The sequence below is a fragment of the Globicephala melas genome, chromosome 7, assembly GCF_963455315.2.
Source record: "Globicephala melas chromosome 7, mGloMel1.2, whole genome shotgun sequence".
Taxonomy (NCBI): domain Eukaryota; kingdom Metazoa; phylum Chordata; class Mammalia; order Artiodactyla; family Delphinidae; genus Globicephala; species Globicephala melas.
In genome coordinates, this window is record NC_083320.1 from 24,045,669 (window position 1) to 24,189,847 (window position 144,179).

General features: G+C 38.2%; 1 pseudogene; it reads right to left on the reverse strand.

Moving 5' to 3' along the window:
- Positions 1-29,852: 29,852 nt before the first annotated feature.
- On the reverse strand, positions 29,853-32,368 carry LOC115853338 (PC-esterase domain-containing protein 1B-like; annotated as a pseudogene).
- Positions 32,369-144,179: the final 111,811 nt, after the last annotated feature.

The following is a 144,179-nucleotide window of genomic DNA, read 5'->3' on the forward strand; positions in this document are numbered from 1 at the left end:
AAGAAGGGGAAGTAGATGCTGGTCAGACAAAAACAGAAGCAATCTAGTATACCTGGACTTTTTCCCAAGTGACTGAGAAATACAGTAATCTCTCACAAATATCTCATTTTATTGGCATGAAATTCTACTTTATACTAATTAACTTCCATTTAACTTTTTGATATTTAGTTCTATTTAGGTCTTAACATAACCCTGGATTTCTAATGGTTTCCCTTGGCAATAATTAGAGAAAGAACCAAACAACAACATAGAAAATGGAGATAAAGTGAACTACAGAACAGGAGTAGCAACACTTTAGTATAAATTTAAGGAATATGAAAACGTTAAATCCTGCATTAGAGATTTTCCAACTTCAGTTACAAGGAGGCTGATGACCTCTGCTTTGGAGTGACTTTATCTTGGATAGCCAACATTTTGTGCCTTCCTATGTATTAAGAGGGAGTTAAAAAAAATGATCAGCTCAGCTAATCTTTTTCCATCAAAAGCATCAAAGTTACTCTCTGTCTCTGGGACTGTGATGAAATGTAGGAGGTGAGAATAAATAACTAAAAACCATAAAATCAGAAAGGTATAAAACAGTCAGTTGAAGAAATAAGTGTACAGAGTAAATTGTAGCATTCATATTATAAGTAGTCAAGCAAAATTAATCAATGAGTGTCTGCTTGAAATTGTAGGGAAGAAAAAGTACACTCTTAAATGTTTATAATGAAGAATGAAATGCCACTGAAAATTAATTGGACAGTGCTTATTATTATTTTTATTAATGAGAAGTCATAATAGTATCTAACTCATAGGGCTGTTGTGATGATTAAATAAGATGATACTATGCAGTGTTAGGCTCAACAAAAACCCTCAATAATTGTTAGACAGTCTATGGAACTTAAATGTCCTTCCATACTAACTTATTTTAATTATAGGACCTAAAAAAGTTCTCCAAACCTTGCCTGAGCATACACATGAGCATACACATGAAAATAACAAAACACCTACGGGAATCCAGTTTCCCTGGACAAGAAGAGTAAGAAAAACTAAGGACAGGTGTCCTGATGAAATTTAATGGGAAAACCATGATAGAAAGGACAAATAACTACTTGACCAATGATAAAACACACAATAGCATTATTTAAGGAGGCTTAATACAGTACAACAAAGGCTTTCTACTTTGAAAATATGATTGGCAAACCAAAATATGTATCAGTGGATGATGTGAAGCGTATAGAGATATAAATGTGTGACCCCGAAGACCAAGGGGAATAAATATCATAAAGCACAGAACAAAACCCACAAGAAATTAAAATCACGAGGAAAACGATCTGGGGAGAGATAAAAAGCAAAACAATTTGGGGAGGAGATAAAAAGCAAAACAATTTGTATAACTGAAATTAGGGATTCCCTCTGTGAATAATGGGTATTAAGGATGGAGAAAAAGAAATAAGCGGGGCTGGGGGGCAGCATGCAAGTTAGAGGAGGCTGGAACAGTGTACAGTTAGAGATGAAGAGAAGAGGGGAGTGGAGTGGAAGATAAATAGTTCCTTGGAAAGTAGTGTGATATAATCCTATTTATAGATAATTTTATATGTGAGTGCATGTGAAGTACACTTTTTGCTTTTATATATTATTTATTACAAAAGTTAATTTCTACAGATTTTGGGGGGGACCATAATATATTGTTCACTGAGAAAAGGACACCCAGGACAATGTGTACAATATGGTGGTGTTTTGATTTAAATAAAAAGATCAAAGCCCTGTGTGTGCACATGCATATATGTGTGAATGAGTATGTATGGGGGTAGGTATATGAGTGGATGTGTGTCTTCTTATATAGGAGAGGATATTAAATGAGAGAAGAGAGAAATGATTTTTGTAGTCATCTTCATATCATTTAACTTGTTTACTATTAAGTCATGTATTGCTTTTGTAATTTGTAAAACATCAAATTAACGTATCAGAATAAAACAGTTTAGGGTGCTAATATCTGGGTAATCTAACGATAGGGAAGGGGTTCAATGTAATGGAAACTACATTCGGGGGCTATTAAACCAACATATTTTAATCCTCCTAACTGCAGTTATCTAATGGGCTCCCAGATCAAGAGCCACACCTGGAAACTCAGATTCCACACCTGGAGCAGATATTGCCTTTGCAATGACCACTGCACCATGAGCCTTGCTCCTATAATGAAGAAGGAGAAAATGATGCAGAAAAGTAGAAGAAGAGGTGGACAATTACCCCTTAGGAGGCATTTTGGAAAATGGTGGGGCTCTTTGTTATTGTTGTCAAACAACGCTCGGAGGCCATGTTTTTAATGAAGAGAGACCAGGGATTCTAGACAGCTAGAATGAGTGGCCTGGTTCACTGAAATAAAGTAATATCCTAAGCCATGGACACATCGAAAATGTGTTTAAAGTAATCTGAGCCTAGAACCTGACTCTAACTGACATAAAAACAGGAATATTTTTCACCCAATTTGCATACATTAAATCTTCCATAAGTGTGCTACAGTATGAGCGGTAGGAAAATCATACTTTGTTTCCTTTGCTAGTTTATTGAGATTTGGTCACTATTTTGGAATATCATCCAACAAAGTATTCATGGAGTTTGAGTCCAGTAGAGAAATATAATTTCTCAGTAGAGAAATGATAACAGTCACATTCAGGTGATCTCCACATAAAGACATAACCACCAGACCAATTCAGTATGTCTTTCCTTGTAGTTATGACCAAGCATTTGTTTATATTTTAAAATATATAAAGAAAAATTACCTTTGCTTTTTCTCTCTTTATTACAGTTGGAATATGATACTGATTTTAGTTCTGTGAGGAGAGTTATATTATCTATGATTTCCACTTCAGGATAGCAAAAGATGTGACAAAGATTATTTATTATTAAAGGAGCATAGTGTCCAATAGGATGAGAAAGACTCCAGCCTCTGGGAATGAGGAAGGAAGGAAGGAAGAAGATGCCAGACTCCTTGATTCCTCCCCACTTTGGGGCTCACATTTTCAATGTTGTGGGCCACAGAAACATCTAGAAAGGTGGGGGGTCCTGGCATCACCATATCAGTGGCATGCTTCCCTGGGTGTATAGAGGGGAAGCTGCCAATGTCTAGAGAATTCTCATGCTCAGCATGGCCAGGAGCTGGGGAGCTCACATGGAGGCAGGAGACACAGAGAGAGAGAGAAGCACCTCTGCCTCTCCATTTCCTACACAGGAAATCCGGAAGTTCCTCCATTCCAGACTCAGAAAATATGGGACAGCCCATCTACCCTTCTGCCACGGGGTCACACACATCTAAATGTCAAGAGAGGGGAAACATGAGACTGGGAATTTTACCTAGAGACACTAAGAATTTTTCATGAAAATACTAATATTGAAGCTAGTGTGGGTTGGCGTGAGCTTCCTGGACTAGATTAAGTCTAATATTTTTCCTTACCATTCAGTGGAATATCAGATTAGTTATTAGGAAAATTCAAAATCTGCACTGTCTTTACGATTTATACGCAATTAAAAGTGAAATTACAAGCAGGTTCCAAATGTAAATATTGTAAGATGTCCTTTTTATTTTTTGATAGAGGGAAGATTTTAGAAGCTGGAGGGTACTGAGCACTGAAGGTGAAGGGGGGATAAGGTATAAGGTATAAGGTATATACAAGTTGGGAGGGAGCAGAGAAAAGGGAATTTCTAGATACCAACCAAGTTTTTCCACTTGACAGTTTTGCTTTGGGCCTATCCCGTTTGTCTTCATCTGGGCTCAGATAACTAGAAGCTGAGGCCAAAAGGCTTCTCCTTTGTTCTGCATGACAGAGCACAGTCCAGCCTAAGCAAGAATTATATTAGTGTCTACTACAGAGATAGGGGAGGAAGAGAAGACATACTCTGTGGGGGTGTTTTCTTCCAAATTCTTCTGCGTGATCTTTGTTTCCCAAATACAGTTCTAAGATGTTTATGAGTTCCTTTAAAATGTTTTCTCCTTTTATTATCTCTTTTTTCTTCTTTCCTGCTCTAAGCATTCTTATTTTTATTGATTTCAACCACCTTGTATTTTGTGGGAAATGGAGAGAGTTTTAAGAGTGAGTCAATAAATTTAGAGCTAGGACAGAGGAAAGACACTTAACAGAGGATTATGGCCAACCTCTTTGTCTAAATTCTCAATTTACTATGTTAGGGATTTCGTTTGAGTTGTGGATAAAGATGTTTAATGATTTTAGGAAAGCACATGCAGATGCTGATCACAGGAATGCAGACACTGAAAAGAAAGGTTTTATTTAGTCATTCAACAAATATTTATTGTGCAGTAAAACCACTAGCTGCTGGTGATATAGCAGTGAAAAGAAAAAACAAATACTGTTTTTGTTCTCGAGGAGTTTTAGTTTTATGCGGAGAAGAGAAACAACAAATAAATAAATAATATGCTATGCATCAGGTGGTATTAAGAACTATGAAGAAAGAAAAAGCAGGTTAATGGATTAGATAATAACTACCAAGGAGGGAAAGGGTGTAGCTATTTTTAAGAAGTCCTCGCCTGACAAGGTGACATTTGGAAAGAGAATTGAATGAAGCAGGGGGCCAGTCACTCTGATATTCAGAAGAGTGCCTTTTCAGGCAGAGAGACCAGCAAGTACAAAGCCCGTGAGGCAAGAGTGCGCCTGGCATATTGAGGAGAACGGGTAGTCTATATGGCTGGACCAGAGTGACCAAAGAGGGAAGTGTGACTCAGTTGGCAATAACCAAGTCAAGGTAGAGCTTTAGAAACCACTGGAAGGCCTTTCTTTTTCCCTGAGGGATATAGGATGCCATGGAGTTTTGTTGAGCAGAACAGTGAAATAATTTCATCTGTGTTTTAACTAAATCAATTTGGCAGCTGTGTTGAGAAAACATTAACAGGAAAAATCCAAAAGTTGGGAGGATATTGAGATGGGAATAGATATTTTGGAAGCTGAGAATACAAAATGTTTCAAGAAGGAGGTGGTGGTCATCTATGTTAAATGCTGCTATGAGGGCAAGTAAGTTTGTTCATTGGATTAGGCAATGTGGAGACAATGTTGACAAGAGCAGTTTCCATGGAGTTGGGGGTCAAAAGACTGATTGGAGTGCTTTCAGAAGAGTGAAGGAAGTGGAGACATTAGTATGGACAAAAATTTTATCAGTTTTGTGTAAAAGAGGGCAGAAAAGAAAACGTGAAAGGAGAAATAGAGGATGGGAATGTGAAATAGGGTTGTAAAATCAAAGAAAGTTTGCTTTGATCTGTTTGCTTTAAGGTGGGAGTTTATGGCATGCTTGTGTATTGATTATCCTAGTAGATAAGGCATCAGTAATGGTTCAGGAGACATTGGGGACAGTTATAGAAAGCCCTTGAGTAAGGTGAGTGGGAATGAGTTCCAGGGGATAGACCCTGGAAAGTTTGTATGGAAGAGTTGACTTTATTTTCAGTTTTATTGGGTTATAATTGATAAACAGAAATTGTATATATTAAGGTCTACAACTTGATGTTTTGTTATAGTATACATTGTGAAATGATCACTAGGAATCAAGCTAGTTAACATATCTACCATCTCATATAGCTACAGTGTTTTGTGTGTGTGTGTTGGTGAGAACACTAAAATCTACTCCCTTAGCAAATTTCATATATACAGTACAGCATTGTTAACTATAGTCACCATACTGTATATTAAATCTCCAGAATTTACTCAGTTTGCATAATCGAAACTTAGGACTCTTTGTCCAGCATCCCCCCACTTTCCTCAACTGCTGGCAACTACCATTCTACTCTGTGCTTCTATGAGTTCAACTATTTTAGATTTTACATATAAGAGATCTTTCAGTATTTTTCTTTCTGTGCCTGACTTATTTCGCTTAACATGATGTCCTCTAGGTTCATCCATGTTGTCACAAATGGTGAGATTTCCTTCCATTTTAGGGTTGAATAACATTCCTCTGTGTGTGTGTGCATGTGTGTGTGTGCGTGTAAAATTATATTGCCTTTATCCATTTATCTGTGGACAGACACGTAGTGCCATATCTTGGCTATTGTGAATAATACAGCATGAACATGGGAATGTAGATATCTCTTTGAGACAACACATTTCATTTTCTTTGGATATATACCCAGCAGTGGGATTGCTGGATCATATGGTAGTTCTAGTTTTAATATTTTGAGGAACCTCCATACTGTTTTCCATAACGGCTGTACCATTTGTACCAATGTAAATGTAAATTTACATTTCCACCAACTGTATGACTGTTCCATGTCCTCTCCAACACTTGTTATTTCTTATCTTTTTTATTATAGCTATTCCTAACCAGTGTGAGGTGATGGGTTGACTTTAGGTATGAGTACATCCATGGCAACAGGAAGGAAAGCAAAGTACCGGGTAGAGATATAGTGAAGTATACACTGGGGGTAGGAATATGTGGATATTCTTTTCTGATTGCTCTACTTCAGCAGTAAAATATGAAGTAGGAAATTAAAGAAGACAGAGAGTGTGTTAGAGATTCTGACAAGAAAGCGTAAGTGATGGAATACTCATTTTGGAGACTGGGGAGGTAAATTGAATTGAGACATGTAATAGGATTGCTAAGAACATCATGGGCCCACTGTAAGTAGTGATCATACATTTTAAGTCAGACAGGTCAACACAGTCATATGTTTTCATATGTCAAGTCATGTCCAGCTTCTCAGAGTCAAGCACAGAACACACAAAAGTTGGGATTCAACCACGGTGGTGTTTTGTCAGGCTACTATACAATGAAGGAAGAGAGGGAGCAATGTTTTCAAGGGATTGTGTGATCCTTTTATACTGAGTAAGGAGGGACGTGAGGATGTGAAAAGGATGAAAGACCAGCAAAAGTTGATAGAATCCATCTTCCCATGAAAGTGCAGAATCTTTGAATGGTGTATGAAAGGCATTAACTGAAAATAAAGAGAAAGAAGTAATCACAAAGTGGGGTATTTCAAATGGAGGTTGTTGAGATCTGCAGTTGATAACGACAACAGGATCTAGGATATGACCTGGAAGCAGGTGGTAGCGGGAAATAAGGGCAAGACCATTGGACATGAGGAGGTCAAGACACTGAGAACCTGAATATTGAAGGATTCTCTGCAATGTGAGTTACAAAGGTGTCAAAATTGCCAAGGATGATTGAAGAAGTGGTAGAAAGTCAGTGAGCTACTTGCTAAATTTTCATTGAATGAGAAGGGCTGATCTTAGTGTCTGTACATGACTGGAACAAGGGAGGGGGCCTATGATAGGAGGTTGCCATATGGCATGAACTACAAAGGAGCAGGGATTTTTTTTTTTAAAGGAAGGAGGTAGTACTGGTTTGGAACTACCAAGAAGAAACAAAGGAGAATATCTACTCCACCCTCAAGATTTACGGGAAATAAGAGGAAAAAAAAAATCACCTTTTTGGAGGCTACAGGGTATGCAGTATCCACAGGGCAAAGAAGTTTTTGTTAGAGCAGGAAAGTGAAGGAAACATTTAAAGAAAAATTTGAGAATCCCGGGGATTAAGTTGATGAAGTATCAGGAATTCCAGAGAGTACATTGGAAGGATTTAAGGGAGAAGGAAGGAGTGAAAGACTGCTCCAGATTAGGGGATATTAAAATTGATATGGGGATGAGAGGTCAAGTAATGAAAGAGGACTCCTGGTTCCTGGAGTGACTAAAGTAAACAGGAATGTAGGGCATGATGTGATTAGTCCCAAAACTTGACTTTGTTATCTACAGAAAGGATTACACAACTCTCTCATCATTTCAGGAAATATCCAAGGAAGCATGAAAGGTGAGAAGAGGGATTTAACAGTTTGTGTTAGAAATGCCAAACAAGAAAGTTTTAAATTTACTCAGCATGCCTGACTACTTAACAGAGAGCTGCATTTTCAGTACAAAAATTTACTGATAGAACCCTGTAGTGAATGGTCCAAAAAAACCACCAAAAACAAAACCAAAACTGCACCATATTATGATAACCACCACATTATCAGCAATTACTAAATACATGTTTTGGGCATTTATTGTGTTAAGCTATTTATATCTATTATTTAATTTAATTTTATAAGCACCACTGTCAGTAGGTCTAATAATCTCCATTTCACGGTTAAACAAAACAACCACGACGACAAAAAAACAAGTTCAAAAAAAAAACAAAACCAGAACAAGGGTCGGTAAGGATTTGAACTTACAGCTCTCTGACTCCAAAGTTAAAGTTGAATGATGGTGAGGATCTGGAGTTTTGGAAGATTCGAGGGTAAATGTGGAGTAAAAGTCTGGTTCCAGGAGCAATTCAGCTCCACAAATATCATGTTCATACTCCAGCACCGCACTCAACCCTGGGATAAAAAAGATTAATGAAACTTGATCTTTGCCCTAAAGGAGTTCAAAATCTACTGGATGGACTTTGTAAACCAAAATTACAGTCCATTACGACAAGTGCAAATATGAAAAAGCCTGTGTCCAGATAGAGGTAATACACAGGAAGAAATGACTAACTCGGCATCAGGAGGGTTTCAAGGGACCAATCAGAGTTTTCCAGGCAGAAAAAGGATGTAGCACATTCTAGAAGGGGCCAATGTGATTAAAGACACATGTGGGCTTGTTAGGTGTGAATTGGAGGAGACCCAACATTTTCTGAGACTGTGGTGAAACACATAAGGATTAGTGAAATATAGTCACATGTAATAGGAGGTGGAGCCAATGAGAAAGCTAAAGAAAGACTATCCCTTGGTTTTATATAAGTTGCATGGTTTTTCTCATAAGAGCTGACACTCCAAGAAAAAATATAACATTTCTGGCCAGAGCTTCTCTTATTTTTAATAATCACAAGTATGTCTTATCCCCATTATGCAAATGAGAAGAGAAGAGACAGAAGTCCAAGTCTGTTTGACTCCATAATTCATGTGCTTTATACCTCCCACAAGGGGATTCCAGAAATACACTGTAACATGTATAAGTCATTTGGCCAAGTGGGAATCAGTAGCAAGAGAGAAGAAACTGGGAAAAAAAAATAAAAATAACAACAACAAAAAAGAATCATATAATAATACAGAAGGATTTTATAGGTAAAAATACCAATTGCAGAAAGGTTTCATGCATCGTCATGAACGCTGGCCAAATGTGTATAAGTGACAAGAATACAAAAAGGCTTAGAACACCATCTATATTTTGTGTTAGGAACAGATTATGTATATGAAAATAATTTAATTGTTCATTCATTATTTTACAAAAATATTTATTTGCTAATATGTACTGGACAACTTGCTAGTTCATATAAAATTCATATAAAAATAAAACAGAATCTCTGTCCTGCAGGAACTCACAGTCAAGTAAAGGAGACACAGGGGGAACTCCCTGGTGGTCCAGTGGTTAGGACTCTGTGCTTCCACTGCTGGGGTTCGATCCCTGCTCGCAGAAAAATCCTGCAAGCCACGCAATGTGGCCAAAAAAAAAAAAAAAAAAAAGTAAAGGAGACACAAATGAGTAACTTATGTATGGAAAGTGCTCTGTGAGAAAGCCCTAAGCTTGAAAATAAGTGTGAGTTATCGAGCACATAGCAAATGCCCCCAAAAATTATAGCTATAAGTGTTGCCCAATAGGTGTGAGTGGAAGGGAGAGCCTCCGGTTACTTTCCGCATTCTGAGTTTTGGTCTATTCAACTAGAATTTAAGGGAGGCAGGATCTAGGTACATTTATATTTCACAATTGCCCCAGGTGATTCCTCTGAAGAGACAAAGTTGGGAAGCATGAGTTAAGGCAGTGGTTTTTAACCACAGATACACACTAGCATCATTTGGGGAGCTTGAAAAAGAATGCTGCCTGGGTTCCCTCCCAGTCTCATTGAACTAGAATCTCTGAAGGTGTGTCTCATGCATTAGTATTTTTTAAATACTGTCTAGGTGATTCTAATGGTCAGCCAAGATTGAAGACCACTGAGTTAAGGGATTGGCATGGATGGGATAGCCCAAAAAGGAGGCTAAGAAAAAGCACAAATGAAAGAGTAACACTAGAGATAGGAGAGGATGCAAGAAAAAGTCATGCTGTAGCATTACAGGGGTCTTTCACAGAGGAGTGAAGATGTGGTCACCTGTTACAAAATGTCACAGAGACATCAACATGGTTGCTGGATTTGATTATTATAAGGTGGCTGGTGACCCTGATGAGAAGGGATACAAAGGATGGTGGGATAGAAGCCAGATTACAATGAATTGAGGACTGCATGAAGGAGAGAAAGTAAAGAGAGAGAGAGTAAAGATTATTCTTCTAAGAAACTTGCTTTCAGTGGAATAGAGAAAGTTTCAGAAGGATGGAGAGTTGGTCAAGAAAGGATAATTGGTAAAGGTGGGAGAACCTAAGACCCGGAACATAGAAGTTATAAGGAGAAAAGAAAGTTCTTCCTCTAGGAAAAGCCTTAAGGACAGGGATAGATATGGACAGTTTTATATCTGGGGGCAGGAGGGAAAGTTGAGGGAATTCCCACCCAAGGAACTCATTTGTGCTGATTGATTAAGCCAAAAAGCTGGGGAGGGGGATGAAGGAGGGAAGGGTGGCATTGAAGAACCTGTTGATAATTTAAAGAAGTTGGAAAGAATGGGGCTGAGTTAAGGGAAATGTACAAAGGCCTGATGTGAGTGCATTGAGGGCATTGCCTTGGTAGAAGATATTAAAATGAACAAATTACGCAACTTTATTCAGCAAAATTCTGAAGTCTGGATATAGAAGCCAACACTCGATAAATGAATTGATTGGGGATAGGTGAATTACGGGACAAGGAGAGCAGACAGATGTTAGTACTATAAACATTCCTTCCCTAGTAATATTAGGTACCACATAAAAGATACTGTAAGTGGTCTTCCCAGAGCCAGTGCAAGAAAAAATGGCTTCCTGGGCAAACATTATATGGAGGAAAGGAGAGTTATTAAATATTAGGCTTAAGAAAGAGAATGAGGAGTAAGAGAAGTTGAATGGCAATGGTGCTGAGACCACAATTGTGTCAGTGAAGCTGGCAACAGTGACCAATCTGATTGGAGCAGAAGATATGTGAGTGTGGAAGAGAAGAAACAGATGAGATCCAATTGCGAAGGGTCTTGGATGCTGGGATAAGGAGATACAGACTGAATCCTACGAGTGGTGAAGAGTTATGGTTTGCTTTTCTTTGATCGTGGAAAATGGTGTGCAAAGTTGCATTTTAAGCAGGTTAATTTGGCAGCCACCTATATGGCTCATCTGGATTTTAGATGTTGATCTCCTAAGTTTCTTGTGGTTTTCACTATTCAGCTTCTCTACTAATTTACTCTTCCATTCTTCACAATCATTATTATTTAGCACCTTGTGCTCCTGCTTTCACCACTACCTTCATAGATTTTTGGCAGATCTCATTCTCTTTGCCCTCTCTACCTCTTTCCACAACGGCTGGAATTTCCTCCTCCGTTGGCATCTGTCCTGCTTCCATTCCTATTTATCAGGCTGTTCTTTTCCTTCTTTTTAAACTCTCCTCCTTCCTCCATTCCCCTAATGCAGGTATCAGTCTGGAGTCCCTGTTCCTCTTTGTCTTCTTCTGAGGAGACTTCCTCTTTACGGCTCACCACCTCTGTGTAGATGACACAAATCTATACCTCCAGCCATCCCTGCTATCCTGAGTTACAGACCCCAAATTTCGATTTCTCAGTATAAATTATATCTTCATATGGGGTCCCTCCTGTACCTCAAACTCAGTGTTACTAAAACAGAATTATTACATATCTTACAAAAGAAGAGTTTCTTTCCCTGCGCACAAAACTTCTGTTTTGTTTTTTTTAATATATATTTGTACCCCCTATTACCATCCTATCTGGGTTGTTGTAGTAGTTTCTTAATTGGCTTACTGGGTTCTGGATTTTTATTCCTTTGATTTGAGTTATGAAACATTGACAGATAAATCTTTCTGAAACGAGTTTTATTCATGTTCTCCAATTGGCCTCATTTCTCAGCCTTCCTGTACCCGTAAGAAAGGCTAATGGACTCTCCATTGCTCATGGATTGAAGTCCAAAACAAATTTCTTAGCTTTAAATCATTTGTTCTTTAATGGCAATAATATTTTTGTCGATCTTTATGTTTTTCTGTAGTGTTTCCTAAATTGAGTTATATCAAGCCCTCATCTTCATTTTATTTGTTTATTTAATAAGCAAGCATTTTCCAGCATCTCTGGTATTCTGACAGGAGGCAAATGCTTCACACTTGATAATTACCTGCCCTACATTTTCCCCTGTCTGCCCCAAACACAAGGTGTTCTACACTCAACTCCCAAATGTGATTGTTTCCTGAAGGTGACAGTGACCTTGCTAATAAAAAAGGCATCTCTTGGTGCTTCTCTGGTGGCGCAGTGGTTGAGAGCAGGCGACACGGGTTCGTGCCCCGGTCTGGGAAGATCCCACATGCCGCGGAGTGGCTGGGCCCGTGAGCCATGGCCACTGAGCCTGCGCATCCGGAGCCTGTGCTCCGCAACGGGAGAGGCCACGACAGTGAGTGGCCCGCATACCGCAAAAAAAAAAAAAAGAAAGAAAAACAAAATAAAAAGGCATCTCTTTTTACTTATAATAAGATTTTTATAAGGAAATGTGTTCTATAGTACTTTTTTGATCTGCTGTTTTTTATTTCCGTTTTTTAAAAATAGGCTTTCTGGATGAGTAATCCGTGAGGCAGACATCCATCCTTGTTACTACCTTACTACAGGAATTATTGCACACATAGTGAATGGTGTACTCTGGGGGCACTTTTGGCCCATTAGCCTTTCTGGTTGCATAGTAGTTCAGTCTCTCCTTAAGTGCGAAAAGACTTCTTTATGTGAACCCCCATTTGATACCTAAGGACCTATGCTTTAGCTGGAATTTCAAGCTGGCTTGGACTTCCATATTATGTGAAGAAATGATTAAGCCTGCAACCATGAGGTTTCCGTAGTCTGCAGGGTCCAGAGAGAAAGGAATCTTTCTGACTGAAACCCTCCTGGTTCTGGACACCTTTTTTTGCACCAAAGCTGCTTTCCCCCATAACTATTATATTGAACTTTCTTTTGTTCGGTTTCTTCTGTTGCTCTTCTAATCAACTGGATTTTAATACATACAATTTCCATGGTTTGTTTTGCATATAAAATGACTTTTTAACAATTGCTTGAGTTTTTCAGATTAAATATTTATTTAGGCCTATTGTTTCTGCCAAATCTTAAACGTTGTTTACATTATCACCTTTTCTAGAAGTCTTATGTTGCTTCTTAAGAATTTTGAAAAAGAATAAGAACATGAGAAATATGGACTAATTTGCAGAATACTAATTGGTTTTGCATTTTTCTTACATGAATATATTTTCCTTTCTAACATGATTATAAGCTTCATGTGGGTAATAATGTATCATATTGTATAGTTCTTTGTACAGCACCCAATAGGGTCACGTAGGTAGTAAACACTCAGGAAATACTTATTGGCCTCTGTTTCAGGAACACAATCTATCTGTGTTGAAAAAGGATTTTTAATATCCAGCAACTTCAAATCAATCATGCCAATTTATTGAACTTAAGAATTTAAGCAAACTTCAATTTTAAAAAAACTGTTTCCTACAACAAACCCTGGTTTGTTTCTCTCTGCCTCTCCCCATACTTAAGGAATTCTGTTGGTTTGATCTTGACTGTTATCTAGATCTCCCTGTGTTAACAGGGATGAAGTATTAACTTGTTGACTTATTATTAGTAATGATTTCATCTAGTACCATACAGCAAGGAAATCAAGAATAATCTTGTTCCTTGAATTCATAATAAATAGATTAAAACAATTCTATTCTGTATATAAGTTTTGGAGATTAGACTAAAGCTATAGGCTCTTTGGCGTGTGTGTGTGTACTTTAAAAAATGTTAATTAGAAAACTTAGTCAAAACAACTTATCCTTTTGCTAATAGATAAAAGTGTAATAATGGATCCTAGAAGGAAACATTAGCAACTTCTTTAGAATGTTGTATTTGAATATGCACTTGACCTTTTTAGTTAATAATTTAGATAATAAAATTCCACATGAAATCTATGTCGAAAAATGGTTAGAAAATACAAAAAGTATATCAGTAGACATGATTCTGTAGAATCTGAAGATGGTTGTAAAAAAGAAAAAAAAAGCTTCTAGATATGGATGAATTTAGGAAATAGTTTGCACTAAATTTTTACTTTAAATTGGAAATAAATATGGAAGAGTATTGGTTGCAAATAAATCATCAAATCATAAATATTTTAAAGACTCTGCTAACCCTGTGCTTGCTGCCATGAAGTATACATGAAAAATAAAAGAAAAAGAGAAATCTTTGTTCTCATAGTTTATTCCTATTAGAGGAAAAACATAAAAGGATAAAAAGTTAAATAGTAAAAAGCTTAAAAATCATCTTGAGATTATAAACAGAAGAGAGAGCACAGGACAATATTTATTCACAACATAGTCTTTGGTCTAGTTCTATGTTTATTTATTTATTTATTTTTGCGGTACGCGGGCCTCTCACCGCTGTGGCCTCTCCCGCCGCGGAGCACAGGCTCCGGACGCGCAGGCTCAGCGGCCATGGCTCATGGGCCCAGCCGCTCCGCGGCATGTGGGATCCGTGTCCCCTGCATCGGCAGGCGGACCCCCAACCACCGCGCCGCCAGGGAAGCCCTATGTTTATTTTTTATCAATTTTTATTGGAGTATAGTTGCTTTACGATGTTGTGTTAGTTCCTACTGTACAGCAAAATGAATCAGCTATAATATGTGCCATTCCCTCCTTTTCTCCCTTCCTCGCTTCTCTCCCAAAGCATGGCTGAGCGCCTTCTGTATGTCAGGCCCTGTGCGGGGTATAGAGTTACAAAGAAAAATGAAGTATAGTTTCTGCCCTTGAATGAATCCAATTATACCAATTGGAATCTTCAGGAGCCATCATTTAACAGGTCAAACATCAGAGAGCAGCAAGGAGGGGCGTCTGTTACACCCCCAATTTGGGGGGTTCTTAGAAGGATTTTTAGTCCAATGGTGTCTCCCAGGCATAAGATCTGTTCAGGAGGGGTTGTAGCCAGCCCTTTACAAATATACTGGGATATCTTCGTGGAACCCAGTCAACTTTTCTAATCCATTCTAAGCTTCAGAATGGGAACAAGATCTAAATCAAGTTAACTACTTAGGAGGCAATAGGGACTTTATAATCATTACTAAATAAGACTACAAGATGAAATTAGGACTCAAACCCCAGGCGATGTACCTAAAAGTAATTTTCATTAGATTATGACATATTCTGAACTTCACCAATCACCAAATGTTCTTACTTCTGAACATCCAAAGAACAATGTGGATAAGCAGAGGTTTAGAATTAGGGGAAGGAAAGTCTACTGTGGATGAGGAATGTGTATCTTAAGGGAAGCAAGGGCACTCCCTAAACTTACCATGACCTCTAAGAAATCACATAGTTCCTGGAATGTAGTAAGTAATCAATAAAAATATCTTTTGACATAAAGATACCTAGTTTTGTCAAAACGATACATAGTTTTCAGAGGATAGCTCTGGAGACTCCTATCAGAGATATTCCCACGCCAGTGTCTGTGGCTCAGTCTGAGGTGGATGTCAGGTGTCTCCTTATTCCCACAAACAGGTCATCTAATAGTTTTAACCTGTGACTTTTTAAACAGTATCTATTATTTTCCTCTTTGAACAATGTATATGAAAGTGGTATATTTATATTACATAAATATATTTTATATAAACTGGTTTGTATATGGGAAGGGTGGTATTAGATTATCGTGTTTCCATTTTCTGACTTTTATTTCAGGAATGTATGGCTGCCTTGCTTCTCTTGGCCCTTCTGGTTCTGGTATTAATTCAGTGAAACAGATCTGGGGACTCTGCTTCTCCCCACTATTTTAACAGAAAGATTTACTGGCTTTCCTCATTAAGGGGGTTCTGATGTCCCAGGCAGACTAAAAGGCTTCACTTGTTTTCCTCATTTAAAGTGTTTTTAACTCTCACATTAGATCCTGATTTTTAGACCACGTCCATGGTAAATTGGGCATAGATCCTGGATTCTAGAGTATTTCCATTCCTCTAATTCTAGTTCCTGAAATCTTACAGGATAGATTAAATTATATAGTGCTTTCTGAGCCTCTCCTAGAAAAAAAAAATCCTAGGGTTTCATCAAATCCTAATTAAAAGAATGAAGGACTCAATGCAAAGTATGTCAGTCTGGCTCAGTGCCCAAAAACGAAGCCTGTATTGGACTGTTTGAAAAGGTGAGTAACCTTAGTGCTCATGACTTTAAACTTTGAGGATGCCTTTGAAGAGTGTGGAAGTCTGGTTGAACCTGGCAGTTTGTTTATTCCTTATGAGAACATTAGGTGTCAGGGCAATGGCTCAAAGGAAATCACTCTCACACGTTCCTTTAAGTAGGGAGAAGAGAAGAGAGGTATGTTGGCTCCTCCAGTTCCACATTAGGAATATGCCTCAGGGTGCCTGGGAAACGAAAGGGGTCATACAGAACAGGGAAGAACCTCAGCTCAGAAAGGGTATTCATTTGAGGGAGAAAAGGTTGGGAGAAAAACTTAAACCTTCCAGAAATCAGGAAAGATTTGGGGGACAAGGGGAGGGCGCTTTACCTAGGAATGTGAGACAGCAGCTGAGTGGTAAAGGGGACTGACAGAAGACGAGCAGGCTTTGAAAATCGGGAAATGGATAATTAAGCATTCTTTTAGGATCCAAATCTGGAGAATGAGCTTTCTCTCTCCCTCTGGAGTGTTTGTCCCTGATGAACCTTTGGGCAGATGTTGGCCTTCTTTAGCAAACTGTGTTAATTCCGGATTTGTGAGGTGGGGCTTGAAAAACTATTAAAGTTTGAGTGGAGAATCTAATGAAACATCTTTCTTGATTCGAAGTTCTATAACTCAAGTAATTTAGCTTGTTCTTTCAAGTGAGAGACAAAAATAGGAAATATTTCCTAGGTTTTTACGCTTTCCAGTTCTATTTAATCATGTTTTTATTTCCATTCCAACTATTTGGCTTTATTTCCGTTGTAATATTATAAATGACCTCAACACAGCTTAGGAAGTGGGAAGTAAATAGAGTAATTCAGTCAGAATTATTTTTTCGTGTGTGTATGCTGACAAGTTGTGTGGTGCCGTAACTATCCTGAAAGTTAAACATATTACTTTGAGGAAACAAAACTAAGACTATACTGTAACCACTTAGTTAATATTCTAGCTGCTCAGGCGAAAACTTAGTTATTCTTGCCTCCTTCCTTTCCCCCACACCTTGCATCCAATCCAGCAGCAAAGGCTGACGCTTTAACCCCCAATATCTCCCAAAACAATCTTTTCCCACCACCTCCATCAAAACCATCCTTGCCCAAACCCTGAAAAGAAGTTTGGATTTGCAGTTGTCTTCTAACTTGTCCATCTCATTCTATCCTGCCCCCTCTCTATTCTCAACCCAGCAGCACAATGGTCCTTTAAAAACCCAAATGACATCACGTCATTTTCCCACGTTTTTCATCTCACTTGCCATTAAAACTGAAGTTCTTACTGGGGCCTACAAGGCTACGGCTGTAATTCTACGTCCCTCTGAGCTAACCAGCTACCAATCCCCAACTCAATCCTTATACTCCTTACTACTCATTAAACACGACAGCACACATGTACCTCAGAACTTCAGTATTTCACTCTTTTCCCCAAATACCCATATGGCTTGGTCCTTCACCTCATTCAGGTCCACAGCAGACAATTTCCATAATGTCTTCCAAGATCATATGTTATAACTACACTTCCCTCTCTACACCTCCCCCTCCCCACACACACCCAAACCACTTATCCTACTTTATATTTCTCCATAGCACTTAAAATCTCCCTGGTTAACAATGTTTGTAGAGACCTTTTTCATTGATTTACCTCCGGATCCTAGATCAGTGCTTGACACATTGTATGTTTCAACAAATATTTGTTGGCTAAGCACCGAGTAATATCATAATCAAGGTTGGTCTTCTACAGGTGAAGCAGATGATGCCAGCCTATGCCACCGGGAGGCTCAAACATCAAGTCTGCTCCTCTTTTCTTGTTTATTCACCTGTTTTCCCCAAATCTTCTTAATATGAGTTTGCATTCCACAATTAAAAGAAAGAATTAAAATATACTAGTTAGCCATGGTTGCTTTTTAGGAAGGGGACATGGGACTCTGTCAGGACAGCCATGAACATATGTGCAAGCTGCGTGCTGCACGCAAGTGTTGACCAAGGTGCATAAGTGAAATCCTGCCAGGGTTAGATAAATAAGTTCTGTGCTTGACCTGGGGTTGCATTGCCCTGGATGTCATCCCAGAACGCTTTTCTAGTTTTCACAAAGGCATTAAACGTGATGGGGGCGGAAGAGGAGGCCAGGCTGGACTTCGGGGATTAGAGTGGGAGGTAGACTTACTTTTTACTAAGAAGGTTTTTATTCTCTTTGAAGTTGTTTGCATCTTTTAGTTTTTATGTATATACATTATCTATTTTTAAGAAAGGAAAAAAGGTATATGCATGAACACATTGGCATAATTTACCCTGAAATATAATAGATGGATCAATAGCAGAAACTTCCTTAAGAATGAGTCTGGTGGATATCCTCCATTTGTCCTCCAGATCTATCTTCTACCCTCTGTACCTTGTTCTGTGCCCTCTATGGTTGATCTATGTGAACCACATCAACAAGCTTTCTTTCTTCTCATGTCCGATTGGCTTTATCCCATGTGCAGCCTCAGTAGGATATGAGAAGGAAGAAGTATGCGTTTTGGTCATCATTCTCTTGATTCCAAAGTCATGGCTTTTCTCAAAGGGGTCATTTCTACTTATCTCTCTCCTTTTGGGTCTGGATAACTGCTCCCTCATCCAAGGAACTGCACTATGGCTTCTGACACCTTCCCTATACCTTTTTCCTAGTCCAAATCTTCTTGGGTTATCTTCGTTTGAAAGTGGCATATGTTTCCGGCGGCAACCCTGACTTACACACAAGTTTCATAAGAAGGAAGAGAACTGTAAGGAGACTGTGAAGAAGGAACAGGAGCATTGGCTCAGCGATAGATCAGAAATAGGATCCAGGAGGACACCAAGATAAACCAACCATCTGAGACATGCACTTTTAGAGTTAGAAGTAGCCTTTGAGGACTTCCCTGGTGGCGCAGTGGTTGAGAGTCCGCCTGCTGACGCAGGGGACACGGGTTCATGCCCTGGTCCGGAAGATCCCATGTGCCGCGGAGCAGCTGGGCCCGTGAGCCATGGCTGCTGTGCCTGCGTGTCCGGAGCCTGTGCTCCACAACAGGAGAGGCCACAGCAGTGAGAGGCCCGCATACCGCAAAAAAAAAAAAAAAAAAGTAGCCTTTGAGTTTGTTTAGCCCACGTCCTTTGTTCTACCATCTGAGGGAAACTGAGACTTAGATTTAGTAACCTTATTTAAGGTCATGTGACCAGCTGGTAGCAGAATCACAATTTGTACCCAGATCTGAAACATAAGCCCATTATTCCATCATAGTCAACGATTTTGCCTAGGGCCAGCCATGAGAAAAAATATGCCCTTTTGTATACCTAATTGCTGGCGTCTTTCTTTTTCTAATGCATCATAAGGTATGAATATATACATACCCTGTTCACTGGGATTGTACTCACTGAGATCGTACCCCATGGAACAGATAAAAACTTTCTCCAATTGTGGCTATGGTAATTGTGTCTTTTCCTGGCCACATCATTTTTTACTTCTGGTTTGCTGACTCATTTCCTGTATTTCATATTGTTCTTTTCTATGATGCTTTCTCACATCATGGAATTTTACCTTAATTGGAGAATATTCTTATTTGCATAATGGTTGACCACTAGAAGTTCAGATTTTAAATACAGAACTATCTATAATGACTACTGCTATATATTTAGTCATCTGTCTTCTAAATTGCCCAGACTTTGGGCTTTCAAAAACAGTGGTGCTTGTTTTTCCTTATCTATAAAATGGTGATAATAATATCTACCCAATAGATCTGGTATGAGATTTAAATTAGATAATATATAGAGAGCTCTTAGCACAGGAGCTGGCACATACTGTGCCATCAATTGATGTTAATTACTACTGCTGACTTCATAGTAAAAGGACACTCCATGCTACAATTTTCAGATCTCTGTTCTCCATTTCTCTTTCCTGTATTTTGGGATGTGTGTGTGTCGGGGAGGAGGGGTGAGAGCTTACCCTGCTTTTTGGCTTAAAAGCAGTTTCTGGTTTAAATCGAATCATCAAAAGGATTGCTTCTGTGGACAATTATGATTTTCACGATGTTTCTCTTGTAATACTATTGAATAGAAGGCTCGAATTGAATGCTGTCTCTAGTCTTCTGGGATTTTCCATTTTAGACATTGACATTTCTGTCTGGTAGTCTGCCTTTGCTTAAAGGATTTAGTTTAGCTCCACAAATGTTTACTGAGCAAATACTATTGACTAGGTGCTAGGGGTACAATGGTGACTCAGACAATTCTTCATACCAGAGAACTCACAGTCTTCTGGGGGTGCTTTTCTCTCAGCCATATCTTTGATCAAGCCTGTGAACCAAGTGACCACATCAGTCTAACGTGGATAACTAAGTACCAGCTCATCGCTGGGTTTTGCTCCCCAATAAGCAACCTGTCCTCATCTGATCCCATAGAGTTTCCAGTGACATTAGTGGGAATTTTGAGGGTATATCTGAGAAGAGTTTTATTTACTCCTTCCTTGCATTGTTTCTAATTATAAGCACATGTCCCAGGAAGTCTGATGCTTATCTGCTCTTCCTCAGGCTTCAACATGCTTTCCCAAGCACACTTGGGAAACACAGTTCTTCAGAATTTGATAAGAGTATAGAAGACATTTCTAAATTATTAGATCCAAAAGAAGCCCATGGAGATTATCCAGGAGCCACGTTCTAGAATCTGCCTCAAACTGTACATTTTACTGGTTACCTTGACAAGGTTATGAAAGATTGCTCAAGGAGCCTCTGTGACACTCCAAGGGTTGGCCAGCTGGCTGTGATTTAGGCAGAACTGAGAGCTGAATCTCCTTTTAACACAGTTTCCCGTAATTGTGTACTGATGATTAGTTCAATTCTCAGTTTCTGTGATGCTGTGAGCCATTATTATATCTGCCTGGAAGGTCTCAACATTGGCAATTTGATGTTCTTAAATGCCAGACAGTTTATAAAGAACTGGGAAAGTGAGTTAATTTTCTATGAAGGAATGTGATTATTACCACCTCTTAGGGAATTCCTTTCCCTCATTAGGCTTTCACAAATGCAAAAGGCATCCACTGCTCAGATGCGCTGTGTGAAGATACTTGGAAGTTAGTACCCTTAAGTTCTATGTCATTGTCTTAGGTCTCTCCATGCAGTCCTGCTCTTGCGGGGAGAGGGGAGTGGTAGGACTTTAGGAGTAGTCAGCAGGTGAAGAACTATTGATACTGCTTGTGAAATAAACATTCAAAAAGGTAAGATGGAATTGTTTCTTGTTTTATATTTTTCCCAATTACATATGTGCCCAAGTAAAATTACAGTCCAACAGAACCTACAGAATTTTTTAGCAAGAAAAGAACCTTAGAGATCATTAAGTCAAAAGCTAGGAGAAAGGAGGCTAACTGAAAAGCATCCCCTGTAGGAAGATAAGATGCTAATTTTTAGAGGCACTCAGCAGTTAGAAAATCAATTTTTCTTAACATTGAGAATTATTGAGTGGCTGGAAAAGCATCTTACTCTATGAAATATAGTCACTGTTTAGTGCCTTTCCATTTTATTTACTATTTAAAGCACACAACAGCTAGTTAACCAACTACTTATAAAATATATTTAATGCTCAGAGGCACTCAGTGTGGTTATAAAATGATTTTAAGGGTATACAATATGGTACATTAACCACATTTCATGAACTATGGTTCTCTCTGGAAAAACAAAAACGTTTTCCTTGGCATCCTGCGGCATCTCATCCTAAAGTTTGTAAATGACCCATACTGTTCAAACCGGCTGCCTCACTAGCTTTTGATGCTTAGCCACTTTAGAGCACACACCAGAAAGATCAATACGACCCCTACATAAGTGATAGAGCACCGTGCACTCAAAGGCTGTTAGACTCTCTGATAAAGAGCGGCTTGACAGATGCAGTGAAATTAAGCAGCATTCACAAAACCCTAGTAAAGAGGCTGTAGGGCTGCAGTCTTTTCTCTGAGCATGGCGGATTAATGGGTACACTGTGACACAAGATGCATTGAGATGAGACTCTGTCCCTGCCACATGTGTACATTAGAGAGTTTATGGCCTATGAAAAAGTGGGGAGAGTCTAACAAAGGATGGGGAAAGAATGGAGCCTTTTTCAAAGAAACCTGCTACAGAGAATTATGACAAGGGAGATAGAAGGGGGCCCAGCGTAAACGTAACAGTTAGGGAATGTTCAGCCATATTTATTTTTAGGCAATATCCTAATTCCCTGAAAACACTCTGCATCACAATGTGTCAGTCTCCCTCTTTCCTTATTGAAACTCCACAACATTGTTTATTGAGGAAATGTGACAGAAATGTTGTTTTAATTTCCTGCTGATGTAATAAAACCAAATGTGATGATGTTCACTTTATCTTGTTTACTTTGTTATGCTGCAGCATGCAGCCTGGCAGAAGGGCTTCTAACACAAGATGATGTCCACACTTAAGCTGGGGAAAGGATGCAAAGACAGAGATTGAAGGCAGGCAGGTGTAAGTCCATACTCTGTCTCATCATATAGGTAGGAGTATTTCTAGCAAGGGTAACCAGTAGTAAAATTCTAACAACGATAGTTGATGGGGAAGTATACCAATTTTCTAACCAAAAGTTAAAAAAAATGCATAAACTATGAAAGAAGGAGATAACATTAAAGAATTAAAACAGACACAAGAAAATTGTGAGGCATTGTTTGGTGAGGACTCCAGCTTACACTGCAGTATGCTTCAGTTCTCTGAGCCCTTCCAAAGTGTGCTACACTGGACTTCTGGTTTCTGGTCCAGCATGTAAGGAGTTTGGAAGTCATCACTCCATTCTAACAAGCAAAAAGCTGACTAGACTGAAAATCAACAAATCTTCTTAGATCTGTCACAGAATTGAGCTTACAAAGCAAATCACTTTCTCCAAAACTGGAGACAGACAGACACACAGAATCACAATTTACTGGAGTAGAAACCCACAAGAAGAAACCTTTGTTGGAATTAGTACTCGAATAGGAAAACCTAAACAAAATTTACAAATTGCTGGAAGCTCAGTATGGACAAATCTGAAATCTAAAAACTCCAGAGGAGTCCAGTTTTAGGGGAGTCCCACACTTTTGTGAGTTTTACCCCAAGGAGGCTCTCACAGTGAAGATGAGAGAAAATTTCTCTCATGATTCTGGCAAGAGGATGGGCAAAGTAGCAACACTGAAGTATGTCCAGAGCATCCTGTCTTTAACAAGGTCTGCCCTGAAGAGAAACTATTCTACCAGAGCCTAATCTACTAGGCTTTTTTCCCAGAGCCTAACCAACCTGGCAGAAGGGAACTATCCAACTCCAGCCCCCTCTAGTCAACCTGTCCCATCTAAGTGGGGGAAACTGAAAAGCATTCATGAAGGTCACAGTCCAGGGGCTCAGGCTCACTGAAAGATGGTGACTTAATCATAGGACTATAGAATGCTTCCTGCCCCCACCCCCACCCTACCACCATATCACTAAAGGCTTATTAATCATAGTTATTTTACCCAGTACATCATGTCCAGCTTTCAACAAAAACATTTCAAGCATACTACAAGGCAAAAACCACAGTTTAAAAATACAGGAAGCAGCCACATAGCACAGGGAGATCAGCTCAATGCTTTGTGACCACCTAGAGGGGTGGGATAGGGAGGGTGGGAGGGAGACGCAAGAGGGAGGAGATATGGGGATATATGTATATGTATAGCTGATTCACTTTGTTATAAAGCAGAAACTGACACACCATTGTAAAGCAGTTATACTCCAATAAAGATGTTAAAAAAAACAACACAGAGCAAGCATCAGAACCAGATCAGATATGGTAGAGTTGTTAGAAGTACCAGACTAGGAATTTAAAACAACTATGATTAATGCGCTACAGGCTCTAACGGAAAAAGCAGACAACATGCAAGAACAAGATGGGTAATGTAAGCACAGAGACAGAAATTCTAAGACAGAATAAAAAAGAATTGTAGATATAAAAAAATGCTGTAACAGAAATGAAGAATGCCTTTGATGAGCCCATTAGCAGAATGACATGGCTGAGGGAAGAATCAGTGAGCTTGAGGATATGTCCATAGAAATTCCAGAATTAAAAAGCAAAGAGAAAAAAGGCTGAAAACAATATAACAAAATATTCAAGAACAGTAGAACAATTATAAAAGATTTAACAGAGGCATAATGGGAATACCAGAGGAGGAGGAAAAAAGGAACCAAAGAAATATCTGAAGCAATAAAGGCTGAAAATTTCTGCAAATTAATGCCAGACACTAAACCACATATCCAGGAAGCTCTGATAACATCAAGCAGGATAAATGTAAAAAAAAAAAAAATCTACATCTAGTCATATCATATTGAAACTGCAGAAAATCAAAGATGAAGAAAAAAATCTTAAAAGAAGCCAGAGGAAGCACCTTACCTGTAGAGGAGCAAGGATAAAAATTACATCAAACTTCTCAGAAATCAGGCAAACAAGAAGAAAGTGAAGTGAAATATATAAAGTTTAGAGAGAGAAAAGGAAACACTAACCTAGAGTTTTGTATCCTATGAAATTATCCTTCAAAGTGAGGGAGACATACTTTCTCAGACAAAAATTGAAGGAATTTGTTGCCAGCAGGGACTTACTTTGCAAGAAATGTTAAAAAAAGAGTTTTCTAGAGAAAAGGAAAATAACATGTCAGAAACTCAATCTGTATAAAGAAAAGAAGAGCATTAGGGAAAGGATGAAAGGATGAGTGAAAGTAAAATAAAAACTTTTAATTTTTATTCATGATTGATTTAACCTATAACAGTTTGTTTAAAATAATAATAGCAAGAAGGTCTTCAATGTATGGATAACCTTGCTGTACCCATGAAGCAATATAGGTTTACCTGAAAGTAAGTTGGATAAGTTGTAATGTATACTGAAAACTCTAGAGCAGCCACTTAAAAAGGTTAAAAACTGAAGTAATAATTGATATGCTAAAAAAGAAGAAAAAATAGAATCATAAAAATGCTTGATTAAAACCATGAAAGACAGGAAAAGAGTGGAAGACAAAAGCAAGAACAAAGAAAAAGGGCAACAAATAGAAAACAGGTACAAATTGGGAAGATATTAATCAAAATATATCAATAATCACATTAAAAGTCAATGCTCTAAGTAAACCAATTAAAAGACCAATTAATAGATTGTGAATCAAAAGACCCAACTTTATGTCATATATAAGAAACCTGGTTTAAATATAAGGACACACGTAGATTAAAAGTTAAGGGATGGAGAAAGATATATCATGCTAACACTAGATGAGGCAAGCTGATGTCAAAGCAAGGAAAATTATCAGGGATAAAGAAGGGCATTGCATAATGATAAAGAGTCAATTCTTTAAGAAGTCATGACAATCTTTATTAGATATGTGCTTAACAAGAGAGCATCAAAATACAGGAGGCAAAAACTGGTAGAACTTCAAGAAGAAACAGATGAATCCACCATCATAGTTGGAAACTTCAAGACCTTCTATCAGTAATGGACAGATCCAGCAAGCAGAAACTAAGTATACCATAGTTGAACTCCACAGAACCATAAAATAACTGACTATAAATGCCATGTACAGAATACTTCATTCCACAAGAGCAGAATAAACATTCTTATTAACCTCACATGGAACATTCACCAAGATAGACCACATTCTGACCCATAAAAATATACCTTAACAAATTTGAAAGAATAGAAAGCATACAATGTCTGCTCTCAGACTATAGTGGAATTATCCTAGAAATCAATTACAGAAAGATAGCTGAAAAATCCCCAAATAGTTGGAGATTAAGAGCACATTACTAAATAATACATGGCTCAAAGAACAAATCTCAAGAGAAATTTTAAAATGTTTTAACTAGATGAAAATGAAAATACAATTTATCAAAATTTGGGGGATGTAGTGAAAACAGTGCTTAAAGTGAAATTTATAGCATTGATTGCAAGTATTAAAAAAAAAGAAAGATCTAATAATCAATAATTGAGGCTTGTGCCTTAGAGAACTAGAAAAAGAAAAGGAAATTAAATCTAAATGAGAAATAATAAAAATAAATAATAAAATAATAAAAAATAAAATAATAAAAATTAGAGCAAAAATCAAAGAAATTGAAAATAGAAAATCCATATAGAAAATCAATGGAACTAAAAGCTGGTTCTTTGAAAAGATCAACAATAGCCTGTAAAACTAAAAGAAGAGAGAGGACAAAAATTACTAATATCAAAAATGAAAGAGGGGGCACCACTACAGACCTCATGGACATTAAAAGAACTAGAATAATTAAGGAACATTATGAACAACTCTACACCCACAAATTTGTTAATCTAGATGAAATGGACCAATTTCTTGAAAGATGCAATCTGTCAACATTCACAGAAGACAAAATAAACAATCTGAATAGGCCTAGATTTATAAAAGAAATTGAGTCAATAATTAATAACCTTCCAAAACAGAAAGCACCAGGCCCAGATGAGATCACTGGTGAATTCTACCAAACGTTTAGGGAAGAAATTATACTCGTTGTCTAGAATTTCTTCTGGAAGATAGAAGTAGATGGCCTCATTCTATAAGGCCAGCATTACTCTAATACCAAACCAGACAAAAACATTACAATAACAGAAAATTACAGACAAGTATCTTTCAAGAATATAGATGCAACAATCCTCGACAAAATATTAGCAAATCAAATCGACAATGTACAAAAAGAATTTTACACTATGACCAAGTGGGATTTATTCTAGATGCAAAGCTGGTTCAACATCCAAAAATCAAATTAACATAATCCATTACATCAACAAGAAGAAAAATCACATAATCATATTAGTACATGCGGAGAACGCCTTTTACAAAATCCAGTCCCATTCATGATAAAAACTTAGCAAACCAGAAACTGAGGAGATCATCCTCAACTTAATTAAAAACATACCCAAAAATCTACAGTTAACATCTTACTTAATGATGAGAAACTATAAGCTTTCTCCCCAAGATCAGGAGAAAGGCAAGGATATCCCCTCTAGCCACTCCTTTTCAACATCATACTGGAAGCCCTAGCTTATGCTACAAGACAAGAAGAGGAAATAGATCATATACAAATTGGGAAGGAAGAAATAAACTGTACTTGTTAACAGATGACATAACTGTCTGTAGAAAATCTGAGAGAATAAAAAAAAATACTCCTGGAACCAAGAAGCAATTATAGTAAGGTTGTAGGATACAAGATAAATATACAAAAGTCAATTGCTTTCTTATATACGGGCAATGAAAAATTATAACTTGAAATAAAAAACGCAATGCCATTCACATTAACACCCCCCTCAATGACATAGTATAAACATAACAAAATATGTACAAGATATCTATAGGAGGAAAACTATGAAATCTTGATGCAAGAAATCAAAGAACTGAATAAATGGAGAGATATTCCACATTCATGGATAGGAAGACAGACTACTGTCAAGATGTCAATTCTTCCCAACCTGATATAGATTCATTGTAATCCTAATGAAAATCCCAGCAAGCTATTTGTGGCTACTGACAAACTGATTCTAAAGTTTACACAAAAAGACAAAAGAATAAGAATAGCCAATACAACATTAAAGGAGAAAAAAAAGTTGGAGGACAGATACTTCAGGCAACAAATGGTGTGAGAAGAACTGGATCCACATGCAAAAAAAATGAATCCAGACACAGACTATACACTTCACAAATATTAACTCAAAATGGATCATAGACCTAAATGTAAAATGCAAAACTAAAACACTCCTAGAACATAACACAAGAGAAAATCTAGATGACCTTGGGTTTGGTGATAAATTTTTTTTTTTTTTTTTTTTTTTGCTGTACGCGGGCCTCTCAACGCTGTGGCCTCTCCCGTCGCGGAGCACAGGCTCCGGACGCACAGGCTCAGCGGCCATGGCTCATGGGCCCAGCCGCTCCGCGGCATGTTGGGATCCTCCTGGACTGGGGCACGAACCCGCGTCCCCTGCATTGGCAGGCGGACTCCCAACCACTGCACCACCAGGGAAGCCCTGGTGATAAATTTTTAGATACAACACAAATAGCACAATACATGAAAGAAACTGATATGTTGGACTTCCTCAAAATTAAAAACTTCTCCTCTGCAAAAGACACCACCAAGAGAATGAGAAGATAAGCCACAGACTGGGAGTTACTTCTAAAAGACATATGATTAAATACTGTTATCCAAAAGATACAAAGAAATCTTAAGGCTCAATAAGAAAAGGAACAACTGATTAAAAATGGACACTTCATCAAAGAATATATACAGATGGCAAATAAGCTTATGAATAATAATAAATAAATATAATAAAAATAATAAATACATAAATAAATAATAAGCTCAATGTAATGTCCTTAGGGAAGTGCAGACTGAAACACCAAGATACCTTGTGCTTATTAGAATGGTGAAAATCCAAAACAGTGACAACACCAAATGTTGACAAGGATGTAGAACAACAGGAACTCTTATTAGTTGCTGATGGGATGCAAAATGGTAGAGTCATTTTGGAAGGTAGTTTGGCATTTTCTTACAAAACTAAACATACTCTCACCATATGATCCACCAACTGCATTCCTTGATATTTACTCAAAGGAGTTGAAAACTTATATCCACACAGAAACCTGCACATGAATGTTTAAAGCAGCTTTATTCATAACTTCCAAAACTTGGCAGCAACTAAGATGTCCTTCAGCAGGTGATTGGATAAACAGTGGTACATTCAGACAACAGAATACTTTTCACCACTAAAAACAACCGAGCTATCAAGCCATGAAAGGACATGGAAGAAACTTAAAGGCAAATTACTGGGTAAAAGAAGCCCATCTGAAAAGGCTACTTACTGTATGATTCGAACTATAAAACATTCTAGGAAACACAAAACTCTGGAGACCATTACGGATGGGTGGTTGTGAGGGGTTGGATGGGGGAGGAATGAAGAAAAGGAGCAGACAGGAATTTTAAGGCAATAAAACTATTCTGTATGATACTATACATGTCATTATACATCTGCCAAAAACCATAGAATGTACAACACCAACAGTGAACCCTAATGTGTAAAATGGACTTTGGGTGAAACGATACATCAGTGTAGTTTCACTGAAGGTAAACAAATGTACAATTTTGGTGTGGAGTATTGCTACTGGGGGAGGCTGTGTATGGGAAGTATATGAGAACTCTCTACTTTCCTCTCAATTTTGCTATGAATCTACAATTGCTCTAAAAAATGAAGTCTAGTTTTTAAAATATGCTAGGTATTTGATGAGCTCAAGAGTAGAAAATATGTCTCTAACAGAAAATAAGGACTCTTGTGTTACTGAATGGAATACTTTTTTTAAGGATAAATATTATGTTGAAGCACAGATAAATAAAATTAAGGAATGTGCAAGACAATTTGTGGTGAAAGCTTTGGGGAGTAAGTTCTATAAATGTATGTAAAAACCAATGGTGATACTGAAGTCACTAGAAACGTTTTGGTAAGTGTTAAGGTTCAAAATTTTTCCCTTTTTCTTTTCAGGAAAAATGTCTAGGGAGAATACTGTTGGAAGACTTATATTTAGGCAAGGCTTAACTGTATGTGTACTTTTCATTTAGAGCTCATTTCTGCACAAACCTTAATTGGAGAATGGTGTGAGAAGTGGGGTGAAGGCTCTGGCAAAGAATGTGTGAGGTTGCTGACCGGTGAAAGTAAGAGGGTGAAGGAGTCCTCACCATCGCAGGGTTGCTGAAGGCCACGCTTGAGTGAGAGAAGTCGGGCAGTCTGTCAAGCCTATTGACTACGTTGGGAAGGAGCCCAGGTCCAGGTCTGGCTACTGGGGTCTTGCCTCTGGGTGTGCTTGGGGCCGTCTGTTGGTGCGCCTTCGCTGGCGTCTGCATGGCCCTCTGGGGCACTGGGGAGGGTAGGGAGGCGACCTTCTGCTCCGATGTTGGGTAGAGGTTCTGAGAATCGGGCCCACACGTGTCTCCCGGCCAACCACTGAGTTTGCTTCGCCAGTGTGTATCTGACCTGGCGCGCTGAAGAATCACTGGAGAATTGCCCGCGCTGTGAAGATGAGTGGTAGGGCACACAGGTGCCTTGGCAGTAGGGCTGGAACGGAGGTCGCGCCTGGGGAAAGGGTTCCGAAGGTCGCCGCGGAGGCATGCGGACGTGGCTGGGAACCAGGACAAGGGCTGTTCGCCTGGGTCACCTCTGCTGTCCCGGGGCTGCCTACCATCCACCAGGCCTGGAAGTCCCCTGGTGGGACCATCCCTGATCCACCTGCCCATGGGGTAGCGGCAGGGGAGGTCCACGCCCCAGGCATCAGCCAGATGCGCCAGCAGCAGCTGGGAGAGGTGGCAGTGTGCGCGCTCGTCCCAGTGCACGCCATCTCGCTGCTGGTGCTGTCCTGCATGCCGGAAGTGGAAATGCAGGTCCAGCATGTCAAAGCCGTACCTGCTGGCCTCTGCCGAGCTGTAGAAGTTGGCCTCTATCACTTCTTCCCGCAGGCGCGCACCTCAGAATAGGTCCTCCGGCAGCAGGAAGCCTCGGAGACGACCTCCGCCATTGGCAGGGCCGTGTTCCACACCAGGAGGCAGGCCTCGGGCAGCACTTTGTCCAGGCGCCCGAACAGGCTCTCCAAGCCCTCCAGGTAACTCCTCGGGAAATCCTGGCCGTACCTGGACACGTCCCGGAGTCAGGAGTTCATGACCACCACGTGCGGGGCGTGTTCGCACGAACACGTCTTTACGTACGCGGAGTACGCACGCACGAGGAAGTAGAAACGCACCAGGTGGTGACCGGAGCAGAACCGGCAGACGTCGCGGTAATACGTGCAGCTGTGTAGGCGTTCCCACCCGCAGCCCTTCCGCGGCACATCACGCTCGAAGCTCAGCTCGCCCTTGCCTTCAGCTGGCTGGAAGAGAAGAGGCAGCCCTTCTGCAGCAGAAGCACCAGGTCCTTGCACACGGCCCTCTGCATGGGGTTCCCCACGACTACCACAAACTTGTTGCGCAGCAGCTGCCGGACGTCGCAAGCCCGCAGGTAGGCCGTGGTGGGGGAGGGCAGGCGGGAGGCCTAGCTCCTGCCTTTCCTCGGGCAGGTCGGAGGAGAGCTCGGGGGAAGGGCAGAAGTGCACGGGAAAGAGAGGGCGGTGCGCAGTTGGGCGCGGGCATTACTGACCGCGCTGGGGTCTCGGGCAGCGAGGAGAAAGGAGGCAGCGTGTTTGCGCCCTGAAGTCCGCCTCAGCCAAAACTGACTTTGGCCCGGGACGTGACCTCTGACCCGCGGAGGTGAGGCGCAGGACCCCCACGGGAACCTGCCCCGCTCAACTGCAGTGAGCGTTCTCTTTCAACGGATCCGTGCTTGCTTTCTATTATCTCGGGCTTGGACTGCTATTACGCTGCACTTCTGGGCACATCCAGTCCACTGTCCCTTCTTTGTTTTACCAGTATCTCAATAACGGGGCGCATCTGGGATGCCTCTTTTTGCCCCTGGCTCTTGCTTCCTGTATGCGTTCCCACCTCTACTTGAGAATTTCTTTATTGCTGGCTTGGTTCTCCTTTTGTACTGCCACCTCCTTTACTAGAGGCATTTGAGGAATGTCTCCGCCTGGGGAGAGACGCCATTCCCAGCGGGAGAATCTCGCTGGGGACTGACCTACAGCCAGGATTTACAAGCAGTGATTGGCAGAACACTCGGGTCTAGTGCAAATAGTAGAGGGTTCAACTCTATTTTTTTTCTTTTAATTAAACTACTTATTGTCACCGCATTGTGGATTCTCATGCACTTGTAAGAAATAATACAGAGAGATTTTCGTATACCCTTTACCCACTTTCCCCCATGGGTAACTCCTCCTGCGCCATTCCCCTAATGCCTGGTAATTGCTAAACTGTCCGCATTTCGAGAATTCTATATAAATAGATTGTACAGAATATAACTTTGGGGGATTAACTTTTTCCCTCTACATCATTCTCTGGTGTTCATCCAGTGTGTCCACTTTATAAACCCTATACGTTTTCTTCATTAGAAAATTAGTTTTCCAGTGGTACAAATGTGTCAATACTCTGTTCCCTTTCTATTCACTGAGTACTGTTCTATGGTATGGACGTACCACAGTCACAGTCACTTCAACCATTCACCCGAAAGTATGTTGGGTTGTTTCCAGTCTTTGGCTATTACAAATCATGCTGCTGCGAATGTTACTGTACAGGGTTTTGTGAGAACCTAGATTTTCATTTCTCTGGGATGAGCCCTGAACTGTGATTGCTGGGTTGTGTGATGGGTGCAAATTTAGTGCTTTCAGAAATGCCCAGACTGCTTTCCAAAGTGGCTGTACCATTTCACATTCCCAGGAGCAATGAATGAGTGGCCATTTTCCTTCTTTAGGATGTAGATATGAACATCCTGGGTATGACCTTTCTGGTTGCATGAATCCTGGTCTCTTCTGCACTTGGATATGGATATAAGCTTGAAGTTGTATAATGCAGGCCTCCTTCATCTTTAAGCATGGGTGTGAGCTTCTAGCCAGTGCAACCTGAGCCTCTTCATCCTTGATTAGGGATATGAACTTCCTTCGGAATGAATCCTCTCCCTCTAGATCCTTGGCTGGGGATGCAAACTTCCCAGACCTATTTTTAACCTTTTTTTTTTTTTTTTAAACAGGTTAATAAACAGTCCTCTCTTAAAATATACCTATGATAGTCAAGTTTATCAGCCATGAAGACTTTCATGTGAAATAGCTTATTTTAGAGCCTCTATACTTCTTATTTTTTATATATATATATATATATGGCAAGAAATCACCTGGTTTGGTAATTTCTCCTCATATTTTACAGAGTTATCAGTGGGATCTTCAAAGTCTTTTACCTTCACTACAAACAAAAGTATAGTTTACATTGGTGTAGCAATTTACTTTTGAACCCCTAAAACCAATAGTTTTTTTCACTGCCAAGAAAACAAATAGAAATTATTCAGTAGTGCATATAAGTATTAACTGAAATTTTATGTTATTTTATAAAAACAAAGTGGTTATTTCTATATTGCATTTTAAATATTATAACTACATAACGGAACTAGAGTCAGTTTAGAATAACTTACATAATCACCTTCTGTTAATATTGCTGCTTCATGGACATGCTACCCTTTCTTTGGGAGAGATTTTCCTGCTTTCAGTATAAAATGGAGAAAAAAACTTTGAAACCAAGTTTTGGTGATATCTTAAAAAGTCCCTTATACTACATCTTAAAAACACATATGTATGGCTAAAGAAGTATTATATTTATTAGAATATCACTGTAGCTTTTATATGCCCAAATACTAATTACAGGAAACTAAATTTTTAATCTAATAAAATTAGAGGAAAGAGATCAGTTTCATTTTTTTCTTAAGGAGCTATTTTTTGTTGTTGTTGTAAATATAAAGAGCTTGTCTGTCTTCAGAGCACAAGTGAAATAAATACTGCCATTTAACCAGTTAAATTTTTAAGAAGAGTTTTCATCTACTTGTTTATTCACATTGATTTTTTTAAAAAATCAGCTAATTGACAGGTTTGCACTTCCTTTTGTGTTGTATAAACACAACCTTGCAAGACATTGCTTTGTGTTGTATTCCCTACCAGAAGTTCAGAAAAATTTCAATTTAGCACGAGTGAATGTTAAAGCAGATAGAAAAGATGTGAACATTTACTTTCTTTAACTCATTTTCCAATATGACCATTTTTCAACTGTGCCTAAAATTCTTTATCAGTAATATAAAAATCTGAAACATGTTCAGTTTGAAGTATTATACCATCACATAGCTTATTTTATAATATTTTACTTTTTTAGTGTTCTTTGATATTACAAATATAATAGATGACCTTCAAAACTTTTAAATAGTGAAGTAAAATGTATATTCAAAGTCTTCTCTTTACTCTTACACATTCTCAAAGATTTATTATGTGTTGATTCAGACCTCTTTTTATACCTTGACAAAAATATGTTTAGATATGAATATATACGTTTTGTTACATAAAATTTGTCATTCTCCATATTATTCTGTAACTTACTTTTTCATGTAACTTTTTCATGTAACATTATATAATAAGTATCTTACCTTAGACCAAGTTCTCTAGAAAACAGCTTAAAGAAAAAGCTGATGTGCCAGTTAATTAGCAAGTGTATTCCCAGAGGAGTGAGAATGAGTCAGGGAAGAAAGGAGAACAGACATGATGGGATGCATCACTGGACTGGCCACTGTGACCACTGTGGGTGTCAGTTGCAACTGATAGTGTGATCTCATGGGATCATCTTTCCAAAGACTGTATAAACTTCTCTGTTTCAGGACAGTTTTCCTCAGGATGAGGGGAGAAAAATGTATCTCCCAGTTCATATCTCCCGTAAGTCAAAAGTTCATTCACTGCCTAGGGCATTCATTCCCCGCCCCCCCCCCACCCCCACCGACAATTCCAGATCGCCAGTGTGTGAGCACCAAATGGATCCCCTAGCCACTCATAATTCAGCAACCAGTCCAGTAATGCATCAGAGCTCTTCCCCTCTACTTAGGGAATTTGGGGACATAGTTTCTCTGCTGTGGTTTTTCCAATGATCAGATCCGGTCTGCTATTTCTCTCCTAGTATTTTCTTAAACTGTCATCAGGATTTCTGTTTTGTATTCCACTACTGCTAATTAAATTTTTTTTTTTTTTAAATTTCAGTGTTACCATGAGTAAGAGGAAAGTAAATTGTTCTTGTTCTTGAGCTGAACTCCATCCACTTAACTTTTTGATTCTGGAAATAGGTATATGATCTTGTACAATTAACTTCACCTTGCTAAGATGTTTCTGTTAAGACGGTACTGGTGGCAGGAAAAGTTAAGGTAATTTTCACCTCATTACGTTGTCTGACTCTATGCATCTATGATTAGAAAGTTAAACCAACAACTTGTTAGCATATTATGTTAACAGAAAATTATTTCTTATCCTAGTGATCTTTTCAACCTTCTGATCCTCCAAATACCTTCCTGTCCTTCAGTTGTATGAATACACTAGTTTAAAAAGAAAGAAAGAAAAAGAAAAAAAATAAAGGTCATAGGCTATTTTGTGTGTGGGTATGTGTGTGTGTGCATGTGCATGTGTGTGTGTCTATTTTGGGTCTGTAATCCAATTGTTTTGTCTTCCTCTTAGCTTTATTTTCCTACTTCCCTTTGTCCAATAGTAGATTTGATTAGATGTTGGCGTCAAAGTATCATGGAATAAAAATTTCCAATTAAATATCAATAAATTTCATTTATTAACTAAATAAAAGGAATGACATAGATAAAGAGGAGATAAAACTTTCTTGAGATGGGCAAGAGGCACAGATAAATAAATGTTTGTGCCCCCTCTTCAAAGAAATAAAAATCTGAGATTAGGAAGACAGGCCTGAGTCCAAATATTACAAAGCATTGGTTGGTGGGGAAAAAGAATTGTACTGTATCCTAGATGTATGAAGATACCCACATCATGGTTCTAAATGAAATTGTGAGTATTGGGCACATCCTGCTCTTAAATTACCCTATGATAGGTTTACTACTAAATTCTTATGAGTTTAAAAATTAAAGTTATTCTGGGTTTAGGAGTTAAAGAATAAACCAGAGGGACGGTAATTAGTATAAAGAAGAAAAATGATATGAGCCTGAAGAAGAGGCCAGGACTGAAGATTTAGAGAAATTTAGTATGATAAAGACATGAGCTTATTAGCCAGGGAGGCCTATACTCCTTCTCTTAATCCATTACCGGAGCTTCTGACTCTGCTTTATTTTTTTCACATTTACCACTACTGCCTGACATTTTATTAATGATTTGTTTATTATCTACCTATCCCATCATAATTTAAGCTCCATGAGAAATGGCTTGTTTCTGTTTGTTGTTGTATCCTCAGTTCTTAAGACCATGTTGGAATGTGGCTGCTTCTCAATAAATACTTATTGAATGAAAGAAAGAATGAACTATGGAAGCTCAGTATTAGAAGCAATCATTAAAAACTACTTTAAACACTATTGAATGCTGGAATTGCCTAAATAACACACCTGTTAAAGAATCATCTAGACTATGTCCTATGTTATTCATGTTTAGTTATTGGGAACCTTATGCTTTCCATGGCAGTCTGTTTTGTTCTCAGGAAATGGGACTGTTAAAAATGCCTCTCTCTGATTTTTTAAAATGATACTGTTTTATTTCTTGATTTAGTAAAGGACAGTGATAATTACTTTTCCATATGGCAGTCTTTAATATATTTGGATATAGTTTGTATACCATTACTCTCCAGAGTGGTCTTTTATTATAGGCTACAAATCTCTTCAATTATTACTACTAAGGAATAATTTCTATTCTGTGTTAGTACTTGGCTTTCTTCAAATAGGCGTAATGACAAATAAGAAAGAGCATTCAGAAGTATGTAACTGTGGCCTAGCAAGAATTTCTTTATATGGTAGTAAAGTGGATCCCTCTGGGAAAATGCACCCCTCCCCTTTCCTTTCAAAAGGCAGTGAGCTTTTAATTCTAGGGTCCTCTGTCCTTGTAGATTCTTAACCCTGCAAACTCAGGGGGAGGAACTAAGGCAAGAGTTGCCTCATCCACTCATATGTCTTTGATCTCATTTATGTCCTCTGCTCTTCTTTTGTTTGCTGACTGAGCAGTAATCTCAACACTGTCACATTCATGTTGTCATTTGCATCAGTTATTAAAGCCAGACCAGCTTTTGGGGTTGGTCCTAGTTCATAAGTCTCTTCTCCTATCCTAGTTAGTCTTCTCAGAGTACATCATGAGTCATATATGACATTCACATAAACCCAGTTTTCCAGGTGTGGTTTGATCAACACAGTCCCAGGTTTGGATTATCACCTCCCTTGTTCAATTCATTCTGCCTAAAACCTAATATGCTTTTCTCGATGATCTACCACACTCATGACCCACATTGACTTTACCTTCCCCTAAACTGCCTGAGTCATTTTCAGACATCATAAGTATTGTCTCCCTTTCCCAAACCTGTGCTACTGGCTTTTGAACCTGAGAGCGAATCCCAAGATGTACTACTATTATATTTAGTCAGTTGTTCCAACTGGTCAAGATCTTTTTATCCCATTGCTACAGCCTGTCAAGATCTTTTTGGATTCTAATTCTTTCATCCTGGTTAGTCACTGTTCCATTCAATAATCTGTAAACCATGCTTTGATAATCATTCGTTCTATATCTGCAAGTCAGTAGCAAAAATGCTAAACTGGGTAGTACTAGTTTTCAGTAGACTTTGGATGTAATTATTTAACCTATTATAGATCCACATAATTATCTTTGCTTGTAGGCCATCTCTGTCCATTTTGTCCAAAAAGAGCTCCTGAGCAGTTGTGGTAAACACCTTCCTAAAGTCCTTCTAGAGTAGGGTTACCAGGTCTCATGGATTTCACAGCATTGTGACTTCATAAAGGTGTGCAAAATATTCTTCCTGCCTCTCCCAATTCACTCTCCACCCTGTTTTGTGCTTCTGGAACCTGTCCTCCATGCACTATATTAACTGGATTCCGTTGTCTGAGATTATAGAAGGGCAGGAGAAGAATGGGATTAAGGTATGAATTTCACCAGTCCCTCTCTTCATAGCCACAGGTCATCAGTGTAGTAATTAGTATAAGTGGCTTAGCTCTTCTTTTGTCTCTCCAGTGGACTCTCCTCCAGCTAAAGATACAGCTACAACTCTCTCCAGGTTCTAGTACATGTTTCCCTTCTTGACCCTTGAAACTTAAGGGTCAAAGATGGCTGCAATGGGCTTGCAGCCTGTGTGGTCATACAGGACCTCATGCTTGGTAATGCTTTGCTGCTCCTGTCTTGAAATTCTTAGTGGATTTTGAATAAAGGGCTATGCATTTTCATTTTGCCCTTGACCCTGTAAATTATGTAGCCAGTCCTGTGTTGGGTGGTGCCAGTTCTCCACAGTTGCTTCACTATCCCTCTAAGTTTCCTTTAACCCTACCCCATGCTAGTATGAAGAGTCCCTGCTGTAAACTCACCTCAATTACCGTCTGGTTGTGTGTGCCATTTGCTCCCTGCCAGGACCCTGATGTACAGAAAGAAGTGAGAGGAGTCTGATTTTGTCTTGTGAGCCTTTATTGGTTCCTAGTGATCATTGCTTCTTTAGGCTTCCAAACCTATTCATCTATATTAAAGATTCTGAAATCTTAGCTGAAATCATTGTAACTTTTATCTGTCTCTAATTTGTCAAACCTCCCTTCATCTCATTTTTCAAAATTGGATAGTATTTGCTTATCTCCAGTTTTATTACCCTTTATTGTTCTTGACAGTCCCTCAAATGTCATTGGCAATGTTTGGTTTAATGATGTAATTTGCAAGTTCCTTGGAGACCTTTAGAGATAATTTGAGACCAGAAGCTTACCTATCCTTCCCTAGCTACACCTCCAGTTAATTCCCTTTTACCAATATGTTTTCTCTTTTTTTCAGTCCAAAGAAAGGTTTGCTTTCTCTTTTGTTATTAGTCAATGTATTATTGGCCTCAAACAGAGAACATTCTCTTCTCTATCTTCTACATACTATGATCAAGGCTTAAAAAGACGTGTGTGTGTGTGTGTGTGTGTGTGTTGGGGGTGTGTGTGTATGTGTGTGTGTAAATTTTGCAGTTTATTGAGTGCTTAGACTTCCCAAATCTATCAATTCTCTGCCACCCTCTAATATGAATCCTTGTCTATGTTTCTTTCACCTCAAGTTTTGAACATGTGGAGAGGACAAAAACATTAATACACAAATTCTGAGACTTTGGGCAGCCCCCATTCCCCTGTAGCTCTAAGAAGGAAGAATTCTTTATTATTCTTGCATCTTTAGGGCTGGGCTTTGGAAATTTCCATTTGGGTCCTGGAACAGAGAAAGCTCAAATTTATTTTCAACAGAAAAAGTCCTAGAAAAAAAAGTGGTCATAGGTGTTTGAGTTTGGACTAAAACAAGTGAAAGAGTTTTAGGGAAGAAGTGTAAGAAAGAATCCAGAAAGGTGGTAGGTGTTAGGGAAGCAACTGCCGTCAAAATGGATGAGAGGTAAGAGAAGGTATATGTAATTTTCACACAGTGTCTTTTAAGAGAATTCCAAAATATCTGAATTACTTTTCAGTACTTTCTTGGAGGTTGCTGTGTTGCATACATCACCATCTCAGGCCAGCCACAAGAAGGGCCAGTGCTGTTTGGCTTTTATATGTGTCCCTTTAAAATCTGAGCTCAGAAACCAAATTGATTTGTATAGAATATCTGGAATTTTTCTTCCTCTGTAGCTTCATTTGCAATTGCACAGTTAGAATTACATTTATGTGAACTCCTGGAATCATCTCAGTATCTCCTGGAATCAACTCAGTATTTCCTGGCATAAAAATCAAGCTTATTTTTTTCCTTAGTTAATATTTAATTAATTAAAATATCTTTGAGATAATATTTTAAACATTTGCTTTATTCCCTCTACTGTTTCTCCAAAAGTCCATACTTAGTTTTTTTGTATCGAATAGTGGAAATGCTCATGTCATTTCCAGTCAAGGGACCGACTCCTTTCACTATCAAATGAAGGAAAGTCATCTTACAGTGGCATTTACCAATCCCAGACTAAGTAGATGACCTGTTATTTGTAGTTGTTAGCCTGTTCTGTTGGCTAATAAAAAGTACCCAAGCTCTGTTTGGCCATTCAAATTATCTGTGCATGAAAATAAAATGCTGTTTTAACTGTTGTTTACTTTTAGTAAGCAGTGTTTCTTGCCTCAGAAGAGTAGCATCTAATAAGAGCATTATCACTATGTAACAATTCAATACTGACACTGTAGGGTAAATTGAAGACATAAAATACATGCACGGCTCATTTTATTAGCTAAGCAACATATCTCCACTAGAAAGATTCCCCTCCTTTTGTATCATCTACTTCACTTTCCTCCTCAAACTACTGGCGCTGTGAACCTTCATTCTAATCACTGATGCATTCTGGTTGTGCCTAACTCTTGAACCAAATTCCAGCCCAGTGTGCCTTTGTGCCAGTTGCTTAAGATGTTACTGTCTGTGTGCAGGGAAATGCCAGACTGGGATTATAGTTACTTTCTGTTTGGGTTTTATATTTACAACCTCTTTTTAAAATGAATATCCTAAATTCATTTTATTTTATATTCAGACGAAAAAATAAAAGTGTTTTTTGTGTACTTTTTCCTTGAAAATTGCATGTCCATTCATGTATTAAAGAATCTGAAAAACACCACTATTAAAACATTTGCTGAACTTTGTTTGACTCTGGAATTCCTAGACTTACGTTGAGAACCTTTTACACCTGCACATTTATTGTCTAGATTCCATATTAACATGACTTTACTACGTAGCTTTCTTCATTACATGGTTTTACTCTTCAGGAAAATTGTCCAGGATGTTACAGTTACAAATAACTTCGTTGTTCATTTTAGGAACTTACAGAAAATCCATTTATCCAAATATTCCATTTATCCTGATTAGAATAAATACCCTTTCTGAAGATAATATGGTATCAAAGGAGGGCTAACTCTTCAAGATTCTCTTTGAAACCATATCCATGCTCTACTCACCAATCCTATTATATCATGAATCTCTTGCAATCCTAATCAATCCCCAACTTTAACCAGACTCCCCAAATCTCATAAATGTCTTCACTTTGTCCTCCATCATCTTGAACTGATCAAGATGTTACTAAGACTGTCAGAGTAACCATTTTCCTCACCACAGTAAGCAATAAACTCAGCTCTGCTTTGTGAATAGAATATTTTGCGGGACCAGCATTTGAAAATCTGATCACAGAATACTCTTTTCATGTAAACTTATTTATATCTAGAGGAACCATTGTTTCAAGGAATACGCTTAAAAGCATAAAGGCTCATAGGGTAGTGTAGGACAATTCAGTGCCCAAGAAAGTCTGGATCCAAGCTGTTAAAAATCACCTTTTCGGGCTTCCCTGGTGGCGCAGTGGTTGAGAGTCTGCCTGCCGATGCAGGGGACACCGGTTCGTGCCCCAGTCCGGGAAGATCCCACATGCCGCGGAGTGGCTGGGCCCATGAGCCATGGCCGCTGAGCCTGTGCGTCCGGAGCCTGTGCTCTGCAACGCGAGAGGCCGCAACAGTGAGAGGCCCGCGTACTGCAAAAAAAAAAAAAAAAAAAATCACCTTTTCTTCAAATTACATGATATTTCTTCAGGAAATTTTCCCTGTCAACATGTTTGTATATACTAAAAGAGGATAGCCCTTCCTTCATGTCTTTTCTGTATGGATAATTTAACCCCAGGGTACAGTTGTTCTTTTCAATCTTCACTGAGAGGAAATTCACTTTTTCTTCTGTGTGCTCCCATATGTAGGATGGTTTTCAAAAACTATGTCCAGAATTTATTTGGAAGAGAAGAAGTGAGGTAAAGCTCTCTGAAAGGTCCTCCAATTGGAACTTTAAAATATCCATTAACAGGATAAAGAAGTTCTGATACATATATACAATGGACTGCTACTCAGCCATAAAAAAGAATGAAATAATGTCATTTGCAGCAACATGGACGGACCTAGAGATTATCATACTAAGTGAAGTAAGTCAGAAAGAGAAAGACAAATACTATATGATATCACTTATATGCAGAATCTAAAATATGACACAAATGAACTTCTCTACGAAACAGAAACAAACTCACAGACATAGAGAACAGGTTGCTAAGGGGGGCCAGGGAGGGTTGGAGTGAGAATGTGGGGTTAGCAGATGCAAGCTCTAAGAATGGATAAACAACAGGGTCCTACTGTATAGCACAGGGAACTATATTCAAAATCCTATGATAAACCATAATGGAAAAGAATACAAAAAAATATATATATCTGTGTGTGTATGTATAACTGAATCACTGTGCTGTACAGCAGAAATTAACACAACACTGTAAATCAACTATACTTCAATTTTTTAAAATATCCATTAACAAAAGTGTTATAATAAGCCTCATATTAGTGAGACAACTCTTGGTCCCATAGCTGACTGGGACTTCCAGGAAAACTATACTGATTCTAGGCATCTCTCAGTTAATTTACCAGTAATCTGTTCTATAGGCTTTATATAGGGAGACAGATCTGGGAGAATACAGGTGATGCAGGACATTCCCTCTGCCTCATATCTCCATTTCCCCAGCAGGGTTCCCTGTCATCTGCTCTTTGTCACTTATTCATGTCCTTTACTCTGCCATCCCCTCCTCCACCTCCTCTCCACCAACCTCTGCATAAGATGAGATGGGCAGAAAACAGGAACTTGATTCACATTGTTGCATGATTTTACTATCTCATGATTAAAATTTAAAGAATTAAAACAAAAATCATACATCTATACCTACCTGGACCTCAGTTTTCTCATTTGGACAATGGAGGTTTTTACAGCTGCTCTGTAGTATTTCAAAGGTTGTTGTGGTGATCAGTTTATAAAAGTGCTAAGAGTAGGGCTTCCCTGGTGGCGCAGTGGTTGAGAGTCCGCCTGCTGATGCAGGGGACGTGGGTTCGTGCCCCGGTCCGGGAAGATCTCACATGCCGCAGAGCGGCTGGGCCCGTGAGCCATGGCCGCTGAGCCTGCGCATCCGGAACCTGTGCTCCACAACGGGAGAGGCCACAACAGTGAGAGGCCCGCATACCGCAAAAAAAAAAAAAAGTGCTGAGAGTATAAAGCTTTATGTAACTGTAAACATAAACCACTACTGATATATAAACGTGGTGATAGGTACGGGTGCTACTTCACATTAAGGTAGAAGTAAGAGGAAAAATGGTTTGCTATTCTGGCCACTCTAAATATTTTCACTAAATTAATATGGCTTTCAGCAAAGTCTTAGTTTAAGATAACTACTGTCATTTATGTCTACCAGCTCAGCTTTAGGTTTGAATTTAATTCATTCAGACTAGAAAACTACAGCAGTGATCAAAGGCATAATTATAACATATTTATAGCCCATTATTATTGTAACATTCTGAAGTAAAGGGCAAAAATTCTACCCAGTGAACTTGTTCTTCCTGTTACTGACACAGATTGAGACATTTAAATGCTAAGACATGGATCCCTGAGGCAGAACATAAAATATTTATAATGAAGGGAGTATGGACCAATAAATTTCAGTTATGAATGTTTTTAGCCAGAAGAAATAATAAATAACCTTCCACAGGCTATATTTCAGTTTACATTTATTGCACCTCATCACATCAGATTTTCAGGAAACAATAATGATTGTATAATAGGACACTAAATTACTCTCATGTTTAATGAACGATTAAACTGTTAAGCTTTGATTAAGATATAAGAGCCTCCCTAATTTGACTGTGAAATGTGGTTTGCTTGCAAAGGTACAGTTTGTAATAGGACCAATAAAGAGATTGTAATTTATCTGATTTCTGTTGAAAAAAGAATGATTTCAGATACAGGTAAATTTTGAAAAAGAAATATCAAACTCTTCGGTTTGGGAAAGGAGGAAAGGAGTAGCATTGAAATAATAGGGAGATGAATTATGAACTTGGAATGCCTTACCTCTAGTCCATTTAAACAGTTTTAAAAATTGGTAGGGAAAATGGCTTAAATTTTATCTGATTATGCATAGACTTTGCTAGGAGATATTACGGCACCTAGGAAATAATGCAGGATTGGGCATCAAAAAAGATTTAAATCAAAGTCCTGTCTTTGTAGTTTATTAGCTGTGTGACCCTGGGCAAGTAATTTATCTTCTCTGAGTCTCCTGTTTCTTCATTTATGAAGTAATAATAGATATCTGGCATGGTTGTTGTAAGGATGAAGTGAGATAACTTACGTGTCTTAGCCTGTGTTCTCCAGGAAGCAGAACCTGAGTGCAGGTTGTTTGTTAGCATTTGTGATCCTGGGAGCTGGAAATGGTGAGGGACAGGGAAACCAGCCAAAGAAGGAAAGAGAGTCAACACCAAGATGAGTCGCTAGTGGACCATTGCTGTAAGTACTGCTTGCTTGATCACCAAGTACTGTCTAAGAGCCTTCACATGAAATGTGAATCAGGACTGCCTGTCTAGAGGAAGAGTGAAAGAAAAATTTATTCATCAGTTTCCTTCCCCTGTTGGTCACCCATGGGGTGTTTATAGGCTGGATAGTATTCCCCCAAAATTCATATGTTGAACCCCTAACTCTCAGCATCTCTGAATGTGACCATATTTGGATATAGGTGATTAAGTTACAAGTTACAATGAGGCCGTTATGGTGGGCCCTAATCCAATCTGACTGGTGTCCTTATAAGAAGAGGCAATTTGGACAGACAGACAGAAACACCAGGGATGAGTATGCACAGAGGGAAGACCATGTGAGCACATAGCAAGAAGGCAATCAAGGAGAATGATTTTGGGAGAAATCAAACCTGTCAAGAAATCAAACCTCGATCTTGGACTTCTAGCCTCCAGAATTGTAAGAAAATAAATTTTTGTTGTTTAAGCCACCCAGTCTATGACGTTTTGTTATGGCAGCCCCAGGAAGCTAATACAGGTGTTAATTCCCTCACACTCTAGGTTGTACATGTGTGAGTGGAGAGTAGGTTCCCTACCTGCCCCCAGCTTGAGGAGTTGACAGAAAAGCCCCGAGTGTGAAGCCAGAGATGGGGTCCTAGGGTAAAGTCTGTCTAGCTGCACTTGTGAGAGGCTGACCAGAGCCCTCACTGGCCAGGTGGTCACTTTGGTGTCTGGAATTAGATAAGTGAGACACAGAGTAAGTACCCAAGGAGGTGCACAGGAGGTATTAATACAATATGCAGAAACATGTTAAAGCTACAAGGTTTTTATGATAATAATCAAGGATAAAACTCCTTATTGCTACTTCATGGATTTATGTAGGATTCATTAGGAATATATATAATTTATGAACTCATAATTACATGAATAAATTTTGTTTTAAAGCATGTTTATGCAGAGCTCTTCTAAGACCAAAGGGAAATAGCCACATGTTTCCTTCAGAAAGCAAGCAAAATTTAGAGTCTTTATGAGTAAGCAAGCTATATACTTGAAAAGACAAAGCCTTAGATAAAATCTGTCATTGCTTTCATTGTTTTTGTATGTATGCATCAAATCCATTAACACCAAAATATAGCCTTCAAATTCCATGCACCATGGTCTATTGCAAAGAATCCTGAATTGGACACAGTAGAGAGATGAGTGATTTTCTTGGTCATGTGAGGCATGTATATGGTTGTAAGTTTGGTTACATGAGACCACGAAAGCTTTCTGTTATATTTGTGGAGATGTCGGGAAATAGGTCCATATTTCAGGGGTAGTTAAAGGGTTTGTGGATTGGTGAAGTGAGAAGGAGTGAGAGGAAATGTGGTTTCTGTGGGTGAAGAAATGGAGTCAGGAGTCCTGTGTGCTCTGACATGTACGTGTGTGTGTGTATTGGGGTGGGGGGAAGGTGGCTAGGACATGCTCACGCAGAAACCAGTGATTGAAAACTAATCAGTTTTGAATTTTTCGTGTCAACAAATCTGACACCTGACATGCTTCATGTATATATCCTGGTCTAAGAAGAAAAGAGGTTGAAATCCATCCTCAAAGATAGCATTGAGTAGGAAGTTAAACTGGTTTTCATCACAAATATTGTCATATTCATATCACAAATTGCCTAACAAATATTATCAAAATGTTTCTTGCTGAGGAGCCTGATAATGTTGGTAAGATGAAATGGGAACACTAAAATTGCAGGCTTTGCGTAAGTCATCATTTAATAGCTACCTTATTTACCTAATAACTACCCTTTTTACCTAATAGCTGAGAAGTAGAAAACAAGAGGAGACAGATGCGGTTGCTCACCCACTGTTTAGCTTTGTGTTCATCCCTGGCTGGATGCCATTTCCAGGTGTTTGGTGTTTAGCCAGATACTAAAATTAGACATTTGGTACAGCCCTTGTTGAGATACAGGGGTGGTGTAGGAAACCTTGTTCAATCCTTGGCCCTCAGCACTGCTATTACGGCCTCTTTCCAGCTCTTTCCAGGGCTGTCAAATTCACCCACCAATTTAAAGGAAAATATAAATAAGATTGAAATGTGATCATAAAAAAAAAAAACGATTAGATCTCAGATGTTAAAGCAAGGTCACCCTCAAACTGCACTTGTTTACTTAAAAAGTTTAAGTTCTTTTTTCTTTCTTTGGAAAAACATGGAATTTGAATGATGCTTTTATCTTTTTCAGGGTTTGGTTTAAATCTTATTCTAAAAGTTCTCATAGATATATAACACTGTAAAGATAAAATCTGGAAAAGCAGAACCAGAGTTTCAGATATGAAAAGAAAATAAAAAAGGAGTATGCCTGTATGTGAATTTATCAGATTGTAGAATCTAATCTTCAGTTTTGCAGATCCAGAAACTCTACTTCGTTAGTATCCACAGAGGGTACTGCAGAGTGATGCTGCCTGACCAAATCCACAATAGAATGCTGTCTAGTATGCATTATAATGAATCTTGATTAATTTATCACTTACATTGAAAGGTTGGCATTTTTTTTACTGTCCACATATTATAGGATAAAATGATCTTAGCAAGCGCTCATCGTCTGGACAAGTATACCTCATTGCTTTGAGTATTTGTGCCATGTATTGGGGAAAAATTAAGAAAGGTGGAGATATTTATTGAATAAATGTGAAGAAAAGTAATAATAGTTCAAAAATAAAGGGTCAGAGGATTTCTAATTATGGCTGACCAGTCCTTCAGTTTTGCTATTGAGAAGTGGAGAGTAAAGACCCCTAATCAATCAGGTCAGTGAGGCTTCCCTGGCTGGCATCTCTCCACCATTATAGAAACCCCAGGGACAGACATGGCATGGATTTTCTATGCTAACTATCAAAAAACTGTAAGGGCTCAACAATAACTACTGGGTGACTAGGAAGGGTCAGAGAAGCACTTGACTTGTAGCTTACTTTTCTTGTATCAGAGACTAAGTCTGGACACAGCCCTTTCACTCTCTCCCATCCCCAAAGTTAAGAAATGCCTAATGTCTGTGGTTGAGGGGAAGAAAAAGGGTAGAGGGGGAATTACATGTTTAATATTTCGATCTCTGCACTACAATTAACAGGGCTCTGCTTTAAGATCCCAAATATTAGCGGTGCTTATTTGCTCTCACACGTATTAGGAAGGGATGTTGAAAACAGGACAAGTGCTGAGAGATATAAATCCTTTTTGTGCCCCAGACCTAAATTGGAACCAAAGTCAGGCCTAAATTGGAACCAAATTCAGGCCTAAATTGGAACCAAAGTACCCTCTTTTCCAGGCTTGAGATATCTGAAAAGCAGGAATTAGCAGTCATGAAGGTTTCCCCAAGAGCAAGAATTTAAAGCAAAGGGAGGTGGTTGGCCTTGAGGGGTATTTCGCCTCATACACGTGGAGGCCTGATAAAATGCCCCTGACCCAATGTACTCATAGATTGAACAGAATCCCTGTCCCCAGTTTTCTCTGTCAAGTGCCATACAGTAACTTTTAACTCTCTTGGTTAGCATTTTATCCTCCTACAATCACACCTTCCTTTTTCTCCACACACTTGTCTTTCCCTAGCTTTGTTAAAATTATTGGTTGATTCTAGTTAAGCCCTTACTTTTGGTTTTTGGCATGAGCAGCGTTGGATCTTTATTTTTTTTATTTATTAAAAGAAATTATTTTTTGGCCGCACCGTGTGGCATGCGGGATCTTAGTTCCCTTACCAGGGATCGAACCTGCTTCCTCTGCTGTGGAAGCACAGAGTCTTAACCACTGGACCAGGAAAGTCCCAGCGTTGGATCTTTTATCATTATACTTTATACAAAAGAGTTTGGAATCATCGTTAAACATATTTTCACAAAATGTGTTCAATATATGTTTTTCTTCAATTTCCAAACACATTTTCAGGTGAAGTATTTTGAAATGTTAAAGCAGTGGGTCCAAGTGCTAATCTGAAAGAAGAAAACAACCCACCTCACCCAAACGACAAATCAATAAGCACATTATTTTTCTGTGTTTCCAGACATTTTAGACAATCCAGTGTATGTTCATTGTACGTTTTCAGATTCAAAATTAAACCCATTGCTTGAAATTGAGAGGTATTACATCCAAAAATACTTTGAGCCTGTTTTTTTTGAAAATGTAACGTACAATTTAAAAATAAGTTTACCTGTGTTTCCCAACTTTTCAGATTTCTTGTGAATCCTTTAGACAAACAGTCAGGGTCATACTGCTTGAAGCTTCAAACAGAACAGGGCCTAACGGTATTTACTGTCACTTAACACTGGCTACTGACTGATTTATTACTAAGGCTTTGTCTTTTTTATTTTTTCCATGCCACTTAATCAGATATTTTTAAAAAGGAATTTTGCAGTTCCATTCCCAGCATAAATAATGAATGCTTGCAAAGAATCCCAAATGTTCTGCCCTTGACTCTGTATAGTTTGTGCCAGAGCAATTATTGCAACACCTAAAGCAGCAGGAACTATTCACTTGAGGTTTGAATTCTAGAAACAAATCCACCGTATCCCTCTTAGCAAAGCTGTTGTCAGCCTCTGTGGAGCTCATGTTTATAATAAATAAAAAATAATAATGCCATAAATGAAATTTATGTCCCGCAAAGTAAGAACATTGTCAGTGTTACTCAATATCTTCTGGGTGCAGAGAAAGCCTTATTATGACAGAAGAAATAGTAAGAGTTGGGGAACAGAGAGCGTGTGGAGTTGAGAACCTCTCCGTGAGTATTTTAGCACCTCAGCTGAATTCATGCTTGCAGCTTCTCTCAAGTGTGATTTAACTCTTAACCAGTGTCTGGCTCAGTCTGCAGGCCTCTAGGGCAAGCCCTGGAGCTTCACTGACTTGTGTAGGGCCATCGAGTGGCTGCAAGTAATGGCGGCCCCTGTCTGGGAATCAGAGTCAGACAGTCTCCAGAAGCTGGTGAGCTGCTTCTGTTTGAAATCTCTTTTCTAAATGTTCTTGGACCAGTGATGCTTACCTCCTGAAACCTGAATCCAGGGTCTGACAAGTCCCAACATACCATAGCTCCTGATACCAACAAAGTCTGTACTCATTCTAACCTATTGATTCCCTGAACTTGTTCCCTGAGGCATAGAGGGAGCTAATTAAAAGAAAATGGAGCTTTGAAAATCTCTGAGAATCTCTCTGAGATGCTGCCACTAACCTTGGGAATTTGAATCACTGCCCAGCACGGGAGCTAACAACAAATCTTTCTCCATGCTGCTGAACTAGGAGTGAGATGCCTTAAAATGGGGAAAGAAAAATCATAAACCTCCCTGCTCTCATCTTAATTTTTCCCTAGGATTTTGAGGGAAGTAAAAGAAATTTGAGGGTTAAAAAAAATGTAGTTGTGCCTGTCTATATGTGTGTGTATTGGGGATAATCATGGTATTTATTTCCAGGGTGTTTATAAATATCAGTTAATTTTTAAAAATTTTTCTCTGTGCAATAAGGGCAATTTCTTCCATTTTATGGGTAAGTAAAAGGAGACAAAGATAAGTAAGGTAATTTTTCTTAAGTAATCTGAGTCAGCCAGAAAGACAGTTGGATGAGATTACAACTCAGAGTTGCTGACACTCAAATACATGTGGAAACCACTAGACCACATCGTTATCTTTCTTTTTCGAATCGACTATAACAAAACAGCACTCATATGCTTATAAAATCCTTGCCTGTTTTGTTCTGAGGTAGTTTCTAGGTAGATAGAACAAACAAGTCACAAAATCATTGCTAAATACTAGCCATGGTGGCTCACCCCTTACTTTTTAATCACACCATGACCATTGCAGAGTGGCAGAAAGATTCAGAGTAATTTTGAGACCCTAATATTTCATTGGTTGCACTTATGGCCATGTTCAGATTGTGTCGCTTCCAAAAAGCTGCAAAGGCATTTTGCCAGAATGGCTCCTTCTTCCCAGGCAAGGGCCAAAAAGATGAGAATAGACCACAAGACTATCATTAGATGAAAACAATAGACTGGGACTCATTGTCCAAAAACCCTAAACCTGCTTCCCACATCAGATAGTTTGCTAGTAACCCATGGGTATTCATCGTTCTACATCTTCAACAAAATTATGGGTAAATAAAATTGGAAGATAGAAGTTTATTCCCGAATAACCAAATTAGGCCTTTTTCCGATGACCAAGAATGATTCACATTCAAGATTCAAAACTCTAAACCTCAGCTACAGATCTTAGCAGCATAGGGTAAGCCAGGAGAAGTTGAAAAGCATGAATCGATCCAGGTTCAGACTTTTGTATTCTCACTTTCTCCAGAGCTGGAGAGGTGAGAAGCATATGCTGCCATTCCAGATACACCAGAAAACCACAATGAACTGGAGGAAATGGGACTTTCACAGAAGAAATACCAGTTATCTATGGCTATATACAAACCCCTCCAAAATTTAGTGGCTTTGTTTAAGAGAAGACTGATTTACTATTTCTCATGATTCTGTGGATTGGCCAGGTGCACCTTCTGCTGCCTTGCCTTGGGCCCTTCTGGTGGCTGTCCTTCTGCTAGAGGGTCAGCTGGAATGGCCAAGATGGCAGTTGGTGCTGGCTCTCAGCTGGGTCACTTCAGGTCTTCACGTGACTTCTGTTTCTTCCGTAGTCTCGACTGGCTTCCTTACCTGAAAGTCTCAGGGGAGTCTTCCAACAGGGCACGGGAAGAAGTTTTAAGGCCTCCTGAGGTCTAGACACCTGAACTACTCATCTCTTCTGCCACGTCCCCTCAAAGTAAGTCACAGGACAGCCCATAGTCAAAGCAGTAGAAAAATGAACACCTGTAGATGGGAGAAGCAGCAAAGTCACATTACAAAGAGGCCTGCTTTCTGGGATAGGAAGAATTTGAGGCCATTAACCATCTACCACGTAAGATGTACAAGGGAAATGAGGAGATGAAACAAAGAGTTCTGCATCCTGTGTTGTTTTCTGGGAAGGCAGAGATTGTGGAGAATGGAATCCCAATTTAGCCCAGTATAATAAACACATCAGATTACACATAAATAGGGTGAGTTCTTGATCGGTTTTGGGGGGAGATAGAGGTAGTGTAAATACTTCCTCATAGTGTAAATACTGCCCCCAAACTCCCAGGGTTCTTCAAATTTTTACTCAGATAATCAAAATTTCTAGCAGATACTACATTTTCTGTTTATAAACAAAACAAAAGAAACTGTGGATTGCCTCCTGAGGCAGGCCAACCCTACCATATTTTCAATACCTGTTTCTCTGGAATATTCAATAATATGAGAGGTAATGGTCAGTTAGGACATGAGCTGGAAGGAAGCTAACACACATGCCCCAGGTGGTGTGGCTCACCAGGACAAACATTCCTGGTACAAAGCCTGCAATTTCAGAACTTGTCTACGAGCGGCTTTAATTTAGGATTCTCAAAACAATCTATGAACTAAGACTTCCATTGCCTTTTATAGGGTATAGGAAATGAAGGGTTTGAGAAAGAGTTGAGGCTAAAAGACTTACTCAACATTATAAAATAAAAGAGTAGAATTTAACTCAAGATTATAAAATAAAGTTGAAGACTCTCTGAACAAATGTTCATGAAAAGATTTTATTTTATATATTTAATAACTTAATATGGGGGACATTTCTATCAACCATAACTAGTCTATCCTTTGTTTACTAGCCTCCAAAGAGTCTTCTTTTTTCTTTCACACAAAAGGAAGAGACAAAGTAATTGAAAAGTCTACCTAGCAAAGAGAGTTTTAGAGTTTTCATGTGTAATTACTCTGGGAAGTTAAACCAGTTGGTTTACCTTTTAGAAGGCAAGTCCCTCATACTCGTAGCCTTTAATATACATGCAGATGACAAGAATGTTACAACAGAGAGACTGTAAAACCAGAAATAGACTATTATATGGATTTGGTCTGGGGAAAGCCACCTTATAAATAATACCACTTAAGAGTTCCAAACAGAAACTGCAAATAGTGTTTTCTAAGAAGCAAATTTTAATTAGTACACAACAGAAGAGAGGGGAGTATGGTGACAATTTAAAAAATATATATGTGCAATTAGCTTAGTAAAGCTGTCCTTTTAGGATTACAACTTGTCTTCATTCTTTTGGGAGAGAACTATTCTGTGCTAATGGAAGTTTTAGTTTTCTATGAAGTTTGCATTTAAAGAATAGTGCAATAAAACCTACAAATTTTTTAGAAATTTATTATTGAATTTCAATTCCTGCACTGTCATTAGAGAACTTTCATAGTGATTCTTCTGCTTGAGTGATTCAGTTCAACCTCTGTACCAATTTCTTTTTCTAAATCTTGGATTTATGCAACCTAGAATACTGCTAGAAAATATAAAAATGGTGGTGAAACAAGGAATACAATATAATATAATAGCTTTGTCAGGAGAAAAAATAGAGTTCTGTTTCTACATAGAGTTCCTGTGTGTCCACGGTTAGATACATATCTGGGGAGGAGAGTGGTGGTGGGCCGGGGGTACTGGATAATATGGAACATTGGAAAAAAAACAGTGCTTCTTTCCAGACCAAACCTCAGAAGTGGGCCTTAGTAAATTGTTGTTTGACTTTTCTTTATGGGACATGCAGGTTCTTGCAAAGTATTAAATGAGAATTTAGAACTTCCTTATACTTTGTCATATTTTTCAAACTTTCTTTTCTGCAAGATCCTCCTACCTATGCACATGGTAAACTGAGTATCAATATTATGACCCTCCAGTATGTGTTATCTAGACTGTGAAACCCAGAAAGGATCTCAGCTAAGGAATAAATTGGCAGACAGAAAGTTGGTGCTCATGTTCTGTTATGGTTCAAGCCAGCCTGTAGCAGTGTCCTCTTCAGCTAAATAGTTATGGCTATTATCTAGTTCAAAGAGACACTAAAGAAATAGTTAAAGATAAATCTTCTCTTTTGCCAACTTGGATCAATATTTAGTTTTCTACCTCTGAAAGGGAGAAAAAAGTTTAAAAATTTAAGAGATTTGAGGTTCTTAGTAAAGATATTATATATAAATTGTCACTTGCTATCACAAGGTGGCTCTGGGGAAGTTATGGAATCAGAATATCTTAAAATTAAAAAAGTAATCTCTACTATTTTCCAGAATAGGTAGCCACTGCTTGGTTAGATGGTATCATTTCCAGTGGTGTAATATTTACCATTGCAAGACAGCTAATTACACTGTTGGATAGCCTAAATCATCAGAAAGTCATTTTTCAATTGAATCAAAGTATGCTTTCTAATACTCACACTTACTGGACCTGCTTTTACCTAGTGGATTTAATAAAAATATTAATTTTTATTATAGCAAACATCTCTGTAACACATATTATTTTAAGTGTTTCACATATGTTACTTCATTTATCCCTCACAACAACCCTGGGAGTTAGGCACTTTTATCAACTCCACTTTACAGATGTGGAAACTGAGGCCTTGAATGTTACAATGCCCAAGGTCATACAGCTATTAAGAGACAGAGTTGGTATTTGAACCCAGGCAGCTAGATTACTAAATACAGGTACACATCAAACTGTTAACAACTGCCAACAGCAGTATTTAGTAGTTGATATAAGGAAATACACACATCAGCAGGTGTTGCAACCAACAAGCTTTTTTTCTTTTCTTTCCTTTTAACATTCCCAGCATCTGCAAAGTCAGAATGCAATTAGCTATAATACACTGCAAAGAGCAGCTCAGTTATGATGCTTACTTTTTTCTTTAGCTGGCACTTGCACACTTGAGAACAGATGTCCTGACTTCCTTAAGAATTCTCCTTTCAAGACCAAACATCCCTAGCTGTTTAATAATATTTCATATTCAGCTGGAAAATATTTTTGAGCACCTACTTTTTCCCCCAGGAACATTGGTAGACATTGTATAAAAATAAAACACTCAAAGATTAATTTGTTGGGTAGCTTAAAGGTCTTGGGGGGAGAAATTAGTTTTAACTGATTATAGTACATGAAATAATTATGATGCATTTATGCTCAAGATTCTTTGGGAGCAAAGAGAGACTTCTAAGTATTACTGGGGCATTAGAGAAAGATTTCCAGTGATGGTTATAGTTTGGGACTTGAAGGATGGGTAGAAATAAGGTGGGTAGAGAGGATGGAGATACTGTAATAGCAGAAGGAACAAATGGGCAAATCTTGACAATATGACTGGTTATAATGTGGGTAGGAAATTGCCAGCAGTTTAATTTCTTGGACTGAAGAGTGCATCTAGGAGAATAGCTAGAGGAGTGATTGGAGAGGACAATAAGACTTTCTGTCCTAAACTGTGGTAGAGGGGAGCCTTTATAATAAGTTTAGTTTGTAAGTGACTTTATTCAACTAATATTTATTGAGTTCTTACTATGTACTGGCCTATGCTAGACATTTGGGATTTGTTGTGAACAAAGACATCATCCCTGTCTTCTTAATACTTACAGTCAATAGGAAAATAAAGACTGACAATAACAACAAATCTGGCACTAGGATAAGGGACATATGGAAAGCTATGAGAACATGTATTTCCGGAATCTAAAATGTCCTGGGATTAGAGTCATACTTCTTAAGGGAATAATCTTTATACTAAGACTAAAAAGGCAAACAAAACTTAGCTAGGAGAACCAAGAGGTGGAGGTTGATGGGGTGGGGAGAATGTACCAGAGAGGAAACAGAGCAGGGAGTATCTGAGGATCTGAAATAAAGCTCATATTGTCTTCAGTTGGATTCCTCAGAAGTAGATCTTGAGGCAGGAATTTGAGTGAAAGTGTTTTATTTAGGACATGATCAGCGGAGAGTGGAGAAGAAAGGTTGGGAAGGTAAGAAACTAAGTACAGAATGTATTAATGACCAGCTTATCTCTTTGAACAGCTGGAGCTCAATCCCTCTGTAGAACCCTGGAAGACTGTGGAGAGCATGCCTCATAATTGTGATACCTGAGAGGTAAGGAAGCCAAGTTATTTATCCATCAGATTCCATCTGTAAGTGATTTGAAGGCTGTTCTTAGGGATATTAACTCCCCAACATTTCCAGATTGGCCAGTAGGTTGAACAAGCTCCAGGGAAAGCTCTCATGCAGTCATGGGTGCTTGCAGTAGAATGTGCTCACTGTAGCGTCCCATACTGAGTCCTCTCTGTTCTGTCAGTGGATCTTCAAAGTTGTTGGTCACAACTTAAGAAAAGAAAGACTTGCAATGGAAGAGATTGTGGGATAAGCCATAGTCCCTGCTGCTGTAGTTGGTCAGAAGCCCAAATAGGAAATATATCATTTGTGTCCTCCACCAGTTATTCTAGATTCCCCTCATCTTGTTCAACACTTCTTCCTGTCTGGTGGTATTACCCAGAACTTTTTCCCTTCATCGCTGAGCAGTCTGAGCTTTTGATTCTTCCTCCACATGATGCTGATGACCAGGTATACTGTTCAGTTTGCCTCACTGCCATCTTTCAGAGCCACCTCTGACTTGGGCTATAATGTATCATCAGTAAATTTCTGGCTTACCTCAACATGTAGAGCTGACCTATCAGGCTATAAGGAATGCCTCATGGGACCATATGTGTGAATGGAGGAAAAGGGTAGGTCTGAGCCACTTTTTCATGTTAACTTGTACCATTTGGGCCTTTTAGGACTCAATTCCCAGTTATACTCTTCTATGGATTTGTACTGTGTTTATGGCATAAGGGGTCTGAAAATAACCAATTATGATGGGCATTTTCAGTTGCATTATCAATTGATTTCCCATGGTCTTCCATTTAGCTTCTACTAGGGCCCATGCACTTTGTCTCTACCGGTAATATGCCAGAAACTGTTTTTTTTACTCATTCTCTGTTCTATATCAGATGACCTTGCTCAAAAAAAATCTTAGATTCCACACAGCATTCTTATCTATCTGGAATATCTCTAGAAAAATGGAAGCTTGTGTGTAAGGTGGCCAAGTAGAAGGTCTGCTTGCACTGCAGCCTTAATCTGCTGCAGAGCCCTCTCTTTCTCTTTCTCTGTCTCTAATCAAATTTGGAAGCTGTGTCCATATTACCCTATAAATGTAGAGGAGCAGTAGTTCCAAATGTGGTATAATCTCTATCTAAAATATAAGGAGGCCTTTTAAGTGTTATGCTTCTTTCTTAGTAGTAGAACAGGCAACGTGTGAGCCTGTCCATTAGCTTTGAGAAGATATCCAAGAATATCTGCAGACAATGAACTTCTAAAATCCTCACCGATAGGTCAGGATCTTGAATCATTTTAAGGTTTATCTGTCACCCTCTGGTGCACGTGCATCTTACCAGTGGCACGTGTAATGTCACTTCCTACTCTTCATATTCATCAATAAAATGTCAGTGTGGTGCTTGTGAAAATGTCCAGATTATCAGAGCTCTTTTGGACTACATTATGAGAGATCAAGAGCAGTAATTTAGGCTTTAAGCAAGACTGTAATATGTATTGTTGTCCACTCCAGGTGAAAGCAAACTGCTGTTGATCCTCCTTGTTGGATGGAGATTGAAAAGACCTCAGTTTGTAGATGAATAGCCTCATGGAACAGTCACGGCCTGAAGGTAGTAGGAGCAAGGATGGCAGTGACTTTATGCAGACCTTATAGTGGGTCTTGGATAAGACCTGAGATGATTGATGATATCTTCAGGTGAGAGTCAGATTTTGTCTAAGGTCAGGAGAACATGTGGTAAAGAATTTAGAATTTACAGAATATTTTAGTTGTGAGGGAAATCCAGAGATAAGAGTGTTAATTTAGGTAGAGAGAAAAGTGGCTGAGGTGAGAATCCATGCTGTGGGTAGCAGCTGAGTGGGCCAGGAACTGGCAGAAGTAAGGACTGGCAGGCAAAACATCCCTCCTAATCCAAGGATAGCAGCTCAACAGAAGTTTCTATGATGGTAATAGCAGGAGGATTGATGGCCATCTCTGTATGGAGTGTTGTGCCTGGAAGTGTGGGCTGGAGCAATGTGAGGGTTGAGGGGTGTAGGAATATTGTGTATATGAGGAGAGGGTGTTCCCTTCCTGCCTCATCATCAGATTTGCTTTTTATAAAGATCATTCAGACAGTTGCAGGTGATGGTTTCTGAGGACCAGCCTGGCTCCAGGAAGACAATTTAGAAGGCTACCGCAAAAACCCAAGTAAAAAGTGATGGGTCCTTGAGCTAAGGAAGCATAAGAGAGAATAGAGAGGAGTCTGCACATGTGAGAGCTATTTAGGTAAAAGAATCCATAGGTCTAGGTGATTGATTAGGTGTAAAAGATGAAGGAGAATGATGGCAAGGCAAAAAGTATAGGATGGCTTCCTAGTTCTGATTTGTTAACCAGGTAGAGGATGCTGTGAATCTCACTGTTAGTGAATGAAGCAAGAGGAGCAGATTTTGGAAGGTGAAAGGATGGAAGAAAGGTTCTCTTTTGAAAATGTTTATTTTGAAATGTCTTTGGGATATCCCAACATCAGTGTCCAGTAGGCACTTGGCTCAAGCATTATGGATAGAGGAGACCTGAGCTGAATTTAACGCATGTGTGAGTTGTTAGAAGATATGTATCTATTTAAACGATGGGTATGGGGAAGATCCTGGGAAAGACTAAATAGATGAGAAGAGCAGTGGTTGAAGATGGAGACCTTGGTCACATCATCATTTAGGATATAAATGAAGAAATCTATGAAGGCCAAAGAAGATAAGATCAAGAGGCGGAAGGAAGGTCAAGGAAGAGTAATGTCACAGATGAAATGGAACACGATTTCAAGAAGGAAAGGGTTCTGGAGAATCTTAAATGCTAAAAAGAAAAATGAGAGACAAGAAATACCACATTGGATTTGATGACATGAAGGCTAGTTGTGACTTGAGCCAGAGAAATTTGGGAGAAGGACTACAGCACAATTAAAAATGCATGAATTGAAAAGTTATTCGAGGACCACAGCATGCTCAGAAATCAATTCCATGTGGATTAAGAGCTTAAATGTGAAATGTTTGAAACTTTAAAAAGAATATGTAGGAGAGTATTTCATGCCTTCTGGTTAAGGGCAGACTTCTTAAACAAGAAATAAAACATGCTAACATAGGAGAAGAGACTGATAAATTTAACTACATTGGATTGAAGAGTTTCTGTTCATCAAAAGGTACATAAATAAAAAGACAAGTGGTAAACTGGAGATACAATTTACAACACATTTAACTAACACAGGATTAGTTTCCTGTACTTATATATCTTTATAAATATATATATAACCTTTATAAATCAATAAGAAATATAAGCAACCTAATAGAAAAATAGACGAATGACATGAACATACATGAAAATGAGGAATAAATGAAAAAAATGAATCAATCTCTTTAATAATCAGGAAAGTGCAAGTTAAGAATATAATCAGATATAACTTTATACCCATTAGATTGACAAAAATCAAAAAAACTGACTACATCAAGTATTGGGAAGAATAGAGACCTGTGTAAAAATTTATATGCTGCTGGTGGGATAATAAATTGATATAATAATCTCAAAAAAAATGTGATATTTCTGTGAAAAGTTGGGCATTTGCATTCCCTAAAACCAAATAATTGTAGTCCTAGATATTATTTTAGTTTGTAATACCTCCAAACTGGTTATCTCCTTTTGTATTATCAAATATTATAAATTTTTCAATGAATAGGCCATAGTCAATCAATGTAGACTATTCCTTTTGGATGCTTGGCTATAAAGGGAAAGAGAGAGATAACTTGTGGTTTATACATGATTTGCTGGTCTTTTCTGGACATATTCCTCCTCAAACATGGCCTCCAGTAGTGGTACATGACCCTCTTGCCCCTGGTTTGTTCTGACTCTTATATAGTGTCCACTGTCAGTGCTGTCAATGATTTCCTTAACTTTCTGAGCATCCCCTTCCCATTTTGTCTCACACGGAGCTTGCTGTTACGTTTTGGACAAGTCTGAGAATCTAGCCAGCATTAAAGCGTAGTTTCTATGGGGAAGAGGGATTCTGGACTTTTCTACTAACTGAAAATTGCAATAATAGATTGTGAGTAGTGGTGCCCAATTTACTAATTTCTAGAGCTTTCTGACATTCCTGGAAAATAGCTCATTTATTCAAGGCCTTTGGAATGAGAAAAATAATAATAGACAAGGATGATTCTATTGTTTATAGAATTTTTATATGCAGTGTTCCAAGTGTTCCTCAAATGTCACAGCTGTCTGGAAGAGATGCCACAAAAAGTATTGCCAATATCATTTTTTATTTTTAGTAAATATTCAGTAGAGGCTGAATCAATGCCCCATTAAAAACACTTTCAGAATTGAGTCTGAGTCATCTTGGTTTTTCTTCTCTAATCCATTTGTTTTATAGACAGTGATGGAGTGGTTTCTTGATTGAGTGATTTCCAACCTTGACTCAAACTGACTATCACATGTTAAGCTTGTAGCTTGATTCTATCAGCTAAAGTGAGCAAAGTGAGAACAGCTCTATAGGTGGAAAATCTTCAAAGATCATCATCCTCAGAAGGCTCTGGTTGAACCTACAGCCATCTGTGGTACTGTGCCGTGTTAGTTCTGTGCAGTTTCAGAAAGGCTGCTGAGGCTTCAGAATAAGTAACGAGTAACATCCCAAGGATAAAAATTTAAAGAACATGTTACAGAATGCAGAGTCTGAAGTTTCCACCATTTGTGTATACTAAAATTTTTATTATTTCCCTTACATGTATACTGCACGTTTCAATGTATGAAAGTCTTCTGCATATACTTTGATTCTCAGAATCATCTTATGAGATAAACAAAGGGTTAAATCATCACTCCCACTTTAAAGATAAAGAAGCTGAGATTTAGAGATGGTAAATGACTTGCACAAAGTTACAGACCTAATAAATAATGGAGAAGGAACTTGAACCCAGCTTCTTATTTTGATTCCAAGTTCAGTGTTCTTTCAACTGTACAACACTACAAAGTTGTCAGCCAGATATGGTAAAATGCAGTTAAGATCATCGTGTTCTTAAATTTTAACTAGATGTATTCTTCTTCTATACTCTATGTAGCTATGTTACAATGTTTAGTTAACTGGCCATTAATTCTATATGATCGTTATCATAATGGTGATATAAATTCATTCTATTTAGCTTTTTAAAAATAACTCATAAAAAGGTCATTTATATATTTTACCCTGAGCTAGTCTTTGAATTAGGTTAATATTACTTCTCGACGGCAGGGATATCACAAAATTTCATCTCTGCGGTCTCTTATAGTTTAAACTTCTATGATGTGATTTTAAAAAATTGACTGTATATTTTACAGTAGCAGTATTAATACGAATAAAGACACACTTGTTACATGACTAAATCGGTGATGGTATTTGCTAAATGTTATGCAGGCATCATCTAATTTAATACAACAACCCTTTGGGGGTAGGTACTGTTATTGTCTTTTACAGGTAATAATACAGAATCTAGGACCCAAAGAATGTCTTAGTTTACCCAGCTAATAAATATACTAAGGTGTGAACAGTCAGTTTTATTTCTCTGCGTTCATAGCCCTATGCTCTATTGCAGAACTTTGATATTCATAAGACAAAAGTTTGAACCTAGGAAACTGGTATCGGGGGAGTTGAGAAGCAACACTTAAATGATACATACTAGAATTTTGTGTCAGGACTTCCAACTTCTGGGGAAATGCAGGCTTTTGGGTCAGACCCATCTTTACATGGGGAGCAAGTATGAACCTCACCAGGTTGTTATAAAAATTAAATCAAATAATGCATATGAAATATCTGATATGTAGTATGACCTCAGTAAAATCAGTTTTTTCTTGACCTTTACTTCCACAATAAGCCACTTAGAATACTTTTTGTTTAAAGAAACAGAAACTCCAATAAAATGAATCCAAGAAAGGAAATTATCTCATGAAACCAGAAGACTGAAGGTAGGCAATTCCGGGTGTAGCGAATTCAGAGCTTCAACAATATTACTCAGCCATAAAAAGAAACAAAATTGAGTTATTTGTAGTGATATGGATGGACCTAGAGTCTGTCATACAGAGTGAAGTAACTCAGAAAGAGAAAACCAGATAGCGTATGCTAACACATATATATGGAATCTAAAAAAAAAAGGTCATGAAGAACCTAGGGGCAGGACAGGAAGAAAGACGCAGACATAGAGAATGGACTTGAGGACACAGGGAGGGGGAAGGGTAAGCTGGGACAAAGTGAGAGAGTGGCATGGACATATATACACTACCAAATGTAAAATAGATAGGTAGTGGGAAGCAGCCGCATAGCACAGGGAGATCAGCTCAGTGCTTTGTGACCACCTAGAGGGGTGGGATAGGGAGGGTGGGAGGGAAACGCAAGAGGAAGGAGATATGGGGATATTTGTATATGTATAGCTGATTCACTTTGGTATAAAGCAGAAACTAAGACACCACTGTAAAGCAATTATACTCCAATAAAGATGTTAAAAACAAACAAAAAAACAATATTCCAGTGACCCAGATTTTTTCCCTCTTTTTGCTCAGCAGTCCTGTCTTGCTTTTTCATCATCACTGGATGTGTCCTCATACCAGGTATTCTGTGTAGACACAGCTACGTAAAGTAGAGAAAGTTGAAATCTCTTCTGGGGCTTCTCCTTTCCTAGAAGACCAGCCGCAGATGAGAATTTTGACATATCCCCTTTGAAAACAGCATAACTAACCGTGCTAAGTAAAATTCCTCTTCGTGGGATGGCAAGGGGCTCAGTTTCCCTTAACACATATGTTATCATATCCCTTAACAATCACGTGATTAGAATTGGGGCTATATTAACCAAGAAGAAGGGGATGGAGAAATGGCTATGAGATTAGGCAGTTAAAAGCATATATACCACATCTGAGAAGGAAGTGGAGCATGAAGTGAAAATCTCATTTCTAGAGAGAACAAGGATTCTTGGATATTAATCAAGGTGGGAACTTCAAATAGTAGAATAATTTGTATTGAATAATTAGGGCTCAAGTTAAGGGCTTGGTCACAAGGGATAAAGTCAGAGCCCAGGAACTAGTGCCTGTAACAGAAAGTGGCAGAAATCAGCAAGGCTGACTTGGACAAAGAATTAGTCCCAGAATCTAGGTGATAGTTGAACACATAGGTAGGATTCAGAATGGACTTAGCACTCTTCTCTGTCAACTATGTCTTTAATCTGTTTTCTTCTCCTGGCTCCTTTTGTTTAGGCAATGAATATACTTCTTTCTCCGACTCTTAAAAAAGTCTTCCTTGACCTTGTTTCCCTAGAATTCTTCTCTTTGGCTGTCCCCTGTCATTTTTGTGACAGCCCTCACTCCCATTTCCATCTGAAGTGCAGATCCTCTCTATTCATACATACATACCACATACCTTATCCGCCTTTTTCAACTCTGCTGAAGCTACTTTATGACGAAAATTAACATTGTCCTAATTTTCATTGCTGATGGTCACTTTCAGGCCTTTTTATATTCAATTTCTTTATTGAGCAAGTTTCTTCTGCCATATTTAATATACTCTTCTTGGGAAAAAAAATCTGTAACCCTTCTGCTTTCATGACAGAGTTCTTTATGGCTGTCTCTGAGCTTCTCTGACCATTCTTTCTCTGTGCCTTTCTGGCTTTCTGGGCTCCTCTTCCTTAGCTCACCCCATACCATTTAGTGTTTCTGGGGTTTCTAATCCTAAATCCACTTAATTTTTTAAAAAATTTGTATACAATTTTTTTTTTTTTTTTTTTGCGGTACGCGGGCCTCTCACTGCTGTGGCCTCTCCCGCTGCGGAGCACAGGCTCCGGACGCGCAGGCTCAGTGGCCATGGCTCACGGGCCCAGCCGCTCCGCAGCATGTGGGATCTTCCCAGACCGGGGCACGAACCCGTGTCCCCTGCATCGGCAGGTGGACTCTCAACCACTGCACCACCAGGGAAGCCTGTATACAATTTTTAAAGGCTACCTTCCAGTTATAGTTATTACAACATATTAGCTATATTCCCTGTGTTGTACAACACATCCTTGAGCATATCTTATACCCAATAGTTTGTACCTCCCACTCCCCCACTCCTATCTTGCCCCTCCCTTCCCCATTGGTAACCACTAGTTGGTTCTCGATGTCTGTGAGTCTGCTTCTTTTTTGTTACATTCACTAGTTTGTTGTAATTTTGATTCCACATATAAGTTATATAATACAGTATTTGTCTTTCTCTGTCTGACTTACTTTGCTTAACACAATGCCCCCCAACATGCCATCCATGTCGCTGCAAATGGCAAAATTTCATTCTTTTTTTATGGCTGAGTAGTATACCATTGTATGTATAAACCACATCTTCTTTATCCATTCATCTGTTGATGGACATGTAGTTTGCTTCCATATCTTGGCAACTAAACGCACTTTTAAAAATAAATATTTTCTACTTAATATTGATAGAGAAAACAAACTATTAGTTTGTGTTTGTAATTTGTTTAGGGTTTACAGTGTAATGATTTAACATATGTTTAGATTGTGAAATGATTACTATAAGCAAGTTAATTAAGACATCCATTACTTCACATAGTTACCTTTTTGGGTATGTGTGTGGTGAGAACACTTACGATTTACTCTCTTAGTAAATTTCAAGTACACCATACAGTATTATTAACTATAGTTGCCATGCTATACATTAGTTTCCCAGAATTTATTCATCTTCTAATTAAAACTTTGTACCCTTTGACCAACATCGCCCCATTTCCCCCATCCCTGAACCCTTGGCAACCATCATTCTAATGTTTGGTTCCATGGGTTGGACTTTTTTTAGATTCCATACATATATATTTATGTATATTTCTCATGTATATATAAGTGAGATCATACACTGTGTGTCTTTCTATGCCTGGCAGATAATTGAAATAACACTTAGCATGATGTCCTCCACACTCACCCATGTTGTTCCAAATGTTCCATGTTTTTCCTTCATTTTTATGACTGAATAATATTCCACTCTATGTATGTCACGTTTTCTTTATCAGTTAATCTGTGGACAGACACTTAGGTTGTTTCCATATCTTGGCTTTTGTGAATTATACTGCAAGAAACATGGGAGATCACATTTCTCTCTGAGGAACTGATTTCATTTCCTTTGGATAGATAACCAGATGCTGGATTGCTGGATCATATACTAGTTCTATTTTTAATATTTTGAAGAACCTCCATACTGTTTTCCATGATGTCCATGCCAATTTATATTCTCACCATCAGTGTACAAGGGTTCCCTTTTTTCCACACCCTTGAGAACACTTGATATCTCCTATCTTTTTATTTATTTATTTATTTTTAAAATTTATTTTTGGCTACATTGGGTCTTCCTTGCTGCGCACAGGCTTTCTCTAGCTACAGCGAGCAGGAGCTACTCTTTGTTGCGGTGCACGGGCTTCTCATTGCAGTGGCTTCTCTTGTTGTGGAGCACGGGCTTTAGGTGCATGGGCTTCAGTAGTTGCAGCACGCGGGCTCAGGAGTTGCGGCACACAGGCCCTAGAGCACACAGGCTTCAGTAGTTGTGACACATGGGCTCAGTAGTTGTGGCTCGCAGACTCTAGAATGCAGGCTTAGTAGTTGTGGCACACGGGCTTTGTTGCTCTGTGGCATGTGGGATCTTCCCGGACCAGGGCTCGAACCCGTGTCCCCTGTGTTGGCAGGTGGATTCTTAACCACTGCGCAACCAGGGAAGCCCTCTCCTATCTTTTTGATAATAGCCATTCTAACAGGTGTGAAGTGATATCTCACTGTGGTTCTGATTTGCATTTCCGTGATATTAGTGATGCTGAGTAACTTTTCCTATGACTTTTGGCCATTTGTGTGCCTTACTTGAATGTATATGTAATTTTAGATCTTCATGATATTCTTTACCTGTTTTTGAATATTTTCTAGTGGACAGAAGTTAAAAGAAACAAGATAAGGAGGGAGCACTGCATTGTTAAAGGAAGAGAAGCCAGCTTTACCCCCTTTTTTTTGCCAAGGTAAAAATGGCTGTCCTGTCCTCATGTCAGTCCAGTTTCTATCATTTTATGTTGACTGCTGCTTAAATCAGTGTAAACTCATCAAACTGTTGTGATAGCATGGTGATGTAGCATGCAGGAGTAGCATGCCAGAAGGCTTCTCTTTATTGAAAAGAAATGAAATAAGCAATGACTGTTGGCTATCAAATTGATATATCCTGGTACCAAACCAAACCAAGCCTGGGGCCTTTTGAGGATTTCAGGGCTGTGTAAATTGTCTTAATTATAATGGGCTTCTTTATACACATTTTTCAGAGGAGCTCATGTAGCCTTACCCACAACTTCACAATTAGCCCTTTTATGCTTATGTAGGACACAAAGAGTTGACATTAGGGTAGAGTGAGGAAATAAGGTAATCTAACATACTCAGCAGCAGCAGTGCTGGCCAAAATGGGGGGAAAAAATCTGCATTCTTCACTATAACTGTGGTACAGAGCTTGAGTCAATGATTTCTTTTCCCTTAGCCTCCTTACCTACTCATTCCAGATCCCACCAATAGGGTATGAAATATGCATAGAACTTGGCAGATGATAGCATTTAACATTTTGTTGTGTGAGAAATTATTTAGAAAAATTTAGCTAGACAAATTTCTTTATTATAGAGTAAATAATTGCTATTCAGTTCACATTGAATTATGGAAAAGTTTTGAATGAGCAGACATTGTATGCAACGATGCTCACATACTTTAGGGAAAGAAACTATCACTAAGGCAAATATATTGTATAATTGGGTACAATATGTTTAGGAAATTTAATTATGAGTGTTAAATAAAAGTCTGTAGCTCTCTGTTAAAATTATTGAACAAAAGTACCTTTATAGTGCTGATTCACTCTGCAAAGCAACCAAGGTTTCTTAAACCAAGAAGGGAGGTTTCTTATTACCAGAGTAGGAGGTACCCTGTCCTTGCCCTAGGATCATTCACATCTTCCTGTTTGGGCTGTTGGTTTATACCATACTAAAATGATTTTTAGGTTTCTTGATCCAGAATCTACCCAGTAGCCCATCCTGCCCATCACTATTTTAATCTGGATCCCTGACCCCCTTAGCTTGTTTCATCATGACTAACTTGCATCTGTGTTCATAGTCAACCTCCAGCTGGTTGGCTCAAACTCTGTGTCATATATATCTCTTTTGGTTGGATCTAGATCTTAGATGCCAGCCCAGATTCTTCCTGAATTAATTCATGGTACCCATGGCCCCTGTCTATATGAACTTCTCAAGACATGTTCTCTTGTATGCCATACTTGCCCTCACATCGTTCTGGGCTGGTCCTCATGTTCTAGCCTAGCTTTTCTCATTTCCCTGGTGACTCAACAGTGAAGTAACAGGAGAGTTAAAGATGGGATTGGTTTGGGGAATGGAGTATTAGAAAGAGAGTAGGGGCAGAGTTATCCTGGAGTCTAAAAGAAGAGAGTTATAACTGGCCAAGAGATGGGTGAACAAAACTGAGTATATTGGAGGTCAAGACAGTGTCCAAAAATGAGAGTAATGTTAGGGTAAGTTATCCAAGGAATTATGCAGGAATCCAAATCTAAAAACGGGTCTGATACTTGGCTAACAGTTCATAGGAAAAAGTCAAGCAGGTATGATGTTTAATAATCTTTCAGAGTTATAATCTGTCAGAGTTTTTCTCTCACATATATTTTTTCAAACCTTTTTCAGAGTATAGGTCCCAGTTTAGGAACGTGAATCCATTGGTGATTGTAGTTATGGGAGAACATGAGCATAGAGAAGGAAGCTGGTTTCAGGGAAAATTGGATGCAAAGCAAAGCGAAACAAAACAAAAATAGTTCCTGAAATATGAAGGTACGGGAAGATCAGAAGCAATTTTGATTTTGCCCTAGTGAGCTATGGATCTAATGTTTCTTATGTGCCTTCTAAATATGGAAAGACTTGGTACTAGAGTTTGGAGGGTGGGGGAGTTGACTGTAGGATTAGACACAGAGAGGTGGGTGGATATTTCTTGTGAGTGGGAGCTTTTTCTAAGGTTGCCATTCTGAATCCCTGATTTCTCACTTCCACCCCATTCCTTTTTCTCCTGGGTAGATTGTTTTAATCATTGGAATTCCATTATGGGAAATGATTCTAACTGCTGTTGCATATTCCACTCAGGTTAAATTCAAGTGCCTCTCTGCTAGGTATGCCTCTACCTCATTGCCACCTCTTAAAAAAAAAAAAAAAAAAGGATTTCAGAATTTGAATGAGTGACATGATTATAGGCATATATTTGACTCTGCTCTAATCTACAAAGGAAAAGGAATTCATTTATTCTTAAACTTTGGTTCTTTAATGGTTATTAGAAACAAATTACATGGGGCCATATCTCAGAATGGTCATGATGTATACTTTAGCATGTGTATAACAAGTTGAAGCTGATTCATCTAAGTATATCCTGATTAGCATGGTGATATATCCATAGTTAACAAAATCCAATCCCCCAAATTCTTGAAATGTAATGTGGGTCTCTCCCTAAATATTTTTTTTGAGAATGTGAAAGATGGGATTACACAGCTCACCATCTCCTCTTTCCCAAAATTCCTCTTCTCCAGCAACATAAATGGCTTAATCTCTCCTCTTTTCCTGCAAAGCCTTCAGCACCTACGAACTCTATTCTTAATTCTTAGTCACTTCTCCATCCCAGCCCTCAGAGCCTTTTTTTGTTGTTCATTGGGCAGCTGCATCTTACTTTATAGGTAGAATAAGTTTGCCTCTCAGCCCTGTGTGGTTCTTTTCCCCACTGCTTCCCCTAATCAGCACAAAGAGTTTAAGTACCTGAGTAGTAAGAACGAAAGAATTCTCTGAAAGTTTGTTATTTCCTTCATGCCTGACATGTAAGAATTCAGTTCCTAAGAATTCAGAGTCTAAACATCTAAAGCAGAGGTTGGAACATGGTGGATGCTCAGTAGACGTTCATCATATCTGAATAAAATATTTGAATATTTCACTTTGATAAGGAGGTAGGACAAGTTCTGTAACTTCTTTGATCTTCAGGGTGAGGTGATTATTCTTCTTTCACATGTAAGTGTGACTGGCTCAGTGATCATGTTCCAGAGCCTGGCAGAGCTGAGTTCAAATTCTGCCTTAATGTTGCTTAATCTCTCTAATTTTCAATTTTTTCACTTGAAAAACAGGGTAATAACTGTAGATGCGTTGTGGTCTTAACTAGATAATGAATGTAATATGTAACATTTTGACCATGCTGTTTGGTAAGTGCTCAATAAATATTAGTTTATTATTAAAATGACTTTAATAAATATGTAAATATAATATTGAGCATATGATTATTATATAATATTATTAATAAATAGTAACATGTTCTATAGAGGCAATTCTATTTATCTAGAGACTGTCTTAGGTGAGGTAACTTTAAAAGCCCTTGTATTGATTCATTATTATCAGAAACTTTAGTGAGACGTATTCTAAACAAGTTGCCTTATTTTTTGAGCAGATTCCTCTGAGCCCAAACCTAGTCCATTTCCCCATGCTGGCTGTTGATTTTCTCTCTGCAGCCCCTTTTCTTATCTGTGCACTCCTATTTTAACTCTTGTAGCTCAGGCCTTCATTGGGGTTGACATATATGTCCTCCTTTTGTCTCTTTCCTTCTCGTCTGCCCCCCCTTCCAATTCATTGTCTACAACATTGTCAGAGTAATCTTTTAAGAGCCCAGTTCTGATCGTGTTACTCTCCTACCTAAAAAACGTCAACTTCTTGACTTGCCAAGAGCAGCTCTCAACACTCCTGCCAAATTGCATTTTCAGCATGATTGTTCTTCTGCACTACATTATGCCCTAACCAAGTGGGATTAACTGCGGTCCTGAGCACACAGACCCCCTGCCTCATCTCATATGGTTCTGTATGCATGGAATACCAGGACTTTTGGTTCAAAAATTAACCCAGTCCTTTGTCTTGCATCCCAAAGACACCTAAACCATGACCAAAAGATAAGAACACTTTCTTTTTTTTGCAGACTCCATAGAAATAAATATGCCTCAGTAAATTAGTAAAATGTCGAGCAACCTGCATATTTACAATTTTCATGTTCAAATATTAGAATAGCTAATTAATTTTACATTTTGTGTGTGTATATATATATATATATATATATATATTTTTTTTTTTTTTTTTTAACTGACACCCTAGTTAAAGGACAGAGTTGATGTAACCGTCAAAGTACTGCATTGTTTTCCTCAACCACAGGACCTGGCCCTGTATGTCATATATACCGAGAAGTTTTGACTATTCATTTAATTTTATAATTATATTGACATTCAAAGATGCCTTTGCACATTGTTTTTCATTTTTTGTGTCTATTTTTTCCCCCACTGTATTTCCAGTGTAATCACAGAGCCTATTAGCCTCTCAATAAATATTTGTTGAGTAAATGAATAAATAAATATGTGAATAAAAGAAAGGTACCTCAAAATAATGAACTTTTTGAATAGAACTATATAAATTATCTGATAACAAAAGAAAAATTAAGAAAACTTTAAAAATAAAGGTGCTGAGGGAGGGACTATTAATTTGACACACACAGTCACTACTTATTCTTTATCTTTGCCAAAGGGAATGAAATACTTAGTAAGAAACCAATGACCCTTTTTTTAACCCATGCAAATTAATATTACCTACAAACTTAGTGTAAGAGTAAATTATACAGGAGCTTAAGAATATTGGGCAATGAGTCTAAAAAACAAGTTAAGTTGTTTGATCTGATACCATATGAAAAGATGGTAACAGGATCCCATACAAGGAATAGATCACAGTCCAATTTTTATCTTCTTTCAAACCTAAATACATCTTCTCAGTGTTAACTGACTATTGATTTCAAAGGGTGATATGGAGTTACAAAATACATGTGATGAGTTGGAATGAATTAGACCCCAGCTATACATCACTCACTCTCTATAGGAGAGAAATTCATAGAAGTGCCTTAAAATGCATGTTTTACAAAAAGATGGCAACATTTTTTTCTCCGTTAAATAGGCTTAGGACACTCTTATGAAATTTAAATTCTACCACCCCAAGGACAACATTAATCTTCATTAACCCCCCCTTTTTTGGGGGGATATGCATTTATTATTCAATATGTTTTCAGAGTTTGGCATCCAAACCTTACTGAAGCTTTGCATCATTTAAGTTCTTAATTTAGTGATTATTAACTTGATCGTTAGAAGAGGGAAGTAGAAAATGGGTATTAATGATAAAAGAAAATGGAGAAAATAATATTTGAAGTGTCAGAAGATCAGTCTGAAGAGTAGATATTAAAGGCCTCTGAAACAGAGCTGTTGTGTGACTAGGATTCAAGTGAGTAGGCACTTATTATCTGTGTGACTCTGCGTAAGACACTTAACAATTCTTTGCCTCAATTTCTACATCTATGAGTTAGGAATGGTATAATGAGACCCAGCCAGGGGTATATTGAGAATTCCAAGAGATAAAATCACAATGTCTGGTACTTTTTATTAATGACCGAGACAGAGAGATATTTATTAGTGGGCTGCATTTGATATCACAGAAGTACTTTTTATCCCTATTTTATTTTATTTTTTAACTGGGGTAAAATTGATATATGTCATCAGTGTCAGGTGTACAACATAATGATCTGATATTTGCATATATTTCAAAATGATCACCACAGAAGTTTTATCTTGATATGTTTAATTACTTTTAGTAATGTACTATGATCCTCAATTTTAAAAATACTTCAATAGTTTTAATAGTTAGTCTTTTTTTGTTCGTTTTTAAAAATTTCTGTTTACTAGACAACTATTTTCTCAGGTGCCACAGTGTGCCAGACAGTGTAGTCAAAGTTGAATTAAGATGTAGGCTTTACTCTACTTAAGGAACAGACAGAATACTGGTGGCACTAGAACATGGAAATTCACAATTATTGTACAGTATGAAACTAGAATGAACAAAAGGTGGTGGAAACACAGATGTTCAGCTACTGACCTCCTTTACCAGCATTTATTCAACAAATATATGTACCAAGTGACTGCTGTGTGCTAGGGACCTTTCTAGGCTCTGGGAATAGATGAGTGAATGACTCATCTGGACTCACTGAACTAATATTCCAGTGGGGTGAGAGATGGTAAATACATAACCAAATAAATAATATAAACTGAGGTCCAGGTAAGTGCTGTGAAGAAAAACAAAGCAGCATTAAAAGACAGGATGATTGGAATTGCTGTTTTAGGAAGGGTGGTCAGCTAAGGCCTTTGTAAGGAGATAACATTTGAACCAGGACATGGGGAAGTGGAGTGAGGAAGTAAGCCTTGCAAAAGTCTGAGAGGAAGAGACCTACCAACAGTTACTGGTGGGTAAAAATGCCCCAGGCTCTTGAAAGAAAAAAGAAAAGGGAATGGTGCCAGTATGGTCTCAGTCGAGTGATTAGACATAAGATGGTTTGAAATAAATTGGGAGAGGTAGATGGATTTGCAGGAGAACTCATAGTGGGAGAGCTACATAACTCAATTTTTATTTCAGCCAACATGTGAAGAACAGTCTCTACAGGGAGTCAAACAGAAATCAAAGGCAGGGAGACTTTCTGGTTCTTCTTTCCTCTGGCTTTGAATTTGCTTTGAAGACCTGAGACTTCCATGCTGTGAGACTTTGGGAGATGGTGGTTGGCTAGCTCTTAAGTCTAGTTCCTGGCCACCTCCCTGACCATTTAGCTTTTCCATGCCCTCTCCTTGGGCCTTTTGCACCTCAGGTGTAATACATTTGTGTTTTCTTACTTCTTTAGTGTAACAGACACTTCCATAGACTTTACTATAAGTCAGAACCTTTCTACATCTCTGCCTCATCTTCAAGTCTATCATTTTTTTTTTTTTTTTACTATTTATTTGGTTGCACCGGGTCTTAGTCGCGGCAGGCGGGCTCCGTAGTTGCAGCTCACCAGCTCCTTAGTTGCAGCAAGTATCTGGGATCTAGTTCCCTGAACAGGGATCGAACCTGGGCCCTGGGAGTGCGGAGTCTTATCCACTGCACCACCAGGGAAGTCCCTTCAAGACTATCTTAATTGTTGTCTAAGACTTTGATTCTCTTGCAGCTGTTGTCATTTAACTGTGTCAAATGATGAGACATGTAACATTAAAGGTATAAGGTACATCTAAGCTGTTAGACGCAGAACTTACTGTCCTTCGGTGTAAAAGTTTAATTTGCTGGAAATATTGAACAGCAAAGTAGATCACTTTAAAATATGGTCAATATTGTGGAATATTTTTATATATTCAAAGTCAGAGGAAAGAAGAACCAGAAAGTCTCCCTGCCTTTGATTTCTGTTTGACTCCCTGTAGAGACTGTTCTTCACATGTTGGCTGAAATAAAAATTGAGTTATGTAGCTCTCCCACTATGAGTTCTCCTGCAAATCCATCTGCAGTGTTTTTCTTCTCTTAGTTTGTTATGTTTATTTTATTCAACAAATATTCTTGAACACACAAGGCACTGTGCTGGTTGCTGGACCTGCATGTTACGTGGTGTTATCATTGTGGTCAGGGGATAGTCATTTTAAGGAAAAGACTTGGGATAATACATGAATGTTTCCTGAGGTTTTGGTTAACTATTTTTTTTCTAAGTTATATACATGTAATGCATGCATATATGTGTCTGTGTGTGTGTGTATATATACATATATATGTGGGTGTGCTATGTATGTGTGTGTGTGTGTGTGTGTGTGTATATGTGTGTGTGTGTATATATCATGTAATAAAATAGTTACTGTTTATTTAGCTCTCTTTGTGCCAAGCATTTCCCTGACATGTGATTTAAACCCCTCGGTAACCATGCAAAATGTAGGTATAATTCATATTTTAAAGATTAGGAATTTTAATCTTTAGAAGTTCATATTTTAAAGATGAGGCAAGTGGATCTAACTTGCCCAAGATCAGGAGATGAAAAAGTTGAAGAACCAGAATTCAAGTCCAAGTCAGTTTGACTCTAAAGCCCACACCAACTCCCCCAAAGCATGCTAGTATTAGCAAAATGCAGACTGGATTTGGAGCAAATAAATTTACTTCTAAGAAAAGTAAAACCAGGCTTAGAAGTCTTTGCCATCAAATCACATTTCTGTTAAGTCGTTCAGCATTTCCCCAGAGATTCCAAGTAAAGAGAGGGTATTTCATTTTAAATGAACATGTATGGAGATTTATATCATCGACTTCAGTTTCTTTTGTATTGTGCAGTCCTAATCTGCATTTTCTTTTCTTTGTTAGTCTGTTACCTCCCTATAAATAAAAAACTGCAAAAAGCTGTTACACCACATTCAAGATAATACTCAATCCTCCGACATTTACAAGCTTTTGTAAAAGTGTAGTAGTGATCTTGGTGGAAAACATCCTGGCTGGTAATATAGTGAACAGATGAGCTCACCGCTGGTATGCAAAGCTGCCGAATTAGCTGGTTAAACAGGCTGCTGAGATAATTACATTGTCTGTTTTGTGACACATTACACCGGTGCACTTGGGATTAACCTGTTCTCTTGTGTCTACTTCTGATCAGTTTTTTAGACAGCCTTTTATCTGATGAAGGAGCACAGACATCAAAAGAGAAGGGGGCGTGGGTGAAAAGAAAGGGCTCACATAAAGCTGAAGAGTTAAATTTTCTATTCAAATTTCTGAGCATATATCCCTTATTTCCATAATTTTAGTTGCTCTCTAGAGACCTCTGCTGGAAATGATAGGTATAGATTTTCCTTTCCAATTTATTGTGTTTTACTGTGGCTAATATATTGTAAACTCAGTAACTAATTAAAGAATGAAATATCAAAGTCATGTCATACATATGACACATTAGATATAAAGCCTTACTCAAGACAGAACAATTTGCATTTTAAAAGTTTTGAAAGGCACTGTCATGCTAGAAGTACACTGTGATAGTCAATCAGCACGTATTTCTACATTAAGAGCCTACTATGGGCTTAGCAAGTATAATTTTCAGTTTGTTTGTTTATTATTTCCATATCGTTTTAATGCTGTTGAAGCCCAAGTGGAATTATTTATTTTAAAATTAAATGTGGCACATTATAAAAACAACAAGAACAAAAACTATCCCTAAAGATTTCTGTGGGCCTTTTAGTTCTATGTCATTATCCTGAAGAGGAAAAATTATTTAGACCTTCTGATTATGTGGGAATGTGGTGCAAATAAGATTTCATCATCAGTGATAATTTAGATAGAGAACAATTAAGAGAATAAATAGAAAAACCTACCCATTAACAGCCCCTGGCAACTCAAATTGAATTTAAACAACTGTGGAGCCTCTGGCTATAGGGAGATGCAATTTAAAGCAGGTATAATAGATTTTAACAACTAAAATTTGTTTGTCACACTGTACCAACTAAGATATTAGTTAAATGGGGCAAGAAATTTCCCTTCATGTTAATGAACATCAAATTTAACACCTGCTGTCCATTTTTTTTTTTTTCCTGTCTAAAATAACTGTGCTTGACTTGATAGGCCAGCATTCAAATGAGGTTCTTGCAAACAAGTCTGCAAGCTGTTGGGATGAAGTTTGCCTCAGCTGATGCTTCATCCTTTAGATATTTCCAATGTTTAGGAGAACTTAAAAATATTAGCATATTTCCTCCTTATAAATGCATCTACAATATAATGTCACGTGCAAAGGCTCTGCTAACTTTAATTGCAAATCTCTGTAGAAATGTTAGAGCACATGTTGATACGAGACCTCATTGAAAAGTAATATGTTTTCTTAAAGATTATTTTAAACATTCTCATCAAGAGAAGTGAAGTCTATGTTAATCATTTTTCCTGAGTCAGTTCTACTGGTTGTAGATGTGTCAAGCTTTATTTTCATTACTTAAATGCAGACAAAAATGATAAAAAGTTTATTTCATGTTTTTATTATCGCAGCGAACACACAAGATTCTTAAAATATGTCTTTGTGACTCAGAGAGTCTCACTCTTTATGACTTGAGTCTGAATATTTCTTGCTACTTATAATTTTAATAAATGTTGTGATAAAACAGAAACAAGTGATTGAGATAACCTTATATGGTGATAAACTTATTTTCCAGTCAATCCAGAAAAAGGTGATTTTTCCTTATAGATTTTCAAAAATATTATTTACTGTGCAGCCATGACTTATAACCATAGTAGTCTAATTAGTACTCTGACAGTGGACCTACTACGTATCAGAGACTAAGACTAAAGGAAATTAAAATAATACTGTTCTCTTTTCCAAACCTTTTTGCTTTCATTTAGTTTCTATGTTTATGCAGAATTATTAGTATACTTATCACATAGATGCCTATTTTCTATTTATCCAGTGGATATGAGTACAAATGGTAGATGGTTTTGTGTAGCACTTACTGTGGGCCAGCAATATCCTAAAAAGTTTATGGTATATAATCTCATTGAATCCATCTAATGATCTGGTGAGATGGTAATTGTTAAACCCGTTTTACCAATGAAGATATGTGGCTTAGAGAAATTAAATAACTTGCTGAAATTAGCATGGCTCAAGAGTGGCAGCTCCTGGATTGAAACCCAGACTCTTTTTACTCTAAAATTCAATTTGAGTACTAGGTTATACTACTTCTGAGAAATGAGCAGCATTAAATGTACTGTGTACAGACTGCACCTTTTGGAAGTTGGATAAATTTTGTATGCATTTCTCAAAAACGGAAGAGACTGGTGTTCAGAGTAGCATAGTCAGGATTGGAACTCCAGTTTCCAGTCCCTGAAGCCCCTAACCTTTCCACTTTAGTGGTGGTGGTGGTGGTGCTGATAGCATAGGTTCAAGTACCCACAGGAATGAGGTGTTATTTCTACAACACAAAAAGCGTATAGAGAAGTCTTTGGGAAGATATTGTGGTGAGCAACTATGAAATAAAATTTGCTTGAGTTTGAATCCGAGAGTGCCACTGTAGTAGGTGTGTGACCAAAGAAGGCATATAATATCTCTGGAATTCTATTTTTCCATCTGAAAAATGGAGATATTAATGCATACCTTAGGGAGTAGCTATGAAGATTAAATACAACACCAAAGTGCCTGGCGCAATGAAAATGCAAGGTAGGTTCCCATCTCATCCTTCTGGCACAGTAAATTTTGGGAAACTCGACAGGTATACATGATGCAATTAGGTATGAAACAATGACAGAATGTTACATGATTACACCTTGATCAAGAGCAACCCTGAAGTGTAAGAAAAATTCTGCAGTATGGAAGGGAGTTTCAAGGGAGTATTCAGGGAGAGAATGAGGCTTAAAATGAACCTTGAAAGATGGGAGGAGAATTTGTATGATTTGAGAAAAAGGAATCTATTTTTCAAGGAAGACAGCGCTAGCCGAATTGTTGGGTGTAGTAAAAGTTCAATCCAGTTACGAAAATACCATTCCAGTGAAAGGCTTTAATAAGATTTCAGCACCCCAGCAGATGACTCACTTATTTAAATACCCCACAATATTCAAAACTACAGAATTCCTTGACGACGTGACAGTTCACTCAATCTCTTGCAACTGGGTGTAGTATAATCAGTAGAAATTGAGGACACTTTCCTTGCAGTCAGTATATTGCCTCTTGAGTTAGCATTCTCCATGGACCCCAAGACTGGCTACTACTCCTGTGATCTTTTTGAGAACAGTGTTTCTGTGCTTTCACTACCCATGTACCAAGACCACTTTTGCATGCATTCATAGAGTAGTTCACCCCTTTTGCTCTGTCAGCCCTTTCTTTAATCTTTGCAGAGGCGGTATTACTTTCATTCTAAGTTATCAGTGGTTAATGTGATTAAATTTGTTCAAAAAGTCCTTTGTGAGTCATGAAGAGTAAAAGTGGAACAAATGTGGAACATCTCTCATTTATGTTATAATCCAGGTACTTTCGTAAACTCTTCATAAGAGCTTATCTAGCAGTGGCCTTTTGGAGGGAAATATGTCAATAACTTTAAATTCACACAGTCTTTGCTTTAGCATTCCCTTTCTAGAATGTTCTCTATAGATATATTTACAAAGGTGTTCACCAAAAAAAAGTTGCAAACAAGCTAAAACATCAATCAAGATGGGAATGGGTGAATTAGTTGAGATATATTTATACGATGAACTATTATGTAACTATTCAAAATGAGTTAGGTTTGGAAGTGTTGATATAGAAAGACTGCTAACATATATTGTTAAGTTGAAAGAAAGTTCAGAAAAGCATGTACTCATTTAGATAACCAGCACCATTTACTGAAAGGACATTCTTTTCCCAGCTGCTTTGTAGTGCCACCTTTGTCATAAATCAAGAGTGAATTATATATGTAGCTGTTTCTGGACTCACTGTTCTGCTCCATTAGTCTACTTATCTATCTTTATGTCAATAATACATTGTCTTAAATACTTTATAGTAAATCTTGGTAGACAGTATTAACTTCTCTCTATGTCTTTCAGATTAGATTTGATATCCTTGGCTTTTGTGTTTCCTTAAAAATTTTATAATCAGTTGATTTCAACCTCACACAAAAAAGAAACTTACTCATTTAAAAATGTGGATTACATTGAATCTGTGAATCAATAGAGGGGAATTGACACCTTAAGAATACTGAGCCTTCTCTACTGTGACTGAAGCATATCCTTTCATTTATTTAGATCTTTTAAAATTTCTCTCAATACTAGTTTGTAGTTGTCTGAGAATAGGTCTTATACAGCTTTAATTAGATTTATTCCTAGGTAGTTTATGTTTTTGATGCACTTATAAATGTTTTAATATAGTCTGACTAAACATTCTGCCAACTTATGGAGAGATTTATGATCATCAAAAGACATTAAAAAATGATAAGAAAAACCACATAGTGCTTACATGTAATAATACAAATATATACAAGATCCTGCAAAATAATAACAAAATAATAGACAAAATAATTTCTAAATGGGCAAAAAATGAACAGAAGTTTCCCAAGAGGATATACAAAGGGCCAACAAACATATTAAAAGTTAGTCATTAGGGAAAGGAACATTAAAATTACAAGATACAGTGTGATACCTCTACACACCCACCAGAATGGGCTAAAATTTATAAACTGTTTCCAGATTAATACTGTCAGGAAAGATGTAGAACAACTGGAACCCTCACATTCACAGCTGATGGGAGCCACGTTTGGGAGCCAAAGTGTGTAGAACTTTGAAAAATTGTCACTGTCTCCTAAAGTTGAGCATAATAAATGGTATGACCCAGCAGTTATTCCTCTATATAAATATCCAAGTAATTCACCATACGTACATCAAAAGACTTGAACAAAGTGTTTATATCAGCATTAAACATAATAGCCCAAGCCTGGAAACAACCCAAATGTCCATCAACAGTGGTATATATACATAAACTGTAATATGTTTATATATTATAGTTTAGCATATTCTACATACATCTCACTTCTATATTTCTATCAGAAGTTTCATAGTATCAATAATTAAGTAAATCAACCACTGCTGCATGCAATACATGAATTTTACAAACATAATGTTGAGTGTAAGTAGACTGACACAGAAGAACACAATTCATACAATCCCATTTATCCAGGCAAACTAACTTATAGTGTTAGGATTCAGGGTAAGAGTTATCTCTGGGAGGAAGGAGAGAGTAATATTTGGGAGATGGCATGAAAGGGGCTTCTGGGATAGTTGTAGTATTTTACTTCTGAATCTGTGTGTTGATTACATGGGTATGTTCACTTTATCATAATTCATCAGCTATCTATTTATGAATTGTGTACTTTTCTCTATATATATTATAATTTAAAAAAACTTTCTAAACATATAATAGAAAATGGAGTTTTCTGGATACATACAAAAGAACCTACTGTTTTATTGATAACTAGAACTAGCTATATGGAGAGAAGGAATTTTAGTTTTAATTTTAGACCTTCTTTATTATTTGTATTCATCCATTAGTATATATTGTTTGTATAATGTTTAAACATTTAAAAAGTTGAAATCTATGTAAAAATATCTAGGAAATCACTTGTATGTAATAGAATTTTAGCACTTGGATAGACTGGACTAGATTATCAGTAATAAGTTTTCTTCTTAAGTCAATTGCCTTGTTGAAATTCACACAGTTACTAATAAATATTATAATTATATTACCTAAAAATTTTTAGATTAGACCAGTTTTTGGACTCAAAGTCTACTTCTAATTTTACTACAGCATAGAATCATTCTAAGATATAACAATTATACTTAATTCTTAGGTGGTTTTGATTTGTGTCCATAGCCTAAGATCTTACCTACCAAAACACTGAATAATTATAACTCTGCTCTTAATCTTGAAGAGCTTGGGTTTTAGAATTAGAAAAATCTGAACTTAAATGACTTCTTCAGTTATAAACTGTGTAATCTTGAGCAAATTTATTAAACTCCTTGAGCTTCAGTTTATCTATAAAATAAGGATAATCATTCTACCTTGTAGCCTTATTGTACAAACTAAATGGTAAAATATATTTCAAAACACTTTCTGTAATGTTATGGAAGTGATATAATAAATGGTAACCATTTGGGTTCAATAGATCTTGTGGTCTATAGCCAGTATTTCATGATTTCTAATGTTTATCTGAATAATTTTTTTTTCTTTTTGGTTTATGACAAAAAGGAGAGTAGATCCTTAAAGTTCTCATTACAAGGAAATCAAAACTTTCACGATGTATGGTAATGGATGTTAACTAGACTTATTATGGTGATCATTTCACAATATATACATATATATACATATACTCTGTTGCTTTCATCCTAAAATTTGGCCTTAGAAATCATCATTCTTCATATGCTGCATTGAAAAATAAAAATAAAACAAAATTTGAATGCTCATAAAAACCTTAAGTATGCTTTCAATTTATCAACTATTTCCTAATAAGTGAATGTTAATTTGGACAGCATTCATGTAGGGTAATACTTTATGAAAGAAGAAGATTTTTAAAATCAATAAGCAGGATTAATTCAATTATGGAGGGATTAAGTGTGTTTATAATGTGGTTCTTACTAACATGTTGATTGCCCTATATTAGTAGTGGATTTTACTGTCATTCATGGAATTCAAGGTAACACTTCAGGAAAAAGGAGGGGAAAAGACATTAATGTTTATTTTTCAAAATTGTCTGGATACTTTATATAATTTATTGTATAATTCAAAAATAAAATTTACAGATTAGAGATTATTTCCTTCGTGTTACAGATTAAGAAACTAAAGTTCAAGGAAATAAGCAAATTTATAGCTAGGTGGGACAGGGGTTCAAAGCCAGTTCTCTCTGAATCCATAAGCCAATGAATGCTTTATTAAAATGATTTGGTTATATGTGATTGATTATGTTTATTTTTTATCATTAAATTTTAAGGTAGATGGGACTTGTTAATATTTTAAATTTACATTTCATTTAATTTTATGTTTTTGCAATTTTTATACTTAAAATGATTTTAAGTGTTATAATAATGTTGCAAAAATTTAAGAGATTTTTAAAAAAATGATGACAGTCTCCTTCCTGGAGCAAAAAGACCAGAATGACATTTTCTAATGTAGGTTGGATTTTAAAACTGCACATGTCAGATTCACGTGTGTAGAAGTGCATCCCAAACACACAACAGTTCTAAAACGCTTTTGATAGTCTAGAATCAGCAGGAAGATTCCAATAATAGAGTAACCTGATCCACATAAAAGCAACTGTGAAATCACACAAAAATTGTAGAATTTCTGGCTGCTGTTTACTTTTGTTAGTATTTGGACATATGTCTCAGTTCTTTCCAGAGTTTTATAATATGGTTTTTCAAGCTGGGCGTTATAAATATTAGGAGTCACTGGAAACATTTGTCCGTAGGAGGAGATGGTGGCTTTATCTTTTTTTTTCTTTCCTTGTCCCTTGGGAATGATTTTTAGTCTTTGAGTGAGAAATGTGACCAAGTGAAGAAAACAAACTCCAGGTGATTAGTGCCATTTCAAAGGGCCAGATAAAGGTGTTTTATTTCTTTTTAAAATATTTTCCCCCAATTTTTGGAGTGGTCAGTGTGTCTTCATATATCTCACACATTAAGATCATTTGAAGATTTTAAATTGTGTATTATTTTATTTAAGAGAACCACGTATTTCCATACTTGTGATTTTACTTTTCAAGAAGCTCACATAACATTCTGAAAAGCCACAGATATGGCTTCATTATTTTTTTTTTCTTAAAGATGGGAGGCTGTGAGAATTGCGTCTGTTGCCTGCCCCTAGATCCTGCTTCCTTCTTTCTTCCTCTTCTTTCAGATTGCTGCAATTCATCATTCAGGACTGAGCTGGAAAGTTACTTTCTAGGAAGTTTCCCTGATGCCCAAGAAAGGCTAAGCTTCCCTTTTGTGCAGTGCCTTGCCACTTGTGCTTTTATTATCAAAATAACTCATTTATTTAACAATGAATGAGTGATCTTAATCACAGAGTCCTCTTAAATAGCATCTAAATTATCTGAATTTTTGTTGGTTTTTGTATTGTTTTGTTTTGCTTCTTTTGAAATAGACTGTGGCCACTCAAATCTTGATTCACTGATTCTGTTCAGCTAGATTCTTAAAATGAAGTTGTATTAAATGTAAAAATGTGCATATAAATACACATTAAACATAAAGGGATATAATAATTTAAATTGCTCTGTCACAACTCCACAAAAATATGTAGACATTATTTATCTCTAGCAAAATAGAGCCCTTTACCCCTCTTTTTTTTTTTTTTTTTAAATGCTGTGTGTCTCAGGGTCAACATCAAAAGCAACCCTCAGTCCACAGAGTTTATACTACAAACTCTCAGTTGCTTTTGTGGTACTCGTCAAACCTGTAAGACACCCTTAATTGTGTGAGATGCATGTAAACAACTATACATTAATGGGTTACGTTACTACAGTTTAACTGGGCTATGTTCCAAAATATACAAACTTTGCATGTACAGCTCCACAGTATAAAAATACTTTTCTGTTCATCAGGGTAAGTAGGACATTGTACAGAGAAGTAGACAAATTATGAGAATTCACTCGAGTACAGTACCATAATGCTATGAATAGAAAGTTTGATTTATGATGAAAGCTTGGAAGAGAGACCTAGTGAAAACTGGCAAACAGAGGGGGTGGGGGGGAGTAGTGGTGAGGAGGACATAATAATAGACTGAAAATATTTGAAGGTGCTAGTGCCCACGAAGAGGAAAAAGTATTCATGTTTTATCTTTTCCTTCTTGTCTTTGTTAGAAGTGATTTCCAAACCTTTTGCCCTCCAGTCCAACTGGTGGCTGGATATTTTCAGTTAAATGTCTTACCATTATTGTTTCCAAATCAAAATTATTAGATCCCCTAAAAACTTTTTTTTCACACCTGATTTGCCTGGTTTTAATTTCCAAAGCTTTGGCTGCTTCTAATGCCAGCGTGATGCACATACTAGGAACTCACAAACTCAAGGAAGAGAGCTGACTTTCATGCCTCTATGTCTTTCGTGTCCAATCAGTCCTCAAGTCTTGTTGACTTTTCCTTTATGTTGTCTCTAATTTCCACTGAGTTTCTTTGATTCTTTGCCCAAGCCTCCATTTTAGTTCAGGTCATGGATATAGTATAACAGGCTTCAACATCTCCAGTTGTTTCCTTCTCTAAGCCATCTTGCACATTTAATTGTTACTTGTACACTCTTTATCCCTTCAGGGACAAACATGGCGTTCTTAATATAGGAGACATTCAAAAATATTTTTAGGTTCAGTGAAGTAAAAATGTATAAAACATACAGGAACAAAAGATCAAAGTGAGCAAAAGTTTCTCCTTTCAGAAAAATATCATGTGTGTCTGTGTGTATATGTGTATTTCTGTGTATACATATACACACTGTTATGGAAGTGGATCCCTTAAGAGGTTGTGATACCTCCAGAAATAGAATACTGAAATACCTGAACAGTAGACTTTTGACATTTTGCAAATTATGAGGGAAGAAAAGATCTAAGTAATTGTAAGCTTTAGGTGTGGTGAAAGCTGTGCTGTGCTACTGTACAGTAGTGCTATTTAATAGAACTTTCCACAGTGATAAAAAGTGTCCATATGGTAGTCACTAGTTACCTGTGGTTATTGAACACTTGAAATGCTGTGAGTGCAACTGAGAAACTGACTTTTAAATTTTATTTGATTTTAATTAATTTAAATTTAAGTAGACACATGTAGCTAAAGGCTACCATATTGGACAGCAAAGATCTACAGTCAGAAGCTCTCCCAAGGATTATGGGCATTCATTAAGCTTTACTTACAGCTTTTGTTGCAATCACCCCCAAGGTCCAGGTGGTTTTGTTTTCAGATAGCAACATACAGGGACCATCTTGATCTCAGTTAAAAACTTAGCCTAACACTGCATACATCTTGTATCTATATTATGTAACCTTATTTCTCTTGTTTATTCTTTCCAAAAATTTTTATTGAATATCTACTATATGACAGGCACTAATTTTGGTCATAGAGATACACAGACTTAAAATCCCTGCTCTCATAGAGCTTTTTTTCAAAAGGAGATATCGGCAAAAAATAAACATACATCAAGTAGTGAAAGTTTTGTGAAGAAAAAGCAAGGGGCTAATTAATGACAGAAGATCCTACTTCTGGAAGAGTCATGAGAAAAGAATTCTGAGGAGGCAACAATTGAGACCTGAAGGAAAGGAGAGAGTGAGCTATGAAGATGGAGGGGGAAGGAAATTCTAAGCAGAGGGATCAGCACATGCCAAGTTCCTGAGAAGTGGGTATTCTTAGTATGTTTGAGGAGCATCAAGGATGATCCCAAGGTTTTCATGCTGAGTAACCAGGTGAATCAAGTTGCCATTTACTAAGTTGGGAAGGTCTAGAGGAGAACTGGTGTGTGGGGAAAATCAAGAGTTTAGTTTTGGATATGGTAAATTTGACATGGCCATTGGACATGCAAGTGGAAATGTTCAAAAGCAGACCAAGTTCTGGGATGGAGATACGGATTTGTCTGCCATTGTCACTGAGATGGTGTTTAAAACCTTGAGCCTGGATACAGTTTCTTCAAAGATGAGTATACAGAGGACTGGGTCACTATAATATTTAGAGGTTGAGAAGATATGGAGGGATCAACAAAGGAGGCTGAGAAATGGGACCAGAGAGTCTGAAGGGCAACAGAGTGTGTGGAGACTTGGAAGCTAAGTAATTGGAGAGTTTTTAATGGGAGGGAAGAGTCAACTGAGAAGTCAAGATGAAGACTGAAAATTGTCCATTAGCTGTGGTAACCTGGAGGTCATTAGTGGCCTTGATAAGTAAGGTAGGAAAAGAAGACATGGTTCTTTTCCAGAAAAATCTTACTAATAGGCAATCAGGAAGACTGGTGGAATCTAGGGAAAGGGGCAAAAGATGTCTGTGCTTTCTCCCTCCACTTAACCCCATATTAGGTGATTTTGATTTCATCTTGGATGGCATAAAGGAATTCTTCCTCCAGAGTCTCCCTCCCTCATCTCTTCCTCTTCTACAATCCCCTCAGCCTCCACAGCCCTCAGCTATTTTTACAAAGTTCTGCTGATTCTTCTGCTCTTCCCCTGGCTTTGTTCCTTCCATTTTTCCCTCCCCAAACCTGGGTATAGAGACTTCAGGATAAAGCATCTTCAATACAGACAGACATTTCTGTTGTTAACATTAACTACTTCTTATCACAATCTCATGTATTATTATAATTTTAAAAATCTGTCTCAATTTTTTTCCTAACCAAAAAACAAACAAAAAAACACTCTTGTGATATTAGTTTGTTTTTTTAAATTACAATTTGCATGTCCCAAACCCAGTAATTTCAGTCTCCCTTACCCTGCTCTACATTTTTTCTTTTTGCTATTGCATTTATCCCCTTCTAGCATATGCTATAATTTACTTGTTAATTGTGCTCATTGCTTGTTCATTTTCTTTTCTGCTAGATATAAACCCCAAATGAGCAGTGATATGTTTCTGTTGTGCTCACTGATACGCCTGTTTTGGTCACTGACATGCTTAGTATAGGGCCTCGCTTGTAGTAGTTGCTCAGGAAATGATGCTGAATAAATGAATGTTCTGGTCTCCAGGAGTGGTGTGGGTTGTGCTATGTTGCAGGAAGTAGATGCAAGTGATGAAGGAGACATTATCTTGCCACAACTAATACATGGTATTAATTGATGTACAGAAGATTCCTTTATCCTGATCAATTCCATCTGCTCTGAAAATTGCACTCAGGTCATTGAAATAGAAGCTATGGCCTACTCTGTGATATCTCTGGAAGGGGTTAAGGTTTTTGCTGACCCCCAGAATACAAGGCATAGAAGAAGGATGGTGATACAGAATAACAGATCCAGGAAGAGTAGTACAGTGGTTCATAACCTTGCTCAGATAAAAACTAAGAGGAAAACAAGACAACATAGACTTGTATTAAAGATCTAAGCCCAGAGAGAAGCCAAGCCTTCTTCTGTTATGCCTAGGATCAGCAAAAATCAGCCTGCTGGCAAGTCTTTTAACAGTTCTTTTATGTTCCAACTGAGGAGAAGCAGTGGGAATACTGATGGGAAAGTAATAGCCAGAATGTAGTCACGGGCAATCAACAACCTTGAAAATGTGCTGGGGTGGCCAAAGAGAGCTTAGATCTGTCCGCATAAGAAGGGAAGAATCTCATGGAGACAGGGAAATCGTGGGGTCTTACATGTATTTCTAAACCTTCTTGAAGTCTACAGCTGCTTCTTACTCTTTGACCCTTTCTTTGTGCCTACTTTTAGATGATATTGAAGTACTTTATCCTAGAATAGGCTACTAACTCCTGAGGTGTTGACCTAGAGCAGCCTGAGCCTTGGTTAGCATTTTTGCTTGGCTGAGATCTACCCCGTCCACACTCCTTTAACTTTTTTTTTGGTCATTGCACAATGGAAATTGAAGTACCTACAGTTACGCTGTGAAACAAATGTGATAATGTGTCTGAGGCAGTTGTAGTTTGTAAGAAAAATTCAAGATTCAAGGTGTGAGTTCAAGAATATTTTCTGAATTTAAAATACACTGATTTAATATTTCTCTACTCTTTAATGTTATGTTTTCATATTTATATATATCTTTTCATATTTATATATTTTGTAAAGATTAATATTTAATTCTAAAACATTTTAAATGTTGCAGAAGAGTTGCAAGTATAATACCAAGAGCTTTCCCCTGAACAATGTGATCTCCTAAAAACAAGGGCATTCTCCTACATAACCATAATATTAATCATTAAAATCAGAAAGTGATCTTCAGACCCCATTCAGATGTCACCAATTTTCCAGTAGTGTCCTTTATAGCAAAAGATTCACTTTACGCATTGCATTTAGTTGTCAGGGCTCTAGTTTTCTTCATTCTGGAACAGTTCCTAAGTCTTTGATGATTCTGACACTGTAGAAGATTACAGTTTTTTAAAATGGTCCTCAATATGAGTTTATCGGAAACATCTTTATTAACTATATTTGCTTCTTTTGTATATTTTTGATGCTCTGGCACTGGTACCTCCCTGACTGGGGAGAGATTGCCCCTCCCAGGGTTGGTCAATGGAGATAGCAAGCAGTTGTCCCTGAGGGCATGTCTTTCATATGGAAACCAGCCTGTTCAGAGCCCTCACTAGGGTCTACCTAGTAGGGAGAACCACCTCCTCTATCTGGCTCTTATTACAGGAAGCAATATTTCTCTTCCCTAGTCATCCCAGGGTTAGGTATAAAACAACTAAAGGTAGCCCCTGTACCCCAGAGCTTGCAGAAATTATTTAAACTAGTCAATCCCAAGCCTGCCTATTATTCCTTGCCTTACCTTCCCTGAAAAGATTGTAATAAAGGTTCCTGTCCATGCTTTCCCCTTGCTCCTATTGCTTGTGTTTAACCCTGGTGCTTCCCTGTGTGTCCCTGCATGACATGGCATGCCCCATCCTCTTAGGAATTATGAATAACAAACTGTCTTTTCAATGGCAGTCTCCTGTGTTGACCTCACCATACCTGAATAGTAATAAAAACTACAGTTAAAAACAATCTCCTCATGATTAGATTCAGATTATACTTTTTCTTTTTTTTTTTTTGTGGTACGCGGGCCTCTCACTGCTGCGGCCTCTCCCGTTGCAGAGCACAGGCTCGGATGCGCAGGCTCAGCGGCCATGGCTCACGGGCCCAGCCGCTCCGCGGCATGTGGGATCTTCCCGGACCGGGGCACAAACCCGTGTCCCCTGCATCGGCAGGTGGACTCTCAACCACTGCGCCACCAGGGAAGCCCTAGATTATACATTTTTTTCTGGGTATGTCACAGAAGTAATACTGTGTTCTTGCCATTGCATTCTATCAGTTGTTGCATGATTTTGATTTGTTCCATTGCTGATGATGTTTACATTAATTGCTTGCTTAATGCCAGTCTTTTCCCCTGGAAAGTTACTTCTTTTCCTCTTTGTAAAGTGTTTAATGGGTCAGCACTTTACACCTATGTAAATATTCTGTTCCTCATCAAACTTTAAATTTCTTCTTTATTTCTTAGTATCAGTACGGCCTTGGTTTTCTATTTTATTCAGTCATTTACTTTATGCACAAATTTCCAAGGTTTCACCAGTGGGAGCCCAGCTGACTTCTGTGTCCCTTTGACAAATCCCCATAATTTTCGGATCATTTTCTTACATTCTAGCACAACAAGGTATTCCAGGCTTATCTTGTACTTCCCTTGTCCCAGCAGTGGTATCAACCATTTCCCCAAGGAGCCTTGGCTTTATGATCTGGATGCTATAGGTGTGCTCAATTCAATTGAGGTACGACTGCTCCAAGGCCTCTCAGTAGGTAAGCTGGGAAATACTGTATGGATATGCCTGTTTACTACATATCATGTGTATGGTATGTACATATACCTGTAAATATATATAACATATATGCAAACATACATTTACATATCCTTCTGTTTTTATTTCTATCTATATGTACTGAAAACCATAATTTCAAACCAGTAACTCCAATTCCAGTCCAGCACCACTGGCAGTTTATCCTAGTTTTCTCCCTTTCCACATTTGTAACTCTTCCTCCTGATAGAAACATGATTCCCATTATCCTTAGTGTATTTACTTATTTGATCAATTTCCCTATATATAATCAGTGTCCCATGGCCACCGATGCCTCATCCCCCACATGCTTGCTCCTTAATATGCACCACCTCCATCACTGACACTGTATACCAATCTGTCCATGTAATATATTTTGTTTTAGGATTTATACCTATTGAAAAATCATACTCACTTAAAAAATACTATTGAATGTTGACCATGTTGCTTTAAACATCAATTGATGTGTATAAACATCATACCATAAATAAATGAAAACATGGTCTTCTTCAACTCTAATAATACATTAGTGGAATCAAGAGTGAGCCTTGTGATATTTTGTAACTTCAATAAAACTTGCTTTTAAACATTTGTATTATTAAAGGTTCAAGGCATTACATTTGCCAACAGAAATGGTAAGAATCATCACATGGGTACACTTGGTTACATGTAGTACGTATCACTTATTTTATGGAACCTTATATTTTGGATTTAGTACATGATGAACATACCCATTTCTGCTTAATCAGTAAGTCTTGTGATAGACACTAATGGAAATGGGATGGTACTTTCCAAATCAAGGTAATAAATCCAAAACAGGGACATTTCCTTAACTCAGCATGGTCAGGTTAGCATTGGTGGAGAGTAGCCATCTCAATTGTGACGGCCGTTGATTTAAAGGGGATTGGCTGCCAAGAATACAGATATAACTAGATGCTTGACATCTGGCAGATCTCTTTAACTCTTAGGGTCTCTATTACCTTGTCTGTGAATTAAGTGTGTTGATATTGGTTACGATGCATTTGGTGGCAATAAACAGAAAACTGATTCATATGGTTTAAGCAACGTTGACAATTTATTATCTGCTATAACAAAAAGTTAGTGGTTTGGAGGCATCATCAGGATCTGGTGTGTGTATATGTATGTGTGTGTTTGTTTTCCTTTTCCTACTAGTTTCAGTATGTTTTCTAGTCCTTAGGCTAGCATCCTTCATGGCCACAAAATAGCAACAGTAGAACTAGGTATCCTATCATGATGAAACAACATCCAGTGGAATAAGAGGTACTTCTTCTTCCTATATAATTCTCATTATTATTGAGGAAACCTTTTTCAGAAGACCCCAGCAGAATTCTCCTCTCTCATTGGATAAACTTGGATCATGTGCCCATGTTGAAGCCAATCATTGACCAGGGGAATCAGTGTAGGATGATTGCCTTTACCAGTTATGATTCACTCTTTGGAACTGGGTCTGAGGCGTACCTCCTTTGAAGTCATGGCTGGACGAGGGAGGGTGGTTATCTGGGGAAAGAAGGGAAGAAAATATTTGAAAGGTCATGATTGTTGGGTAGGCCAGTACTGTCTCCTGACATGCTATATTACGCAAAGTCACTTCCAGTTTTCTCCTTTTGTTACTCAGTTCTCCCACTTGAAATTCTTGTAAAGCCCTCAAGGGTGGGATCATGACTTTTTTTTACATATTTATCTTTAGTGCTTAGCACTAAGGTTAGAAACTCAGCAAATATCCATAGAGAGAATGAACAATTAATAATTCCTTAAATTACTCTATCTTGGCATTTTTATTGTGGTGGTGCCTGTTGATTTTAAGAGTTATCCTTAGGTATGGCCTCGCCTGGTATAGCCACCTATTCATCTCGTAAAATAATGTTTGGATGATAAAATTTATTTTATTTATATATTTCATTTGTATAAAAGATGTTGGCCTTTTAAGCAGTGAAAACTACCTTCCAATTTTTCACCTATCTCTTCTAGTTGCTTAGGCCTAAATGAGGCATCTGAGTGCATTTTGTTGACTGTGTCCTGGATTTATCTTCCACTAGTTGTGGTGAGTGAACCTTGATAAATATATAGCAGGTATCTGCAGCAATTGTGAGAGTCAATTTAGTTTGAATGTCTATCATTGCTGTCCACTTGCTGAAATAGTACATAGATCAGTGTGGTTAAACACAGAGATATTACAGCACAGAAGGGATTAACAAATCCCCTGTTTTGCACTTAGAACGTATTGAATGTATTCAGGAAGAGCAATAACTGGTTTATAATTCTGGAAGTCAGGGAGAGTCAGTTCTTTAAGGCATTTACTTTTATTTATGTAAGAAGCCTTTTTACTAGGAACTTCAGCTTCCAGGCATAACTAGAATAAATGAGGTTTTTTCTTCGTTAATTGACAAACTGGTAAAGACTGTAAAGAATCACACACAAAGTGTAAAACTTTTAATTATATGAAACTCTAAAGTTGTTTATGTCTACTTAAAAATGATAAAAGCTGGATAATGAATGGGATATTACAAAAATGTTCTAAAGGAAATTAACAAGATTATTTGCTTTGCCTGATGTTTTTTAGAGCCTTGTACAAAGGACTCTGCATCAGAATATGAGTCCCTGTCCAAAGATCATTTCCTATATTAAGAAAACCTTAGAAGACCACCAAATGTCTTTGTGCTCAGTTTACCTATTTTTAAGTAGCAAATTAATAATTATTAGATTGAATTTATTATGACAATAGCTACAGAAGGAATTTTTGGAAGAAAGTTTGTTATATCATTTTTTTCCAATAAAATATATTTTGAATGGTATCATAATAATAAAAAATCTCCATTTATCTCAAATATCCCTGCATGTATGATTGCTATAATTAAACAGTTTCTCCTTCTGAAATCAGTAGAAATCTAAAGACATAGACAAGGCAAACCATATTGAATATTTGGGACTACTAAAAAGAAAGGCTAAATTTAGTGAACTTTTTCCAGAGTTTATTTTACTGATTATAGGATTTGAACTATTGACAAATCCTTCTTTAATAAACAGTTCTATTTTCTGGTACTTCTATGACCCTACTCTCTTTTAGACATCCTCTTACCTTTATGATTGTTCATTTTATCTATCTTCTGAACGTTCTCCTTCTTCTGCCTTATCCATAAATAACACTGGTTTCCACACATTTAATTCTCTACACCTCTCAACTGATACATTCTCCCAAGATGATCGCACTCGCTCATGATGTTTCAAGTACCATCTGTAAACCCTTGGTCTCCAGCTCACTAGCTCTAGAATGAATCATTCCCCTGAGCTTCAGATCTAAGAGTCTCCTTAATATCTCTACCTGGATGTTCCATAGACATCTCAAAGTCAGCATATCTAAAAATTGATGTTTCTTCATAACCCCACCCCAACCAAGTATTCCATTTGTGTTTCTAGTTTCAGAGTTTGTCACCACCATCTTCTCAGTCGTTCAAGCCTGGTACATTCTCAATTCCTAATGTCTTCCTCAGTCCCACAGTCAATCAATCAACAACAAATCTCACTGATATTTCTACCTTAACATCACTGGAATTTATCTATCCATTTCTTTTCATTCCATTGTCCCTGATTTATTTGGAGCCATTGTGTTTTCCCTGGATCAATGCAAACTACTTTCTAATTGATCTTTTTGCTTTCATCCTGAGAGATCTTAATAGAAAATAGTTTGATTGTGACATTTCTGTACCTAAAACACTTCAGAGTCATAACAGAAAGCCAAATAAAGAATGATGTGTAGGGTGTATCATATTCAGTCTCTGCAGCCTTATTCAGTCTCATCTACTGCCACTTCTCTCCTCAGAGTTTAAGCTCCAGATGAACTGAATTTCTTAGAGTTTCTTCAATACACCATGCTTTTTTCTTCTCCTCTGAGCTTTTATTATATAGGCTCTAATTTTACTTGGGACATTTTACCACTTGTCTCTTTATTCAGTGCAGTCTTATTTACTGTTAAGGTATCTACTTAGACATTACCTCTTTTAAGAAACCAACCTGGAGGGAGAGACCTTCAAGATGGCAGAAGAGTAAGACGCGGAGATCACCTTCCTCCTCACAAATACATCAGAAATACATCTACATGTGGAACAGCTCCTACAGAACACCTACTGAATGCTGGAAGAAGACCTCAGACTTCCCAAAAGGCAAAAAACTCCCCACGTACCTGGGTAGGGCAAAAGTAAAAAGAAAAAACAGAGATAAAAGAATAGGGATAGGACCTGCACCTCTGGGAGGGAGCTGTGAAGGAGGAAAAGTTTCCACATACCAGGAAGCCCCTTCACTGGCCGAGGGGGGGTAGTGAGGGGGAAGCTTCAGAGCCACGGAGGAGCGCACAGCAACAGGGGTACAGAGGGCAAAGTGGAGAGATTCCCACACAGAGGATCGGTGCCGACCAGCACTCACTAGCCTTAGAGGCCTGTCTGCTCACTCGCCGGGACGGCTAGGGGCTGGAAGCTGAGGCTTGGGTTTTGGAGGTCAGATCCCAGGGAGAAAACTGGGGTTGGCTGCGTGAACACAGCCTGAAGGGGGGCTAGTGCACCACAGCTAGCCAGGAGAGAATCCCAGAAAAAGTCTGGACCTGCCTAAGGGCAAGAGACCATTGTTTCAGGGTGCAAGGGGATAGGGGATTCAGAGTACCTCCTAAACAACCTCCAGAGATGGGCACGAGCCGTGGCTATCAGCTCAGACAACAGAGATGGGCGTGAGACGCTAAGGCTGCTGCTGCAGCCACCAAGAAGCCTGTGTGTGAGCACAGGTCACTATCCACACCTCCCCTGCCGGGAGCCTGTACACCCCGCCACTGCCAGGGTCCCATGATCCAGGGACAACTTCCCTGGGAGAACACATGGTGCACCTCGTCTGTTACAACGTCATGGCAGCCTCTGCTGCCACAGGCTCACCCCACATTCCGTACCTCTCCCTCCCTCTGACCTGAGTGAGCCAGAGCCCTGTAATCAGCTGCTACTTTAACCCCGTCCTGTCTGGGCGGGGAACAGAGGCACCCAGGCGACCTACACGCAGAGGTGGGGCCTAATCCAAAACTCAACCCCAGGAGCCATGCGAACAGAGAAGAGAAAGGGAAATTTCTCCCAGCAGCCTCAGGAGCAGCGGATTAAATCTCCACAATCAACTTGATGTACCTGGCATCTCTGGAATATCTGAATAGACAACGAATCGTCCCAAAATTGAGGCAGTGGACTTTGGGAGCAATGGTAGACTTGGGGTTTGCTTTCTGCATCTAATTTGTTTCTGGTTTTATGTTTATCTTAGTTTACTATTTAGAGTTTATTATCATTGGTAGATTTGCTTATTGATTTGGTTGCCTCTCTTCCTTTTTTGTTTTAGATATATATATTTTTTTCCTTTTTCTCTTTCTGTGAGTGTGTATGTGTATTGTTGTTTGTGTGATTTTGTCTGTATAGCTTTGCTTTTAACATTTCTCCTAGGATTCTGTCTGTCCATTTTTTGGTTTTTGTATAGTTTTTAGAGCTTGTTATCATTGGTGGATTTGTGTTTTGGTTTGGTTGCTGTCTTCTTTCTGTCTTTCTTCCTTTTATTTTTTTAAATTACTTTCTAATTTTTTTAAAATTTTTTATTTTAATAACTTTATTTTATTATTATTTTTTTCTTTCTTTCTTTCTTTTTTTCTCCCTTTTCTTCTGAGCTGTGTGACTGACAGGGTTTTAATTCTCTGGCCAGGTGTCAGTCCTGTGCCTCTGAGGTGGCAGAGCCAAGTTCAGGACATTGGTCCACCAGAGACCTCCCGGCTCCACATAATATCAAATGGTGAAAGCTCTTCCAGAGATCTCCATCTCAATGTTAAGACCCAGTTCCACAACGATCAGCAAACTACAGTGCTGGACACACTATACCAAACAACTAGCAAGACAGGAACACAACCCCAACCATTAACAGAGAGGCTGCCTAAAATCATAATAAGGTCACAGACACCCCAAAACACACCGGTCCTGCCCACCAGAAAGACAAGATCCAGCCTCATTCACCAGAACACAGGCACCAGTCCCCTCCACTAGGAAGCCTACACAGTCCACTGAACCAACCTTAGCCACTGGGGGAAGACACCAAAACCAATGGGAACTACTAACCTGCAGACTGCTAAAAGGAAACCCCAAACACAGTAAGTTAAGCAAAATGAGAAGACAGAGAAACACACAGCATATGAAGGAGCAGGGTAAAAACCCACCAGACCTAACAAATGAAGAGGAAATAGGCAGTCTACCTGAAAAAGAATTCAGAGTAATGCTAGTAAAGATGATCCAGAATCTTGGAAATAGAATGGAGAAAATACAAGAAACGTTTAACAAGGACCTAGAAGAACTAAAGAGCAAACAATGATGAACAATAAATGAAGTTTAAAATTCTCTAGAAAGTTCCAATAGCAGAATAACAGAGGCAGAAGAGTGGATAAGTGACCTGGAAGATAAAAGAGTGAAAATAACTATCACAGAGCAGAATAAAGAAAAAAGAATGAAAAGAATTGAGGACAGTCTCAGAGACATCTGGGACAACATTAAACGCAGCAACATTCGAATTATAGGGGTCCCAGAAGAAGAAAAGTAAAAGAAAGGGACTGAGAAAATACTTGAAGAGATTATAGTTGAAAACTTCCCAAATATGGGAAAGGAAATAGTTAATCAAGTCCAGGAAGCACAGAGAGTCCCATAAAGGATAAATCCAAGGAGAAACAGTCCAAGACACATATTAATCAAAGTATCAAAAATTAAATACAAAGAAAAAATATTAAAAGCAGCAAGGGAAAAGCAACAAATAACATATAAGGGAATCCCCATAAGGTTAACAGCTAATCTTTCATCAGAGACTCTGCAAGCCAGAAGGGAGTGGCAGGACATATTTAAAGTGATGAAAGGGAAAAACCTACAACCAAGATTACCCAACAAGGATCTAATTCAGATTTGACAGAGAAATTGAAACCTTTACAGACAAGCAAAAGCTAAGAGAATTCAACACCACCAAACCAACTTTACAACAAACGCTAAAGGAACTTCTCTAGGCAGGAAACACAAGAGAAGGGAAAGACCTACAATAACAAACCCAAAACAATTAAGAAAATGATAATAGGAACATACATATTGATAATTACCTTAAATATAAATGGATTAAATGCTCCAACCAAAAGACATAGACTGGCTGAATGGATACAAAAACAAGACCCATGTATATGCTGTCTACAAGAGACCCGCTTCAGACTTAGGGACACATACAGACTGAAAGTGAGGGGATGGAAAACGATATTCCATGCAAATGCAAATCAAAAGAAACCTGGAATAGCAATTCTCATATCAGAGAAATAGACTTTAAAATAAAGACTATTACAACAGACAAAGAAGGACACTACATAATGATCAACGGATAAACCCAAGAAGAAGATATAACAATTGTAAATATTTATGCACCCAACATAGGAGCACCTCAATACATAAGGCAAATGCTAACAGCCATAAAAGGGGAAATCGACACTAACACAATCATAGTAGGGGACTTTAACACCCCACTTTCACCAATGGACAGATCATCCAAAATGAAAACAAAGAAACACAAGCTTTAAATGATACATTAAACAAGATGGACTTAATTGATGTTTATAGGACATTTCATCCAAAAACAACAGAATACACTTTCTTCTCAAATGCTCATGGAATATTCTCCAGGAGAGATCATATCTTGGGTCACAAATCAAGCCTTGGTAAATCTAAGAAAATATGTATAAGTATCTTTTCCAATCACAACGCTGTGAGACTAGATATCAATTACAGGAAAAAAATCTGTAAAAAATAAAAACACATGGAGGGTAAACAATACACTATTAAATAACCAAGAGATCACTGAAGAAATCAAAGAGGAAATCAAACAATACGTAGAAACAAATGACAATGAAAACACAATGACCCAAAACCTATGGGATGCAACAAAAGCAGTTCTAAGAGGGAAGTTTATAGCAATACAATCCTACCTCAAGAAACAAGAAAAATCTCAAATAAATAATCTAACCTTACACCTAAAGGAACTACAGAAGGAAGAACAAACAAAACCCAAAGGTAGCAGGAGGAAAGAAATCATAAAGATCAGATCAGAAATAAATGAAAAAGAAATGAAGGAAACAGTAACAAAGATCAATAAAACTAAAAGCTGGTTCTTTGAGAAGATAAACAAAATTGATAAACCACTAGCCAGACTCATCAAGAAAAAAAGGGAGAAGACTTAAATCAACAGAATTAGAAATAAAAAAGAAGTAACAACTGACACTACAGAAGTACAAAGGATCATGAGAGATTACTACAAGCAACTCTATGCCAATAAAATAGACATCTGGAAGAAATGGACAAATTCTTAGAAAAGCACAACCTTCTGAGATTGAACCAGGAAGAAATAGAAAACATAAACAGACTAATCACAAACGCTAAAATTGAAACTGTGATTAAAAATCTTCCAACAAACAAAAGCCCAGGACTACATGGCTTCACAGGCGAATTCTATCAAACATTTACAGAAGAGCTAACACCTATTCTTCTCAAACCCTTCCAAAATGTAGTAGAGGGAGGAAGACTCCCCAACACATTCTACAAGGCCACCATCACCCTGATACTGAAACCAGACAAAGATGTCACAAAGAAAGAAAACTACAGGCTAATATCACTGATGAACATAGATGCCAAAATTCTCAACAAAATACTAGCAAACAGAACCCAACAGCACATTAAAAGGATCACACACCATGATCAAGTGGGGTTTATCCCAGGAATGCAAGGATTCTTCAATATATGCAAATCAATCAATGTGATACACCATATTAACAAATTGAAGGAGAAAAACTATATGATCATCTCAATAGATGCAGAAAAAGCTTTTGACAAAATTCAACACGCATTTATGATAAAAACCGTCCAGAAAGTAGGCATGGAGTGAACTTACCTCAACATTATAAAGGCCGTATATGAGAAACCCACAGCCAACATCGTTCTCAGTGGTGAAAAACTGAAACCATTTCCACTAATCTCAGAAACAAGACAAGGTTGCCCAACCTCACCAGTATTATTCAACATAGTATTGGAAGTTTTAGCTACAGCAATCAGGGAAGAAAAAGAAATAAAAGGAATCCAAATCAGAAAAGATGAAGTAAAATTGTCACTGTTTGCAGGTGACATGATACTATACATAGAGAATCCTAAATATGCTACCAGAAAACTAGTAGAGCTAATCAATGAATTTGGTAAAGTAGCAGGATACAGAATTTTAATGCACAGAAATGTCTTGCATTCCTATACACTAATGATGAAAAACCTGAAAGAGAAATTAAGGAAACATTCCCATTTACCACTGTAACAAAAAGAATAAAATACCTAGGAACAAACCTACCAAAGGAGACAAAAGACCTGTATGCAGAAAACTATAAGACACTGATGAAAGAAATTAAAGATGATACAAACAGATGGAGAGGTAGACCGTGTTCTTAGGTTGGAAGAATCAACCCTGTGAAAATGACTATACTACCCAAAGCAATCTACAGAGTCAATGCAATCCCTATGAAACTACCAATGGCATTTTTCACAGAACTGAAACAAAAAAATTTCACAATTTGTATGGAAACACAAAAGACCCCAAATAGCCAAAGCAATTTTGAGAAAGAAAAACAGAGCTGGAGGAATCAGGCTCCTGGACTTCAGACTATACTACAAAACTACAGTAATCAAGATAGTATGGTACTGGCACAGAAACAGAAATATATATCAATGGAACAGGATAGAAAGCCCAGAGATAAACCCATGCACATATGGTCACCTTATTTTTGATAAAGGAGGCAAGAATATACAGTGGATAGAAGACAGCCTCTTCAATAAGTGGTGCTAGGAAAACTGGACAGCTATGTGTAAAAGAATGAAATTAGAACACTCCCTAACACCGTACACAAAAATAAACTCAAAATGGATTAAAGACCTAAATGTAAGGCCAGACACTATCAAACTCTTAGAGGAGAACATAGGCAGAACACACTATGACATAAATCACAGGAAGATCATTTCTGACCCACCTCCTAGAGAAATGGAAATAAAAACAAAAATAAACAAATGGGGCGTAATGAAACTTAGAAGCTTTTGCACAGCAAAGGAAACCATAAACAAGACGAAAAGACAACCCTCAGAATGGGAGAAAATATGTGCAAATGACAAAGCATTAATCTCCAAAATTTACAAGCAGCTCATGTAGCTCAATAGTAAGAAAACAAACAATCCAATCCAAAAATGGGCAGAAGACCAAAATAGACATTTCTCCAGAGAAGATATACAGTTTGCCAACAAACACACGAAAGGATGCTCAACATCACTTATCATTTGAGAAATGCAAATCAAAACTACAGTGAGTTATTACGTCACACCAGTCAGAATGGCCATCACCAGAAAATCTACAAACAATAATGCTGGAGAGGGTGTGGAGAACAGGGAACCCTCTTGCACTGTTAGTGGGAATGTAAATTGGTACAGCCACTATGGAGAACAGTATGGAGGTTCCTTACAAAACTAAAAATAGAACTACCATACAACCCCACAATCCCACTACTGGCCATATACCCTGGGAAAATCATAACTCAAAAAGTCATTTACCACAATGTTCATTGCAGCTCTATTTGCAATAGCCAGGACAAGGAAGCAACCTAAGTGTCCGTCAACAGATGAATGGATAAAGAAGATGTGGCACATATATACAATGGAATATTACTTGCCATAGAAAGAAACGAAATTGAGTTATTTGTAGTGAGGTGGATGGACCTAGAGTCTGTCATACAGAGTGAAAGAAGTCAGAAAGGGAAAAACAAATACTGTATGCTAGCACATATATATGGAATCTAAAAAAAAAAAAAAAAAAAGGTTCTGAAGAACCTAGAGGCCGGACAGGAATATAGACGTAAACGTAGAGAATGGACTTGAGGACACAGGAAGCGGGAAGGGTAAGCTGGGACAAAATGAAAGAGTGGCATGGACATATGTACACTACCAAATGTAAAATTGCTAGTGGGAAGCAGCTGCATAGGACAGGGAAATCAGCTCGGTGCTTTGTGACCACCTAGAGGGTTGGGATATGGAGGGTGGGAGGGAGACGCAAGAGGGAGGAGATATGGGGATATATATTTGTATATGTACAGGTGATTCACTTTGTAATGAAGCAGAAAGTAACACACCATTGTAAAGCAATTATACTCCAATAAAGTTGTTTTTTTTTAAAAAAAAGAAACCAATCTGAAGCTTTCCCTCCTATTCCCAGCCGAAGGCTTGTTAGATGTCTCTTAATACCCTGTACCTAATCTTTATTAAATATGTATCTTACTGTATGAATGAATGATTTAATGACCTTTTATCTTAGAATTCTATTATAACAAAGAACTATTTAATTAGTCTGTTCTGCTTCTTCTGACATTTATGTGTCCAGATGGAACAATAATCACTAACTTAAAGGAACAAGTATATTATACTCAGATTGTATTACAGAGTGTCAGATGACACATTCATAGCAAATAATATCCCTGTTCCATGTCAATCTGTTGGAAGCTGGATTATCAGATATTGTAATTCCTCATTATGGTAGTACTAAAATATTTTTGCATTTTATTCATCTTGTGACTCCGGTGTCTTAGGAAATGTAGTTTAAGTTTATATTTAAAAGTTTTTTTTAAGTAGATTTCATTCTCAAGAACTCTTATGTTTTATTTCATTGTAGCATTTTCTTATGTACTACTGTACATATTCTCAATCAAAGTGAAAACATAGTGTTTCTCCTTTCTCCTATTTTGGTAGTTAGTCTTTGTTATGGGTACTTGAGGCTGAAGTCAAGGTCTTCAACATTTAGAGTGAAGTTTAATGACTTTTCTTTTACAAAGAATTCACAAACACTCAAGTATTTTCTGAAAATTCAATTTTGATTCTAAGCATTTAAAGCAAGAAGGTTTGATTCTTTTAAGCATACAAATTTTATTTTTATTAATTCATAGCGATGTTTGCAAACTTTTTATTTGCTGTCTTGGGTATTTGGAGAGTTTAATGCCTTAGTAATTTCTCATTTCTTCTCTTTTAGTGGAAAGTAACTGTTTCTCTTTGGAAGAGACATATGTTCCTAATATTTATTGATGTAAAACAAACCAGCCTGTTCTTAGTGGTGTAAAACAATAACCATTTTATTGATCACAGATTATGTGTTTCAAGAGTTCAGAAAGGGTGCAGATTGGGGCCTCAACTGGGAAAATTCAATGAAAGATGATTCGATAGCTGGGAGATGGATTCATCTCTAGACTTGTTTATTCACATGTCTGGTGGTTGATGTTGACTATTTTGGGGGACCTTAGCTGGAGCTGTTGGCCAGAGCATCTAAATAAGGCATAAACATGTGGTATCTGCACATGCGTTAGATTGTATTTCCTCATAGTGTGGTGGCAGACTTTGAAGAAAGATCATTCTTAAAAAAACAAAAAGCCAAGGTGGACATGCATGGCATATTTATGACCTAGACTCGGAAATCATAAAGATTTTAAGGTACTCTTGTTTCAGTGTACTCTGTTGGTAGATGTGCTCACAAATGTCAGCCAGGTTTCAAGGGGAGGGGACTAAGACCTCACTACTAGATGTCATGTTCTAATAGAGCATGTGACATGAGCTATATTGCAGTGGCCCTCTTTGGAAAATACAATCTGTCTCAGCATACATTCACAACTTAGCTTCTGGCAATGACACATGTAGTACTGTGGTTCTCTTGAACCCTTAAATTTTAGTTTTGTCAAAATGACATTTTAAAAATATTGTAAAGCCTTCATTTAGAATGATAAAAGTAATAGGTATTCATTAAGGATAAATTGAAAAATAAGCAAAAGTAATAAAGCAGAACTATGTGCCATGATTTACTTGTCAATAATTCTCTGACTTCTAAGGATCTTTTTTTTCCATCTGTTGCTTATTTTAGATAATGCTACAATAAATATTTTAAGACTTTTTTCATTAATATTTGACTATGTCTTGATTTCCGTAATATATATTTCTAGAAGTGCAATTACATAAACAATGGGGAAGATAATCATTGTACAGAAAAATAGCCCTCAACCGTAGTCAGTGTATATTTTCATTCATAAATTGATTAATAGTATGTTGGCAGTAATATGGGCATCTTATCTTGGCTATTCAATAGAACAGTCTTAATCTTTGTTGTTTATCAAATCTTAAGAGTTGTAGTCAAAGGACAGTACTGAGAGTAGAAATAGATAAAGGCATCTGTTTAGTATATAACTAATCATTCCTGTAGTCACCAGTGATTGCTCTATGGGAAACATACCATTGACCCAAAGGAATAATTATATACTAATTCTGAAGCATAGCGTTCCTTAACTCAATTTTGAACTAACTGCAACTAAAGGGCTATTTTAAAAAATACTATTTAAACCTCATTATTTGAGCATTATAGAAAATTATAATGTAAAACAGCCATAACTGTAAAAGTTATAGAATCTTTTTAAAAAAGTTTTTTCTTAGTATTTTATGACTGTTACTTAAATGATGTATTTTTTTCATAGATGTCTTCAACTATTCTTTATATTATTTTACAGAAGACTTTATATTTTGATAAAAAAGAAAGGGTCACACACAGCATTTGTAGTTTAATTTCAGTTAATTTTAGGATTTGATAAATCATATGAGGCAAAACTGACCTGAAATTGCAAGTTGTAAGGACAATTTTAATAATGCTGAAACTTCATGAGAAATCTATTGGCTTACTCCTGACATATCAGAAAAATAAAAAATAAAAGATGGAGAAGTATTCTGAAAGCTCATATAGAATAAAAATGTCCCAATAGAGGGAAGGTATTTTTACTGTTCTAGCTACTGTAATGTGGCTCAAAACAAAATCAGTATTAAACTTAGGAAATGCTGTGTATAGTATATAAAAATATGCTTTAATATACCAGGTTCCACTCTTAAAAACAAATAATGGAACATTGCACCCAGAGTTTCTTCAGAAGGTACATGCATCACCTCCCCCATCCCCCTAATGCTCCAGATGAGACATCATAAGATCTGGGTTCTCACTGTGTGACTTTGAGCAAGTCATTTAACCTGTTTAGATTTTAATTTCTCAGCTGTATTATGAGGAAGTGGACTAGAGTGATCTTAACCTTCTAATAGATTTTGTGATCATGGTCTGATTTGTAGTTTAATAGGAAAGTTGAAAATTGCCAATCTGGAGTTCATTAAGAAATACCAATTTCATATGCATAGAAAAGAATGAAGAAACATTTGACCCACATTCCTCTGTAGCTTGTCTCAGAGGTTCCTACCTGAGAAGTGGTTTATGTAATCTTCTGATCATTCCACCCAATTAGCTATTTATGTGGCACTTAATACTAGGGCCTAGTTTCCTGACAAGGAAAGGAAAAAAAAAATCATTGCTTACATTTTAACAGTATTGCAGGCAAAGTCCAAAGAGTTGCTTACTCGCAAATAACTTGAATTTTTTACTCATGTGTGCATATATACTGAAAACTCACTTCTGTAGCAGTAGAACTAGAGCTCGTATTTAGTGAAGAAATCAAGTATCTTATAACTTCTATCATCTGAACCCAGGAAAGGTTCTCCGGTTCCCTTGGAAGAACCGATGTTGTTACAAAGTACAAATTCTGTGCAGGCCTTCAATCATTGATGATGATTCTTTAGGGGAAGGGAAAGAAAACAGGTAGAAAACATGAATCTCAGAAGAAATGCAAAAAGAGATTATCTAAAAATTTTTGTGTGTGGGGGTAAAACCTATTTAATTATCAGTATTTTTATTTTTTAATAAGGATATTTCATCCATTCATTCTTCTTCATGGAACAGGTTGTTAATATGTGGACTTTAACTTGTAGAACTAAAATGGAAGAGGGATTTTTTCAAATGAGTGAAGTTTTTATTTATATAAAGTGGATATAAAATTTTAAAATTACTCATGTATTTTAAATATTAAGAGCTGCTCCACATTCACTTGCAATTTTTTAATTAGCATGATTATAGTTAATTTTTTGTATCTTAAGATTTTCAGTGTAGGAAAGAAAGTGGGAACAAAATTTATAAAGAAATGGTTTAGTGACTTAAATTTAATAAAAATTCCAGAAATACACTTATCAGCTTTCTGGCACTAAATTTTGCCTGAATCCAGAAGAAGCCCTGTGGTCACAAAAAGAGACATCTTTGATTTACACCCTCTGACTGCTTGTGCAATCAGCATCACTAAGACAAATATAAAATTATCCCTGTAATTGTATTGCTATAAAGAATTTGTTTTTCCGCATGTCCATAGCCTACAGTGAATGTATCAAGTACCGTACTAAAGAAGTATTGTGAGGTACTGAGCCATGACTAATTTATTACCTGCAGAAATGCCTTAACACTTAATAAGGTGTTAATTGCATTCAGGTGACACAACTGCAGTTGGAAAGATAATTTGGTGCACCTTATCTGAGCTGGTGGAAGTGCAGAAAGCATTCAGGTTACACTGCACTAGGAAGGGCAATTTCTTGCAACTTATCAGCACTTGATAATGGACACTTAGCCATCTGACTAGTAAATGTGTTTATTCTATCACCATTAATGAAAAGCATTTCAATTAATAATAGGAGGTGGAAATTTTGTTCTTTAATGTTTTCACTTGCTCTCTTTTAAAAAGGTATCCATGTGACGATCTGGAATATAAATTGTTTATTTAAATGCTTCTTATCCCCATCAGTAAGTCATTTAGGAGCTTTACTCTGTGTCTACCCTGAATGACACCAACATATTCAGATAGAAAATGAAAAAAATTCAGTGAATCATCCATACATTTGTAAGTTTCCAGAAAATGAGGATATAATGGCTGAACTGGGGTTATTGTTTGTAGCAGAGAGCACCAAATGCAAGATCATAGGAATTTGAGTTGCTGTGAAAATCTGCTGTCTTTCATTAGCTTGATTTGTCACAGATGTACAACTGAGACTGTGCTAAGACTTTAGTCCCTGTGCAAATTTCAAATATTGTTTTCTTAGTTGGGACTCAGAATCACCAGGCATGTTTACACGCTGATATTATTCAAGATCACAGACTATTAGCATTTACAGTAGATTCATATGTTCTAAACCAAAGTAAGTGAACACAAAATTTGAAACGTTTGACTCCTAGAAAATCATTGCAGGCTTTTAGATCCATGCTGGTTTATCCTTTTGTTCTTCACAGTTTAGTCTCTGGAATAAAATGCATAGTTGATATTTTCATTTTCATCAGTTTTATTTTGTAGTTATAGACACAGTATTAGCATAAATGTATGAGTTACCACATAAAAATAATAGCTAACATTTATTGAGCACTAACTCTGGCCTAGACATTTTTAGCCTTATATGGATTATTTTATTTAATTCTGCAGATAACTCTATGAGGTAGATAGTTTTCATCTCCAGATGAGGAAACCAGAGCACAGTATAGTATGATCAGTGTCACATACTTAGGAAGTGGGGCTTACTAGAAATTGGAGTGAGGCCACCTTAGATTCTGTTTTTGATGGCTCAGGATCAAATAGCTAATAACTTGAATGAGTGAAACTTGAATAAAAATTGTTTCATTTCTGAGCCCATGCCTATGAGATATATTGTCCTTTTGTGAAATCAATTTCACTTATCTTATTTTTTTGTCTACTTGAATTATAGAATTGAATTTGGCAGTACTGTAGAGGCCTTACTTGTGCAAATACCGATGGAATGGTTAGTGGCACAGTTGCACCTGCCTGTTGAAAGACCGTGAAGATTGGCCCTCCTTAAGCTTTAAGCAATGGTTAACTTAACTAATTGGTACTTAAAGGACTTTTTTAGCCATAGTATAATTTGCAACATTGACATGAAAGCTTGACTCGTTTAGTTTTGACTTTATTTGGCTGATGTTGAATTATCTACTTGTATGTCATCAACATGGTGTTCATCAGATATTGTTCAAGAGGTGGAAAGTCTAGGTGAAAAGAGAATAATGTGGGAACCAGTGGGGAAAGTCATTTATCACTATTTTGTGTTTTTTCCAAGGCTTTTGGATAATGGGGGGCATTTGAAAAGAATTGAAAAAAGTTATTAAAACTTAGGGGATTTAAAGGGTCAAATACATTCCTGAGTGAGGGAACCCATGCTTTGGTGCAAACCAAATAGTCTTTTCTAATCTTGTTCCCTTTCAAACCTCCCATATTTTTTATGAATATGACATGTAGCTAACATATATATTAAGAATTGCCCTAAGAGAAAAACAAAGTAATAAAATTGCAGCTGGCAGCCTGAGATCGGTGGCAAACAGGGTGGGAGGAAGGTTTAACATGAGTGAGGAACACTGTACCAGGATGTAAAGATGTGGTCCTTGTCCTTAGAACTTTCCAAGTAATTACCATGTAAGGTAATATACAGACACACACACATACACACTAACTGGCAAACAAGGAGGTAAAGAAGCCCCATTTATGTAACATAAATAAACAGCCTTAAGACTTCCTGGAAGGGGTAGTTAATTTCTGGGTGGGTGATGTGGAAAATCTTCATGAAGGAAGTAATAGTTGAGCTGGTCCTTGAAATATGGGTAGGATTTAGAGGCATCCCAGGTAGACGTAATGGAGCTAGAAAAGACATAATGGAAGCAGTGTATGAGATTCATTGGATAGAGAAATGGGAGTTAATGAGGATCTGGATTATGATTTTGACAGTAGGACATGGAGAAAATGAATTAAAGGTAAATTATGAAAGCAGAGTCACTGGATAGCTCATGCACACTGTGTGAATGGCCCTTGGTTTACAATGGCTCCAGATTTGGATTCTCAGGCCTGGAAGTCCTAAAAACTAATAATTTTACCAGTTTAGCCAGAAGTAATTCAGTTCAGAACAACTGACAACCAAACTCATACACACATGCACAAGCACATGCACACACACACCCTTGACAACTTGCAAGGAAAGAATGTCACAGAGGAGGTAAACTAACGAAAGTTTGCTTAAATTCTGTCTTGTTAGGGATATTTAAATATGTAAAAATTATCTCACCAGCCTTCACCTATTTGTGGGTTCAAATAAGTCATTTTATTGTTTGATCAGAATACTGGTGTCACTTTAACCTTAACCCCCACTTGCATGGTGCCAGACCTCAAGCACTTACTGTCTCTCCCCTTTTATGACCTCTCTCTAGGAGTCCCTACAACCTATTTCATGACTTAGTTAGCAGGAGCCTTCATCTTAGTTTTCAGTTGTATGACTTTGGAAAGACTCTTTGGTTGCTGCTGTGGAGGTGAATTTGCTCAAACTGCCACTTTCAATTTGCCTGCGGGATTGCCTTTGCCCGAGTGCCTGCTGAGTTTGCTCCTCCATCATTCAGAACCCCCTTAGACAATGGCACACTACACCAGAGTGCTACCCTTGGTTTGCCTCTGCTACCTGCTACCTCTTGCCCCTGCTGCCACGAGCTGTCTATTACTGAACCTTCACGGTTGTTCTGGGACCCACACCTTATCTTCAGTCCTGCTGTAGGAAAATGCTATCACTTTCCCTGTGTTTCATTCCCATATTAGAGTTGGCTTAGGCCTGATGAGTAAAAGCTTTTTAAAATGGTTTGCTTTGTTCAAAACACCCACCCACCCACACGCACTCCACAACACTTTTTCTTTCCCAGGGTGCAAAGCCAAAAGGTTGGCCCAAATTAGCTAAAAACTACCCCCAAACTACCAGTGTCCACCGACTCTTCTGTTAAGTGCAGATCTTCAGCTGACTTTTTAACTCATGGTGGGTCATTTCCAAATACTTTCCTTTTATCCCTGCAATTTAGCTTCTGTTACCTGCCCCAGATTTGTCACACACCAGTAGCAGTGCGACCCATTTAGAAATTAACATTAGATGCTCTTATATCTCTGTAGCATGGTGACCCATTTAGAAATTAACTTGTGTGTGCATTGTTCTTTTGTTTGTTTTGTTTTGTTTGATCTCTGCTGCAGGAAGAAGACCTCCAATCTGTTCTTGAGATGGGGTTGCACATTAGGAAGAATGGAAATTATTCAATATGGGAAGGTAAACAGAAATGTGTGTGTCTAAGACCCGGGTCCTTTGTGTCCCTAAGGAAGGTATGCAGGCCCTTTTGAGTTTCTGAAGGCTGAGATCTTGAGATTCTGATAGATAATTCAAATTGTTACCATAGAAAAGGAAGAGGTGGGCAAAAAAGCAAAGTAGTTTGTCCCTGGGATGAAAACACAAACTTGGGAAGAGAGATAATGGTTTCAGGTTCAGTCAGGGCAGAGGTCTACACCTATGCTGGAAGAGAGGTGGGACTGAGATGAGGAAGGTTATGTACAGGACTGAAGTGACAGGGTGCCTTGATCTGCAGCCTTGGGAGCCAGGGCATGGGTTACATGTGGGTAAGCTTGGTTCAGAAAAAGTAGGGATACTGGGCAGTAGTCTTCTCTTGAAGGACCAGGCTTGCCTGGGCAGGGTTTTTCTTGGCCTCAGAAGTGCAGATCTGGGCAGATAGTGGAGAACCAGCATCCAGTCCCTGCCCCATGAAGCAGCAAAGTACAATGGCAGTGATAGCAGCTACAGTCTGAGAGATGCCAGGGCACCTACCTCTTGAAAGTGGAAGTACCAAATTACCTTTCTGCACTGGCTTAGTCCCATAGTACTTCAATGATCCAGATGTAGAGGTAGGAACTTTAAGGTTACTTGACTGCCTCTCAAACTGCTGGGTGATGTCTCAAGCTGATATCAATTTAATGTGAAACATAGAGTCATAAGGCACTGCGTGCCTCTGGACAGTATCAGACCGCACTCCAAGCACCCACAGAAACAGTGGAGCTGGCAAACAGATATGGTGAAGATGTTGATTGTGGTCAGGGTGCATAGGCATTGTTTATGCCACACACCAGGTGTATCCAGCTCTTAGCTTCAACTCATCTAGGATCCCTGATTAAATCCTCATGATACCCTGTAGTGTATGGCATTATCTACATTTGTTTTGATGCCTGCCTGTTATATTACGTTTATGTGGAAAGAATTATCAGAGAGATGACTAATTGGAGGAGAAGTTTTGATGGTCCAAACGGTTAGCATAATAAAATCATGATAGATGAATGCATCCCTCTCTACTCTCAGGGGATGTCTGCCAAGATATTTAAAACAAATATTTACTCTTGGGGCACCCTCTTCCATCAACAGTATTGTAAAATTTGGCAAATTCTTACTCTTTAATGCTCATGTTTCTTTATTCTAACCTTCTGATTTACTAGCACTGAAAATAGCTCAGATAGTTAAGAAATTAAAGATTTTTGAGAATTACCTTGAACTTCATAACTAACTTTGGGGCATAGCCTGGTGTAAGCAATGTATTTAAATCTATTTATTAGGCAGAGTAAAATGTAGAAGGAACCTATGTTTTGTGTACTATAAATTTCATTTTGGGTGTTTTCCTGACTCTCCCACCAAAATAGTTCCCTTTATCCTGTCAAAAGTTATTCTGAAGGCTCATGTCTGAGTGGCTGTATATATGGTTCAGCAGTTAACAGGGATATAAAAGTCAGGGAAAGGTGCTGATTTTTCAGGGAAGGTAATTGGTTTAATTTTAGATATATTGAGATTGAGATTCCGGTGGGACAGCCAAGTAGAATTATCTAGTAGGTGTCAGGAAGTGTTAAGGTACCTGTGCATTTTGAAGACATTCAAGCAGGACTTTGAATTGAAAACTGTAAAATACAAGACAGCTGAGGAAGGGAGTTAAAGAGAATAACCAAAAGCCAAGGGGCAGAGCATTTTAAGAGGTGTCTTGGAGGATAGGCAGTGGCACTCAAGCAGCATTGATTTCTTCTCCCAGTTGACTTTTTCTCTAACTCACTAGCCAAATTTCTGCAAGCACAGCAGCACCAGGAAAATGAAACTTGACAGCCTTCACATTAAACAATTACTGCTTCTGGTAAATCAGTTGAGCCACCTGTCATGGTTTCCTGCCCAGGAGGAGCAATAATCCCAGTCATAGAACAATTCAGGAGCCTGTTAGAGCAACACTGTCACCTCATTTTCAAACAGTTCTGGCTCCATATGACAAAATCCATGACCAGAAATGGTTTTCAATATATAAAGTCACCTTATCTCATCCAACTACCACAGTGGGTCCTATTGAAGATTGAGAAGAAAGTAAAGAATAGGTGCTTTGCAAGGAGAGCTTTTATTTTTTAAAACTATGACATACTTTTGATAGCACATTTTGATAGAACTAAGTTAAAATTCATAACCAAATTATTAAATTAAACACACACATATACACACAGCACACAGTTTATCAGCTAGTCTCTGGAGTAAATCTCACCAAAGGTCCTATCTGTTAATTAGACAGGCCTTCCAAAGGATTCACCTACCGAGCAACTCGCTTCCTATATCATGAAAACTAAGAAGTTGCTAGCGTTGCGATTTTCCTCAGCAGGTTTTTAAAGACTCACTCTTTGTGACACCCTTTATGGTTAATAGAGCCCATAATTATTTCATTACCTACATTAAAACCTCAGAGCCCATACTAGGCTTACTGTGTCACCAACTGTTATAGACAATGTTTGTATCCCCCTAAATTCATATGTTGAAATTGTAACCCCCAGTGTGATGGTATTAGGAGGTGCGGCCTTTGGGAGGTGATTAGGCCATTAGAGTGGAGCCCTCCTGAATGCGATTCATGCCCTTATAAAAGAGACCCCAGAGAGCTCTTTCAGTTTTCTGCTATGTGAGGACACAGTCTTCTATGAACTAGAAAGTGAGTCTTCAACAGACACCGAATCTTCCAGTTGCTCTATCTCAGACTGTCCAGCCTTTAGAACTCTGAGAAATAGACATTTGTTGTATAAGCTACCTGTCTGAGGTAACTTGTTAGAGCAACTCAAATTCAGGCACCACCCTTACTAAATAAGACCTCTTATTTAGTGTTTCTGTTTTATTCTTAAGTATAGCCTAAGTCCCAGGAATGAGTTAAGGAAATGCTCCTGATCTTCGTGCATACTTCCCTAAAGACTTTGTTTTCCTGTCTCCCTCTACACTGATAATTTCTTTGTTCACATTCTTTCAGGTACATCACTTGTTCTGCATTATCTTAAATGTAGCCAAGTCCTTTACTTGCTTTTTTTTTTTTAATAGATCGTTATTGGAGTATAATTGCTTCAAAATACTGTGTTAGTTTCTGTTGCACAACAAAGCGAATCAGCCATATGCATACACATGTCCCCATATCCCCTCCCTCTTGAGCCTCCCTCCCATCCTCCCTATCCCACCCCTCTAGGTGTGTATATCTTCGGTTCTCTCAATCAGATTGTAACTTCTTTAAAAACTAAGATTAAAGAATCTCATTTTTATAGTCTTTATAGTTTCTAGCTAAGTATCAAGTATGAAGTAAAAGTTCAGCAAAAGTTAAAGATGAATCAGAATAAATTCATGAAACATAAGCTCAATTTATTTGCATTCAAATTATTATATTTTATGCCAGGAGTTGCCCTGAAATGCATTTTGATATATGAGCTCATTACTCTAAATATAAATCTGAAATGGTATAGGAATAGTCACTATATGATTAGAAAGAGTCACACATACAGAGAGTTACTAACACATTAGGTACTCCCTGTTTGGGGTGAGTGTGTAACAACAGTGATGATTAAAACACCCTCAAGATTGCTGTGACTATCATTCACTTGACTTGTAGAAATAAAAATGACTACACAAAGGAAAAATATGAATTACTGACTGAGGAACTAAAATTTTTAAAAGGTAATGAAAGGTAAATCAATTTCTGTTAAGTGTAATGCTTGATTTGCATATGTGCCAATTCGGAATTTTTATAATTAAGGACCTACCCATCCTTTCTTGTCCATTTGTAATTCAGGATTTCTTGACACCTGCCAAATTTCTGTGTGTTATTCTAACTTAAAATAGCCTATAACTAGGCTTGGATTTAAGTTCAAAGTTTATTATCTGTTAAGAAGAGCATAATTAAAAGCTAATATTTTCGAACTTCTCCATTGAACTTCAAGATTCGTTTCAAGATACTTCCACAAAATGAAACTGACAAATCTGTTAAATATGTGTCTATCTCGACACTTCCTAATCCATATGACTCTAAGACGTGGAAATAGGAGTACAGAAGGTTGTCCCATATTTAGTGTCAATATCTAGGATAGATTTTTATGATTTGGGATCAAAAGCTCTGATGAATGCAAAACACACATTGCTAACTGAAGTGTGAACTTGCTTTGAGAATTTCATCAGAATATATTTTCTTGGTAATCTTCCCATCATCTTAAAAAAAGTCCTTGATTTTCCACATTCACTTCTGATGAAGCCAAGAACAGGGCAAGTAAGGCTGGGGAGCTGTTTGTTTTCAACACACAGGTTGCTCCAGTGAGTAATGAAAGCCTGATATGAAAGTATATAGAATACTTGCTGTGGTCAGGAAGTGTGGCAGAAGTTGAGACTACATAGGTAAGAGGAACAATATTGTGAATAATCTTGTATGCAAATGAGTTTGAATTTATCACATAGACAGTTAAGAGTTGAAGCAGGGAAATGCTATAATTTGCTCTAGCAGCAGAAAGTCTAGTTAAAACACTATATCTAATAAAATTATAAAGAATAAAAGAACAAAGAAATAATACTGTACAACATTCAAGACAGTTCTTACCTCTAGGGAGAAGGAGGATATAGGCCAGGAGAGGGGCACATAGGTAGATGATGCAAGTCCATTGTTCTAGTCTTGGGTTAGATGCTGTTCCTCGTAGTATTATGCTTTAGACTTTGACACGTTACATATTGTATCTTGTATGGGTCAAACATCATGCTATAAGAAGGAAAGTTAGATGAAAGAATTATAAAAGAAAAAACCTATAAAAAGTTTGTGCATGATATGATAAGGGCTGGTGTAAAACAGGGATATTAGTAATGGGGATGAGTAGGAGAAAGGCTGTTGAGTGTGGAAAGGGTGGGAAATGAAGGAAAAGAAAAAGTTAGATATGACTTCTAGAACACTAGCTCAGGAAATCAAATGAAAGAGAAAGACATTTAGTTGCCAAAACTTGAGAAAAGGTCTTCCCTGTCTTTTAGAGTCACATAGTAAACATGACCATCTACTTGACCTGGATAGAGAGTTAGCCTAAGGTCCTGTGAAACCTCAGATGTAAAGGCCTATTTAACCCAGGTAATAATATTACTCCCACAAGGAAATATGTATATGTAATTTTACAAAATAGTTGTAGCATTGTATATTCCCATCTACTGCATTGAGAATTCTAGTTGCTCCACATCATTGACAACACTTGGTATTATCAGTCTTTTAAAATTAACTCTTTTAGTGGGTTTGTAGTGGTATCTCATTGTGGTTTTAATTTATGTTCTTCTATGTCTAATGATGTTGAATATCTTTTCACTGATTGGTCAGTCATATTGGCAATTCCTATTATTTTGTGTGAAATGGCTATAAATCCATTCATTTTTTAAAAATTACTGAGTTGTAAAAGCTCTTTGTATGTTCTGAATACAAGTCCTTTATTAGATAATGAATTCTAGCAATCTGTGGCTTTACTTTTTGTTTTGTTTTATGGTTCATGGTGTGTGTGTGTACATAAAAATCTTTGCCTAACCCACGGTTACAAAGATTTTTCTCATATATTTTCTTCTATAAGTTTTGTAGCTTAACTTTCACAGTTAGATCTAGAATCCATTTAATTTTTGTTTATAGTATGAGATAAGGTCAAAGTTGTTGTTTTTCATACAGACATACAGTTGTTCTCATTTAGACAAGGCTAGCTTTGGCACCTTGTTTAAAATCAAATACCTTATATGCATGGCTCTGTTTCTGGACTTCCTATCCCAGTCCCTATATCTCTAATTTTTGCTACCACATTGTCTTGATTACGTAGCTTTATAGTGAATCTTGAAATCAGGTAGTGTAATTCTTTCAACTTTGCTCTTGTTAAAAATTGCTTTGGCATTTCTAGGTCATTTGCATTTCCATATAACTTTCAGAATCAGCTTATTAGTTTTGACAACACTTTTGGAAATTTTCATCAGAATTGTATTAAATCTCTAGATCAATTTGGAGCAAGGATGCTCTTTTAAAATGTAAATGGGGCTTCCCTGGTGGCGCAGTGGTTGAGAATCTGCCTACCAATGCAGGGGACACAGGTTCGGGTTCGAGCCCTGGTCTGGGAAGATTCCACATGCCGCAGAGCAGCTAGGCCCGTGAGCCACAACTGCTGAGCCTGCGTGTCTGGAGCCTGTGCTCCGCAACAAGAGTGGCCGTGATAGTGAGAGGCCTGCGCACCGTGATGAAGAGTGGCCCCTGCTTGCCACAACTAGAGAAAGCCCTCACACAGAAACGAAGACCCAACACAGCCAAAAATAAATATAAAAAACAAATAAATAAATAAAAGTTGTATTCTAGTATAAAATACTTTAAAAAAAATTTTTTAAAAATTAAATGTAAATGATTCTGGAAAAGGTAACAACAAATTACAAGGATTATAGTGACTGTATGAATGAGTGAAATTTAGCAGTAAAAGCAGACAAAAGTCTAGTGTGAATTTCATCCCATTCCATATTTTCATTATTTTGCTTAGAGGTAACCTCAATTTAACCTTAAAGAAAAATTTCCTCTAAGAGAATAACCAAAACAAAAAACTGCTCTATACCCAAGATCCCAGCTTATAATGAAGTATGTTTTACAATCTTTTCCCCTTTATTCTAAAGAAAAACCACACAGGATATCTTTTTACACAAAATGCCTATGCTTGTTTTAAAAACTACCTTTTCAATGTGCAAACAGACCAGCATTTAGAACTACAGGTTACAAGGTATTGGGGAAGTACCTTCCACTTGGAACCTCATCCTTTCTGCATACTCAAGCACCTACTGATAAGCAGACAAAGGAAGTGTTTTCTTGATTCAGACAGTAACACATCAGAAGAGTTGAAACCACTTTCAAAACTACTTCACTTGGAAAGGTATTTTGCCCCAAAGGAGTTTTCAGAAAGCCTCCGAGGGCAAATGCACAGAACTCTAGCTAGTAGAAAATTTTCTTTGACCTTTTAAAGGGCTCATATTTTCCTTTATCTGCCTTTGCTTGTTAATCATCTAGTTATTTCTGTTACCTTTTTTGATATTTAGTATGTTCACATGGACAATGCTTTTATTTAGAACAAAATTTGGTAACACTTTTAATATATATTAAATGTAGATAAGGGCTACTCAGCACCCTTATTAATAGAACGATCCAGCATCGATTTTGTCATGGAATTGAGATGGTTACTGAATGAAGAGGGATTTACCTACTAGTTTAAAATATAAGCTCTATACCTAGACGCATGGGATTTATTTTAAGATTTACTCATTTTACTCCGTACTTTCAGAAACATTCTTTTTGCCTTAGGGTACTTGGTACTCACTGCCAAAATCAAGATGGTACTTGTAAAGGTTTCAACTCTCACTGGAAGACAGGAGGTATGCAAACACTGTCTCTCAGGGTTGGTTTATATCCCTACTCACAATTCAACTGTTTCTTTCAATAATTATTGTCATAATATTTTCAGTTTTAACTATAATAGCAGTGATCATTCATTTATTTCCAGAAGATATTTTCTAGACTATACGAGGTAAGTCGATTCAAATGCTAAGGAAACTTTAGTTTTATACACATGCTTGCTTCTTGTGCACTTATCATCCATGAAATTCAAGCAAGTCTAAGAGAGAATCTGAAATCAACCCCCCAATCGCCACCAAAATTTGTTAACTCAGTCTGAGCTCAGAGGAAGACAACTGGATTTTCGTCACAATTTTTAGTGTCTCACAAATTCTTGTTTTTATATATATATATATATATATATATATATATATATATAAACAAACACAAACAGAGAGAAAAAGACCTTGCTGTCTTATGTTTTCAGGTGTTTTTTTTAAATTTAATTTTTTCTAGTTTTATTGAGATATAATTGACATACAGCACTATATAAATATAAGGTGTACAGCATAATGATTTGATTAGTATATATTGTGAAATGATTACCACAGTAAGTTTAGTTAACATTCATCATCTCCTATAGATACAAAAAAAAAAAAGTAAAAGAAAAAACGTCTGTTTCCTTGTGATGAGAACTCTTAGGATCTACTCTCTTAACAGCTTTCAAGTATACCATACAGCCATGGTAACTACAGTCATCATGTTGTACTTTATATCCTTATTTATCTTACAACTGGAAGTTTGTTATGTCTGCAGGTGTTCTGTTGCAGATCACTTTCACACTTTTGGAGATGCTAAATTGTGCTCACTCATTAATATACCTACACACAAATTACCCAGTATCCAATACATATCTGTTTCTCATAACTCACTTGGGAGGATAGGACATGAAAGGATGGTGACCACAGCTGTTGCTGGCTCTGTGCCCTGCTCTCCCACAGCATTTGTCCCCCCTGTGACCACCACCACTCTCTGTAGCCTCTAGAGCTATTAGGGCCATGATTCCCATCTCACATGCACTCTAGGGAAGGATGAAAACTCTCACGGTTGATTGATTTCCACATGCCAGGTACTCTGGGCGGCATGTCTTACACGTGAGTCAGTGTTCCCCAATGCTAAGTACACCCCTGGGGGTACACAGATAGTTTTAGGCAGAGTGACCCCATCATTTCTTATCTAGACTGAAATACTTTTGTAAATAAAAGAAAAGGTATTAATAATTACACCGGGACAACAGGAATAAACTGTTCAGGCAACTGAACGATGTGGTTCCCTTACTTTTAGGAGCTATAAATTTATCTTTATGATACTATTAATGATACATGATAGTGTATAATAATACAAAGTTTTCTTTTTAAATACATGTGTTTAAGGGAAAAATAACAGTGAAATAATACTATTACTGTTAGATTCAAAGTTTTAAAATATTATAAGAAAGACTGAGATTTGGGGACTGCTTCATTAATTTATTTAATCAATAGACCTGTGAGATGTATTAGTGATTTTTTTTTAATTCATAAGGAAAGTGAGGTGGGAGAAGTCAAGGAGTTTGCTCAAGATTATACAGGTAATAAATAGGTGACTTGGTATTTGTATATGACTAGCAAATCCATGGTTTTTTTTCCTTAATAGGAGCTGTGGTTTTTATTTTTATTTTACCCAGTGTCTAAGACTTTCCCTTTTTCTTTTAAATTGAGAAGATGTGGCAACTTTTCAAGTCTGGTTTAAGGTGGATTTTGTGTAGTTTAATGTCTTTTTGATGATGATGGTTGGGATTTTTATGGGTCTCAGATCTCTTAGAATCAACAGGCTCCCCCAGACACACTTCCATCACCTCAGCCTCCCCAGTCTTCTCTGGTGTCCAACTGCAGGTAAAGATGCTTCCCTCTCTGGCTGGCAGAGAGGCCTGTTTTGGACCTTGAATTGTTTGCTTAATCATTTCCTTATCCCAAGGACTCGATGCCTGATGCAAGCCATTGTTGGGTGCCTTTCTGATCTATACAATTTGATAAACGCATCAGCACTATTTGATGCTTGAATCTGATTTAATCATTTGAAAAACCTCACCTTTATTGCACTCCATTTTAACCCAGTAGTCTTCAGTCTTTCTAATCAAATATATTCCAATTCACTCAAGAAAACACAGTATTTTGAATGCCTCCATATCCCAGCCCTCTTCTAAAACTTTAGAAACATTGATGAGTGAAACAGACAAAATGATACAAAAAGCCAGTGAGTAACCAAAGCCAAACAGAAAAAGATATTTGAACACAAAACACACAACCATGTCTATATTTTCTATATATGTTGATTTTTATCCATATATTAAATATTAGTAAAGTCTAATTTCTTTTCTTAGACAAAATACATATAAATCTAAGTTCCGATTTTTTTCTCCCTCATTAAAATGGGTGATTTTGCACATCCTTTGGCTAAGTGCATCGCACTTCACAGACCACTTTTAAGTGACTGCAGAAACCTAGTGGCTTCAATGGCCGATACCATTTTCTCCTGAAGTGTGTATTTATGCTTTACATCCACCTCTCCACCACTGCCTAACTTTTCTTGTTTCAAAACTGAAACTGGGGCTTCCCTGGTGGCGCAGTGGTTGAGAGTCCCCCTGCCGATGCAGGGGACACGGGTTCGTGCCCCTCACCGGGAAGATCCCACATGCCGCGGAGCGGCTAGGCCCATGAGCCATGGCCGCTGAGCCTGCGCGTCCGGAGCCTGTGCTCCACAATGGGAGAGGCCACAATAGTGAGAGGCCCGCGTACCGCAAAAAAAAAAAAAAAAAAAAAGAATCCGCCTGCCAAAGCAGGGGACATGGGTTCAAGCCCTGGTCCAGGAAGATCCTACATGCTGCAGAGCAACTAAGCCCATGTGCCACAACTATTGAGCCTGTGCTCTAGGGCCTGCGAGCCACAACTACTGAGCCCACGTGCCGCAACTACTGAAGCCCTCACACCTAGAGACTGTGATCTTCAACAAGAGAAGCCACCGCAGTGAGAGGCCCGCGCACTGCAATGAAGAGTAGCCCCTGCTCGCCGCAACTAGAGAGAGCCCGCGTGCAGCAACGAGGACCCAACGCAGCCAAAAATAAAATTAATTTTAAAAAACAAATATGCAGTGAATATAAAAAAGAAAATTTAATGAAAAGGAATATCATTCTTACACACCATGCATGTTTCAAACTTAAAGGAGCAATAGATGCAGGAAACAAACGAGAACCACCTAGTTCATTGATACTCGTTGCTAGTGACTCCACAGCAAATTTTATTGATCATCCTTCAAGTGCAAGCCATTGTGTGAATAATCTTGTGGACTCTGCAGAGGACTCAGCCAGAATCCCTGTCTTTTGAATGAACTCTTTTATCCTAGGCTGGTCTGTTGAGTTTAGACTGCTCTCTCATAATAGCGACACTTCGGATTTTCAGACATTCCTTTGGCTAGTCTCTTTGCTCATTCTGAGACTCTCAAGAGGCGATAACTGCTTTTCTATTTATTTATTTTTAATTCATGGTCTATAAATACACCTGGTAACATGACTCACCAACCACTAGCTATCCCACACAAAGAGACAGAATTGTTTGGGGCCGCAAAGATCTGGTTTTGAGGGGGTGCTGTCTGGTTTCACAGCCTCAACTCCATTCTCTTTTCACTGGAGTCTTTCGAGGACGACTCTGAACAGCTTTGCACAATGCAGTGGGGCACGGTTTTGTGCAGGACTTAGGGCAAAGGGAAAAAAAGAAAAACTTCCTATAGTAAATTGGCAGAAAAACGTTTCTAAAGGTTACACACCACCCACACATTCCTTTCAAATGATCAAAGACTTACAAGAGGTCATGGAAGGAGAAAAGAAGGGGGGCGGGTGGAGCCTGGAAGAATTTTTTTTTTTTGTAGTTCTCTGTATTGCAAGTCTTGCTGAATAAGGGACAGATTAGGACTCTTGTTACTCTTTTGGAAGATTTCTAGACTGAAGGGAGCAAACATTAAATTGAGTTGGTGAACCGATATCTTGAAAATAAACAAGTATGCCTGTCTCCTTCCTATGGAACAAGTACGCCTGTCTCCTTCCTATGTCTCATTCCAAATTCAGCCCCGTTTTTGTGTATTAAATCTTTCAAGTATTCGTTTCATTATTTTTTTAGGTTTATTTTTCATGGTCCTTTTTACTTCCTGGTTTCAGCAGAATACACTCAACTTGTTATCTTGATATTTCTGGCCCATCCCAAAGCAGGAAGTATTCAACATGTACAAGAAATCTGTTTGGACATGATTTCTTTATCCATTTGTAGTTTCTAAACTTAAATTTAGCCTTTTGATTTTTTTTCATCAGTTAGAGTGACATGCTCCCTCATTTAGGTTTTTATAGTAATATATACCTTGGTTAGACATTTACTCATAATATACATTTTACTTGCTGGCTTCACCCTAGGTATTGAAATCTACTCGTGGGAAGCAACTGTGTCTTCTGCATCTTTGCATCCTTACCTCCTAGCAAACTGCCTGACAGGTATGAATACTCAATAAATATTTGTTGAAAGAATTAATAGATTTTTTTTTTTAGATTTGCAAAAGCTCAAGGCATACATCTGTGGTTTTTTTCTTGACACCCTCTACCAGGTGCAAGTGGCTAGAGGCCAGCATTTTCACTGTTGTTGTTTAATCCTTCTTTTGCCATTTGGTGCCCTGCCTTGCTTCCCAGTTTCCCTGTTGCCTTGGTCCATACACAAACAGAAGAAGATCTGAAAAGATACAGAAAAGATATGAGAAAACCCCTAGAAGGTACTTCAGCTTTCAACTAAAGGAACTCTTACACCGGGTTTGTACTTGTTGCTAATAAATACTCTGATTGCATAATGCATATGATAACTTGCTCATCTCTAGGATTGTATGAGTGGTATGCCAAACAGGGGACTCTCTGCTCTTCTCTCCAGTAACAGGGTCTGTTCCGGCCTCTGGGCTGCTGCCTTCTCCACTGACCTCTAGTGTCTGGGCTGCCCCTGACTCCAAGCACCTTATCTGATACGAATTCAGGGCCCTTTTTTGACCTCTGGCTTCACGGTATACCCTTAGTTTACCTAGAGTTTTTACTTGCACCTACTTCTGGCCTGAAGTTCAGAATATACTTCCTGTTGAGGTCAGAAACTTGCTTTCCAGAGCATGGCTTAGTCAGAGTCCACATGCCTGCTGTGAGCAGTCTGACCCACGTGGAAGATCATGACAGTCTGTGCATAATCTCTTAATTTGACACCTTTCAACACAGCCCAAATTGGATTTACTGATTCATCTACTGGTTTTTGTTTTTTGTTTTTTGTTTTCGGTATGCTGGCCTCTCACTGCTGTGGCCTCTCCTGCTGCGGAGCACAGGCTCCGGACGCGCAGGCCCTGCGGCCATGGCCCACGGGCCCAGCCGCTCCGCGGCATGCGGGATCCTCCCGGACCGGGGCACGAACCCGCGTCCCCTGCATCGGCAGGCGGACTCTCAACCACTGTACCACCAGGGAAGCCCATGTTTTGTTTTGTTTTTTTAATTAAAATAATTTTTTTATCTCCTCAGCTTAGAATTCAGTTTGGAATATTATAGAACATAATCTTTTCCAAAATATTTTAAAGCAGATTTTGAAGGTATGGCCTTACTTATTTGCCAGAAATACATATTTTTCTGTATTGTTTACGAAGACAATTGTAGTAGCCTGTTTCCCCAAATTCACATTTTTCCCCTTTGAATGAAATCTTGAATGTTAAAGTTCAGTGATTTTTGTACCCAAAGGAAATGTCCTGTACGTAAAAATGTTTCTATTGTGTCTTTGAGAGATTGCCAGCACAACATTTCACAACTCATTTTGTACTAAATGTGTATAATTTGAAAATTTATTTTAAGTGCAGAAATATAAAGAGTGCTTCTTAGGATGTATATGTATTTACACACAGAATATATATATATATATATATATATATATATATATATATTAGGGTATATATATATGTACATATACACTCACGGATATGTAAAACTGGTATGTAGACTTATAAAGGACACATTTGGGGTAATCGCAGTGTTAACTGTAAATACTTTGGGGAGTAAATATTGATTGTTTTGCCTACTCAAAAGAATTTCTGCTCAACTCTGATGATGTGGTTCTGATGGTGGCTGCCGATCGGACTCACCTCTTCCCCTGGTCACAGGGAGAGCTGTGATTTTGGCTGTTCTAAGCAGAGTATACTATGGCAATTGGTCTAGGCATGAGTATGTTACCCATGCTGAGTTGCCCAGGTTCCTTTCCTGACTTTGTCTAACCAGAGTTAGTGGTGCAGCCTTCTTATCGTCTCTGGTTACAAGCTCTTGAGCTGGGAACTCTGAGCTGCCCACGGATGTGTCCCGTTCAGAGCCAGGCTGAGGGACTAAAGCTGACCCAGAGCAAGGCAGGCACGTGGGAGAGAGAGAGAATCCAGAAGGCACTCTGTTGTCCCCAAGTTTTCTCCCCAGTTATGTCTGTGGTTTTGTAACATAAGCCTATGGATTCACTTTTCTCTTTCAGCCTTTTAAAAAAAAAAATTTGTTTTCTTCTTTTTTCTTTTTTGCATTTCCTAAAGGTTCTACCCTTGGCAATGTCTTGATTAGAATAATGAAGAAAAGGCTATTGAACTTGTATTTTCCTAAGCAAAACTCTTGCCCAAGAAAGGAACACATGTTTATTGAAATCAAAATTTAGAAATAAAAATAATATATTTCATTCTTAACCTATACCAAATGATAAGCTCTGTCTTTAAAGAATTGTTTGGGTTTTGTTTTAAAATCAGTTCCTTTTATTAGACTGGGGTATAACTTTTAAAATACCAAGGCTTTTAAATACATATAAATGTTTATTTGTGTTAGATACTACTTCTGCTTTGAAGAATCCTGGTTCGTTAAACAAACAAAAGAAATTATCCTGTTGAGTCTCCTGAAACATTCTTTTGGATAACACCCACTTTATATATGTCTTACACATAGAAGCCGTTCCTCTACAAGGGTAGTTTCCAGAATGTCATCTCAGACCTTGTAGGTGTTAGAACCACTCATCTTTATGGATGCTGATGAAATCTCTTTAGCACACATGTAACTAGAGTGTAATCTTTGGATCAGATGAATTTTGCCAAACTTTTTATGGCATTTCAGGTTCAAGCTCCCCTTAGACAATACACTCCCTGGACAACTTCTCAGGATGACTCAGTTTTTATAGGCAGCAACTGGTATTCAGCAATCCACTGAGTCCAGATTCCTAGATGATGCGTCTTTGGTGTTTTGAGACTGGTTTGTCCACCTTTGCTAACAGACCAGCTTAACTGTTCCTGACTCATTACTCAGCTAAGCAAGTGCAGAGGCTGAATGGCTCTGACATTGTCCATTAGTCAGCCGTGTCCCTCTCTTATAGAACTCTCAGTGTATGCCTATGGGATTCTGAGTGTTTCACAACTGTCAGCGCAGATGTCTTTCGTATTGTACATGGACTCATTTCAAAATATGATGCAATGAAAACTGCAGTCTGGTGGGGAACATTCTACTTTCTCTTACTGAAGGATAGCTGTGTGATAACCAGGACACCAAGCAGGATTCCTGGGTAAGTTTTTGTGAGCAAGCAGACGTGTTGGTTTGAGATGGATTCTGACTGGCCTCCACCTCTGCTTATTCCTCCAGATTTTTAAAAAATGCCTACATTAAGTTGCATATGTAGTACCATTCTTAGTAAAGATGGATAAAAATGACAAACGTAAAATGTATACTAAAAATTCTGACTTTAAAGTGACTTCCAATATTATCTACTATATATAAAGCTCCTACTTTCTAGTTTGAATCATAAGGTTAAAAATAGAATTTTCCAGGGTAAATGCTCAGTAAATTGGTTACTTATGTCCTCCTACTTTCCAAAAATATTTTAGGAACGATGTGAAAAGCTACAAGAACAATTTAGCTAATAGAATAAGGGTAAAAACTTATATTAGAACCCCAGAGCTATGGCACTTAAGAATTCTCTAGAAGACATATAAAAAGAGAAATCCAGTAGATTCCCATTGTTTTCAGAATCTGTACAGGAGAAATTAACATTTTGTCAAGAGGCAATGGGAGAGTAGAATGGACAGTGAGGGTAGACAGAGGTCAGTTCTGATCTCTGTCCTGCCTTTCACTCATCATTTACTTTGGACAAATTGTAACATACTTGAGCTCTGCTCTGTTTATCTGTAAAATGGATACTTCCCTCCTCATGAACATCTGGTGAAGAATACAATGAAACCAAAAAAGATACAATGCATGGATGTTTTCAGTAAAATCATTTACCTCCTACCATGTTTCTAAACTCTAAGGTGAATTTATTGCAAAGTTTTTATATAAAAGTTAGTGATCAACATTTTAGTAGGCATGTTGTCATCGACATCAACACTTGATTAAGAAAAAACGAGGGCTTCCCTGGTGGCGCAGTGGTTGAGAGTCTGCCTGCCAATGCAGGGGACACGGGTTCGTGCTCCGGTCTGGGAGGATCCCACATGCCGCGGAGCAGCTGGGCCCGTGAGCCGTGGCCGCTGAGCCTGCACGTCCAGAGCCTGTGCTTCGCAACGGGAGAGGCCACAACAGTGAGAGGCCCGCGTACCGCAAAAAAAAAAAAAAAAAAAGAAAGAAAAGAAAAAAACGAGGGTACAAAATTAAAGTAGCTCTCTGTGAAGAAGGCATTTCTGTGGGGGAGTTAGAGTGAGTTACTTCGAGATGGCACCCTCTGGTTATCTCAAGGGCAAAACTTTGAGACAATATGTTGATAGGTGTTTAGCATGCACCGTAGACTGTTCCTCACCATTATTTTCTATTTTTTTATTTTTTTTTTGTGGTACGCGGGCCTCTCACTGTTGTGGCCTCTCCCGTTGCGGAGCACAGGCTCCGGACGCGCAGGCTCAGCGGCCATGGCTCACGGGCCCAGCTGCTCCGCAGCATGTGGGATCTTCCCGGACCGGGGCACGAACCCGTGTCCCCTGCATGGGCAGGCGGACTCTCAACCACTGCGCCACCAGGGAAGCCCCTTGCCATGATTAATTGCTTCAGACCAACTTTTGACAAAAGCTAAAAGGTTGAGACTGCTGAGGTAGAAAAACTTTTCCTTCAAATGAGATGAGTTTTACAGAGAGTACTTACCAGCTTTATTTTCATTCCCTAATTCTCATAATTGATGAAAATATGAAAGTGAACCATTAACATTCCCACATTTTGTGAGTAGCTTGGTGTTTCTGTCACCAGCTTGTTGTTCCCATCCATCAGACGACGTCAGCCTTGAGTCTCCACTATGTCCAAGAACAAGTCTGTTCACATACTTTGGTGGCCACGTTAGTGCCATCACCAACAAAGTCACGTACAAATATTTGGTGTCCACCACTGCCATTCAAGGAGCATGCCAGCCTAATGTCTTCCTGTGCTTCTAAAGATGGACATCCTTGGGGGTCCTAAGAACTTGCTTTATTCTTTGCAGATCTTAACTGCTTCAGTGTCATAGTGTGGTCTGAAGAGAAATGGGAAGAATGCTGTCTCTCTCAGCGGGGCTGAGACATACTATTTTGTCTAATTCTACTATTGCTTTTCTTCCTAAGTACCCTGGCCCATAACCCCATAGTTCATTGGATCACTCAGCCTTACATCCAGCCAAGAAACACGGCTATATTTTTACTAAACTGAGAAATTTTTACCATCTAGCAGTCTAGCATTTCCCCATCTTGTGACCTCCTAGCTTCACTCCCACCCCAGAAAATGAGCTCATGCAAAAAGGCCGACACATAAACACTGCAATGTGTTGCCTTTAAGCAAGTCACTTTCCAGAATAACTTGAAAAATAGGCATATTAGAGACTGGGTGTTACTAGAAACCATGTAACTTCTCTGGAAAGCCATAAGGTACTTCTCATACTCTTAAGAACTTATTTCACTTGACAATATGAAGTGTGCAATGTCTGCTTGTGATAAAACTTAGAAATAATGTAAGATCTGGGTATTAGAATTTGGGGTATCATCCTCCTCCGTACTTTTTAACTTGTGAAGTGGATTTTAAACTGTGTTCTTCAGACTCCCTTTAATGGCAGGGGATGGGAGGGGGAAGTTTGTGGTTGTGCTTCCTCAGGCTTTAACATGAATGGTTCTTATCTGTTCCGCATCTTGGGCTTTCAGATAAACCTCTTGTTGAAAACAGGATTGCTCTACTAAAAGCAAGCCAAAAAAACAAAGAAACAGAAAATGCTTAAAAACCGTTAGACTGAATGGTCTTCAAAAATTGTTCTATGGGCGCCTCCTATGACTGTGAATCAGCTTGAATTTGGCCAACCTACCAATGCAGATGTTTCCACATCAGTAAAATCCAACAAACACTTGAATGCTTATGCTTTTTCAAGCACTGGGGTTGACACAGAAGGGATGAATTTCTGTGTCAGAAAGCCTCCCTGGGGGACAAATAGTAGATAGAAGCGATGTAAAAACCCAACAGAATGCACCTTACATGAGGTGTGCAGAAGGGGCTTTGGGGCTTGCTGTTATATGGCACGCTCGACCTAAAGGCTTACCTGGCATATCCCTCGGCAATAACAAAACCCCAAACGTTTAAAGACAAAGGGTACAAAAGGAAATGACATTTTATAAGCTCTGAGGGTGAGAGAGATTGTTCAAATATTTTGGTCGTGAAGGAGTAAGGTTTTGACAGGTGCAGTGAGGAGAAGGGTATTCCAGGCAGGGAATGCAAGAGCGGAGGTGGGGACATTTGGAAGCGAATGAGTATTCTAGAGGGTTGAGTGGTCAGAGACAAGAAATGGTAATGGGATGGCCAGGCAGGTTGGGATAGGTTTGTAGTAAAAATGTTATGTTGATGAGTTGGATTTTATCCTCTAGCATGAATAGGGAGGAAAAGAAATTTAATTAGATTTTTATTTTTATTTTTTTTAGGAAGGTAGGTATCCTGACACTGTGAGGGCTGGATTAAGTTGGGAGAGATTAGAGGAAGAGAGACCAATTAAGAGATTATTTAAATTGTCTAAACCAGAGAGAATGAAGCCTGGAACTAGGGAATAGTAATGTGCCTTTTGATTGGAGAAGTTAGGTTTTGATGAAAGAGGCCAGGATTATATTTCATCATTAATAAATTGCTGTCAAATTTTTTAAAAAGCCTTTGTTTCCATTATGAGATTGAGTTGAATAGGCAATTCAAAAACTGGTGGGAAATCGTCACACAGTTGCTTTCTGTGCTTTAAATGTATCTGGGCAATAGGTAGATGCCTCCAGCAAAGTACTGTCTTGGTGTAAGGGCACCATTTATATGTATGTATGTTCATAAATGATTCTTCTTCTATCCACAACCCAGGGTGACCTAGAACTAGCACCTGAAACTGCTTTATAGACATATCTGAGAGTGAGTCCTCAATTCTATTAGCTGGTGAGATAAAAATGAATATTTAAATACGAAAGAGTTTGACTTTTTAAATTTGCTACATCTACAGCTGGACCTTTTTTTCCTTACAACTGGCTTTTCCAACTAGATGAATATTTAATGTGTGTCCAAAAGAGACCGAGGATGTCAGTTCCCTTCAAGTGGCAAGGACTTGGGTCTTTCACGTGGGTTTAATCTCATTTTAACACTGACTTGGTAAATTTTATTGAAAGCATTTTGGGCACGAATGGTGGTTGTGTTGGTAATGCTAGTGGTGGTTGTTTTCAGGGAACATTTAATCTAATTGTTTTAAGCTTTAAAGAGTCAAAATTATGATTTGGAACAGATTGGGAAATAACTGTGATGGAGTCCCGTAAAGACCTCAGCACTATTTACAGTGATTGTATAACTAAAAGGAGAGTAACTGGTGTTTGAAATGTCAAAAATGACAAAGCAAGAAAGAAATCAGAGGAAGAGCAATCCTTCTTTCAGATTTTCTATTGTATTCTTCCCACCGTGTTCAGGAAAGGAGCTCTGTAAAGTGTACGTGATGTGTTTATTAGCAAAACACTTTTTGTGTCTCCTTTAAAAATGTGTTATTATATCTGAATTTTTGTTCCTGATATTGTAGGGAATATGAGACTACCCCCTTTATAAGAGCAAATTTCTAGCTAGCTTAGCTCTTGACATTCCCCTTGAACAGTTTTTCCCAGTTGCCATGCTTCACCTTGTTTGTTTTTCTTTCTGGAAAAACTTAACAAAAAATGTCCGATTCTGTATCTACCAACTTCTCCCTCCCCCACTAATTCCAGCTGCATATATGAACAAAAACTGATTGGCTGATAAAATGCCTTGATGCCTTATAAAAAGAGATTTTTTCTGAGAAGTTCTTCTGGGATGTATTAACTCTTCTATATCTCTGTGCTTCTGGTTGGTTTCTAGACAGTTCAATTAAAAGTCAGGTTTATCATGTACAGCTAAGCATCTTCAAATGATTTTATACTTCTTCTCTAGGAACAGCACCCCATTCTTAGTTTCCCTCAACCACATTCATGATAATTCCTCTCTACTTCATTCTGTATCCTTTCTTATATGCGACTTCCCAGAAGCAATCCTTTTATTTTGTTTCTCATTGCAGCAATTGCCTGATATTTTGTTATGCATCACTGTCAGCTCAGTTTTCCCAAGGTATTCAGTGTATGGGAGACAGAAGACGAAACATTCTGGAGACAGCACTTATTGAAGTAGGCACAAGCTTTAGTGATGACTTTGGTTTAAAAATCTCTTCCGGGACTTCCCTGGTGGTGCAGTGGTTAAGAATCCGCCTGCTTGGGCTTCCCTGGTGGCGCAGTGGTTGGGAGTCCGCCTGCCGATGCCGGGGATGCGGGTTCGTGCCTCCGTCCGGGAAGATCCCACATGCCGCGGAGCGGCTGGGCCCGTGAGCCATGACCGCTGAGCCTGCGCGTCCGGAGCCTGTGCTCCGCGACGGGAGAGGCCACAGCAGTGGGAGGCCCGCGTACCGCAAAAAAAAAAAAAAAATAGAATCCACCTGCCAATGCAGGGGACATGGGTTTGAGCCCTGGTCCGGGAAGATCCCACATGCCCCAGAGTAACTAAGCCCGTGTGCCACAGCTACTGAGCCTGTGCTCTAGAGCCTGTGAGCCACAACTACTGAGCCTGTGAGCCACAACTACTGAGCCTGCGAGCCACAACTACTGAGCCCACGTGCCACAATTACTGAAGCCCACGCACCTAGAGCCCATGCTCCGCAGTAAGAGATGCCACCACAATGAGAAGCCTGTGCACCGCAACAAAGAGTAGCCCCAGCTCGCTGCAATTAGAGAAAGTCCACGCACGGCAACAAAGACCCAATGCAGACAAAATATATATATATTAAAAAAAAAAAACTCTTCCAAACAAAGCTGCCTCCTGATACAGTTTTCGGAGAAGAGAAGTGAGCTCACATTCAAGTACACTGTCCACGCACACTGTCATCAGTATGCCATCTGTACACATCAATGCCCATCCCCACGCCCACACCAGGGTCCTGTCACTGCTCCCCTCTGGTGTCTGTCTGTCTCTCCTCCTCTCCTCCCTCCATTCTTGACCCTTGGCTTTTATGCCATCTTGATGCCAGAGTCCCTTTCTGATGCCTCGTCCAGGAAGCCGGAGTCCACATTATCCTTATGGGTTAACAGTATGTTTGTGTAAAGGAGATAAGGTCATAACTTAAACGGGAATCTTCCCCCAGATCCTTGATGTCTCTGGGCAATTGTGAAACTTAATCAGTATAATAAAATTCAATTCTGAGAATTCCTATATACAACATCACAGAGATTGATGGATACTCAATAAATATGTGCTGATTGAATGAACGAATGGATGGATGAATGAGTTTGCTGGAAGTAATCCCCACCATTCTTCCTCCCACATTCCATTTTTTAAATTCCACTGGAGGGAGTTCCCTGGCGGTCCAGTGTTTAGGACTCCACACTTTCACTGCCTTGGGCCTGGGTTCAATCCCTGTGGTCCGGGACCTAACATCCTGCAAGCCTCGAGGCACAGCCAATAAATAAATAAGTAAGTAAGTAAATAAATAAATAAATTCCACTGGAAAATGAGTGGCAGAGATGGAGACACGGGTTAGAGGAAGTGTCCTGTTCTTCTCCATTGGTTTGTTTTGTTTCCTGTATGTCACTATGTGGCACAAATGGAAATATAAACGAATCCTGGATTTTTAAGGTTCTCTCTCTGCTTTCTGTTGCCCAGATATAAAAAAGCTTCAGTAATTTTGTCTTCCGGCTTTAAAGAAGCCCAGTTGGGTACATGAAGGAGAGAAATTTAGGTCTTGTTTTAAGACTTCTGATAATGCAAATCGAAAATCTACTTAACACTTCGGTTGATGGCAAAGATGAAATAGTCAATTTAGGAAGGATGGAAGAAGAGGTAAAACTTATGTTCAGGTGTTGTTTTCTTTTTGACCTGCTGCTTCTGCTGCTGAGAACAGGACTTCTGAAACACTGATGACTGTGTTCATTCTCACAGTGGTACTGGGCTGGGCTTTGCACTCTGCAAAGCATGTTCACACACATTTCTCTTTGGTTCTTATAACAACACAAAGAGCCTTATCTCCTGCCACTCTCCCCTTCAGTATAGCCACAGGAGTCTTCTTGCTGTTCTTGGACCACTTCAAACTCCTCCTTGCCTGGGGCCTTGGCATATGTTATTCCCTTGTCTTGGGATGTTCTCTCCACCCCCTACCTTCCCACCGTCTTAGCGTAAATATCATTCCTAAGGAGATATTCTCTGACCTCCCAGATTAAGCTACATTTCTGTGTTATTTATTTATTTTTAATTTGTACTCCTTGCTTTTTCTTCATGGTAATTTTTAGAAATGTAGTGTATCGTGTAGTAGTGTGCATATTATGTGTATGTTTAGACGTTTGTCTTCCTTTCTAAATAAATGGTAAGCTGCCTGAAAATAGTGACTGTACCTAGCACACCACCTACTACTGTCTCTGGTGCATAGTAAATGCTCAGCAGATGTTGACTAAAGCAACATTTGAGTCCCTGCTTCAGCAGTCGGGAAAATGAGACTCAAGTTACTTGATTTACCCACCCCCTGTCACAGGCATTTTAAGAGGTGGAAATGGAAGTAGATACCATGACTTCTGCTTATAATTTAACGGCAGGGCACTTTCTCTCATTTTTTCTTTAATAGCAGTCCCTGGTATCTCCATGAAATAGTTATTTGGGCCAATATCTAGGGTGGGTGAGCAGGTGGAAGTGGTCAGAAATACTGGGACAGACACCAAACTGGTATCTCATTTTCCTATATGTGTTTCTCGGAGGTGTGTATCTTCTTTGCACAGACAAGTATCAGTTGGCATGACAAAGGGCTCTCAATACGCCAACCCAAAGAAATTCCCACTGTTAAATGCTGTTCACATGGTTTGAGGAAGACACTCCAGAGATTTTGAAAAAATAAGGTTTGAATTTCCAGAGCTTATTTGGGAAAAAATTTCCGAGGATCACAAAGGGTAGCTTGAGTAACACCTGTAGAACCCAACCTATATTGCCAGATCTATTTTTGTTTATATACCCGAATTATTACTTCAGAATACCTAATCATATTGTATTTTGCAACTTCCAAATTCTGATCAGTAGGTTTGTATTTTATTCATTAGTGGTTGCTAAGGGTGTGCATTTTTTTCTAAGTGTGGCCATTCTCCACGGCAGCTCTCAACAAATACCCTCCAGCTGAAAGTGGATGTGTCTGGCATTAAAATCACTAGCATTCAGGCTGAATCAGAGCCCTGTGTTTATGGGTAGATCACCTCGTCTCTCATGCTGCCATTAACAACTTGCATTCCTGAGAGATGGAATAAGCCATCTGAGTCAACAGAGCCTCAGCTATTTCTAAACATCAGTGTGGCCTTTTTGATGCGTTTTCATAAGTATTTATTAAACCTAGTAACATAATTATAATGTTTCTTTAAGTTCTAGCCATAAGATCTAGACATATCCCCCTTTTTAACTTTAGGTGCTTTTGGTCTTCTGAATTCTATTTTTTTATTTTTAAATCTCAGTCTGAGACTACTTACCCAGATATCTGCAGCCTTAAATTTTCAAGGGATTGTGTATTTTAATTGTTTATGTAGGTTTATTATTTTGTGAGGTTCCGGGGGCGTGGGTTATCTTTTAAGCTTGGGACCATCAATTCAAAATTTAATTATTAAAAGAGATGTTAAACAATTTTGGATATTCTAGGATTATCAAATAATCCAGAACTGTTTGGAATCTCAAAAATGTAGCACTTGAGATCAAACTTAAGTAAAGGGAGGCTTTGCAAAGGAGAAGAGGAAGAGAGAATTCCCAGCTGGTGTCATATGGCCTTAGTCAGCCACAAGAATGGTTTGGCTCGTTCAAGAGTCTAGGAGGAGTTAACCTGAGCTGCAGCAAAGCTAAGATCCATTGAAAAGGTGAAGTGATGGCCAGATTATAGAAGGATTTGTATCAGTGTTACCTATTTTAAAAAAATTATATTAAAGTGTAATATGCATAATTGTTTTACTTTTATGAATTGAATATTGCTATTGTAATTTAGTTTAGATATCTCTCTTAGAAAACTGTGAGGTCACCTAAGTTGTTCCTCTTCCTTGGGTGGCATGAACCAAAAGGCCCCTGTGTCCCATGGAAATGGTGGGAGAGGTAGGTCTGTGAAGGAGGAATGGGGATATTTTGCAAAATCCTCAAAAATCACAAGCTCCAGTATTGAAGGCTTTGTAAATTCCATAGAGTAAGTTCCATACAATAAAGACTTTCATGAAATGCAAGAGCCCACCTTGAGCAAGGGCAGGTCGGTGACCAATGCCTCATTTCTGACCAGAGCCAAGGGGAACCAAGTGAGATGGCTGGCTGTTTGGACCTTTTGGAGGCTACACAATTAGCATCCTCTAATTCAAATCCAGAGAAATTTTCACAAGGTGGTGCCTATTTGTCTTTGCGATGCTAGAAACAAGTACAGTGCCCGGTACTGAATTGGAACCCGCTATATATTTATTGAGTGGATAACTTAATGAAGACTTGATTTGGTGGCACTACAAATCCATTTGCAACGTCCCTAATCAGCTTTCTGTCCCATTTACTTCAGCAGCTATTTTTAGCCTTTTTCATCCTTCTGAAGCCCAGTGCTTTGCGATTTTGATGCTCACTCTTATTTCCTCCCTCACTGAAGAGATAGAAGTTGTCAGCTGGCAATCATCCATACTAATCATTTCTCTTTCCCCAGCACCCTCATTGAAAGGCATATTTACATCTAAAGCATTGTTTTTCTTTTTCCGTTTTCCTTACTCATGTTGAAGAACTCTTCTGGTGATCTCACCTATTTCTCAGAGACCTTCTTCCATCAGTCAGCGAATCCATCACCATTCTCTTTTTCCCATACTTTCAAATTTTCAAAAATCTTCATTTCATTTATAATCTATTAGGGATAAGAAATAAAAGATGAGAAAATAAATATATATGTTCTAAAATTTATTTAAAAATTGTGATGAATAATATGAACAATCCTCTCTCCACTAACTCCATGATTTTATGGCAGAGGATAGCAGGAGGAGCTTACTGTTGATTGGGTGGTCTGAGAAGAAGACCCTTCCAAAGGGTCTTCCAAAGACCCTAAGACCTTCCAAAAGCGGAGTCAGTTATGCAGAGAGAGAGAGAGAGAGAGAGAGAGAGAGAGAAATGGAAGAAACAGACTGAATCAAGGCTCTGAGGTAGGAACGAATTTCACATATGACAGCTCCTAGAAGACAGTTGTGGCTGGAGAGTGGCACAGGAAGAGTTAGAAGGTCACCCAATAAGCCATTTGGTCAAGGAGATGAGGTCAGAGAGGAATGCAGAAGCCAGATCATGCTAGGTATTATAAGGCAAAATGAGGAGTTTGGATTTTATTCTATGCCCAAAGCAAGGCCAAGATCCATCTTGTGTTGTAAGAAAATTACTTCTACTGCAACATGGAGAGGAGGTGGAGGAGAATGGGCAAGACTAGAAGCAGGAAGGCTGTTTTGGAGACTGTTGAAGAACTCCAGGTAAGAGATGGTGATGATCTAGGCCAAGGTGGAGTTGGATACAAGTAGACACATATGGGGGCCAGTTTTGCATCTGTGATCTCAAGAAGCAAAATGCTAAAGGAAGCCATGCTGGATTACCTAGCAGACCACCTGAGCATGGGTTCTAGCACACTTAAGCGGATGTATCAGAGCCAAGATGAAAGATAAAAAGGAAAGATGGAGAATATTAGAAAAATCTAGAAAAAAGGCATTTGAAAATGTAGATGTAGGGTTGCTTGGTCTACTGGCTCCAATTCTCTTGGGTTCTTTAATTGAAGTGAAACCGCTGGAACTGCTGTCCTCTGAGAGTTGCAGAAAAATAGAACAAGGTTCAGGATTACCCCACTTTTTTCATAGGCAACCTGTGTCGCAGAACTAGTAGCTCTTTTCCACCTGGCTACTGCAGCAAGCCTGCTCTCCTTAGAAGTGGAAGCTCCATTGTCTATGGAAATGTACACATCACAAATTTGGGAATCTGACATGCTCTCCTAAGAACGCCTTCCTTACACTCTCCTCTGAAGGCAGCCCCTAGAGGGCCTCCAGCAAGCATTCAGTTGAAGAAAAAGATGCATTCTTGCATTCTCCCATTCTTATAGGCCCCTCCCCCAGATGCTAAAAATGATTCTCTTGGAGGCTCCCACCTCACTTGGCCTCTAACAATGATCACTGCATTTCGTATAGGCTAATAACTTCTACCCAGACTTCACTTCTCAGTTGCCCTCTTTATTCCCTCTTATATATTATGGATGGGGAGAGGGAGGACAGGGCAGTAGTTGATTTTAGTAGGGCTGATTCTACTCTTTCTCATAACAGCTCATAGGTGTTGACTGGGACATGACAGTCAACTGCTGACTGCTCTCTTTAGAATGTGGGAGTGTACTGAATCTGTTGTTTTAAATTATTTGCCAGGGGCTTCCCTGGTGGCACAGCGGTTGAGAGTCCGCCTGCCGATGCAGGGGACATGGGTTCGTGCCCCGGTCCGGGAAGAGCCCACATGCCGTGGGGCGGCTGGGCCCGTGAGCCATGGCCGCTGAGCCTGCGCGTCCGGAGCCTGTGCTCCACAACGGGGGAGGCCACAACAGTGAGAGGCCGGTGTACCGAAAAAAAACAAACAAGCAAAAAGACAAACAAACCAAATTATTTGCCAGTTCCTGGGCAATAGGAAAATTTCTACCCAACCTATTCTTAGGTTTGTTTTGTTTATTTGATTTTGTGATTACCAAAGCCAACAATCAAGAACTGAAGAATAGTTCTAAACTCTCCTGCTACCTTTGTTGTCCCTTGGACTTTTCATGGCTTAAAGCTGGACTATAACTGGGTCTAATATGTTTTATGTGCTTTCTCTGCTGGCCATGAGTACTTCTTGAATGGTCCTCTGTCATTTCCTCTTTACCAGTGGGTTTCTATTCATTCTTGGCTTTCTTTCTAAGGATTGGTCACTTTCTTAGGTGGCTCTGGGCACATCAGTGTTATACTGAGATATTTCTAGCTAGTGACTACCTGTTTCAGGGGCAGGTGTGGTTGTCAACTTCTTTCACTTGTTTCTGTCCAGTTTTGGGGGGCTTGTGATGCACAATTGGAAGAATAGGTAGAGGGGCAGAACTGGAGAAGCAGGAGGAAAGAAAAAGGGAAAGAAAGTGATAGGAAGTTTACCAGGAACAGAGTTTCTGGGAGAGACTTTGGAATTTAAATTGTAAAAGACCCAAATACATCTCTGGGGTGTAATAGATTTGGAGAGAAGGAAAATAGAGGGTTTGGTGAGATAGTGCTATGGGTTATGAGTTAGATTCACAATGATGGTTTTTGAGTGATGAAAATAAATGTCTTAATGCTTTTAGAACTACTTTTTGTTGTTGGTCCAATCCTCAGAACTTGGGTTTGTCCTAGGCTGGGCTATATCAGTCTCTGATTTTATTGTGGTTATACAAAAAAAAAAGAAACATAAGCTGACAATTTCAAAATGTCTGCTATTATATAAAAAGAGGAGAGGCCTGGCATCAATGGTCCTGTACTTAGCAGAGCATCTTAACACGGTTTTCAGTCTGCAGATATAGACCATGCTACTGGGTTTTTTCTTTTTTTTTTTTTTTTAAGAAGGCAGGGAGTGAAACCTAAATTCCTTTGCATAAGAGAGTAGAGAGAATAGGGAGGCTGAGGAGAAGGGGAAATGAAGGGTCTAGCCAAAGAGATGTGGGCAATGAGCAAGGTAGAAAGATGGACTGAGTCAAAAAGAAATCTCTCTTCGCCCAGGGAAAATCTGATGCATTGTTAGCGCAATGTTGTCAAACATTCAGTTGGTATCTGTACCGTCCTGCACTCTGACATCTCTCTGCTACTCAAAATCATTAGGAAAAATTGGTTACCAGTGACAGCATTTTGTGAATAGTACTTTGGGGGATTTAATGAATAGAGGCAGTGTCCACATGGGGTAAAGCTGCAAAGGAATGCGATAGGGGACACAAAAGTACAGGAAACAGAGGACATTGATAACTGAATGAAAGCAAAAAATCAGATCAAGAGGTGACCAGGAGATGATAAGCATTTCGACAAACTCTATAGGTTTGTGTATGCAGTGAGGGAGGACAGGTTTCCCACAAACTCTGAGGTGGGTAGTCATGCATTCTATTTAAATATTAAAGGCAATGGTGATCTCAGATGACAAGAGACCTTAGAGATATGCAAGTTGACAGGAACCTGAAGTTCCTAAATAGATGACTTTAACTCAAAGACCTTGGCTTTTGATGCTGAAAAACTATATAGTTAGTTCCAAATTTGCCACGTGCAAATAATGGTTATTCCCTGACAGCTTTCACAGTACATTTGCATTGCATCATGATGTATCAGTGTCCAGCACAGTTTAGAAAAGCGGCAGTCTTTTATCTGTGGGCAGAGTGGCTTGCCCATAAGTGAAAAAAAAAAAAAAAAATCCCACGTTAGGAGGTAGAATGTGGTATGTGGAGTTTCTTTCGGCTTAATGTTTAGAGTACAACAGACTTATTTTCCATAATTCAGTAGGAAAAAAGAAGGCTAATGTTTCAAAGAAGACACTAGAAAAAAATTAGTAGCTATTTCTTTGTGCATGAGTTCTGTGTGGAGTTGTAATCACAAAATTCTAGAGCTGGGAGGAATTTCTGTGACTGTGGGAGGTACTGCTAGTGACCCACCCAATACCCCCTATTCTGCCTTACTAACAGAACCCAGTTTCAGTCATGGTGGCGATATACCCAGGTGAAAGAATATACTGTCCACCCTTCCCTTGCAGACAGGCGCAACCAATGAATCTTAAGTAGAAGTCATTGCGGAGAGGGCGGTGCCTTCCGTCCACCTGGAACACAGATAAGCTGGCCAGAATGTCAGTCGTTATTTTACATCCATGAAGATTCAAGGTACACAACAAGGATGATGAAACAGAAGAATAAGGACTGTGGGACACGAGGAATATTGTAAAACTGTAATACCTGCACCAGACTTCTTTTTCATGAGACAAAATTAACTCCTCTTTTGGTTGTATCTTGGTTATTAGCCACTGAACACAATCCTTAACTGATACAGTGATTATTTTGTACAGCTTTTGCATTTTGTATGTAAGGAGGTACAGAGAACTTAGCCCAGTCCCATCTCAGTGTAATTCTTGTGATATTATGTGGGTCCAATATGAAATTGTAATAGAATTTGTTATAACATAAAATCTCGTAGGTATTTCTCTCTTTGAGACATGTTTATTAACTGAAGTCAAAATTTCATATCAAATACACTCAGTCCAAAATCCCCTAGAATTTCCAATTTATAGTTCCTTTATGGGAGGCACAGATTAAGTTTACAGCCCTCCTGGAGTGAACTCATGAACACTGACTCACATTCTTTGTTCTTTCATTCATCAACGTGTATCGCTTCCTGCTGCCATGGTTTAGGTTCGGCTCTTGTTTCCTTACACTTGGATAAGTGTAGCAGCCTCCTGGTCTTTAACCTTCTCCCTGCTAATTCATTCTATATGTTTTCTAAGATTCCTTTATAACGGAATATATCCCCCCTTCTGCTGAGAAACATCAATAGCTCCGCATTTACGATTGATTAAAATCCAAACTCCTTAGCCTGGACATTCTGGGATTTTCTGTGCAGTATGGTTGTTCTTTTGTCTTCAAACCTTTGCTTGGACTTTCTCCTTTACCTTTTAACTTACCTCCCAGTTCCAACTGTCTCTCAAGGTTCAGGTCTATAACCAACCCAAGGCCAAGGCTCCTGTCTTTGAATTCTGTTTGCAATGAAGGCCCTTTAACTGCTTCAAGTCAGCTGATGTGGCACTGGGTTCCTCACATCTCCCTACAGTTTCCTTTCAGCTGTGTTTCTCAGAGTTTACATAAACATTGCATTCATTAAAAGCTGTAATTTGGATGATTTGAACCATTTTGTCATACTTGCTGCCTAACTTGCTTTAGTCTTAAGGGGAGAATCATATTTCCTTGTAGAAGCAGAAAAAAAATATATATATATGATGGACCCAGCTGAAAACTTAATAGAATTAAACTAAACTGCCCATTTTTATATAATATAAATTATACCTCAAATGTTAGAAGTATCTTAGAGCTGTAAAATGCATAATCCTTGCTGACTTATTGAACTGATGATATTTTGGTTCTTTTTTTTTTTTTCTTTTTTAGCAATGTGTTCTTAATTAAAACCAGTAGTGAATTAGCCCTGCAGAGGCTTGACAAAAGTGGGTGTGTCAACACATAGCTTTCTATACGTTATTTGTACAGTGCAAAGCTGAAAGAATGCAGAGGACATAAGGTTGGGGAAGTTCAGAGAGTGGGAATCTCAAGTGTCCGTCGTGTCCTCAGGGAGGGGGCTTGGGTTGTGGGCAGGGCATTTCACCTGTCTGGGGTGAGGTCCTACGAGGTCTTCTATAGCCTACATGGGACTTACTAAGTTTCTTGTACCTCAACATCATCACCCCCAAACTCCAGGAGTTACTGTATATCATTGCCACAACTACCTTTAATGCACAAGGTCACCTGGCCCCAATATCTCAACTTCTAGTACAATTTCTAGTACAAATCAGAATTGAGTGGCAGTACTGCAACTATGTAGCAACAACTGTAAGAAAGTAACAAGGAGTTAACCTGTGTTACAGGGCTTAACAAGAATTGAACACCATTGGTTGGCATAGGGCTTATCACAGTTTGAAACATAGTTATCCTCTTCTGTTCACGCTATGGAGTATGTGTGTTTATGCAAATTTATAAATAATATATAACATAAATATACATATATGCATATATATGTACTTTAAAGAGGGTGAAGAATATCCAAAATACCCACATGTAATACCCTAAGCTACCTGTGTGTGCATAGGCACCATGTTATCGCAATACATTGTCACATTATCTTCATTATTATTTGCTCCTCTGGGAGAATATAATAGCAAAATAGCTACTATGAATGGGGTAGCGTTTTGAGTTATAAGGCCGTTTATTTTAAAATGACTCTGAAGATTAATTTCCCTTACTATCACCTGTTATTGTTTTGCTCAGGTTTCTGTATGACAGAAAAATACAGTAAGTTAGATTTGAGTTAAAGACTCTGGTATCAAGTCAACTGAAAATCAACGTATCCTGAGAGAAAGTAATAAATCTGTGAAGCAAATTTAGAAAGCATGAGATTTTGTGCCCTCTGCTAAATCTAGAGGCCTTAAAGGGATTCGCTTGGTCTCTTGACTAAGAAGTGGGCCAATTTGTTTCTCTATAATGCTTATCTCATCTAGTAACTTCTCCTCATCGGATTCTGAGACCCTCTTTTTGGAACACGGATTATACTGTTCCCTCCAGTGTATGTTGCACTTAAAGAAGACAAAGCATGTTCTTTTGGAGACTATATGTATGACAAACGTTCATATTATCAAGGAACAAATGCAGGCACTGTTAAAGTCTTTCACATAAGATTTACTAGAAGAAAGACAGGATAGGGAATTACAGAACTTGGTGGTAATGCCAGATTTTGCCCAAGACTTTGTGTTGGAATTGAGAGGGGGGAGAATGCCTTTTAGGGTAGAATATATAAATTGGAAGAAACAACAATGCCGTGTGTGGGAAGCAAAGTGAAAATATTTGGAATATTAAGAATGAAAGAAAAATTGTTTCACTTTTGATTGTTGGGGCAGCACTCAGAGCCATTCAGATTTAAACCTTATTTTGCTATTCGTATTTGTCACAATGAAGAAACATATGGGAGCTTCGCATAGTAGAACCTTATAGGTTAAGTATCAGATCTGTGGAACTATCCTTTCTTTTACCTAGTTATTTGAATTTTTAAATATCTTAAAGGATCTTTTATTAAAAAAAAAAAAAAAAAACTTCTGGGCTTCCCTGGTGGTGCAGTGGTTGAGAGTCCACCTGCCGATGCAGGGGACACGGGTTCGTGCCCCGGTCTGGGAAGATCCCACATGCCGCGGAGCGGCTGGGCCCGTGAGCCATAGCAGCTGAGCCTGCGCGTCCGGAGCCTGTGCTCCGCAACGGGAGAAGCCACAACAGTGAGAGGCCCGCGTACCGCAAAAACAAAAACAAACAAAAAAAAACTTCTTTAAGCTCTTACCTTTATCGAGCCTAATTTTTGCATATGAATTCTTTATTCCCTTGCATTGTATTTGTCATTACCATCTACTGATAACCAGATGTCACTTAGAACACAGAATGGAAGGTGGAGCACCTTGAAACTTGGGAAAACCTGGTAAGTTACCTTCTTTGCTGGAGAAAGAAGGGTGAGGTGACAGAAGCAGTTCAAACTTCACAGCTGGAAGGAAGCACAGAGAGCGTGAAATTTAGACCCTCAATTTATAGATGAGAAAACTAAGTAAAATACTGTCGCACAGGTAATAAATGGTAAAGCCAATAATTAGAATTATAAAATCTACAGGATTGTAGTTGCTTAAAAATAAAATATCTAAGTGCATTTTCTTGTCCAGAAAAGGGACATCCTTGTGTGGTGGGCAGAGACTTAGATCAAATTCAAATATCTGATCTGAGCACCGGCCCAAACTGACCAGTCACTATGTGACTGCTGTGTGATCTTGTGCTGCTCTCTCTGCCTCTCTGAACCTCATGTTCTTCATCAGTAAAACCAGTGCTGACCTCTCATCAACATCTGAAGCATCTGAAAAATCAATGACTTTGTGTTTATTTATTCTTTCATTTATTTCTTCAGCAAATATTCTTGAAATACATATTATGGTGTGTGAGTCAATGCTAGGTATTGTGGGAAAGAGAAAAAAAATACAGCCTTGCCTTTAAGGAGTGTACAGTGTCTTGTAATATATAAACTATATAAATGATTTATTCAATATTAAAATTTGAGTTCTGTGTGCTTAATAAAAGTAAAGTCCTAAGAAATGCTCAAAGAGGTTAGAGAGGAAAGCGATAATTTCTCACGAGGGAGACAGAGCTTAGAAGGCTTCACGGAGAAGCATTTTTTTAAGCACTGAAGGATGCATGAGATTTCATCAGATAGAAGTGATCTGGGTGTGGAGAGGTCAGGAAAGCACCCCAATCAAAGGGAAAAAAATACCCAACATGATTAAAAGATGCAGGGAGAGAGAGAAAATGTGGATTATGTTCAGAGAACTGACAGGAGGTCAGATGATTGAATTGGTTGTAGCATAGACTTCATGAAAGGAAATGGGGGCAGGTAACACAGTAGAGAGGTAGGGGCTGGGACACAGAAGGTTTCTGACTTCAGGAGAACTTGAAAACATGAATCTCTTGGGCTAGCTAGATACAGAAGATACAGAGATGAATAAGACATGGTGTCTGCACCCAGGAATTCAGACATTATTCAATGGGCAGCGGGGAGCCCTGAAAATTAGTGAACAGGAGTAATCATGAGCTTACTGATCATGACTGATCATATGCTTCAGGAAGGTGACTTTGAAAGCACCATGTGTAAGATGACAAGAAACGAGCCAGGAGACTGGATGGGAGGAACCCTGATATTCAGAAGAGGGAGCCCTGGACCTGGCTTTGCTTGGTGGCAGTGGAATTGAAAAAGGATGAAACAGTTTAGCCCAGTGGCCCTTGAATGTTTTGCGTGACAGCCCTCTTTGAGAATCTGATAAAAGCTGTAGACGCGTCACTCAGAAAGGGTGTCCATACATGGGTGTGCAGTTTTGCATGTAATTCCAGTAGGTTTACAGACATTGTGAGGCAATTCATGGACCTCAAGGTAAGAAATCCTGATCTAAAAAGAGATTATGGAGGTTGAATCTATAGCATGTGTGCCATGGAGTAGGGAGTTGAAAATGCCTCTGAGGTAATAAGCTTGGTTGTTTGGGAGAACTGCAAAAGTCGGGATATCTGTGAGGTGAGTTTCTTGAGGACAGCTGTGATCACCTCTTACTCTGTACCCTCCACTCTTGGGAGCTGTTTCATGGTTTGTTTCTCGCCTTCTTCTACTCGTCTGAACCCTCTAGCAAGAGAGGATTGGATTAATTTTAGTGAGTGGAGAACCACTGCTCTAGATTTAATACACTTGAACATACGCAGACACATTACTTGTGACATAGAACTCAGGAATATGCATATCTCATCCTTATCATATTCATACAAGTTCTTGCATACCTTAATAATTGGAGATTAATTTCTCCCATTGGTATTCTAAACATGATGAATGTATTCAGTATTCATGTGGCTCTGGTATAAAATTATATGGAAATTCTAGTACAATTTCAGTAATTAATGTCTGCCAATTATAAAGGGTTACAATTATAGCACTCACAGGGACTTACGTAGTATATGAAAAATATACAAAAAATCAGAGAAATTAATTTCCTATACCCAGTTATTCTGGTTAATTAAAAAAAAAAACTAATTACTAGGTAACCATAATGTGAAGAATGCTAATAAGTGGTTGAAAAAGAGGACCACTTTTTTTTTTTTTGAATTTCAAAGAGAAACATTATTTTTTATTATCATTTGTTTGTATTGTGGTAAGAACACTTAACAGGAGATCTACCCATAGAGAAATAATTTAATTTCAGATAAAAAGAAATATGAAAGAATTTAGAAGGCTGAGTGAGAATGAAATAATTTATAATATCAATTTAACACTAAATATATGTTGTTTTCTCATATTCTGCTGTGTAGACTGAATTTCAAAATCAGGAATCAAATCTATGTAGTTGCTCACATCGGACTTAAACAAATAAATAAGGGTCTGAGTTATTGCTTTTCCAGCTTAAAAAAAAATAAGAAATTTAACACTAAATATAAACCATGTATCATTATGGAATTTTTGACGTGATAGACATTTGGGTCCACTTTGTAGTTCTAACTCATAAACCATAAAAAATTTGGAACTGAAAGAGGCCTTCCCTAGAAATCTCCTAATCCAAAAACATTTCCCCTTTGCAAATAAAGAGCTGAATTACAGAAAATTTTGTTATTTTCTCAGTGTTCAGTGACTTACCAGAAGAATGAGTGCCCTGAATTTGGAAGGAATCCTTTATTTCACCATTAAGTCAAAAACAATGATCCTGACAAATGGTGCTCTTATGAAGAACTAAGGTGGCCAGGGGTATTGAACAGTTCTCTAGTTCCTCAAACAAGAGCTCTCAGTGAGGCAAAGTATTTCTGTTTTTCATGTGGACTAACTTTTTTCAATGTAATAGATAATAATTAGGAGCATTAGATTTCTATAAACCTAACGTGTATGGAATATTGTTAATGAAGTATATAGTTGCATTATACCTTGCTAAGTAGATCGCTTACTCAAAAGTAATTTTATAAATCCTGCTGAGTTCTCTTTCTGTCTATAGGATTTCTCCATATAGTAGCAAGAAAGGTGTTCACTGTTCCCATACCAAAGAAAGTAGTCCCAACCAAAATGTATCACCATATGTCAGACCTAATAGATATAATGGCAAATTTAAAAAATGATGGAACCTGGTCATCTTATTGCCATTGACAAGATAGACATTATATACCTTCTTGCAAATAGGCAGTTATATAACTACAAATGCATAAAATGCTACAAAGGATAAGCTTAGAATGGAAGATGGTCTGGTCATTGGTTTTGGCCACTAAATAAAGAATCTAAAAGATTACCTGTGTAGAGCCTCTTATGGCATTACCTCTGTGATGTCTTTGTCTCTGGTGTTTGTTTTCTGTCCCTAGGCTATTTGTTTTAGTCTTCCTAATTTGACTTACAAAAAACATCATACTTGGTCGCAGCTTGAAGGGACTTAGAGGGTAGTTTTTTTCTGAGTATTCTGAGATCAACCACATCCGAATTAGCTGTGGCTGCCCCTTACGGAGAGAATACCCAGACTCCCCGCCTCCATACCAGTTCAGTCTAAATTAGGGGTTCAGTCTAAATTAGGGGTGAAGGGAGATGGGCAGTGCAATTTTAACAAGCTTCCCAGCTGATTCTTACACCTACTAAAGGCTAAAATTGTAGTTTTAGACCAGCAGAATCTGTATCCTCAGGGGAATTGTTAGAAATGCAAATTATCCATCTGTCCCAAGACCTACTGAATCAGAAACTGCTGGGGTGGGGTCCAGTTGATTCTAAAGGAAGCTAAAATTTGAGAACCACTGATTCCAGACAATCTATCCAATTTTTAACCTAGAGGGGAATCAAGGCCAAGGTGAGTAATTGGCTTGTTCACTTTAAATATGAGTTAATATTATGAGCAACAACATAAATCAAAGCTGTCCTTTTAGAAAACTACTTCCTGACTTGTTTAAAACTTGAACTAGACCAAACATATATTGTAATTTTCTATTCCCTTCATATTTGTAGGTAAAGAGAATGAGGATATTATAGTGGTGGTAAGGAAGGAATGACTTTTGAGTTTATTTTAAGATGTTTGCATTTTCTTGAAGATCTTTGAAAACCGTGTTCAAGACTGAAAAAATGAAAGAATAACCTTCAATATGCCTGAAATGCTTTGCATTTTTACTGGAAGAAAGACTCAATTTAAATCTGAAGGATTATTTCTAGTGTTTATGGCACGGCAGAATAATTCATATAGTTTGTTATTGGAAATTAGACTATAAAATGTTCAATATTATTCAAGTTTTGAATAGGAAGTATACTTTGTAAAAAATTTTATGATTGCCAATTCAGACATCAGAGCTGGAAAAGAACTCATTTAGTTTGTAAGGTAGTGTCTTTGCCAAAACAGAGGCTGTGATTAAAACAAGGCCTGCTCACCTGCATAGTGAGAGATGAAATTCTAGTTAAGCACATCACTGCCGCTGAAGTTGACACTTTTACAGTCCCCCCTTTTTAAAAATACAATTGGCATCTGGCCCACAATAAACTCTGCGAGGGAAGGAACAGAGAACCTTGGAGCCCATCCGCAAATGCTCTGCTTTACGTGTCTTGTTTCTTGTAATACTCTCAAATTTCCGAGTGTCAATGAAAAAAAAGGTTCCAGGGGAGAGATGGTCCAGCCTTGAGGTCCATATCCTGTCATTGATTTCTATGCAACGTTCTCATCGACTTCAATGGGAGTTCTGCACTTGGATCAATGTCAGGATATGGGCCTTTACGTTTAGATGTGAAAGTGTTTTAATAGTGGGTAGTGATGAATTAGGGTGAAAGACACAA